At 40.9% G+C, this 117,077-nt stretch overlaps 1 protein-coding gene across 1 annotated transcript; it reads right to left on the bottom strand.

The window, feature by feature from the left end:
- Nucleotides 1–15,575: 15,575 nt before the first annotated feature.
- On the bottom strand, nucleotides 15,576–93,785 carry galnt18b (UDP-N-acetyl-alpha-D-galactosamine:polypeptide N-acetylgalactosaminyltransferase 18b). The gene is made up of 11 exons (XM_044030248.1): nucleotides 93,088–93,785; nucleotides 60,012–60,207; nucleotides 57,142–57,308; nucleotides 48,400–48,583; nucleotides 46,756–46,953; nucleotides 45,786–45,900; nucleotides 30,316–30,501; nucleotides 28,554–28,691; nucleotides 24,980–25,075; nucleotides 21,707–21,871; nucleotides 15,576–16,180 (listed from the first exon to the last, which is right to left on the bottom strand). Exons 1-11 carry the CDS (start codon nucleotides 93,323–93,325, stop codon nucleotides 16,034–16,036), a joined length of 1,830 nt encoding a protein of 609 aa, XP_043886183.1. The 5' UTR covers nucleotides 93,326–93,785; the 3' UTR covers nucleotides 15,576–16,033.
- Between the last annotated feature and the right edge of the window lie 23,292 nt (nucleotides 93,786–117,077).

The raw sequence follows: 117,077 nt of genomic DNA, 5'->3' as shown, positions 1-117,077 counted from the left end.
ATTAAACAGGTATTTGTTTTTTGTTTGCGTCTTATTTAAAAGTAGGTTTTCACAAAAATACAATCAATAAACAGCATCTTTTATTTGTTTTCAACCCAACAACGACAGACATTTTTGTTAGAACAAACTAATGAACAAATTTAGCACCGGCCAGCAGATGGCGGTACAGTGCTTTCTACAACTGTTCCTGATTACTTGGAGGGCAACAGCATGAGTCTTTGCATTTGGTGTCAATATCAAATGCAATGTTGGAATTACAATATTTATTAATTAGTATAAATAATGTAGGATGCCATTCAGTGCAGGATTTAAGTACTTAATGCTTTGTCCAATGGCCCGAGTGGCCTATTATGTATATGACATAAAGAAACAGCTGAAATATGAAGCTGGAAATAATGAATAGTAATTGAAATAGTGTGAATGCTTTAATAAATGAACCAAGTGCAGACTGAACACTCACCGTTCATCTGTATGAAAATTAAAGTTAATTATATTAACTGCAGCAGCTGTAGCAGAAAACACATTTTCAGGTTGGTGTGTGTGTGTGTTGATAAATCTCTGACGCTGCAGGTAAATTTCAGTCAACAACATCTCTGATGGAGACTTCCTGTGTCCCGCTGTCACCCGCTGAGCCGCATCGTCACCCTGTCTGTCACTCCACCCGGCTGGCGTCTATGGCCGACTGAGCCTATGCAGGGAGACATCTGTCAACACACGTAAAGGTGCTCCGAGAACTAATCTAAAGCTTGCACCATGTGGGAGTCAGCTATCGATGTCAACACATTTCAACCTGCACAGAAAAACAAGATTAGTGATAGCAGGAGAAGCAAAAGGCATTCATGAGAAAAGAGGGGCCAATGATTGAATTGTCAGGCACGTCTTTAAATAATCCGCCTGTTTCTTTAAAGCTAATTCAAATACAACGCTCAATGGAAATAGAAATGTAAAACATCCTGTGATTACATATGATTAAGCCTCTTTGTGGATGAGATCATTTCCATAATTTGATGCAAATTAGCAAAATACATGTTGATCCAGTGCACAATAGGTGGCATAATGAAGCACATACAGCCACTGTAATACAGGAACGCGTGGCATTCGTTTAGCGACGTCAAAAATCCAGGGCTGTTTCCATTCTGCCATAAATCAGCATCAGCGATGTTGGCGACTCAAACAGCGTGGATAATGAAGATTTGGCAAATTGGTGGAGAGAAGGTCCGACAGAGGGTGGTCAGAGGCTGAGTGATGGTCAGAGCCTGGCTCAGTTATTACTTAATGCTGTGTGGCTTCTCTTGTTCCAAAGCATCTAATCAATATTGACATTATTAAGGCCACTACTGTGTCTAATCATGCAGTACAATCACTCACCTGTCGTGCACCACCACTCCACTCAAAGGATTAAAGTGGAAAGTGGGGTGTTTGTTTAGACCACACAGGGACGTGGAGTGTGTCCAAATATCAAGGAATGGATACAATGTGACACAGAGTTAAACTAATTCAGGCTTATATGTTCTTTCGTTAGGGGCCGCGTGGCTGCTGAACCCTCAGGGGTAACATCCACAATGTCCATGTTGACATTCATTTATTCATTTAGCGGAGACGCTCGGGCTTTCAAGGATTTTAATGAATTCGCTGACATTTCCCTGAACTATATTGTTCCTTTTTTTGAGAGTTCATAGAACATTTCAAAGACGTATTTGCAGCAAAAATGCACTTATGAAAACCCACCACTGCAGTAACAACAATGTTAAAAAACTACAAGATGCTGAAAGGGCTGACACCTGACGCTTTGGTTGCTCGGCGTCTTCTACAGCTCTCATTAATATCTCAAAATAACCGAGTTATTGTACGTACAACTACAAGTCAGTCACTCTTTTGTTGTTTCATTTTACTGTGTTTAATTCAGTAAACGCCGTCTGCAAAGCACAAACACACAGGGGAACCAAACAAGACAAGGGTTAGTGACCCACAGTGGCAGAATACATGTATAAATAGCTTATTCTAAGGCAATGAAGAGCAAACAGTTTTTATTTTAAAGCAATTATAATACACTTGTACAAAAGCATATTCACTTTCTGGCGTTAAACCCGCTCAAGTGTTACAAACTGGACATTTATTTTCTGTGTGTGTGTGTGTAGGTTACTGGCTGCCTTTACTTTACACTCAGACTTGAGCACTGAGTCCATGCTGCTGCTGCTGCTGCTGCTGCTGCTGCTGCCACTGAGTGAGTTTGATAAATGACTTCAGTAGTTGTTTGGATGTTGAGGGACACTATTTTTCTACTGCCCAGTATATTAGCTGTGTGTCCTTACACCATGATGCTTGTAAACACCACCCAAGGCAGGCCGTATATTACACTGACTGCTTTCATACACAAGCACAAGCACCGCCTCCATTTTTCTTGGGAATTGACTGTTTCCTCAGTGATGTCTCGGGGCTTTGTGAGGCGCATCATCACCTGGATCACCTGGTCCTGAGTGAGGACACTGACCTCCCAAGGTCAAGGTCACAGGTAGAGCCCAAATGACAGCTGGTGTCCATCTTACGCTCAAGATCTTGGACTGCGGAGTTCAGAAAGTTGTACCACACCTGGAACATTCTCATCCTCTGCGCCAGTTACCGGGAATTCTTTTCCCCAGGTGAATAAGTTCCGGGTAAATAAAAGTTCCTGGAAATGTTGGTGGAAAAGGGGGCTTATGTTGGTCCTGCGTTGGATGGAAACATGTTAAATTGAAATACTGGCTTCACTGATAACACAAGTGCAGCCACGTTATTCACTGTTCACTAACGAACCTAAAGGTCTCACTACCCACCTGGAAAAACGTCATGGCAACAGGGAGCATCTGTAGATGCTGACAGTGCAGAAGGATCTGAGGGCAGATGCAGGCGTGACTCATTTTTCTCCTGGACAGATAAATAATCAATCTTCCAATCATCTCTCTGCTCTCATCCTGAGATCATTCTCTTCCACTTCCACTCTCTGCCTGTTGCATGAATTAACCAAACATAGATGTAAGTGAAACTTATTGTTTCTGTGGCAACCAGTGCTCTTTTTTTTTTTACCCATTTTTACTGCTGATGGCCACTGTTTTACATACAATAAAATATGACAGTATTTAAACTGCAGCATATATAAAAAAAGCTGTTTTTTCATGACTCTAAACGGCTTTCGCGACCTACAAAATTGGATTTCAGTACTTTCTCCCATTTTTGGCTTATTGCAGAAAAAACAGTTAAATATCTCCCCGGGGGAAGACGCGCTCGTCCAACAGATCTCATGCTAATGCCATCAGGCCTCCAGGTGCAGGATTCAGCCAGAGTGTTGTGAGCATAGACGGAATCAGACACAGGGTTTGTCAGTGATGATTCACACGGTCCCTCAAGCCCAACACAATTTGGCTCACAGGACAGTCGCCATTGCTCTACCTCAGCATATTCATGCAGTGTGTGGTCTGAATGTTAAACGCACATTTATCACGAGCAGGTTTTTGTGGGCTTTGTTGGGTTCGTTTACAATAAACTCTCTCTCTGCCGTGAGCCACTTCCATCACTGGGAAGTCAGAGCCAATTAGCCGCTACACATGGAAACTCACGCAGTTAAAGAAGAGGCTTGATTTAGGACGGCTTTTAGGTTTTTTTAAAAAAAAACATATAGTGCGCTCTATAGTGGAGGATTCAATAAGCCAGTATGTATGAATAATGCAACCAAGTTATGGTTGTTCTTTAATGTGATTCATGTTCAGAATGCCAAGAGTTCAGTCAATTAAATTTGCATTTCATTTTTTTTTTTTTCTTGCTATCCTTAATGGAGGATTTCAGGACTTGTTGACTGGAGCTCTAACAATCCTGAAGGTTGTGTTGTTTGTGTGAGATTAAGTAGTAAAATAAATAAATAAATACTGTAAGCACATCAGTAAAGGAACATATAAAATCATGCTTTTTTGTCTCTTTCAGTGACTCAGTGATTTTCTGTCATCACTAAACACACGATCAGGAGCAGACTCGCCGCTTTGGCACGCGGGCAATAATCAATAGCGTCAACCCTGCAGTCAATCCTCCATCTTCCGAGCGGAAGATCCAGATCCTTCCGTCTCCTCGTTCTCATTCACTTTCATGGTGAAGAGGCTGAAACTATTATTAAGCGTCGCATCAACGTGAGTCAACGTCACATATATTTTCTCTGTCAGGGGAACGAGTGAGACGCGAGGGCGTAGGATTTATTCTTGGCTCGATAGTTTTGATTTATCACAGTTAATTTTCGGTCGACCGCAGCCCTTTTCTAAAGAATTTAATTTATTGACACCTTTCACTGCAAGTGACAAGTGCAGTTTTTAAATTTCCCAACATATGAAAGAGGAATATAGTTCTATTTTGCAAATAAATGACTAGAAATGGTGGCAATATGTCAACTTTGTAACCGGATCTAAATATTCATCGTCGAGCCCAGAAAAGTTGCTGTTTTTCTAATTATGCAGGGATTAGCAATTACAGTGAGAGCATCTTGTCTGCTGTGATGAAAGACAAGAGCTTTTTAATTAAACTGCTGCAGTTATAATGAATGACTCATGTTACATGAAGTACCCAACAGATCAATTACAGGAGGATGCTACGGCGGTGTCACACGACATGCAGCATCCTTCAGATCAGAGCTCCTCCCGCGTGTTGGCGTCACAATGTCGCGATGGCGGCGGCAAGACTTTGTGTCACTCTTGATAGCGATCAAATCAAAGTGCCAAGCGCACAACAACACACTGTTTGACAGGATGTGAATGTGCTCCCAGGCTCTGTGCTCTGCCGTCGGTGTGGTTTGGCGCCGACGTGTCACATCACTTACCGTCTGAATTTGTGGATGTTCTGGGTTTGCAGAGAATCACACACACACGCAGACACACACACACACACGGGGCGACGCCGAGGAGGAAAGAAAGATTGCTCCAATTCTGTTGTGAAAGAGGAGAGTGTGATGGTGCTCGTGTACATACTGTACTGTACTGCGGCCTGTAAACCATCACACAAACACCTCGTCTGTTTATCACCACAATGAAACAAAATGTGCCTGAAAAATCATACGTAATGTCCGTACGTCAACTCACAAATACTGTATTATTTGTATTGTGGTTCCTATTCTGTACCATAACAACGTCAGCAGCGAAAACACCAGTGATCTGCACTGAATGCCATTGTCCTGCTACTGTATCTGCTGTAGTAACGTGATGGTCTTCTGCACGAGTGCTTATTTGAGTAACTGTTTGCTTTTGAGACATCTTAAAGCAGCCCGACCTCCCCTGACCTCAGAGAACTCTGCTGCTCACTGGAACTTTTTCTCTTTTTTGAATAATTCTCTGTAAACCTTAAAGATGGTTATGTGTGTGTGTGTGTGTGTAAAAACAAAATCCCACTATATCAGCGGTTTCTGAAATCCTCACACCGGCCTGTCTGACACTAAAGCCCAAAATACAAAATAGTGCTCAACGTGGCAACGAGTCATCACTGCACGGCTGCGTGAATTTGTTTTACACACACACACACACACACACATGAGTGAACTGAATCATTAGAATCAGTTCATTCAAAATATTTGTTCAGTTCCTCCACAAATACAGCGGCTGGGTTTGTGCTGTGACTAAATCCACCAGACTCCTCTGTTAAATACTGAGATTTTAGACATTTTCCTGGTAATTGTTGGAGATGAACCCGCATTTTTAAGCCTTTGTTAAGTCTTTTTAACTCATCTCCAGTTCGGCATTGTTCGGCTTGATTCCTGTAACGGCAACCTCAGCAGAGCAGGCACTAAAAAAACACTCTTCAATGCTCGGTTTCAATTCAGCAGGTCATCTTGCCCGTGTCTATATCCCTAAATGCAGTGAGCGGCTGCGATGTGATTGGCCGATTAGTTCTTTGCGTTAACGAGTATTTGAGCAGTGGTGTCTAATAAAATGGCCGGTGACTGTGAGTGTGACTCTGTGTGAGCTGAACGCCATGAAGCCTCACACACCGTATTTAGAGAAAAATGGTGTGAATGCATTTCTTCTCTGTTCGTGTCCAATTACTTGCGTTGTTTCACTAAACGTGTCAGGCATAATGTTAGTCGCCCTGTCAGCTTTGTTTTAGCTTCACACCCTCTCGCTGCACAGAGACGTTCTCGTCCTCGCGATATAGGAGAGCAGCTATTTCACTAGTTTAACCTCAAATGGTTTGTTTATTGCACCAAAAACTGACAGACAGAGGGTTCGGAGTTCCCCTAAAGAAAGATAAATGAGAGGAACTCAGTATCAGTGATGCTGTGTGGGCAGAGTAATTGACTTATGGAAATAATTCACCTTTTAGTTGAGCTCCATATTTACTCTGTCCCATAACAAGTCGTTGGCTACTCACTCAGTTACTTAGGAATAATCAGAGAGACGTAGACGTCAAAGTTTGAAGAGAAGTTGTTTTCCCTGCTGTAAGAGAATCGTAATAACGTGAGACGATAAATGTGTAACGTTTAAAAACACAACATGAGCATTGTTTTGTCCTTCAGGTGGGATTTAGAGTTAAAAGAGCTCAATGCTTTAAGCTCCAGAGGCGGCGGCGAGATAACAAACAGACGCGACAGATTTAAAACAGAGAGAATCTTGGTATGGTGGAGTGAGTTTCACTCTTTTTTGTGCAGCTTTGGAACCAGTTCAGCACCTCCCACTTATTCTGTTGTTGTGTCTAAATCAACTCCTGACACTTAGGAGCTCCTACAAGTCTTCTGTGCTCCATTTTTAAAGAAAACGTTCCACTATAAAAATGTGATATTTATCAGTCACTGCAGAATAATTCACCGCCTTTAAATTTAAGTTGATCACAAACATTGTTCCATTGCATCTTTACAACGGAACTAATGCAAATGTGCCTGAATTACAGGACTGGGCAGTGATAGTAATATGGAAGGAGGAGAAGAGAAGATGTATCTGCTAAGTTTAGGGCCCAAACCAATTTAGATCAGTTAGATCAGTCCACTGGCACGGCACGGCACGGCACGGCACGGCACGCTTCTTGCCGAACTGTAGATCAGTTAAAAAGACTTAAAAATCCTAAAAACGTGGGTTAATGGCAACAATATATAAAAAGGTCAGAGGAGCCACTGCTGTAAGTTGTTTACAAGTTATTGAACGAAAAGGCTCAAAATATTAGCGTTAAACGCCACAGAAATACCCACTCTCACCCCTGAACGTCGGTATCACAGGATCATAATCTCGTTATAAGAACTGCAGGTCCCTGACGTCACGTTTTGTGAAAACAACATTGCTGCAGTAGGATGATGCAAAGGTTAACATTTGTCTGCCAGTTACTTATTACCATAATTGATCATTTAATACGTGAAAAACACGTTCAGTCTTTGTAGAAATAGTCATTTCACCTGTATATACAACTCTCATATGTTATAAACTGTTAATATAGCCTGAATTGGACTTTGTGAAGTAAATGTAAAGAGTGTGGCAACACTCAAGTGAAGTAGATTAATAAGAAATGACACTGTCAGAGTTTTATTCTTCGCAGCATATCTTTCCTATACATTATCATTGATTTGGGAATGATTGTACTCTGGACGTCCTCGCTGACATAAACCTTTCCATTTATCGAGGCGTGGGACGGCACCACGAGCTCACTCATGCACCCCAGTGGTTAGAAATAGGCAATTTGGGCTTAAGTGTCTTAACAGTATCCGAGTAGTAGTATTTATTTATTATTTATTTCCCAACTGCTGATTTTCTATCCCTTCGCTGAGACAAATTCTACCGCGGCTCCATATTTCTAAATATTATTGCGGTGATTCTGAAAAAGATGTTGTTTTCCACCCATTTGTCCAGGTCAGTGCTAAAGTAAAGTGAGGGGAACTGTCACATTTTGTCCTTTTATTCTTGGCTGAGTTCTCCTTCCACTCTGGGGTGATTTCATTTGCAGCTCGAACCACTTCACCTGGTTTATCTCAGCGTGTAGGAACACGGGCCCAATGCCAAGGTCTCCTGAGATTGCAAATTTCTCATCCTGCCACTCAGACTCTGAGCAGCTCGCTCTCAGCAGCGTCTCATTTCAGGTGCTCGTGTAGGTGACGCTCATAAAAACGGCCGCTCGCTGAATCTGGAACTCTGATTTATGGCTCAGCTCCTTCTTCACTGCCAAGGTCTGGGAGCAGGGCGCGAGGTGCTGGAGTTGCACAACGGTCAGAAACCGTGGTCATCAATTCTTCCTCACTCACACGCCTGCGACCTTTGAGTCCATGACCGTGAGTTTAGCAATCAGCTGCAGTTTATCGTGCGTGGAGTTCCTGTTTTTGAGTTTGGTGAAGTGATATCTGCACATACTGTTTTTTTTTTTTGTCTTTTTACGTCGTTAGCATTTCAAACAGTTTCCGCATCTTGAAAACCTGTCACATCTCTTATTGTGGGGAAAACAAGATCAGAGTTGCTTTCCTCCACGTCTCATGCCGCTCAGGTCATTTGTTTTCATTCCGGCTGCCGGCGTGCGAGGAATATTAAAGACGGGATTGTTCGCAAACGAGTTTCACTTCTCCCAAATGAGCCCTGAGCCTTGTTTACAAACGGGACAAGAGTCATCCATAAAAAAGTCCAAATATAAGAGACGAGGAGCTGCCTGAGCACATGCAAAGACAATTTGTCCATCACTGTCTTTTAATTAAAACGGCGTCTCATTCATTCTGTAAACAGGTAAACACACGCTTTCATTTTCATTTTCATGCAACAAAGTGACGGGAATTCAACTGCGTTTAGCGTTGAGTGCTTTTTCCCTTTGATGAACTCTGAAGTCAGCAAACGATGACTTTGCAAAAATCCTTAACAAAGGAGGCCAGTTGTGAAGCGGCTTTCATTTTGGTCAACAAATATAAAAGCCATAGATTTGCATGAATGACATTTAATATCTGGAATATGTATCTGCAAATGTTATTCTCTGGGATTATTCTCTGTAAAAGAAGGAGAAGTCTATTAACCCTTAGAACGCAGACACTATGTTTAAAGGTGTAAATAAGTGGGGTTTTTTTTTTAGCACAATCTGAACATTTTCTTTCATTTTCACCAACTATAAAAACACACCTGAACAAAAAGTACTCAACATGTTTCAAATCAGGGTTTAATTTGTGAAATACACGGTTCACAGTTCACAGTTTTTGTTTTTATGAACAAAAATAAAACAAAAACGCTCTAATTTTGTAATGTCTGCACAATTATTGCTACTTAATATCACGACTAAAAATGTGATTTTAACTTAAGAAAACAGCCTGAATATGTGACCTATAAGGAGTTGTGCAAATGAATAGAATTATAATCAATAAGTGTGCGTGGGTTTCCTCCCACAGTCCAAAAACATGCAGATTTGAGGGATTAAGCAAATTAGACACGTTCTAAATTGACCGTAAGTGTGAGATTGGATGCTTGTTGCAGCTCTCTCCAGGGTGTGACCCCGCCTTTCGCCCAGTGTGGAGGATAAAGCGCGAGAAGGTGGACGGATGATTGTGCAACACAGTGACCCACAGACCTCATTCGTTTTTCAATGTTTTTGGTTATTCTCAGCCGTTTCCTGTCCTCCACGGTTCGGCTGACATTCGGACACATGGTCAGAATCTGCGTCGGGAAACAAAATCGCAGCGTAACTCTCCAAACATTCCTTCATAGGTTTTACCTTGAAGGAACTACATCAGCAGCACAAGAGCAATCTTTTTTCCCTCCATCTCGCCAAACAAATATAACCTCTGCTTTGTGAACCAGGAAATGGATTTTTTAAAAGTCGGCTGTGAGTGAGAAGTGGTTCAAAAAGTAAAGTGTCGCCAAATTATTGGAGAGACTTTTTTTTTTGGAGTTTCAATATGGAAAGCAATCTTTTCTGCAGGGCTAATCTAATTGAGTTCTGTAAGGACACTCGAAAATGGAGTATTGATGGATTTTCTCGTGCAATATACTGAGGATTATAGCTTATTGTGTTGTGCATACCTTGATCAGTTCGGAGGCAGCTGGTCCTCTCCTTGTGAAGCTCTTACCATCATCATTTCTCTCTGCTTGACTGACAGAATTCATCTGTCAGAATGTTTGTTTGGAGCGTCAAACATCAAACAAACAATAACAGGAACATAATGTGTACGGCAGCGCAAATTCAGATTAGATTAAGATAAAATCCGAAATGTTTCAAACCAACACCTCGGTCCGTGTTCACAGTGCGTCGTCTAATAATAATGACTTTGCTTGTTCCAGTGACTCGACACGTGTTTCCAAACGCTGAGATCAAATGTTACATAAATAGACAGATAAACAACCATTTGTCACACTATCAATACGTTAATAAGAGGAATTTTAAAACTTCTATGGCTCAGACAAAGGACTCGAGAGCAGGACACACAGGTCAGGGTGAGTTCAAAGTTCAAGCACTGAAACACAAGACCCAGGTGTCGCTAATTAGGGCGGGGCATGCGATCAGCACAGGTGTGACAGAGTAGAACAATCAATTCTGTTCCACGAAAGCTCTTTCCCCTTGAAACTGGATATTAAGAATCCCAGCGTTTCACAAACACAACGAAAAATGTGCGCGGCGATAATTATGACATTTATCATTCAAGTCAAACAGGAAGTGAGTACTCAGTGTAAATTAGAGTGACGGTTTACGATTTACGAAGTCGACTTGAGCAGAGGAATCAGAGTTAGGAACAGAGGAACGCTAAAAGCCAGTGGACTGCAGATAATACAGTCAATACCCATTTTCACCACTTAATCTGATTTAAATGCCCAGTTCCATACACAAGTATCTACATCCTCTCACTCTCACTGTGGTGAATAATATTAACAAGAGAGCGTTGCATAGAGGTTCACAGCTGCTTTTAAAATCATCAGAAATCATTTCCCAGTGTTAACGACTGTGTTGAACGGCAGAGCTGAATTATTCTGTGATATTGTTTGCTCAGAATAACAGTTTCACCCTTCACTATTAACTCGATTTTTCCTGATTAAGGTGTTAATACGTGCTTAATAATTACTAATAAAGGTCTGGTATGTGACTTGTATGCATGTAAGTAAGCACCGAGTTAGTGGTGAATATGTGTTCCCTAATCTAAAGTGTTACTGATTTCTCTTAGTCCACATTATTATGCTATAGTTAAAGTTAAATCTCTGCCGCTGCTTGTATAAATCCCACTTCACTTGTGTGAACACAACGCGAACCACATGTTCAAATGTGAGGGACACACTACATTTGTGATGTTGTAATAAACTCATCTTTAGCTGTTTAAATATCACTTTACTGATGAATGAAGTCGCTGTATGAATCAAATATACACTTATGTCAACATATTTAAAGTTACAGATGGTTCTCCACTGGTTTTTTTTCCACTTCATAAATCCCTGATTTTAACCAACGCAGCGCACACACACACACACACGTTCGACATTCTTGACTTGAGGGGACATTGCATTGACTTACATTCATTTCTTGGAGACTTACTCTAACCTTAACCACAATTACTACTGGCCTAATCCTAATCCTAATCCTAACCCTAACCCTAAAACATACCTTCACCTTAAAATGTAGTAATTTATGTTATGGGGACTTGCTTTTTGTCCCCACAAGGAGGACAAGTCCCCATAATGTGACTGTGTAAACAGGTTTAGGTCCCCACAACATTAGTAATACCTGGACACACACACACAAGTTCGACATTCATGACTTGCGGGGACATTGCATTGACTTACATTCATTTCTTGGAGACTTACTCTAACCTTAACCACAATTACTACTGGCCTAATCCTAATCCTAACCCTAATCTCAATCTCAGCCTAACCTTAAAACATACCTTCCCCTTAAAATGTAGTAATTTACGTTATGGGGACTTGCTTTTTGTCCCCACAAGGAAGACAAGTCCCCATAATGTGACTGTGTAAACAGGTTTAGGTCCCCACAACATTAGTAATACCTGGACACACACACACACACACACACGCAGAAGTGCAACATCAGAAAGCTGCGTCTGCGTCAACGTGCTATCACATCCCGTCAGGTCTTTTCAGCTCATGCACTCACCTACGGTCCGGCACCGGGGGGGTAAAGCCAAGAATATGCAGCATAAGAGGGGTAACCATGGCAACACTGCCACAGCTGTGATTTACTCTTACTGAAAACAATTAACAGTGACATTTATCCACGTGTGAAGCTTTTGGCGGAGCAGCTCCTCTCCACCCACATGTGTTATAACCCTCTGTCACCGTTGACTCGCTGCACTTTGTAAAATGAACACTTGATTCATCTTTGGCAGGTTTGATGTTTATTTTCGACAGCTTACACCATTACCTGTGCGTGTGCGTGTGCGTGTGCATGTGTGTGTGTGTGTGCGTGTGTGTGTTAGTGACAGCTTCCCTCTGCAGCTACCTGTGGATCACCTGCAGCAGAGACAACAAAGACAACCTTTGCCATTGTATTCAGAACCCGTTCCCCTGATCACGCTGCAGCTTTCGCTCGGAATACATTTCCTTGTGCTTGTGTTGTCTCTGCAGAATGTGAGGACGAGACACGACGGACACGACGGACACGGTGGACACGATGGACACGATGGACAGAGCCTGGTGTGAGAGGATGAACTGTTGAAGCAGAGAGACTGAGTTCTATTTTATTCTAAGGAAGATTTTGACGACTGTTTGCTTTTTGTCGAAAGTTACGAGAAGAGAGACAGAGTGTGCAGCGTGGCTGACTCACACCTGTCTCACACCTGTCTCACACCTGTCTCACACCTGGAGGAGATTTAGGCCCAGTCCCATTTCTCTTCTTCTAACCCTGCAAATAAACACTTGTTTTCAGCTGTCGTTACATCACTATTATGGGCATCACGTGGTCAGGAGGGAAGGAATTGAGCTTGTTAACAGTTCAAATCCCGGGACAGGTCAAGGGATTGGATGCCCTTGTGCAAGGCACCCAATCCCCAGTGCTACCCATCATAGAAGTCAGACCTGGGCATTTTACGACCCGCGGGATTTATGCTGCTCATGCAATACAGCAGTGTTGCGCTTTGGTGTTTTTCTGCACGGCGACAGGTGACGCTAGACAGCTGGGCCCCAGAACTCAACTCATGTGATGCAGAGGCGGCCTATCAGAGCAGCTTTAGGACCTGGTGTGTTAAACTGGTGGCCCGGGGGACACATGTGGCCCTCCAATCGATTACATGCGGCCCGCCCTTCACTGTGCAAGGTGATGGAATAGAGACAGAATATAAGACTAAATGTATTTGCCGGCAATATTTTTATAATAAGACATTTGGTTGTAGTCATTGCTTTATTAAATGTATTACACTCAACATGAAAGGCTGTTTTTATCACAATTAACCTTGTCATTATTTGCTAAATTTTATATTTAATTCTCTGTTTTTGTGCATCATAAATATGTTTTTATTGTGAATCATTTCATATCAAAACAAGCACTTTTACTGTCTACAATTCTGTCTAATATCATAATGAATATCTTATATTGCACACCGGCTACTAAAAAGTTGTTTCTTCTTTTCTTTTGTTCCTCTATGTCGGCCCCCGCTTGACCAGACTAGATGCTCATTGGCCCCCAGGGCAGTTGAGTTTGACACCCCTGCTTCAGGAGATTGAGCCACAGATCACTGACCCTGACGGACTGAACATATAGTTGTGTTTCCACCGAGTGGAACCTTTGGCTTCCGCGCGGTGCACACAGGGTTTTTGTTGACACGCGGGGACTGTTGCATGGTAAATAGTTTGAACATCATTTGAAGGTTGTGTTTTGAACACCTGGAAACGAGGGACAGATTCTGTTGTGGCGAGTGCACCAACTTCACCAAATGTTCGAGTTTGAAAGCTTGAAAAATCTGTATAAAAGTGTGAGTGTGAAGATCTCGTTAGCCCTTCAGCGCGGAGCTCGGCCTCAGCGCGACTCAAACATCCCACAGTGAAAAATGAAACGGACTGGAGTCTCACAGCATCTCATCTCTGCCGCGTGCCGCGCCTCTTCCACATGCTCTTAAACGGATTCATGCGCTGTTTTTATTTCTTTATTGGAATATCTTTATCCGTTTTTTTCCCCGACAGCATTGTCTGCTGTTGTGTTCATTTCCTCGGGGAACAGCAGCGTCCTGAAACCTCGTGTATGATGAACGAGCTCCTGTAAAAACTCTGGTTTGAGAACAATAACGCCACAGAATAACGTCATAGCTGTTTAAATAAATGGATTTTGAAAGGTTACTTTTATATTGTATCCTCCTGATTCCCCGCTCCTTTAATAACCTTACATCTGTCGTCGGTGATCGTTCCATCATTTACAAACTGACTCTCCTCAGCAAACACATTCTTTTTAAAGTCTGCGTTAAGTTAACTTAAGTTAAGCAAAAGTAACGAAAGACTTTAATAAGGGCAGCCAGGAAACCGTTGCTCGAGGGAGGGATTTATTTGTTTCCTTACACAGTTATTACTAATTTCTGTTGTGTTGGAGGAAAAATCCCTCTCGTATTTGAGGAAGCACTCGACGTTGACGAGTCCTGTGACAATAACCAACAGCATTTCCGCGACAGCGTCGGTGCAGCGAGGAAAATGACGTTCCCGCTGGAAGTCGGAATCCAATTTCCATAACAAGGAAATGATTGTCCTTTAGCAAACGCTCGACAGACTCCGTCGAAATCAGGGCGGCACTTTCCTGAGAAGACGCGGCTCTTCATCTCCATCACTGTGGGAAACACTGACGGGTCCCGCTCCCCCAGATTTACTGGGAATAATAATCTCTGCAGCGCCAAGAAAAACCATTTTAGCTGCACTAAATCAACACGAGCGATAAAAGTATGTATGATAATGGAATATTTTACGGAAACCAACACATTTGAAAGTGGACATTTTTTGACAGTAGTGTGCACAGGGACACTCTTATTGCATATATTAAGAGGCGTTTGTGGCTCTTTTGATGAAAGTGGGTTCCCCATGTATTTTTAATGGCGTGGTCTGCTGAGCTCTGTTTGAATGTGCATGGTAATAAGGACTGGCATTTGGAAAACAGGCTGTGCCACTCGTCTCCTCCCCAGGTGCAAACACACAGCAGCCGGAGCAGAAAGGCCCGCTGTTCCTCAAACTCTGTGTGTGTGTGTGTGTGTGTGTGTGTGTCGCTGCGTGTTCAACAAACACAAAATATCACCAATTTGAGCGTAACAACAACAACAACAACCACCAAATACAAAAATGCACTTGAAGATTTTTGGTTACCCTTTTTAAAAAATACTTTGGAATGAGTTTCCTGTCGCTTCCGCGGGAGTTTTCTCCAAAAGTGTCTTCATTTCCGCTTTGAAACGTCGCTCTCATCTGCTCAGTGTTATTTTAAGATATTGTGACGGAAATGTGAATTCTATTCTTTAACTTCTGATCATTTCAGCTTATTTTGGTTTAAACATTAGCTGAATATTATCAGTTTCTGTATACGTTTGCTTTCTGAGGATGAATTCTTTTATTATGGTGCATTTGGGTTTTTGAAGAGGTTTTCTTAATCTTCATCGTATCGTATTATCCAATATTAAGTGTTCTTTCAGTTTTAAAGACTCATTAAAATGACAGAAGAAAAGAGGCACTCGCACGTTGTATTTCACATCAGTAATCATCATTTTTTTCTTTTACTGTTATAAATTACAAACGTTTGGAATATTTACATTTAGAAAATAATCTCTCAGATTTATTCCAACACTTCCGCACAGCTGTACAGATTACCCTACAAACCTGAGACACTGAAATAAAAGACTCACAGCAACGTCAGGTTCAGGAAACGCTTGCTACACGGTAGCAGAAATATCAACAAAAAAAAAAGTACAAAACAAAAAAAACTCCGGAACTCAACAAAAATCTGAGCGTACTCTCATTACCACAAAATATACTCAATTTACTAACCTCGTCAAATCTGCAAAATATCCGCCAAACCGTGGCCGTGTATCGTGTAGGCAAAATAAAACGTTGGAACATTTACGACGCGGCGTCGGCCGCTCATGCTCGACCGGAACTCCGCCCCCTCTTCCCTCGCTCGATCATAACGAGCTGTTGAACAGCACGTTGGTGATGAACCACTTCTGCCCGCTGCACTTCTGCAGAGCCAGTTGGAAGCCGAACTCGTTGTCGCTGCTCGCCACGAGCTCCAGGCATCGCTTTGATTTCCTGTTCTGAATGAGTCCTCCCTGCAAGAACAAAAAAAAAAAAGAAGATAAAAGAAGATAAAAGCCGGGTTAAAATTGTGCCGAGCTCCAGAAGAACAATTTATGTGCACAATACGACTTTCCCTTTCCTCTCTTAACCGACACAGCTGTGAATGGATGAGGCGCCGCAGCTCTGAGGCTTTCTGGCTGATTCACACCATTATTCTCTCTGGGTCCACCAAAGAGCATCCGAGAGCAAAAACAACACACCAAACAAACAACAACGCCATTGCCAGTGTAGTCATTAACGTCTTCTGAGAACAGAGGATGAATAGACCGTTAAAATAAAGGGAAAAAAGAAAGACGAGGACAAAACTGAGAGACACGAAAACATCAAGGTCGGGGAGTAGCGCGTCACCGTCCTCAGGGTTAGGACACGCGACGACGACGGCGAGTTCAGAAGAATCTGCAGAAGTTTCATTCACATGGAATTGTGATTTTATGAGCCCTAAAAAAAACAGCACATCACAGTCCCGCCTCTCTCCTCGCTGTTTTTGTTTGTTTGGTCTATTTTTGCCTGTGATTAAATCCACTGTAGACAAAGGAATAAAGCTTTATTTTAAGAATGTCTGAGCATGTGTGCGCGTCTTCGCTTTCCGTCTTTGGTGTATTTCTGTGGCAGCATTTTTGGAAACCCTTTTTTAAGAATAAAAAGGAAAAAACATCGTATTGGGAGCGTCGAGTTTGTGTCTAGTCTGGTCTTCACCTCACCATCATCTGCTAAACCGACCCTGGTCCTCAGGGAACACTGCCCTGAGCAACTTGAAAGTCCACTTCCTGACTTAAAGGTTTTTATACTTGTTCACATGCCGCATGACAAAATACATACTTTTCCCTCAACCTCCCACCTTTGCTAAAACCCGCTGCTGCGTCTGTGTGCATCCTCTCCTCGTCTGGACGATGGTGGGCGTCGGAGTTTTATTTCGGAGTATCTGCAGACACGCCCATAAGCTCTAGCGTCCTTTACACAAAGTTGAAAAACAGGTGCGGCACATTTAGTTCAAATCCAACGCGTTCAAGCCGTCGATAGAAAAAGTATTTGGTCTGAACTGTACGGAGTTTGAAGGAAGCGTGAGAAGTAAACAACAGCTCAGAGAGAAGTGACCCCATCATTGATGTTTAACGCAGTTTAAAGAGAGTCGTGAGGAAAAAGATTTGCAGGAAACAATAAAGTAAATGATTCTGATCGTCGCTCCTCTAAGTACTTCTTTATGGGCCGATGTGCTGAGACGCTCGTGAGTGCACTCACATCGTTAAACTAAAGTGTAGCACTTGTGTTACACCCGATCGATGTCAATACTTTGTATATCAGATCAGCTTCTCGCTGAGCTGTGAATGAGTGAAATGATATCTGAGCCACTGCAGGAATGAGCGCTTAAAACAGTGAATACTTGATTATTAAGACATTTAACTCCTGAAGTCCTGATATTTATCCTTTATCTAAGTCATTGTTATTATTATTATCCTTGTTTTTCTAAGAATAAAGAGGCCACAAACTACGAGTTTGGTGTTGATCGCACAATCCTGTTCAATACAGAAAAAACAAACAATACTTTCCATAAAGCATCAACTTCACCTTTCGTGTCACTTGTGTGAGTAAGTTCTATAAAACACAGTCGTTGTCACTTCAGCGTGCCGAGCCCCGCTGAACACAGACGTGCCCCGCGAGGCTGCAGAAATCACAGCATAAATAATCTATATTTCAGCCTCGTCCACGGGGGAGACACCAGCCGCGCTGTTAGTCCCGCCCCCGACGCGCTGATTGGCCGACTGTTTCACAAACAGTTACCAGCGAGCGCGAACACCGTTTGAATTACAAGTCAAAGATGTGGGCGCTTTGTTCAGAGGTCAGAAAACGAGGCCAAAATAAAACCAATAATCCTTGAAAATGTGGCTCATTTAGCCATAAAAAAAAGAAAACAGCCTCCAGGAGCTGGCTGGGCAGTGTGCAGTATATAAGGCGTACACCACAGAGAAAGGCTATAATGTGACTGTAATTGAGAAGTTTACCACAGACAAGCAGGTACATACACACACACACACACACACACACACTTTCTCTAATCCTCTCATGACTAATCTCGACGTCTAGGCCTTAAACGTCTCGTCTCGTTCACGAAGGCCGATCAAAACCACGTCCAGCTCTTAGCGGTGGAAGGAGATTAACTTCACTTCATCAGCTTTTTATTCAGAATGCAGCAAAAATAAATAAAAAATATGAATAACACACATAAAAAAAACCCCGAAATAAGCTTCAATAATTGATGCCTGAGACATGAATATTTCCCCAGCTCCAAGATCCTCACTTAGCAAATTATCACAAGTTAATTGAATCATACTTGAAGTTTAATGTGAGGAGACGGGATGTCAACACTTCATGCCAAGTGCCAATTACACTGTGAAGCAGAGAGACACACCTGCACATGAGCAGAGAGACACCTGTCCATGAGCAGAGAGACACACCTGTACATGAGCAGAGAGACACCTGTCCATGAGCAGAGAGACACACCTGTACATGAGCAGAGAGACACCTGTCCATGAGCAGAGAGACACCTGCACATGAGCAGAGACACACCTGCACATGAGCAGAGACACACCTGCCATGAGCAGAACACCTGCACATGAGCAGAGACACACACCTGCACATGAGCAGAGACACACCTGCACATGAGCAGAGACACACCTGCACATGAGCAGAGACACACACTGTACATGAGCAGAGACACACCTGTACATGAGCAGAGACACACCTGCACATGAGCAGAGACACACCTGTACATGGGCAGAGAGACACACCTGCACATGAGCAGAGAGAGCAGAGAGACACACCTGTACATGAGCAGAGAGACACACTGTACATGAGCAGAGAGACACACCTGTACATGAGCAGAGACACACCTGCACATGAGCAGAGACACCCACATGAGCAGAGACACACCTGCACATGAGCAGAGAGACACCTGCACATGAGCAGAGACACACCTGTACATGAGCAGAGAGACACCTGCACATGAGCAGAGACACACCTGCACATGAGCAGAGACACACCTGCACATGAGCAGAGACACACCTGCACATGAGCAGAGAGACACACCTGTAACAGGTTTCTTATATATTGCATATTGAATCAGCCTGTCTGTCTCTCTCTCTCTTCCTCTGCATTGTTGTTATTATTCTGTGACGATGCAACACAAGAAACTTTGTGTTCTCAGTCTCTCAGTTTGCAGCCGCCTCGCTTCACTACCACAATGTTGCTGCCGAGGCCGGCTCTACGCAGGGGCAAGAGGGGGCAGAGCCCCCTTAAATAAATGTATTGCCCCCTCAAATCGAAATTTTGGAATTTGAGAAAGCACATTTTAATATACTCACAAAATTAATATACATTACAAATTGACAAAATAATCTGCAGTGGCGGAAAAATCCGCCGAAAAAGGGACACACGATACATCCCTGTCATCTCTCTGTCCCTCCGCTTGTATTCACAGGCTGCGCAGCACAGCACAGCACAGCACTGACACGCACACACCCCTAGCCCTCAGTAAACATCCAATCACTGTTGCAGTATGCAAATGAGCCAAGACGTAGCCTGACAGTTTGTGTCAGTTTTCAGCACGGCCACGGAGTGGGTTAGACTTTTGCGCCATGTCCACTGCATGTGACAAACTGAAGACAAGTGACCTGTGTCTGACGGACCCCTACGTAAAGCCCCGCCCCAGGCTGTAGTTCTGTACTGAGAAATTAGTTTTTTGAGCTGTTAAGTTGCCAAAAAAAAAAAAAAGTTCTGCTGTATATCTGTTGTGTTTTATAAATTAGTTTGAGAAGATGTTTTATTATTATTCATAAGACTACCTTTCAGTTTTGTAAATATTGACTATAGTGTGTGAAGTCCTATTTTAGGTTAAAATTTGAGAATTAGGCCATCCAGTTAAGATAAATGTTATGTTGTTGGTTGATAAAATCTGGATGAAGGATGTTTTATTTTATTTTATTTTATTCATTTATTTTATTTTTATTTTTCAATTTCCCCCGCTGAGGGATTGCCACCTTATTGTGGTCAGGGAGGTTGTGTGCCTCAGTGACCTTAAGAGCTATACCAGCAGGAGCTTAGTCTTCAGGTGGGACACCCAAGTTGGACAGGTCTGAAGGTAGAGGCCTGACAAAGTGCAATCCACTTCTTTAGGTTGGGGTTGGACACATAGACCCTTTTCAATGAAGAAAGCATCGTTACTATAAGCACAGACAAACAAGTGCTGGAGCATGATGTGTACACATGATGCCCCCTTCACATTTCTGACTGCCCCCTCATATATGCCTGCCTAGAACCGGCCCTGGTTGCTGCTGCCTCATAAACAAAAGTACATAAAAATACATCAAACCAATCACTTCCTGTGTGCAGAGCAGTGATGTACGATGATGAAAACAGACCACAGACCACCTGAGCAGGTACTAAAGTAAGTACCAGGTTACTGTGCTAGTGGAAACACAACTGAAGTCCGTTCATGGACATCACAGCGTCATCCTCACTCTGTGCTTCGGTTATTGTTTTCCCTACGTCGCGCCAATGTCATCACGTGAGATTGAGGAAAGTAATAATTAAACATGTTTTAATATATTATCGGATTTCTGATTAAAAACAGGTGGAAAAACAACCCAAATATTTTACACTACGTTCCACCCCTTGTCAGTAGGGGGTGCTGCCCTTCCTCCTGGTTTGCTCGTTAGCTGCTGTTGCGTGAAATTGCGCAAAGTGAAGTTTGTCCAGGACTTAAAATGAACACGGGAGTGAAATCTCAGCTCTGTGTCAGCGCTGCAACTAACTCATGTTTCCATAATCGATTCTTCTCTCGTTGTTTTCTCGATCGATTTGAAGTAAATGTTGAGAGATGATGATGATCTGCGTTTTTCCAAACCTCAAAATGACGGAAAATAATCACATTCAAGTTCTTTTGATTGTTAAAAAAAACATTCAAACCAATTCATTGATTATCAGAATATCCATCCCATTTGTACCGACTGTAGGTGTGAGAGCGGACGGTTGTCTGTCCCGCCTTTCGCCTGATGTCAGCTGGGATTATCATAGAACGTTCTCTAAAGGTTCCTAGAACTTTCCCCTAACGTTACGTTTCTACAAGAACTTCCCTTCAGACCTTTTATAAGTATTTTATTCTCATTCTCGCCACAATTATCATTTTTAAAAGGCCAAATCTATCGTCATAATCACATAATATCTCTCTGTCATGGCTGAGCGATGAACCTGAGACACAAAGAGTTTCAAAGTGCAACTCCTTGACCATAAATAACACGTTAGAAAAGCTAAATCTGACCAATTATCATTACAATAGTTCGTTTTCATTTAACAATCTATTAATAATGGTTTAATCGCTGCAGCCCGAGGCTTTTGAACTTAAGTCAAAGCACGTCGTAAACACTGTCGCGGGACATTTTGCAAGGCGTTAAACATGAACGTGTGTGTGTGTGTGTGCGCGCGCGTGCGGCCGCCGTCCTCACCTGAGTGAAGAGCCAGTGGAGCTTCATGCGTTTGGCCGCAGCGTAGTTGCACTCGATGAGGCGAGGTCGGCTGTTCACGTCCACCAGGCACTTGTTGTCGTCGTCGTCGACCGTGGGGCTGAGCAGGCCCACGTGCAGCTGCTGCGCGCTCGTGTAGTACACGTTCTGCAACACACACACACAACTGTGTCGTCTGTACATGCAGCACCACAGAAAGCCGAAGTGACATTTCGATAACGGCCCTTCTACAACTCTATATGAGCGTATAGATGATAAATTATGCAGAAAATGAGGATTCCTCCTGGGCTGAGGGTCATTTACATACAGGAAAATGCACATTTCTGCAGCTGTTCTGACTCAATTTAAGAAAGACAAGGGACAGGCTCACAAACGAAAGCTCATGATTAATTCACGAACGGGAAGGAAACCCAAATAATTGTGCACAAAGACAAACAAACAAAAACAAACGCAACAACCTGAAAATCATGTGCAGGAATTAAGCAGGGGGCAAGCTGGGTATTCAGCAAAAAAATAATGAAAATAATGAAAATAAGTGGTGGTGTAAGCATAAGACAGCTTAATACTCAGGGTTAAATTGCATAACAGTGAATAACACAGAATAATGAGCAAGGAGGAGCAATTATGACGAGATTATAAAAAACACTTGATGTCAAAGGTCAAATGTAAACGTTTGAGGCTCAAAAAATTAGCTGAGTACATTTAACTGAAACTGAAACAGCTTTAGTTTCCTTTTAATGGAGCAAATGCACATTGTTTCATGAAGGATTCACCGTCGGCTTCAACAAACTAATTACCAGCAGCTAAAGTCAACAGAGTTCAGTGGCTGCAGAATCCAAACCATACAGAAAAGCTGAAGATTCATCACAGAGTAAATGTGGTAACGTTCTCTACAAAGATTTCAAGTTGTCTTTCATTCCAAAATAATAACGAGTCAGTGCCACGTTTGCTGATTGTCTTAGTGTCTGCAGATCTGCTGACATCATGGCGTGTTTGTCAGGTGACGAATCACCTGTGAGACGACGACCTGACGTTTGCAGCAACAGCAGCTCAGTGATGTAACACTGGAACGACACGACTCTCTTATGTTCTCTCATTAGGAACTCTGTTGCAACTCCAATCCTTTGTTTGATGTTTCACTTCTGATTTGATTAAAGCAAAAAAACAACTTTATTTAACCAAAGCTCAGCTAACAATGTTTGGTTCCCAGAACGTCCTGGGAACGTTATCTTTTGGTTGCCGGAACGTTCCCTGAAGGTTGATATGGAAAGTTTTCCTAACGTTCCTCTAAAGTTTTTGGTTGCACATTCGGTTCCCAGAATGTTACTTTGTCACAACCTTTAGAGAACGTTCTCTAAAGGTCCCCAGAACGTTCCCCTAACGTTACTTTGTCACAACCTTAAGAGAACATTCTCTAAAGGTTCCTAGAATGTTCCGACAACGTTACTTTGTCACAACCTTTAGAGAACATTCTCTAAAGGTTCCTAGAATGTTCCGACAACGTTACTTTGTCACAACCTTTAGAGAACGTTCTCTAAAGGTCCCCAGAACGTTCCCCTAACATTACTTTGTCACAACCTTAAGAGAACATTCTCTAAAGGTTCCTAGAATGTTCCGACAACGTTACTTTGTCACAACCTTTAGAGAACATTCTCTAAAGGTTCCCAGAACGTTCCCCTAACGTTACTTTGTCACAACCTTAAGAGAACATTCTCTAAAGGTTCCTAGAATGTTCCGACAACGTTACTTTGTCACAACCTTTAGAGAACATTCTAAAAGGTTCCCAGAACGTTCCCCTAACGTTACTTTGTCACAGAGAACATTCTCTAAGGTTCCTAGAATGTTCGACAATTTTTGTCACAACCTTTAGAACATTCTCTAAAGTTCCCAGTTCCTAACGTTACTTCACAACCTTAAGAGAAGGTTCCTAGAGACAACGTTACTTTGTCACAACCTTTAGAGAACGTTCTCTAAAGGTCCCCAGAACGTTCCCCTAACGTTACTTTGTCACAACCTTAAGAGAACGTTCTCTAAAGGTCCCCAGAACGTTCCCCTAACGTTACTTTGTCACAACCTTAAGAGAACGTTCTCTAAAGGTCCCCAGAACGTTCCCCTAACTTTACTTTGTCACAACCTTGAGAGAACGTTCTCTCAAGGTTGTGACAAAATAATGTTAGGAGAACATTCTCTAAAGGTTCCTAGCATGTTCCCACAACGTTACTTTGTCACAACCTTAAGGGAACGTTCTCTAAAGCTTCCTAGAATGTTCCCACAACATTACTTTGTTACAACCTTAAGAGAACGTTCCCCTAACGTTACTTTGTCACAACCTTAAGAGAACGTTCTCTAAAGGTTCCCAGAATGTTCCCACAACGTTACTTTGTCACAACTTTACGAGAACGTTCTCTAAAGGTTCCTAGAACTTTCCTCTAACGTTACTTTCTACAAGAACTTCCCTTCAGACCTTTTATAATTATTTTATTTTATTTTATAAGTATTTTATTCTCATTCTCGCCACAATTATCATTTTTAAAAGGCCAAATCTATCGTCATAATCACATAATATCTCTCTGTCATGGCTGAGCGATGAACCTGAGACACAAAGAGTTTCAAAGTGCAACTCCTTGACCATAAATAAAATCATAAAATCTGACCGAGGGCCGCGATTCAGAAGGAAATTATGCAACAAGATCCAACAGGATTATACAAATTCCCCCGAAACAGTGTAAAGTGGTTTAAGTAGAAATATCGATGAACGCGAGATCAACTGTCACAGCAAGGTTAAATAATCTGCTGAGACGTGATGGGATGGAGGGATCGAGCACGGAGGAAGTAAGCGATCATCAGCCGTGCTGAACATTTGTGGACATTTAAACCCGCGTGTTAATCACAACGTGCAATTTAAATATTATGACAAGGAAACGAGTAAACCTGAGGGGAAAGTGAATCTTTTACTGGTTCACTTTTTATTCTAAGCTCCAGGTTGTTCGGGTACAATGTAAAAAAAAAACATGTTTTATTTAACCTTTATTGTACCAGGAAGACACATTAATATTAACATCTCTTTTAGAATAATGGGACATTTTATTTTGAGCCGAATTCATTTAGGAAAAGTGAGAAAAAGAGTTCAATATGTATTTGAAAACATCGAGGTCTGTTTCTGTTCTTTACAAACAATCTTCAGAAGAAAGGACGGGTCATTTTTCTGCTTTTATGAGAAAGGAAAAGTAAATGAAATCTCGCGGAGCGTCTCACCTGAGGCGTCATCCCGTGGCAGAGATACAGGATGGGGACGTTGTCGTTGTCGGGGCCTTGGTCCAGACACAGATCGTTCTTCAGAGAGTTTTTCAGCTGCAGGAAAACACAAGCAGAATATGAAGCCTGGTGTGTGTACAATTAGACATGCACATGCTTTTTATGCATTTATTTCACAGGCTTTTGTCCTTTTTGTCCATTGTGTGTAGAGCTGACCTGGCTCCTGATAGCAACATAAAAAAAGAACAATTCATCTAGTCAGAAAATATAAAAATAAGTAGAATTATGTAAAGCTACATGAATGCAGAGCACGAACGCCTCATGATTTATAAGCAGAACAACCGTGAACATCATTCCGAAGAAGGCAGAGTGAGGGAAGTGCGATGCTGCAGACAGGAAGTTGCTGCTTTGAAGCTCGACAAATAACGCTGACGGATCGTTCCCGACAAAACGCGGTCGTCGGCGGCTCCTCGTTAAACCTGCTGCTCAGTAAAAATAATTATGCAGCGATATTTACAGCATCGGACCAAACAGCAACGTCGCCGCGTGATTTAAACGTGTTTCCAGCTTAAATGTGTCCAAAATTATGAATCGCACTCCTGAATTCATCTCTGCTTTATTAAAAAACTGTTAATCAGAAGCGCGAGGCTCACACATGGAGGCGCAGATGGTTATTCACACGTGTCGCGACAAAGCTCTGCCTGATTGAGAGATACAAACTGCACCGTGGGGAGTTTCCTGGCTGATGTGTGTGTGTGTGTGTGTGTGTGTGTGACGAGCGAATGAGGCGATGATGTGCGATCAAAGAGCTCAGTGAGACATGATCAGTGGCTCCACAGTGACTCACTAGGTGTCCTATTCTATCTGATAATCATTAAATCCACAGACGGCAGCTCAGGTCCTGACATGCCCACTGTGGGAGTGGAAAAACAATGAAGACACCTGTGGAAACGACGGCTTCAAACTGCAGCATCCTATTATACTGTAGTTTGGATTTCGACTAAATAAACGCGTGGACAGTAATTAAAATAAATCTCTGCGCTCGTGTGGGTGTGGAGCTGTAGGCTCCGCCCACACTCATCCCTGCAGGGTTACAGTTAGAACGAGGAGGTGGAAGAAGTGAGAGAGTGAGTCTGATCAACACGTGTGATCCACAAACATGGATGTGAAATGTCCTGCGCGCTGGTTTGGGATCACATCCAAATTCCACTTAATCCTGTGGTTTATCAGGTTTTTAGTGGCTTGTTTGTTATTTTTGTCATATGTAGCACGTCGGGTCCACATGGTGGGACGGTGGCTAGTATCTGTGCCTCGCAGCGGGAAGGTAATCTGTTCAAAACCTGGTTTGACAGAAGGATCTTCCTCCCACAGTGGATAAACATTAGGTTTAGATTGACTGAACATATTTCTTTATAGCCCAATGTTGAACACACACACAGAAAATGTCAGATTTCCACTTTGTTTTTATTGCATCTTAAATTTAAGAATGTTTTTGATTAAAAATTGTGAATGAAACTTGAAATTTCTCTAAAACTCTACAGTAAAAATGTCTGATTTCCAGTATATTAGTTATCATAGATCTCATGAACTTATGGAAACTTGTTTTGATTGCATCTCTAATTTGAGGATGTTTTCAATTTAAATTTAACTTGAAATTTCTCTAACACTGCAGTAAAAATGTCTGATTTTCAGTACACTCGTAGTCATCGATGTCCTGAACAAAACTTTATCAGTCTTTTCCAGAACCTATGGAAAACTTTGGTTTTATTGTATCGCAAATTAAAGAATGTTTTTGATTAAAAAGTGTGAATGAAAATTGAAATTACTCTAAAACTACAGTAAAAACTTCCAATTTCCCGTATGTTAGTCGTCAGTCCTGCTCAGAACTTATGGAAACTTTTGTTTTGATTGCATCTCAAATGTGAGGACGTTTTCAATTTAAAAAGTGCTAATGTGGACATTAAACTTTAAATTTCTCTAAAACTCTACAGTAAAAATGTACATTAGTCGTCATCAATGATTAGTATAATAACATTTAAGACTCAGTTCCTTTAAGTATTGACATAATCCAACCATGGTCATTCATTCTGAGGTAAATGTGTTGTGTTCATGGACCTGTCGTGAATATCAAACTCTTATTTAATCTCAACAGAAACACTAAGTCAATTATTCTACTTATTGTTATCGTCTATTGTTAAATGTTTCCACTGTTTTAAGTCACCATATGTCACTCAACGTTAACGAAAAGAACCCTACGTTTCCCTTTTCTATTCTTTCTTTTTCAGTGTGATCTCTAACAGCGACGAGGATCCGCCCTCGTGCGATGACATGGCGACTCCATCAACAGTATTTCACAAATAGAGGATAATGAGGTCAACCGAGTCAGAGAAATGAATATAATGAGGTCGACCTATTTCCTAGTTTGTACAAGAGGGGGAAAAAGCCCCCACACACACACACACACAATTGTGACATAGAAAGCAGAGGCATAACTGTGCAGTATGTGTGTCACTGAGTGTTAGAGCGCGGCACAATGATGCCAGATGAGAGGACTGTGGAAATAAAGCGGTTTGAGCACAACGACAAACGTGGGGAAACAGAAACGCTGCCAGCGAATCCCGTCACGTGTCAGATTCTCTGGCTCAGCCGAGAAACTCTGCATCAACGCCATCTACACCTGTATGTTAATGTATATATATATATGTATATATGTATGTATATATATATGTATGTATATATATATATATTAGTGCTGGGCCGTTAACGGCGTTAACGTGCTGCGTGAACGCGAGACTCTTATCGCGCGATAAGAAAATTATCGCCGTTAATCTATTCTCAAAGTTGGGTCTGGGACCTGGGTCCACATAGTGAGCAAGCTATGAATTTCACTTTGATATGTTAGCGCGGATGTATACCTGGCCCAGAAGGCTCTGACCTGGCTGAGCGCGGATGTAGGTAACGTTACGTTATGTAATTTATTGTCATTTTTTGTTTTATAACGGTCTATGTAATTTACCACGGTGAAAATGGTTTCAGGTTGGATATCCAACCGTCGCGTCCGACAACTGTCTGAATGAATATCCAACCTGAAACTAACTTCACGCGGTATAGCTTTAGCTAACGTTATCAACGTTTTGCTGATTAGTTGCTGATAGTTGCCTACTACTACTAGCAATCTTACTCTGATATACTTTTTCTGTCCTACTCCTAATGTTAGGTGTGATGAAAACAGAGGAGCGCCACTTAGCAGAAGAAGAATTCAAATGAGCCATTTTAATCTAGATTAATCTAGATTAACTCCAAGATTGCAGTGAGATTAATCTAGATTAAAAAAATTAATCTATGCCCAGCTCTAAGATATATATATATATATATATATATATATATATACATTATACTTCTGTGACTCTATTTCCATCATAAAAAGACGGATCATTGCTGTAAACGTGGTGAAAGTGAAGGAAAGAGTCTCTGTGTTCCTGACTGCAGTCACACAGATTCCTCGGCGCGCTTTAGCCTCGTTTTGGCGTTTGAACGTGGGATGAAGAGGGAGGCGGGCGCGGCCGGGGCTCACCACTCCGTACGCGATGGTGTCGCTGTACATCCTCATCTCGGGGTAGATGTTGACCAGGTACCAGCGGAAGGTTTTACACTGCAGCCGCTTCCTCAGAGCCTTCCTCTCCGAAATGTCGCCGATGTCAATCCCGGAGTCCTGGACACACACGTCACAGACCATAATAACACCATCACAACTGACCCTGAACACGCCCTTTAAAGATGTGGATATAAAGATAGAAACACAAGTGAACACAGACACAGACAACGCTTCACAACGTAACCTGCGCCATTTTTCCACGTCTTCTTTTTAATTAGCCGTTTTAATCTATGTTACAATTTCATGCAGATGAAACGCGAGGATCTCGGTCATTTAAAAAAATTATTGACTGAATAAAAACTAACGAACGCGTCGGTGTTCTTAGCCGCTGCAGAAATGCGATCATTTCACATTGCTTCCCGGGCTCTAAACTTAATAACTGTCAACATACAGACGTCTGCAGTGTTAACGTGTGTAGTTACACGATGGTTCCTGAGAGGTGAGAACGTCAATAATAATTATTGTTATTACGGTCATTTCAAACCGTCTTTGTCACCACAGAGAAGAGATTTCTCGGCCTGTTTGTGGACATTGAGACAAAAACTCAAACAAATATTACTTTAAATGTGTTAAATTTCAAATTTAACGCGCACAATCTGGTGTTCGTGTACAACTACGGTGTTTTTTTTAAATGAAACTTGTAGTAAATTGTAAATAACTGAAAGTTATTCTGGAAAAATGGGCAAAAAAAAAGAGGGACATTTTCTGGTTTAACTTTTCTGGTTAAAATAAGCAAAAGGGACATTTGGAGGCTCAGGTGACTCATTGTCAGGGTTAAACCAGTGGCTCCAACATAGTAAATGCCGTTTATTTTTATTCATCATTACATGTTTCAAGTGTGACAGACGTGTATTTCTGCATCACTAAAAAGCCCAAAGATCACCAACATCCGTCACAACCGGAAACACTTTCATGGAACAATCCTGAACCAGTTTCTGCAGACTGGATCACACTTGAGAACAATTGGCTGCTAATAATCCTGCACTTACGCCTGAGGAGGACGTCGAACGCCGCTGACGCTTTCATGAAGCAGCTGTAATGACAGGAGTTGTGCGTCCGCGTTGTCCATTGTATTGCATGTAATGTCACTGATTGCGCTGGGTTTCCTCAGTGAGAGGCTGAAGAGGTGAAGAGCTGGTGTTTGCGGCTGGTCTTCAGAAACCCATCAACACGGCCGCTCTCAGAGGTAAATCAACACAGACACGTTTGGCGCGTTGTTAATTCGCGGGGCTAACGCCGGGGCTAAATTTCATGCTTCTTGAGTAACAGACTCTTTTAAACGCCTCATTATAGGGGGAATGAATTGCCTGCAGATGTTCATCTATTCATAACGTGGATTTACATAATCAAACAGATTATGCAGCGGACGGAAAAATAAGAGCAAATAAACATTTCACTTTTCCTTGGAGGGAAACCACGTTTATTTTCATTAAATCACTCCAGTTCAAGGGCAATCGCAATCTTCTGCTAACCCTGAAACTAAGCGACATTTTATATTACCGTTGATTGATTAATAAACTGAAGACTTCCAACTTTTGAAAGTTTTCCTTTAAAAAGCCTGATGTCTCTGTTAATACTCTTTTATTTTTGGGTTAAAATCTAAAACGGGCAGGAATTGTGATTTTAGATGACAAAACACACATGATAATCCCTGATAATGTGTTGGATTATTGTGACTCACCTCCTGGGGAATATTCCAGGCCATGTAGACGTGACTTTTAAACTCGTCCATCCAAACCTCGGCGACTCTGAGGGCGTTCCTCCGCACGTGAGACGTCAGGTCCTCGGTGTAGGGTTTGTGCGCGCGCTCGATGTGCGCGATGCGAGCGCACGGCAGGACCTCCACGCTGCCGCCACACTGCCACACCTGCTTCCCGACAGGAAGAACTCATCAACCACACGTTTAGTTTCACATTTTAGTTTAAAGACTTGACTTCACAAAACAATATATATATATATATATATATATACATATATATGTATATATATATATATACATATATATATATATATATATATATATATATATATATATATATATATATATATATATATATATATATATATATATATATATATATATATATATGTAGATATCATTTATAAAGATGAATGTTGTGATCGCTCCAACAAAGTGAAGCAAAAATGATGGGACATGAGTCCAATTTAAATCAAATATATAATAATAAAAAGGTTATAATAAAAGTACCAGACTATGGATATTACTGGATTTAACACTGTCCCCTTGTTTTTGCATTAAATTAAATCTTAAAATTAAAATCAAATTAAATCTGATGGTATATCCATAATATTAAAATTCTATAATAGAGTTTTCTATCATGTTAATAGTTGTTATTACACTAGTGTTTGCTCACATGTTGGTTTTCCTGTCCTTTTATTAGACGCTATAAAAAAGGGATGGAACCAGACTGAAGGCTGAGACTGAGGTCCAGTCCACGAGGAAAAGAGAATGTTGGGTTTGAAGCAGCACCCGGTTGCTCCAGTGTCTCCTCCGTTCATCATCACATTAGTTCAGATGAGGCGAGCTGTCTAATGCCGAGTTTAATTCAGCTTAATTCACGCTCTGTCCAAACAAAGTCTACTTGTCCTCCCTGCTGTGTGAGGACATGGTGACCAACGTCAACCAGAAGAATCTGAACTTGTTCACAGATCATCTATTTTCCCTCTAAATTGGAGCATAATTTAAAAAATTGCCCTTATGTTCTACTGAAGAAGACCTGAAACTAGTGACTGAGACACTGAACTCCTCAAGAGAATGAGACGTGGCTCAGTTTCTTTAAGATGACATCGAATTTTGAATATATATCATCGATTTTGTTTGTCTCTGCTGTGATTGGCCAACACGGCTTCACAGTTACTCATGTCATGTCACTTCCTGTTGTGTGTTTCATGTACATCAATACTGTGGCTCCACCTCCTGATAATAACTCTGCAGACTATGGTGTAACACTTCATTTTTGCACCCTGGGAACCGGAGAGGAATCTTCACCCAGCACATCCACAGGTGCATGATTGCATCACTTGTACGATATGCAAAGTTTGTTGGTTTTTTTTCACCGTAGTGGCCGATAAGCAGAGGTCCTTCATTATCTGTGCAGCGTAACGTGTTCCTGACTGTGACGCGCGAGTCCCTGCGGTGAAACGCGATAACAACCCTGCATCCAGAGAGAGAGAGCGAGAACGAGGGAGCGAGACATCTCCAGTCCTCGATAACGAAGAGATAGCAGATTCAACTTCTCACATTGTGAAGGCTCAGGAGCCCAGAACAACTCTCCCTTCAAACTTTCCCTAACCTTCATACAGCAAACGTTTGTGGTGGAAAAAATATTCTTCTGTTTGCAGCATCATTGTAAGGAAGTTCAACAAGGTGTTTTTTCTGATTGGTTATTTAATCCCAGTTGATTCATTATGACATGGGTTATTATTCGTTTCTCGTTTCCTTTCCTGAAAACATCCACCCGTCAGGAAATGGAAGCGTTTACGCACAATTCTACACGGAGAGGAAATCTTCAGCGTCCAGTCAACACTTCACAACGTCGCCGACACCTGCACTCATGTTGAGCTGGATCTCACAAAACAAAAACTAATGACCGGTGTGAGAATAAATCACAAACGCCATCAGATATAAGATTTAAGGTGACTTTACAGTCACTGTGAACACGAAAAGAAATGTGTTAGTTATCAACCATCAAAATATACATATGGAGATGGATTTCAGAGTTCTAATTCTATGAAAGCAACACAATTAGGAGCAGCCGATCAGTATCTGAAGACTTCAAATGGAATCTCAAAGCAATTCAAACCCTTTGCAGGCGGAATAAAGAGGTAGCAAAGGAAATGTCACTATCGCCGAAAACCCTTCAACGTGTCCCGATTAGCATTTGACCAGAGTATGAAGTGAGAGGTGGAGACAGCTGCTGTTCCCGTTTAATAAACAGCTGAACTGAGCCGGGTCACCGCAGACCCGCTGAGAGCAAATGGCTTTGCTTTGACTGAGTGCGCCTTCAGTGTTTTATCTCGGAGCGCAGGCGAGGCTTTAAGTGAGGTTCTGACACAAGAGACTAGACGGGTTTGTGGTGATAAAGAGAGACGGAGTGCGGCTCTGGAGTGCGGCGCCTTTCGTTCACACGTACAGCCGAGCGGCGGGCGATCAGAGCGACGGCTCACTGACACCGTCTCCCTCTGCCTGCTCCGTTTGTCCCCGTTTGTCTTCGCATCATTCCTGCCACTGCAACGGTGAAGCACATCACAAGAAAATCACCCGATAAAATCCCCTTAAAACGCATCATCTCGTAGCCGCTCCCCGGATCGGCCAATTAAAGACATCTCCAGTCTTCAAAATGCTCAGAACGCGGCAGGAATTTTAAATTTAAATCCATAAACTCTGACCACGTTGCATCAATTTGGCGTTGGCTTCGTATCCACGTGAGGGCGGAATTGAAATAACGTTTGAAGACACAGTAAATTGACCAAACCCATCTCTTATTATCCCTTATACCTTTGAGCTGCTCTCTCACAATGCAGGGCTTCTGTATGTCCACAAAATCAAATCTAAGGCTGCAGGGTCTTTGTCCTGTCATCGCTCCATGACTGTCTGACTGCGCTGAGGCACTTAAATCTCTCTTTATCTCTCTGCTGAACTGGCCTTCTGTCATGGGTTTACACTGCTTTTTGCCCAATGTCAGCTGGGACTGGCTCACTGACCCTTACGGCCGTTAAATGGATAGTAACAGACACATAAATGAATGAATCAATCAATCATTTTCTTTTTTTTCCCCCCAAAGTTATCCTCCCACTTTCTGGGTTGGACTCCCTGACTCCTCCCCTCCTGTATTGCAAAAATCGGACAAAGAAGAAAACAACAACTCCAAACCTTTGAGCCGAAGCCGAAAAGTTTATAAGTGACAAAAGAAATCTAGACCTTATTATACTGCGGCGTTAAAGTTAAAGCAATCACTATTTGTAGCACAATTTATCCAGATGTTAATTAGAATGTGGAAACCAAAATTCCGAATGGCTAATTCAGAGCAACCCCCTCCCCCGTGTTCACTATTTTGGATTAGCCCAACCCACTAGAATCACGTCCACGTACTTCAACGTCCAGTGGTTTTATTTCATTTCAAGGCAGTGTGGCAGCATTTCAGAAAAATAGAGGGCAGGAAAAAAGTCGAATGCAAAGTTCGACTTGAAATAGTCACTTCCATGGAAGCTGAGTGTCTCTGGGAGTCCGTGGACGCCGAGCAGATGCATCATGATTGGAGGAAGTGTCCTGAAGGCGGGTTTAGAACTTTCCGTTTGTCCATATTACACACGGCAAATAAAAACACTAACAATAGCGATTCCTTTTTTTTTTCCTCTGTGGCAGTTCCATCAGTTTGGTTGTTTTCTGTATAAATAACCTTACATGAACTTCCCCCTGTTTCAAAGAGCAGCAGCCTCACTGCACGCAGCAGCATCCCATGTTGTCACTTCTTGGCATGTGGCTGTTTATCACGAGAAGACGAGCTTTGTTTGAGAGGCGGCTGCACAGAAAAAAACACCACTGACGCACGTCAGCCATTATTCTGTGTTCGACAAATCAACAGACTGCAGAGTTTCTAATGCTCTGAGACCACTTGGTGGAAATGGAGCTTAAATGACATCATGCTTTCATGTTGATTTAGTAAAAAAAAAAGAAGAAGAAATATTGTCTTTCTGCCTGGATTCTGGATTGTGTTATTTACATGACACACCTGAATGCAACACTTCCCATTCAGCTAATGTTAGCCTTGGTCAGGACGCAGGACATGAAACAAGCAGCTGTTATCAGGGAAAACAAGCGGTAATCGTGGTAGCAATGGTGTGTCAGGGACGCGGTAACAAACTCAGTGGAGCATTAAATGCATCAGGCTCAAGTTAAGCTCGCGTAAACAAGAGAGCGGCTGTCTGGATCACACTTTGTTAGTATTCTCTTGGACAGGGAAACGCTGCCTGAGCTGCACACGTTTACTGCAAACACTCCAAAACTATCCAGAAATGTCCACCACGCGGGTTACTGACATATTTCCAGGTTTTATTCATGTCTTCTAAGGGCAAATTCAAGCACTTTCAATGTTCAGTGGTAAATCAGGGGAGTCACATTTAGTCTGTCAGCAGTTATTATTTAAATACGCCAACTAGTCAGTCAGATAACAGATACTATTTGTTTGAAAGAAATCATGTTCAGGTTCTTTTCCAACCTTGAAAGTAAAACATTCAACTTTAGCACCACTGTAACATTCCTGAAGCACTGACATCAGTTTGGATGAAAGTCAAAAATCTGTTGCAGGGACACACAATAACACTTTCAGCTGAAAGATTGAAACAGAAGTGGAAGCACTTTCTAAAGCACAGTCAGTCTCAGCCTTAAAATAATCCTTCTTCCATTTTTCAGTGTCTGACAAGGAAAGCGATGCCTCGGAGCTTTCGCCCGCGCGCCTCCCCTGCAGTTCACCATTAATTATCTGCTGCCGTTTTCAAATTAATTACATGAAATGGGTCATTAATGTCAAGACGGGACCGTTCTTACATGTAGGCCACTGTTGTTACTCCATTCAAGACACAGACACACGATACAATTGGTTATTCCTCGCCGTGACTGATCAAACCCACCATCTAATGTGGACGGTGACTCACACAATCTGCTTCACCCATATGCTGCTGGAGCAGAACGTGTGGCTCATCAGCACTGCGGCAAACTTTTACACGCTTTACTCCAACTGTGGAGATTCCCAGGCTGAAGTGACTCATATCCGACTTCTTTTTTTTTTTTTTTGCCATCGGTAAGAATAAGATACGATTCAGGGCAGAAATTCAATCATTAATTCGGAATTTCAAATCAGATTTGTGCCACTTCATTACGTGGTCTACGGTATGTGACCATGAGACATGAGCAGAGATAGTATAGTATAGTAATGAAGTTAACTACCTGGCTGTCATAAAGGCTTTAGGCCAGGGGTGTCAAACTCAAATGACCTGGGGGCCAATGAGCATCTAGTCTGGTCAAGCGGGGGGCCGACATGGAGGAAAAAAAGTGGAAAAAAACAACTATTTAGTAGCCGGAGGACAATATAAGATATTCATTATGATATTAGACATAATTGCAAAGTAAAAGTGCTTGTTTTGATATGAAATGATTCACAATAAAAACATATTTATGATGCACAAAAACGGAGAATTGAATTGAAAATTTAGCAAATAATGACGAGGATAATTGTGATTAAAACAGCTTAAATATGTCATTTCATGTTGAGTGTAATACATTTAGTAAAGCAATGATTACAACCCAATGTCTTATTACTATTATAAAAATATTGCCGGCAAATACAGTCAGTCTCTATTCCATCACCTTGCACAGTGGTGGGCGGGGCGCATGTAATCAATTGGAGGGCCACATGTGGCCCCCGGGCCACCAGTTTGACACATGTGCTTTAGGCTATCATGTAAACAATATGATATTCAAACTTTTCAAACTGTCTTTAATAACTACACGACACAATACTTCTACTTTTACTTTCAGTACTCGAGTAGTACATTTTAAAATAAACTACTTGCAATACTTAAGTACAAAAAAACGTTGAATACTTCAACTTCTACGGAAGTCACTGCGATAGTTCCTGAATTTCCCATAATAAGAAACCAGTAAAGCTACATCTTGTCTTATCTTTCTAATTTCCCGCTTCAATACCAAGTGGTTTAGCACACGTGACGTTTCCTGTTGTTGTTCAGTACACATGCAAAGAGGTATTGTGATCTGATCTGATCTGTATTGAATGTATTCAGATCTCAATCAGATATAAAGTGGCTGGTAAACACAGCTCGAGAGTTGTAAAAACTGGCTAGAAAATGGCTTCACCAAACTTCTGACACTCGCTGGATGTCGTTTAAAAAGGCCATTTTCAAACGAGTCGTCCGCTCCGCGTCGGAGTCTATCGTGTTCTTAAAATTCTGGTCCTGACCTCACAGCAACGGTGAGATCTCAGTCACGGCAGCACAGCCACTCCTTTCCCTTGTAAACTTGAAACTCATCTCCTCAAGAAATAACTCACGTCGCCAGCTCACCCCTCCCGCCCTGCACCCTCCCACAAATACTGTATGCTCCTGACTAAATCCAATCCTCCTCACACTCTGGCTGTTCTTCGCTCCAATTTCTTTTTGTAAAACTTGTCTGGCAGAGACGCAGTCTTACATTAGAGCAGTGTTTTTTTTTTCCTCAACCTATTATCAAGGCACCATCAGCCTGAGTGTAGGCTAAAATTACTGCTGCCCTCATAATAATTTGCTTCGGATAAGAGCAAGCGCTAAATAGCTTTAATGTAAATGTAATGTGAGTGGAAGTGCTTTATTCATTTTCCTGTCCACAGTGATGCCAGTTCTAAGCTGAGGATCTCTTGAATTAAAGTGGAATTTGATGGGAGCACTCACAAGGTCATTTCAACTCTCCGCGCAAATATAAGGCACAATAAGGGGCCCGTTTTTACGCCGCCGCAATATGTTCAATCAAATTACCGGAAACTCAGACTTGGATTTAATGTGTTTTTATGTCGGTCTACTTAATACTTTTCTAAACTGAACTTCTGGCAACCTCTGGTTTGTGTTTGGTTCCCAGCCAGAATGTACACAACCTAAAAATCTATCTTTACATCATCGACCGCCGCAACACGCCTTCTTGTTTCTCTTCTTCGCGAAGATTAACAGCAGCTTGAAGCCGCGTTAGCGACAACCGACTCCTGGGTTTTCAGAGGCAGAAAAAAAAAAGGGCATAAAATGTCTCACTTGCACTATAAAACATTTCACCTGCCACTGGTTTATATGCTAAACATAAACAGAGACGTGGGACTGCTGCACTGAATTTGTATGAAGAAGAAGTTGATTGTATGAAAGTTTAGGAAGTAGTTGAAAATAAGTTCAAGTAAGTTCAATGTTTTTTTTCATTATTAAAACAAGATTTCTGATGATTTAAGCTTCTTAAATGTGAATATTTTAGTTTTTTTTTTGTTCCACAAAACAAGAAATCATTGAAACTCAATCATTTTCGTTTGTGGACAAAAACAAGACATTTCCAGGTTTGACAAACGCCGATCAATATTTTTCCAAATCTGGACCGAACGATTTCTCCATTAGTCGAGAAAACACATTTAATCGTTAGCTGCAGGTCTACTGTGTGCGTTTTCCTGTGCAGTCTCATCTGCTGATCTGAATCGGCTGTCAGTGGTTGCCATAGCGATGGCACAAAGCGCTACAATGACGCAACTACTCATTGTAAAGCAAAGGCAGTTGTTTGTATTGCTCAAAGTGTTGCAAGGCTTGACCTCACGACCCTGCTACAGGTTTTTGAGAAGATCGAGTCAGAAATGGCTCAGAAATTGCAGTTTTTTTCCCAGACTTTTGTGTTTTTGCCCAAGAGTAGCTCACTTTACAACGACATCTGTTCTCCTCTCACTCAGAGAGTGACAGTTCAAGTTCTGTAAGTCACCGTGCACTGTATGCATCGCCAGACTGCATACGAGTCGCTCAAGAACAGACGCGCTGTAGATCCAAATGCCTCTGTACACAATGATCCAGATAACGTATGCAAACATGTCAACAAATGTGCTTTTTAGAACGTTAGCAGCAGCTGAATCCAAAGACAGCTGCTCTTCGGTGGTCACCACGTATAAAAGCTGTCGTCATTGTGTGAAGCCGGGCTCGAGCTCACCTGGGGTCCGTGATTGGTTCTCTTTTGTTGGAGATTCTGAAGTTGGTCAAAAAATAAAATGGGTTGGGTTCACCCAGGCCAAGGACCTGAAGTGAAGTGGAGAGGAGAGCGAGTTGAAGAGAATCTTCAACTCCACTCCAGCTCTGAACCTTCTACACGACAAGCATTGATGTAAAACTGTGAAATAGACTAAAAATTCCATTATATTTATAATCGAAAATCCTAAATGGACTGAATTTGTGTTTCAATTCATTTTAATCGAGAAAAAAGTGCAAAAAACACTGAATATTTCCTAAATTGTGATATATTCTAATTAGAAAAATGTCCTCATTGAGTTTCTATTGGGAAATGTGGAGCATTAGAAAACAAAGCTACTACCTACGATTTTAAACGTATGAATTTGTGCTTCTCTGGGACGTAATGCATGACCGAGGACAATTCTCCACTGTCTGTCTATAGTTACTACTGTACTTTCAGTCCGTCAGCGATAAGAGCACTGAGGGAAACGTTAACTCGTCTCTCAGCATGAACACTGAGACACCAGAGGATTTAAACTGGACGGACAGAGATCTGTAGAACTGTGAGTTCATGCATCGCTCACACCGTGAGTCATCCCTGCTCGCGGAGGTGGAGATTTAAAGGGCTACGCTACGTTTTCTCCTGCTCTAAACACCACCAGACGCAGGACATGATGAGCAGGAGATTTAAAAACATCTCTGAACAGAGATTATGTTCGTTGTGCTCATTAGTGCAACAACAGCTACAGGAAGTGGGATCTTGAACGTCACATGAGCCAAAGCTCCTTCATTTTGTATGCGATACGTGTCGCTGTGATGTTACGAGCGTTCCCGCGTGACGGGGAAACGTGGCGACACCTCGTCGATGAGCGCTGTCAAACTTGAAAAGAAATGCAACAGCAAAGAAAACAAGGTTTTTTTCCACCTCCATATTTCTCTGATTTTATTTCCCCTTCAGGAATTTTCTATTTTCATGTTACACTTTTCATTGTATGTGAAGAATTTCTGCATTCATCTCCTCATCCCTCCTGAAACCTCGGCTTGAATAGTCTAATAATTCCCGATTCATCTCATATTTCTGCTGCGATCACAAAAACCTTCCACATGAAAGCACAGACTTGCTTTTAAGGTGAAGCCGCCTGCGTTCCGTGCTGCCCAGAGGACGGAGGTGAAGCTGTGCACACAGTTTGCTCCGTCTGTGTCTGTGCGGAGAGCAAATCTTCAGAAAATGGAACCGTTGACAGACATTTGTGCGTCAACTTGTGCTGAGAGTACATCCGTGTGTCCTTCACTGACGCACGAGGCATGAAGTGATGCATCAGTATTTGTCTCGGAAAGTTTACGCAACGCTTGTGACGGAGAACAAAAAGTGTGAAAGCAAACTCGCACCGGCTGGATGTTGCGACCCCCAATCGTAACGAGTCTAGCGGCGACTATAAGGTGTGAATACGACTTTTTATTCATAAGGAGGAGTCTCTTTTTCTGCTTTTCTAATAGTGATCGTACCTGGTACTTCAGTTTTGCTGCTTTACTGTCGCAATGTTGTCTCTAGCACCGCTATACTAGAGCCGCAACTGTGGATTATTTTCACGATTAACCGAGTAATCGTTTGGTCCATAAAATGTCAAACCTGGAAGTGATGATGTTCTCAAATGTCGGACTGCAGTTTAACAGTTTAAGCCAAACCTGTTACATTATGTTATGTAATAATATAAAGCACATATGAGTAAAGAAAGACAAATGAAAACAGGCTGTGCTAAAGGTCAGTGCTTTACATGCTCATCCTACATCCTCCTGCAGATTTACCAGACCCACACTTGGCTCCATATAAATTGCTAATGAAGAGTAAATGCATACAAATGTAATTTGTAGGAAGCAGGGCTACATGTAGACGACCGAGTGAAGATTCTCCTCCTTAAATTATTAATGCACCACTTACTATCACATTCCTTCTAACGTCAAATGGAGTTTTCTAGGGAGGTTAGAGATGGTGATGAGTTTCTTCACTGCGTATTTGTGTTATCTAATGATCCAGGGAACGCTAATACGAGCCTGCTTTTCACAACATGTTCTGAGAAATCTCATCCTTGCAATCACTGCCTTACAAACCTCTTCACTGGTGAGTCAATTATTGAAATGTGCAGAATTTAAATAAATACCTAATGAGGGAACGGAGCAGCAGCAGCAGCGGCAGCAGCAGCGGCAGCAGCGGCGGCGGCAGCTTCTCGTTGAGTTTCAGTGTTCTCTGCTAACAAGCCGTGATTGCCGTGCCGCTTTCGGCTGACTCCGCCCCCAGAAGCGACACTATAAAGAATTTAACTCAGTAGTTGATGGCAAGTGTCGTTTGGCACGTCTGCGCCGGGGAAATCCCAGCAGCTCCTGCCACCTGAGAGGTGCTTATTAACAAATAAAGGCCTGCAGTCTGAACACCATCATGCACACCATTTTGCTGTGTGGAAATTGGACCCAGTGAGAAGAGAAATGTGCGTAATGAGGGACGCGACTTATTTTCCCTTCCACCTCCGAGTTGGTATCAGCATCAAAAATGTGTGAGTCTGTGACAAGATTAGCATTCAGTCATGCTGGCACATGAAACTCTCACTTCAGTCTGGAATAACACCTTCCGCACAATATTCAAGCGAGGTCTCCACGTACATGAGAGTATTTATGAAGACGTTGTACAGAAGTCGCAAAAAAAATGAATAAAAAATGCATTATTTGCATTTGTTTTCATTTATTTTTAATAGCAGTGTCGACGTACATCACTATGACGACACTTGTAGGTTCAACGACATGTTCATTCAAATAAAGTAATGTGACTGATGTTAATTTGTTGAAGTTTGTGTCTCAGACCTTGTCCTTTACATGATAACGATGGGAAACCATCCTAAATATTGTCAAAGACGATTATAATCGTTTTTGACAATATTATAAAGGCCTCAAGCCTTTATTGGTATAATCACCGTATAATAGTTTAAAAACGAGGGCCTTGAGGCTTTCTCTTTGACTTTATTTCTACATGCTCAACCTAATCAGAGTACAAGACGCCGAGTTTTAAAGAAAAACATTACTACTTCTATATTTTCTATCAGTTTCTGATAGAGCCGCCTGAATCCAGTCCAGGAGGAAGGATTAAATCACTCAGTGTCTGAGTGTTTGAGCTTTGAACAAAATTAAATCATGAATAATAAGTCACCGGAGGGAGATGACTTGAGAATTAAACGAGTTCAGAAAGACGTGTGTTTGTCCACATTCCAACCAAACCTGGTGCTTCCACTACGATCTATGAGCTACTGAAGCTAAAGCTATGTCCTCAAAACCTGAGATTTATTTCCATCGCTAACAAAAGTTAAAAACAAATGAGCGCCCATCTTCTCCATCTTTTCATAAAATTTAAAATACAAGAGAAAGAGTGGAGAACACACTTTACACAAGATTACTTTCACCACAGTAAGGCTTGGATTTGATCTTTATCCAAATATTTAAGTTTATTGTGTTGTTTATGTTATACCGCGTCGTCTCATGCACCAAAGTTACTTGGCAATAAAACGGTCTCTGATTCTGAGTTATAATGTCTTGACTATGTTAAATCGTACATTTCTTAGGATTATATAAGAGGGCTACCTTTTTTATTACCTTTCATATAAATTGCATCAGACAGAAGGTGATGTCATTGACTGTCCTAGAAATCACTGTGGGATTCAACAGATTTTCTGCAGCACAGTGAGAACAGTCAGTAACTCGGAGCTGAATCCATTGTATTTTGCAGGAAAGTGTTTCATCCTGCTCCACAAAGCAACTTTCAAATGTACAATTGATGACATATTGTTTATGACAAGCAAAAAAAAAACCTGCCCGCTAAACCCTTTGCTAACTCTAATGTGTAAAAATGATTATTTTGGGCCGTGTTGTTTCAGTGCAGCTCTCAGAAACACTCCAGAGCAAAGTCTGCATCATAATTGCACTCACATGCCTCACTGATGCTCATTTCTCAACGTGACCTTTCTGGCGAGGGAGTGATGATGTGTGCTTTGGTCTTTCAGTGGTGCACTGACGAGAAGGGCCTCAAATTCCACATTAGCGTCATTCACAGGTGATTTAAAGTGCATGTTACACTGTAAAAAAACAACAACAACAACTCTGACTTTGACAACTTACAGGAAAATATAACACTAATCACCTTGAATTATCAAAAAAATAACTTCTGGCGTGTTTCCACTGGCTCGCCTCAGCGCAGCACGGTTAACTTGTGTTTCCACTAGAATAGTAACCTGGTACCTGGTGCTTTTTTTAGCACCTGCTCCTGTTTGTCGCATAAAAGAAGTCACCGCAGTTTTACGTAGCCTTTTTTTGTAGTGGAGATGCAACCTTAGCCGTGCCGCGCCGTGCCGTGCCGTGCCAGGACCATAGTGGAAAAGGGCCATAAGAGTTTAAAAATGATTTTTCAAATGATGTAAGATTCAGCAACATTCACTGTTCTAAGAAAACACACACACACACACACACAGGCTTGTGCAACTAGCCTTGTTAGGACACTGCATTGACTTGGATTGATTTAGACAGCCTAACCTTAACCTTAACCCAACTAGTCCATGCCTAACCTTAACCTTAACCTAACCACAATACAAACCTTAGTCTTAAACTTAACCAGTTTCTCAGAAATGAGGTTCTAGGACCAGGTTTTGGTCTCCATGAGGACTACTGGTCCTGAGAAGGTCAGTGTTTATACCAGAGAAAGTACAAGACAAGTGAACACACACACACACACACACACACACACACTGTAAAGACGAACGCGTCGACTCGATTTGGACATTTTTATGTCGCTGAGCCGACTGTGAATGCTAATTCCTGTTCCTCTTCCACTTTTGTGACCACATGTGAGCGGAGAGCGGCGCTTCATTTCGCCCTCACACTCCCAAGGACAGACCTTTCAAGCCTCAGCCAAAGCCTGAAGCTATTGGCCTAGTTTGAGCATCTCTGAGGATCCTTCAGCAGCCAGTCTGCGAGCTGGCAGGTGGTCTGGAGGCATGACCAATAGACAGACGGACAGACGGACAGAAGGACTTATCCACTCAAGGCACTGAAAAAAAATCAAGGTTCAGTCCAGGGTTTCCCTGTCTCGTAGCTTCCAGCTGACTGCGTCACCCTCACTGAACACTAAACCCCATGAACCTCCGGGCAAGGGCAGAATCCTTCAGTGTGACAGAACAAACAAGATGGAGGCCAACAGTGAACTGAAATCCAGATTTGGGCGGGATTCGTTTTACGTGGGGTAGATTAATTATTACCAGAACTTCTCAGTGATTTTAGCACTGTCCGAATGTTTCCATGTCAGGAAAGTTTTCTGCGACTTTTACCTGGGGTAAAAACGTCTGGAAAAATGACCACAAGTGATACTAATATGTGTGTAAATATTCCATCATCTCCTGTTTTTTAAGTAGTTTTTTTTAAGCGCTATGTTTGAAATGTCTGAAAGAACGGTGGCGACGGTGCATAAATCGAGCGCCCGGGAAGTTGGGGTGAAGTTGTCTGCACGTAGCCGGTGCCGAATCAGGGACCACCGGGTTCGCTACCCCCATTGCCTTCCCGCGTCAGGGTGACCAGTAGTTATACTGAGACTTCTTATCATGTGTGAATTGGGCATTAACATTACAGATGTGGTGAAATGACATGACTCCACCCCCTCATATTAAACTAATCCCGTCCGAATGGGGCTATAGTCAGACTGTGGTCTATGGTCCCATTTACTTGAATGGGAAAGTTGTGTCAAACTATCATCAGTGAGGCTTTTATCGGGCCGAGGAATTTAAAAAGCCACGTAATTCTGTAGGAAAACGACTTCAGGGACTAATCTTCTCCCACTTTTTAATCTTTTTTTTTTTCTTCTGATGATTGCATCTGTGTCATTAGCGAGAATTGATATTTCCACACAAGCTTGTCTCCATTTCCTTCTCACAGTGCGAGTGTGTGTCGAACAGGCTGATGGCTGCATTAATGATCTTTGTACAGTAGATGCGAGACATCGTTCGCTCTCCCCGAGGGAGGACGGCTCTTCCTCCGGCCCATCTGCACAGTAAGCGAATTCCTGCTCCGACTCGGCGGCGCCGAGAACGATTCACAAATGACACGTCGTACAATGGGAAGACTGCAACACAACGACAGACGAGTGCATCGATTTGATCTGAACAACGTCTGCGTCGCCTTCGCGCATCACTGCAGACAATAATGACGACTGGGGAAGAAGGTTAGTGTTCAGACTTCAGAATGATAATGTAATCATTGACTTTACCGTTTAAAGAAAGAGAAGGCATGAGAGTTTGACTGTAACAGGCAGAATGGTAACTGCTCTGGTGAGTAACCCTCTTATGACCATCAAGATAATGAGGCCGCCTGGATTTATGCTGATTTAATGGCTGAATTGTCAAAAAATGGGAATAGGAAAAAGCTGACGTCACAGACGTGTGAATTGTCTGTGTTTGGACGGGCGTTCCGTGGAAGTCCTGACTATAGTTTTTGAATTTTCTAGATATCACCAACAGTCTAGAGGTTACGGGAATAAGACAAACTAAACTGGTGGTTTTAGAGCAGTACTGGACCTCTCACCGTCTCGCTAACTCACTGTCTTATGGTGGTTATCCTAGCTTGGCAGTTAGCGTAGCATCGACAGCCATTTTGTTTTAAAGTTAAAGTTAGTTTTTATCAATCCCCTCGGGGAGCATTGGGGGTTGGGTACCTTGCTCAGGGGGTACCCCAGCCCTTTTGGCCGGGTGGGGATTTGAACCAGCGACCCTCCGGTTACAAGTCAAGTTCCCTTTCCCCTTGGCCACAGGCTGCCCCAAGTTTTAAGAGTTTTCCTCTTAGTGTGAAGGTGAACAAAATAAACACTTCTCTGCCAAAGAGAAACAACTTAAATATCAATTCAACTTCTTTCTTGCACAGAATTAAAGCACTTTCAATGAGCCACGTCTATTTAGGGAGATTTCCAAAAACTTTCAAGGGCCTTGGATTTTTTGGTGGCCACATGTGACTGACACCAACCAGGAAAAGGAGGCGTTGTGTTATTCAAACGTCGCACACGACCTATCGCTAGGAATTTTTAATACAGTGGTTTGCCTTAAGTGATGACACAGGACCATAAAACACACGCTGTGTTTGGCTTTGTAATGGTTTTTGGACATTTTAAATGGTAATATAAATAATATAAATGTTGTTTAAATGGTACTGCACTAGTCATACTATACATCTTCAGTTAAATGCTCCAAATGTGTCCACATTTACTCCACTTTCAATCACACGCACTCATAATCAAAGTTAATTATCCACACATGACATCACCTGGATGAACAGCGTCCCTTGGCCATAGCCAGTGATTGCAGTGAAGCCAGCATGACTCACCCTGATGCCCAGCTCCACATTCTCTCCTCCGTACACCTCCATCCCTTCATCCAGCAGCCCAATCTCCTCAAAGTACAGCCGATCTACCACGAAGCAGCCAATCAGGGCCGGGCTCCTGGGGGATTAGAGGTGATGTATGTGTCAGGGTATTGGCTTTTTCCTTCTCTTATTTCCTGTGTTGTCTTTGTGTTTGCTACTGTTTTGTGTCTGGACCCCGTCTGTCTACATTCTACTCTCTTTGTTTGGTGTTAATCAGTTCTTCGCTAATCCTCTTGAGCCTCGGGGTCACTGTGACTGCCTCCATACCTGCAAGATCCACAAGCCCCATATCATCATCTGCAAACACTCTTCCTGGATCTCGGTCTCCCCGTCTGCAGGCCAGCCAACTGCTCTGAACCACTGCGCTGCTCTTCCTCGCTGTTCCAGTCCCTTAGCCAAATTGGTCTCTGAGAACTTGGCAGTTAAGCCACTGAAGCCATCTGCAAATCTCTTAAAATAAATTGCTGTGAACCCGTTTTTGACTCCTGGCTTGTGTTTGCAATTATAAAACAACTGTTATGACAGTAGACGAGTTCATTTTGTCTATTCATGTACACATGTATAATGTTAGCTTGGCAGCGTTGCTATAGTGACGGATAGATTTCACAACATAAAGTGCTCTTGTAGCAGAGATGATGTTGGTCTCATTGCTTTTACATGAGGTCATTAAATAACCATCAGAGATTCAGGAAACGTGTTGAATTTAAAGACTGGCTTCACGAATAACAATGGAGCAGCAACTTTTGCACTTCAGAACCGAGGTTGCCTTGTCTCATTATATGATAGTTTTACCAAATAGGTCCAATAACTATGTTTACTTGCATGAGCACAGTGTAAAACCTGGTCTAAGTGCAGTTCCTGCTGTGTTTCTGAAACTTTTGCATGAGGATTGCACAACAATGTAAAATAAAAACACGCCACGACGACTTACTGGATCGGTGCACTCTTGTTGCCCTTGTGCCACCAGGACTTGGGCGGGTTGAGGTAGCGACACCACAGCTCCCAGTCGAAGCCCTGGGCAGACAGCGGATACTCTTCAATCTCAAACGTGTCGTACTTGATGTTGTCAAACGACGGCGAGATAATGCGGGTTCTGTCCTCTTGAATCCTCTGAAGAATGGGCTCGGCCCTTCAAAACACACAGAGATTCATTTTTACTGGGAGTATTTGTTTTGACAGGCTGTCATGTCAGGGCAGCCTTTTTTTTTTTTACAAAAACAATTCCATCCGTCTGTCAGAACGTTATTTCCCATCTGACGAGTTGATTTTTTATGATCAAAATATCTGAAGCTGAAGGAAACGGATTAACCTGATATCAATATGCAAACAGTCATTGTTTGGAAAGGAGTAAAAGCTCATGCTTCACTTTTGGAGCAGAGTCAAGAACTGCCCAACTGCACTGCAGGTCAATTGCTTTGCTTTAATTTCGTTATAAATTATGCAAATATTCCAATACGGGCACTAGCCAATCAATTCCTGTTTATGTGTTTAGCTCAAATGGAGTTTTAACAACATCGGCTGACTCTAAACCTCCAGTAGCACAACCACCGTAAAGTCTTACAGTCAGAGGAGGAGAGAGCAGCCAAAAGATGTACTCAAGTAAAAGTACTGTTACTTTAACATAATTATTACTCAAGTAATGGCTTTTTTTTATGATTTTTAATTTATTTTAAGCTGTTTTATCTAATGTTTTTAGACCTTTCACTTATTATGTCTTTTATTTACTCTGTACAGCACTTTGGTCCACTGTGGTTTGTTTAAAGTGCTTAACAAATACAGTTGGACTGGATTGGAAATAGAAGTAAAAGTACTCATGAAAATAATTACTTGAGTAAGAGTAAAAAAGTATGCAGTGAGAAGTACTGAGTTTCTCCAGATTTATTTTTGAACTATTCAGTGCAACACAAATGGTACAAAATAGACGCGACATAATATAAAACAGCAGTGTTCAAATTAAGTTAAATAATAATATTTTAAATAAAACAATAAATACGGTCTTTCAAATACAATAAATAACCCTTGAACTGAAACAATAATACATTCATTCTTTGGGAAATTAAATACATCACCCTTCAAATAAAAGTACAATAATTTAGGATTATCCAATTCGGATACATTGGCTGCCTGGAGTCACATGACAACACTTGTCATGTGATTCCACTGGCTGCATTTGTTGGCAAGTTTGTCATGTTTTTATTGGTTAAAATAGTCACGTTATAGAAATGTTGGCTGAAGATGGCCGCCAGGGAGAGAAATACATCGCGCATGTAATAAAAAAAAGATATAAAGAAATAAAACTACTCCTAAAATTACAATTTATCCAAAAAGTTACTCAAGTATTTGTAACGGAGTAAATGTTTACAGTGACATGTAAAAATAATAATACATGTCTTTGCTGCTCTGGTATTCATTAAATAAATAAAGTCTCCAAACCATGATAGTCATGATGTTTTTCATGGAAAATACTTAGAGTTTTTGCTTCTAACAAAAACCCACACAGTGTCATGACTCAACAACCAGAGCACTTATATTGAGCCACGCTCGCGTCACGCTGCTCACATCGTGAGTGACTCACCAGCCGACGTTGAATTCCACGTGGGCATCAAACAGGGCAACGACCGGGGCGGTGGCGGCCCTCCACCCGCTCACTCTGGACCGGATCAGACCCTCCTGCTTGGAATGTCGCACCATCTTAATAAAACCTGGATGCTGGCTGTTGGTTTCAGAGACAAAATCCTGCAGTTTCTCCTTCAAGTCACCTACAGAACACACACATGCAACATGTTACACCAAGATCCCGTTTGAGGTTTGGCTGTAAAAACACTTCCACCCACAAGACTTTTTTTTTTTTTTTTTTTATTGGGTCAAAAGTGTTCATGCTTGATTGCTTTGAACACCGGACCAAAGAGGCTGCGGCTGGAGCCAGCAGAGCAGACCACCACGGGGCTCTCCACTCATAACGGGATATTGCAATATTGAGGATTCAGCCTGCGATGCTTTTCAAAACAGTGGGAGGAGATGGAGGAAGTGTGTGCAGTTTATTGTTGGCTGCACAGTTTATTACCTGAGCTATATGCTGCATGAGGACATACCCTGCAGGACAACACAGTCACTGTGGCCACATACTGGCTCTTATCAGGTGATACAGGGATGATGACACAATATACTGCAAGATTTTGGGGAACTACAGATTATACAAAGCAACATATTGTTAAAAAAAAACATGTATTTTAAGAAAAACTTGTGAAATGCATTAATAATATATAGTTTTCTTTGTATAGCGAGAGTTGTAGGAGGAGAAAGAGTCGAATCACAAAAAGCCTGCTGCCATCTAGTGGTCGGAGGCTGAAATACAACACAAAACCACCGTCAAAGATATTTCTGCCACATTTTCTGGTGACATTTTTAAAAATACAGTAAATATCTGCTGTGCATTAAGTGAGTTTGCACTGGTGTGCATTACATAAATGTCATCCCCCCCCTCCATCTGTGACAGTGTGTGTGTGTGTGTGTGTGCAAATGTTATGTGGATGTACACAAGCATTTCAAACACCTTCCAGTCAGTGAGTGATTCTGAACTGAGGCCACGTGCGTGCAAACAGAAACACCAAGAATTTAAACAGAGACAACTTCACCTTTGACCTCTGGAACGTGTTCTGAGTTCAAACAGAAACAGGAAGCAGCTGCGGGGCAGACAGGAAGCAGCTGCTCTGCCGCTCCTGACATCGTGGAGACCGCGTCAGGAATGTTATGAAGTTGAGGAACGATGCGTTCGTCCGATCCAACAACACTGGAATACTAAGTTGTTTTGTTGGAGATCAGATCATAGAATAATCTACGTTTTCAAAAACCAGGAACACTGTGAGACTTCAGATTTACCTTCATATGGATTAGATTTGATGTTGTTCATAATGTTGTGAGCAGCCTTACTGTCTGGTTTGACAAATATTAATGAACACAAACTGACCCGTCACAACATTAAAAACCAATTTAATGTTGTAGCAGGTGTTACAATAACTATTTAAACGATTTTAAAGTATCCTTTTTTATCAGCGATCACTTTTAGAAGTTGGGAAAGTACGAATTATGTTCATCCATATGTGTCGTTTATGGCTGTTTAAGGAAGTTTTAATCAGTTTTGCCATCAATCAATCGTTATTTTATAAACTCCATTTCCAGGAGACTTTAGACCAGGGGTGTCAAACATACGGCCCGGGGGCCAGAACCGGCCCGCCAGTGCGATGCGTAAATAGTACATTTAGGCACGATATTGTTGAAATTGCACTTCATGTTTTGTAAAAATATCCTTCATTTAATGTAAAACAAAGGAGAAAAAAAAGCAAGGCGTTCTTGTTTATGCTATTATTTTACTATTTTTACTGGTCCGGCCCACTTGAGATCAAATTGTGCTGCATGTGGCCCCTGAACAAAAATGAGTTTGACACCCCTGCTTTAGAATCAGACTGTTTCATTACTCTGCGGCTGCAACCAATGATTATTTCCATAATCAATTCATCTGACAATTATTAAGAGAGAGTTATTTGGTCCATAAATGTGAATGAAAAATGAAATGAAAAACCTCAAAATGACGACATTCTCAAAGTTATTCACAAAGAAAATGTATTCAGTCTTATTTGATTTGATTTACTTACAATATGCAGCAAAAAAAAAAAAACCTCCAGACAATATTCACATCTAAGCTGAAAATCAGAGAACTCATGAGTGATAATGCTGCTCCACTTGTCGCTGGTTGACCGGTGACGTTATCGTGACAGGATTATTTGTGGAGGAGCTGACAGTCAAAGAAGTTTGGTCCTTCACCGTCTACAGTTTCTAATATGATGAAAAGCAGTCGGGGGAAATCTCGGTGCCACTGCATCAGGAAAATGTAACCTGAAACTATATTACTCAAACACGAAGCCATATATCAATTTAGTGCCGCAGCGTTGCTGAATTCTCTGGGAGGACACTCATCTGAGACGGACTGAGAGACGGTGGAAAGTGGTTCGGATGTCAGACGAGTGCAGGTTTTTCCTGCTTGTTTTTTGAGGGAAAAACTGACATCAGACTGTCCAGAATGTTACCAATGAGGCGCAGAAAGCAGCGTGTGTGTGATGGTCGGGGGCAGCATCAGCACCCGCGGCACGCATCATCTCCATATAGGTGATGCAGAGGCTGACACTGGAATTCTGACAACAGCTTTTCCCGACTTTTTCTGAGCGCATCAGAAATGTGTTAATGTTTAAAAAACAAAATTAAACACATTGTCCTGTATCGTCTGATCATCTGCCTCCTCTGTTACACCAACTGTCCTCATGTCTTTAACATCCTTCGTCCAATATAATCAATATCCCTCCTAACCTTGTCTCTCTTACTTTATCTCGAAACCATTCAACCTACGCTGTCCCTCGAATATGCTCATCTCTGTCCATCTTTGTATATAAAGGTTCAAATAATTATAAAAAATTTACAATTTTTGTTTTATTGCATTTTTAGAGTGTGTCCCAACCCTTGTGGAAATAGGGTTTATAAGAGTAAGTCTCAACTTTTGTGTGTGTGTGTGCTGGTGTTATTAAAATCACAATATAGTGCAGCTATTATAAATAAGTCAGAAATCAATCCATTATTGAGTGGCTGCTAATGATGTTACACCTGATTATCTGTATTCATTATTCACCCCGTACTCATTTGAATAATCTGATGTGTTACTTAATTAAAAATGAGGAATATAAAGCGCTGCAGCTCACGACAAATCCAAACCAGGCGTCGCTCATTATTCCTCGGGGACTGACTTCCTGCTGGAGCTCAGCTGGAAATCACGGAAAAAGGTTTTGAAGAGGAACAAACTAACATTGATGAAGAGGATAATTATGATATTATGGGCTGTCCTTTGATTTCTGACTTGTTACAGTCTCACTGTTGAATGCAGCAGCGACACCGTTTACTTAAGCCCTGATTACTCGGCTCGGTTCCTCATGCAAGTTCAAACTAAACACACTTGATTGCCACGTAGGCGTTGTTGTTCACGCGGCAGATGGTGAATCGGCATGGATGCAGGCCTCGCGGTGGCTGTGCGGTCTGTGTTACGCAACTCGACAGCCTTTCACTACACAACTGTGCGACGGTGAAAATGACTTCACTGTTTCTCGCTCTTCCTACTCATTCACGACAGCCTCGTGCTGAATCCTGGGCCCAATGAAGCAGAGACGTGCACTTCTTCAACTTTGTATTTATCTGCACACAGCGCTCAAGTTTGTGTGTGACCTTCAGCTTTCACTGGCTTAAGCTGCAGAGGCAACGGACTGGACTGTGTACTGTACTGTACATCCATCTGCTTTAGACAACTGAGGTACAGAATGATCCAAATCGAGAAAATTAAGCCTATTAAACTAACTATTTATGGTTATATATATATATATATATATATATATATATATATATATACACATATATATACACATATACACATATATACACATATATATATACACACACATATATATACATATATAAAAAGACAAATGGACAAAGAAGGCCATTGTTGCCAATGTCATTTTCACTATATTCTGATAGCACATTTATCTTAAGATATTCAGATAACTCCACATACAACAAAACTTCTCAAGTTATCCTTTGTTTCCATGGCGACACAGCTCGTCTTGATTCCCGAAACACACATTACTTCCATCATATGCGGCTGAAACGAGTACAGAAATACACTTGGGGCACGGGGAGATCAACTTTGCCCTCTGCGATTGAAGTTGTAGAATCTTCAGCTGCACGGTATCATAATTAAATTGAATCTTGAATGATTCATGTTTCATTTAACATATAGAATGATCCGTCTTGTGACAGCGGGTCTGACAAATGAGGCCTCCTCAGAACGCTGCTCTTACACAGTCATGCCTTCCTGCAGCCACAGCTCGTGGACATTATCCAATTAAGGCGGAATCAGCCAGGTCAATTTGCCCTTCTCTCCCTTGATGGCGATACATTCTCCTGCATGCTAATGCACGCGGTGGACGACGACGACGACGACGACGGCTTAACGACATGTGGCACAGCTAAAATTCCACAGTCAGACCTATGAGACGCACAGACCGGCTGAAATGCCATCAGCAAAATGCCAGGGCGTGATTTGGATGTTTGAAGGAAAGTGCTCCTGACTCCTAATTACAGGATGAAATATGAATGTTTACGAGACGCGGCGTGATGTGCTAATAATAATAATAATAATAATAATAATAATCCTGTGCTGGGAGCAGCGAGGGCATTTGTTTGGGTTTTTTTTATTTTAATAAACTGAATACTGGATACATTTAAATCCCTGGTTAGTAATTAGCCTGACGGACATTGATTAACTTGTCCAATATTATTGAGTTAACTAGACAGAAAGCTACAGGCAGTAATATATGCTCTGCATTATTGACTTTGGTAAACATATTCTTCCCTGTCCCAGTGTTTACTCGTGTCTTCTTCTTTTTCAGCTCATTAAAAAGTGCAGTCCCTATAAACGACCTTGGCACGGTATCATCACCTCTTTACGTCCTACACTGTCCACTTTCTCCAGGTGACTTCACGTCTCCACTTCCTTCCTTTTGTGTATTCGCTCACACATGAGTCAGCTCAGTCATAACAAGTTAACTCAGCAGGTGCACACACTGGGAATCATTCCATCCTGATGCTGTTTACATGACGCCCAGCGCATGCAGATGTAAGAATTAGGCTTGTAAATGCAGACAAGATATGTGCAAACACACCATCACCTCGCCGGATTGTTATCTGCCCCAGGGAAAATACACTGGCTTTGCAGCTAATTAATGTTATTCATCTATCGGTTAAATCCAGTGAACGCAGCCTCTGATTAAAAACATTACAGGAGTCTAGAGGGGATGAGACAACCTGGAGGTATCACAGAATTATCCACACAGGTGGCACAAACAAGGCGACGGTACACAGACTCCATTAGCACAAAGATGCTAAACTCTAAAATGGTGGCGGTGACAGTGTAACATTAAAATTCTTGGTAAATGTTTGAATTTACAGGTTCTACTTTATCACAGATGTAGACAGGACAACTCATGCTGGGATGGGCTGTGACCTCAACTCCGACTCCGACTCAGACTCAAGTTCATGCAGGAACTGCATTGGTGACAAATCAGGTAGTTACTGTAACCTGTTGGAACAAGTGGAAACAGAATCCCATTGTCAGGCCTCAGTATTACCCGGCACGTCAGTTCACAGACGTCACCTGCAAACCAGTCCCCTGCTGGACAATACCCAGACGTGTATGAAGTACTTGAAAGCGATACTTGAGCAAAAAGTATCTTACCAGAAAATGACTTTGGTAGAAGTTAAAAGTCACCTTTTAGAATATTACTTCAGTAAAAGTCTTACTGTACTTAAGTATCAAAAGTTGTCTGCTTGTATTTTTGAAACTTTTGGAGTCTGTGGAGCTTCTTATGGAAGCCCATTTCTACCACTTGGGCTTCCATAAGGCTTCCACAAAAAAAAGTCAAAATTATGAGATAAAAAAATTATCTCATAATTATGACTTTTTATCTCATTTCAACTTTCTATCTCATAATTATGACTTTTTAATCTCATAATTATGACTTTTTTATCTCATAATTATTATGACTTTTTATCTCATAATTTCAACTTTCTATCTCATAATTATGACTTTTTAATCTCATAATTTTTATCTCATAATTTCAACTTTCTATCTCATAATTTTGACTTTTTTATCTCATAATTATGACTTTTTATCTCATAATTAGGAGTTTTTTTTATCTCATAATTAGGACGTTTTATCTCATAATTTCAAATTTCTATCTCATAATTATGACTTTTTTATCTCATAATTTTGACTTTTTATCTCATATTTTTGACTTTTTTATCTCATAATTTCAACTTTTTTGGAGACGAAATTTGCGGTTTATCTGCGTAGGCTCGCTAGCTCACCGGTTAGCCGCTCAGCTGATAGCTGAGAGATGAAACCCAGTGTCCCGGAGACAGGAGACCAGGGCCTCAGTGTTGGACACTGTAAACAACGAGCCGCTGCTGTGTTTTAAATCCGCTTGGAGCCAAAATCTGCAGCTAACAGCTGGTGTCGCTAAAAACAACTAGCGATAACAAACAGGCATTACGTCACCAACTCAAGTTTTATTTTGTACTAACGAGTAACGAACATGGTGAAAGTAAAAGTTGTCAGAAATACAAATAAAGTACAGATATGTGAACATTCTACTTTGTAACGTAAAGTAACAAAGTATTTGTACTTGGTGATTTGTCAATCCCACGCGCGTCCACTCACACGTGCCACGTTTCGTTTCTATTTTCTTCTAAACGTGGACGTCATTCACAAAATTCACATCATCGACGGCGACCTGAAGCGAGCGAATGAGACCATTAACTCCTCAGGAAAATTCAACTCAAGTGAAACGAAGGCTCATTTTCCCAAAGACTTTTAATTAAACTGAGTTCTTCTTACAATCAGCAGAGTCGGCCCCTGGAGGTTAACGGCAACTTTCTGACTTCCTAAGCTTCACTTTTCAAACCTGGAGACTTCATCATTTTTATATATCGGGTGCGTCGAGTTAAAGTCGGAAATTGGAATTTAAACACCCCCCGAGTCGGATGAGGCACTTGAAACGTGTCTTTCAGTGTCGTTTTGAATAATTCATTAATTGTTCCTTATTAGTCATGTACAGTTTTTGTACGTTGAACCAGTAAAATCAAGAATAGTAGAGGGTGGTACAGTATATTTAAAACACTGCAAGATGTGGTGATTTTAACTGGAGGACAAATTATAAATAACAACATCATAAAAGAATAAAGCAGGAAAATAACATCAGACTCAAAGTTAAAATAGAAATAGAAACAATAAATACATTCTGCAGGAAAAAGCAGCTGAAATATGACGTTTCATGTTCTGTGGAGCGATAAATGACTTGTTGTCCACTTAATAAACGTACGGCTAATTACACCTGAAAAACAGAGTGCAATCCTAACCTAATCCTAATCCTGTGTGTGAGAGAGAGAAGAGCAGCCAGCTCATACTCATACGTCATTATTACAATAATTAAAAAACAACAAACGTCACTAGATTATTTAAAATCCAACAAATTAATTAGGATTTACGTCTTCAACTCAACTCATTCAGCTGATTTTTAAACAACCGTAGATTATTTTATTTATTTAATTATTCCGTTTTTTTACATTTTACGGATCAGCAGGCAGCGGTTTTCATGTGCAGTCTGGACGCAGGGGGGGTTGAACATCTGTCCTGACTGTTCTGCAGCTGGGAGGGAGAGGAGAGGACAACATCCTTCAAAGGCTCTTCCAATTTATTGACCAAATCAATCCAATTAATCCAGCTAATCCCCGAAAACTCCCTTTCCTTCACTGTGACTGTGTGGACAATGCTAAACAACACGGAGGCGCACATCACGTATGTCACACACAGTGTGCAGCAGCAGCGGGGGAGAGGTCAGGGCCGGACACGCCCTTAAATACCAGGTAAGCGTAAAGATCAGGTGTGTAATAAATTTCAGTCTGTTACAAGTATAGTAACTGTAGTTACACTTGTGACGGAAGTGACCTCAGACTTTTATGTTTTAATTTTATTTTTTAACTTGATTTAAACAAATAAACTTACAAGAGTAACTGCCATTCAAACAATAACAAATAAAAACCTTTATTGTAAAATGATGACATGTGACTAACATGTCATTATATTTAATATTGTATATGAATTGGTTGATGTTTTGCTTCAAACAGCAAAGGTTCCTTCTTTTATCTTCACACCAGGGTGTTGCAGCTGGATTTGATTTATTTCTTTATTTTACTTCAACATGTTCGTACAATTATTTTTGGGAAATGCGACGTTCCACACCTATGACTCTTTCCTTCACCCTGACTTTGTCCTGACAGACAAACAATGAGATCGGGCCCAAAAGTGCAAGCTCGTCAAAGTCTGTTGTGCTACTTTTTTTTTCCCTCTTATCGCAGAAAAATACATAACAAAAGCAATAGCTGTCAAGAGAATGTGCCTGTAATTGAGTTTTTGTTATTGTCCCGTAAGCTGGACCAAACTATGGAGGCGGACATTCACCGCTCCCTGACTCTAATGAGGCTGAGGATTTCCAGAGACAGATGAAGACTTGTGCAGATCTGGATTATCCAGAGTAACAAAGGAAGTGTTTATATTCATGCGTTTCCAAACCGCTTCCATTCCCCTCTATTGTACTGGTGAAATTACACAAACACGCATCTCAGCCTGAGATCTAAATGATATTTTCATTCTGCTGCTTACTGTTATTGCTGTGGTCGTCGACCAGGATGATCTCCTTCAGCAGGTGCGACGGCGTCCTGTTGACCGCCGAGTGGATGGATCGCAGGATGACGGACAGGGCTTCGTTCACAAAGATGAACACGATGCTCATTTGGGGGAGATTGAAAGGATAAGTGGTGTTTCTGCACCTGTGAAGGACAAAATCGATATATTAGAATATTGAAGAACAGGGCGACGTCACTTTCGAGTGATATTCTTGGCAGTCAATATAGAAATTGTATAAATCTATGCACTGTGGTGCACCTGCACTGCACTTCTGAAACAGATTAGTGAAGGGGGAATGAGCGAGTGAGCACACTCCTCTCTTCTGAGACCATTGTTCTTCTCAGGCTCTGCTCTGAAGAAACACTCAGATTAAGGTGTAAACATTCAGCGACGATACTGAGGTTTAATGATTGAATGAGATGCTCATTAACGCTTAATGGATTGCGGTATTAAAATCTGTTGCCGACACTAATATTCTGGTTTGGAACCACCATATCATTTAATTGTCAAGAGTGAATCCTTATCCTGCCTTTTAAATATCATCACATGTGCGAAATAGACAAAAGCATCTGGAAAATGATTCAGGAAAACACAGATCGCGAAAAACGGATCGCGATCTCCATTCACGACGTCACGAGTCGAGCGGGTGGACACACATCATGTGTCACCGATTCTGAAGAAATATCTAATTGCGATGATTTTGACAGGAATTGCGATTGCGATACGATTCCCGATATCAGAGGGAACGCTCATTCTTACGTCATTATTGTCATTTCCATGCATCAAAAACACATTTAGAATGATTACGGTATTACAAACAAAGATGTTTGTGTACGTTGAACCAGTAAAATCAAGAATAGTAGAGGGTGGTACAGTATATTTAAAACTCTGCAAGATGTGGTGATTTTAATTGGAGGACAAATTATAAATAACGACATAATGAAAGAATGAAGCAGGAAAATAACATCAGACTCAAAGTTAAAATAGAAATAGAAATAATAGCCTCAATAAATAAATTCTGCAGGAATGAGCAGCTGAAATATGGCGTTTCATGTTCTGTGGAGCGATAAATGACTTGTTGTCCACTTAATAAACGTACGGCTAATTACACCTGAAAAACAGAGTGCAATCCTAACCTAATCCTAATCCTGTGTGTGAGAGAGAGAAGAGCAGCCAGCTCATACTCCACTTTTTCCAGAAAAGAATGACGTCATTATTACAATAATTAAAAAACAGCTGATATTGTGCCTTCAACGTCACTAAATATCTAATTGCGATGATTTTGACAGGGTTTGCGGGAACGATTCCCGATATCAGAGGGAACGGTCATTCTTACGTCATTATTGTCATTTCCATGCATCAAAAACACATTTAGAATGATTACGGTATTACAAACAAAGATGTTTGTGTATAGATCAAGACAATAACTCATCTAAAAAGGACAATAACTCTAACTATGCAGGGATGTGAGTGTGCGATCACAGACTCGACGGTCTACGGGGAGTTCAGTGATGAGCAGAGAGGAGAAAATGCCCTGAAGATCTTTGAGCTGTGTCAATGTTTGCACCAGGATGTCACCGCGTGCTGCTGCCGTAACCTTGGCGATGTGAACATGAAAGCTGGGTTAAAAAGCGTGTCACAGTCAACCAGCGCGCTGTGACCAATTCCCTGTGAAGGACTTAAGACTGGGCCTTAATTCAAGGTTTCACAGAGCATAAAGAAAACCACTCCTGTCAATTCCCTTCTAGGACGCGGGTGTGAAGCGTGCGTGCGGGTCGTCCTGCCAACTTCAGACAGCCTTGGCCGTCGGTGACACATCAGTGCAATAAAAGGAGTTTTCACCTGTCCGCTCAACATGATTTACTCTGTTCTGACGACTGCAGAATATTATATTATATTTATATATATTATTATATCAATCATTTTACTGATACTTTTCTATAATTTCATGCTGAGAATGCGTGCACACACAGCTGCATGCACTTCCTAACTAACCTCCAGGGGGCGTTGGTGTGTTAAACTGGCTGTTGAATAGAGCTGAAACAATGAATCTACTATTTGGATAATCGATTAATCGGTTCAAAGCTTTTTTCATGATTAAAAACAATATTTTCGATAGTTTAAGCTTCTGAAATGTGAGTATTTTCTTCATTTCTTTGCTCTGGAGAACAAAGAAATCATTAAAAGTCAATAATTTTGGTTTGTGGACATTTGTGAACATCATCATTTCCAGGTTTGACGAACACCGATCAACATGTTTTAAGCTTTTCTGACATTTTATGGACCAAACGATTCATAAACATAAACATCGATATCGTTCGTCCAAATGCTACTAATATATACTCGGGTATTTACAGATGATAATCCTGGTCCCTGATCCTTCCAGAACCTGGTAGATGACGTTTATCCATGGAGACTATGGCTGAATGTTTTATAATTGTAATAAATCTAAAATCTGCTATTTTCCTTTTACACAAATGAATATTAATTTGATATCATGACAATGTGTTCAGTTTCAGACTGATAACGTCAAAATATTAACTAATAGATTTTAATTCACGGATGAGAACATAAAGATAGTTACCAATTTTTTAAGTATATAATATATTTATATATATATATTTTTTAAGTATATAAAAATGAGAAAAAGAAGATTATATCCCGGGATTTGCAGTAAAATTGCAATTTTTAACCCTCATTGAGAGATTAATTGGCAACAATTTCAATAAAGACTTAAATTCTTTCCTATTTGTCAATCTAAAATGCTCACAATCACTTTACGTCTCTTCAAGTGTCAGATATTTTATCTTGAATTGTCGCACGTGTTTGTGTGTTGCCCCTCTTACCCATCAGGCCTCAGGTCTGGTATCGGCCGGTCGAAAGAGAGCCGATCACTGAGGTAGCCGTTATAACCGTAGTACTGGAACATCTTCAGCGCCACTCGTCGGTTGTCCGGACTGAGGTCCTGACCCCAGTGAGCGAACAGCGACGAGTCGGAGAACGACGCGTCCGCCTGGCCGTCCTCTCCCCTCCCCGGAGTCTCTAGGAAGGGACAGGAAGACAAACACAATGAGGAACTGTCTCGTGTGTGTGTGTGTGTGTGTGTAGTGACAGGAAAAAATAATAGCGCTAATATAATCCCGTAACGTATGTTCTCGGGTGAAGGGTGGACTTTTATTTGACAGAAGAGAAACTATCGTGTCCTTGAACAAAAGACTCAGTCCTGACTCAGGGTGAACTTTTCTCTGTGACCTATACACGGAGCGGAACGTGGAACTAATTTCCCTAAAGGTATCATTAGCGGGAGACGCCGACGTTAATCAAGTTTTAAAGTGTGATTTCTTTTCTTTTTTTTTCCTTCCCCGTGCATCAGAACTAATATTTCAAAGTCTGAAAAACGTGTGGATTTTATAGCAAAGCGTCGGCGACAACCTTGAGAGCAGAGAGACACTGAACAAACACGGGCTGAGTGTGTCAAACTGTGTTTTACTGCTCATGCTGCTTATTGAGAGACTCGCTTCATGTCCAGACTACATAAAAAAACCCAGGTGGCATCTGTTAAAGATTCTGTCCCGCTTCCAGGACAGTGCTGTAATGCACTTTAGAGACGGGGAGTCCAGGAGCTTTGCCCACAGGCTCCGGGTTTAAATGCCAAAGGAGATAAAAAAATGAAGTGATAGCATTTCAAACAGTACGTATACAACTGCACTCGCGATGATTACAGCGCCGGGATCTGGACTCGGAGTCTGCTCCATAAATAAAAACATGTAAACGCGACAAGCTTCCCCCAATGTTTTTCACTCAATGCAGCGATTACAGTGATCCTGCTGACCTTTCTGGAACATAACGTTATTCCTGTCAGAGTCCAGTTGGAATACAACTGTGCACGTTATTCTTTTGATTTTATGGCAGCAGAATTGTCAAGAAAAAGTTCTTCTGCCCTTTTTTCCCCAAGAGAACTTTCACTTAGGATATTTCTATATATTTATATAGTACCATTAAACTGTACAATGCCTCACATTATTTATTTATCTTGGCACCTTAAAATCCACTGTTAAGCATCTTATCTTATTGTTTATAGTGTATATTATATTATAGTTTGGCTCATTGTGTATTTCAATGTCTTTAATTAAATTTTTTTGTATCGTGATTGTATTTTATTTGTATTTCTGATTTATTTGTACCCAATTAATAAAGTTATCTATCTATCTACCTACCTACTATTATATTCCTTTTTCTCGTTCTTTGCTCAAAATGTCCCATTTAAATGATTATTTTCTGAAGTAGAGAAATGGATTACGTTAGACTTGAAGTCATTTAGGTCTGAGTCGTCGTGGATTTCATGTTATTTAAAACGTCACTTGAAAATGTAATGTAATGAAGGCAAAGTAAAGCTATACAACGTTAAAAAAGACCAATTATCAGACATAAACAACTCAGTTCTGAATTCTTACTTGGAGTGAAATAAAAAAGAGGCTAAAGGATGAGAGTAATATGAATATTATTTCATTTAATTATTAGTATTTGTCAAATAGTGTTGTTTTTCTGACATTGTTTTGTTTAAGTTGTTATAAATGATTGTGTTTGTTGGGTTTCAGAGCAGATTATACTAAACTGTCAACTCTTTGTAGAACGGACATGAAATTGGTGAGGAGAGAGAAAGTGCGTGTGTGTGTGTGTGGGAAAGGTTAATATTCATGAGCAGATTGTTTTAACACGCGAGTGACAAACCGTGTCAAGCAAATTACAACAAAGACAACAGACTATACGCAGCAAGGTGTGAAGAGATTACATTAAGAATCAGATCCAAAAAACCTTAACCTTCACAATGACTGTGACGCCGTCGTCAAAATCACATGTTTCAGCTCTAAATGACGTGTTGCACAAACGTTACTGCTAATAAACCCAGCGGTCCATTAACTATTACTAATCCTGAGGAATAAATAACACTGAATCCGTGAAAAAGTTTACAGTGAAACGGCAACAAATCAAGAAGTCAAGCATCCGCAGACAGAGCTGAGTCAACATTCCAAGCCCAGAGGCAGAAAAACATCTGTCAGAGTTTCAGCGCCGTGAAGCACAGGTACAGTCTCTCAGCGCCGTGATTAGACTGAAGCGGCGATGATCGTCCGGAGCCTCTCAGCCTGAAGGCCTGTTCATGTGCTGGTGATTAATGAAGCCAACAGAGACACTCTCCCCGTGTTGTTTGGACACGGTAACCTTGGCAACTCCCGTCTGTTAAGCATGTTGTTCCAGTGTCACGCGCGCACGTTACCGTCACGGGACGACGCGGCTTCATCGCAGCCATCGAGCAGGTGACACGACCGGCTGCGACCTCGCTGTTTGCAAAGCGGTTCCCCCCGAGAGCTCGCTCACTCGTGTAACCTTGATGCTAACTCAGGTGAGGCAGAAACTGATGTCTCTCTCTCTCTGTGCATGTGTGTGTGTGTGTGTGTTAGCACTAGTCTGGCATAAAAACCACTAACATGAACTGGTTCTGGATACGGTTTGGGAACAGGGATCACATTTTGTGCAGGCTGTCAAAATAAGTCAATGCAGCATCCTGACAAGAGTAGCTGTGCATACCTGTGTGTGTGTGTGTGTGTGTGTGTGTGTGTGTGTGTGTAGCATTCCCTAAGCTTCCCAGCAGCACTCCAGGCGAGTGTGTGTGTGTGTGTGTGTGTGTGTGTGTGTGTGTGTGTGGTGCTTCTTCCCCTGCATGAGTTATATCTGTCTGCCACAGAGGAGGCGAGATAAGGAAATAACATCATGTGCACGCACACACACACACACACCCATTAACAGACTTAAGACACTTAACAAAGAAGTCACTGAAAGGCGACAATAAGCCTTCGGGGCCCTGCGTGAACTTTTAGATGCACAGTAGCTCCGTGTTAAATAACCAGGATGCACGATAAACTCTCTCTAATCGTATCCATTCATTCCCGGGCTGAGATTTTTCAAATGCAGCCTCAGAGATACGAGATCTCGATTTCTAATCCTCTAGGCCGGGTTTCATTTGTATTTTAAACAAATGGCTCATGTAAGAGTTTTAATGAAAATGAATCAAAGGGCAAAATCTGGGTCGGAAGGCTGCAGATGCTGCAGATGAAGGAGGTAGAAGATCCTCAGAGATTCCCGGTGTTTTGTTTGTTATTCAGCTTGTGCTCTCACCACAGTTAACTGCTTTTAAAATATCATCATTGTGCTGTGTGAAGGAGGTGGGAGTGGCTCGTTGAGTGATATATCCGTCACATTTCTAACAATATCTCTTACTTTTCATATCCAAACAACGACAGGACAGGTCACCTCCTGATCTTAGAGGAGGAAATAAATAGTGTATATGATTTAAAAAATGCCGTGTGTGACTTTTTAATACGAACAAATGTGCGTTAAATTCAAACCATTGAGTTCGCACAACGCTGATGTTTTGAGAAGTGAATTCTTTTATGTGAAGGCGGAGAGAGAGGCCGGGTTTTCAGACGAAGGACGCGGAATACAAATAATCCATTGTTCCTGCTCACGAATACAAAACAGAGGTAGAATAACGACGACAACAAAACTTATGGACTGCAGCGTCAAGTAAAAACAAAACAAATGTGAGCGCCTGCTTTCCACATTAAGTTTTCATGTGCGCTAAAGAGTGATGTCGAACAGGAGCTACATTTATTTCTCACACTGACCCAAGACCATCAATTATCAAAGAAAGCAAAGTGAACTACTGTTCTTTGTGTTTGTTTTTCAAACTGTGGGGCGGGGCCTCCCCGGTTTGCGGACAAAACACTAAACGACGACTCGATCCATCGAGAGTAATCGATTATGAGAATAATGGTTAGTTGCAGCTCTGGATCCAAAAGAGAGGGAGAGGGTTCTGTTACTGTAGGCAAAGTGGACCAAAGTGCCATTAGCACACGTGCGTTTGAATTATTTTTACAGCTAATTAGCTCCTCCCAGCTCGCCTGCATGAAAGCAGCGCACTTCACATCTTCCGTTTGTCAGAGTGCAGCGAGAGCGTATGTGCGAGAGGGATTTTATGTCCCTGCCTCTGCTGAATTATGATTTTTTTATCACTAGAGGTGACTTTATGTATCCCTCCTCATACTGATGAATGCGACTTCACCAACAGACCAAATAAAATACAAACAAAATATCAAAGTACAGCAGAATGATCTATAGAGTAAAGATAAATGAAACTAGTCGCTGTCACGCATCCGTATATAGAATTTTCTGTTACATCTGGGCCAAACGGTGCAATCCCAGGTCCTGAAAGGGCAAGTTAACACCTAAGGTCATATATGATCATTTCCCTAACGTGTCCATGTGTGAAAAGCGCGCAGAACGAAAGTAGAAATCAATATTTATACCTTAACCACTCCTCCGAGTCGTATGTTTTATGAGAGCTGAGGATCTGTGTTTGACCACAGAGAGAAAAAGTAGAAATCACAGCGAGCGTCTGCAATTTCTGACGAGTCGCTGTCATTTTACATCCAACGCGATGAGAGCAGCGGCACAGTCAAAATATAATCGTGACGGGGAGGAGGAGACTTTGACAGAGACTGGATTATGATTGTCCACATGACAAGCGGAGAAACCGTCAGCCAATTCAAATCCTTTTGAAAACTTCACATTCAGAAAAATCACATTTTTAAAAAGTGCAATTCCTTCATTTTTCCGCTTATTTCACTGATCATTTCAGAAGTAACCGCTTGAGCGCTGATTTAAAACCACATTGCAACTTTCACTGATAGCTTGGTTTTTGTAAATCGCTGAAGGTCCAGCACAAATTAACATGCGCTTTTCATCATCTGATACATATTATTCCTCCTCCATATCACGTAAAGCATCAATTCATCCTTGCCGGAGTTGTAAATGTGCCGACTCATGCGCTTTATTCAGTTTTCTTCACACTGAAGAAACGAGGCAAATGCGAAACAAAACTTTCAAGGAGAATCTGGGCAGCGAGAGCCATACACGAGATATTTGCAGCAGTAAATCAAAAGCGACGAGACTCTTGAGACGTTTTGTACCTTGTTTCAAAGCCACCGGTGTTACTGAGTGGAAGAAAAACAACAATGCTGCCACCGCATCTCACTCCAGTAACACAAGACTAAATCCAGAGGGTCTTCATTTGACTCATTAAATGCCTGAGCCTCCAGAGAAGTCAAATCTGCTGTAAACCTGCACAGGTAATGTAATATCAGTAGGTAAATGCCACCCAGCTGTTCCTGTGCATATTCGGAATTGTAAACATTGTGGCTGTGAGCTGTGCGTCTTCTGCATTCAACACGGAGACTTGAAAACTTGTCTGCAGCGTCCTGAGCCGACACCGCCAGCGTGTTCAGACGAGCGGCGATGAAGCGACGTCCTTTAAATAAATGACACCACTGTGGACAATGTCTCGCGTTCAATCTCCCTCCGTCTATATTTTCAATAGCAGCGATATGACGACGTGGTGCTTTGACTCACTTCACTGTGTTGTGATCTCTTCAGAGTTCTCACAGAACACAGAGTGGACTGGAGTTTGCTCTCATAACTGTCCACAAAGATGAGTTCCCTCGCGACTCGAGAGAGCATCTATAGAACGTCTCGGGACAAACAATATTACATAAATGTTACTATATTTATGCTATGGTAAAGCTAACTGGGTGCGAGATGCTACGGTAATGTCATGTCACAATTATCTTAAGCAAAAATAATTACAATAGACAATATTATTATCATGATAATTGTAAAAAATCTGCTTGAAACTCTAAAAATTGTTATCATTAAAACACTTTACCATACGTTTATCGTCCAAACAAGTACGTTTTATTACATAGCAGACATGAAACATATACTTTGGAACACTTTAAAGAGAATAACAACAATGTTAAGTATAAGACATTTAGATTACAATAGAACAGAATTATTGAGTGTTTTTAATGTGATAATATTGTCCCACCCCTAATGGTTGCTGACATTTTTCATTTGGTGTTTACTGTCAATATGGCAACAGCTCCAGAGGCTGAAAATGCCAAAAAAAAAGAAATGCAACCAGTTTAGTGTGGCAACAAACGCTTATTTTCAATTCTTTTATTAATTGACTAATTGTTTGGTCCCTGGGCAGCCTGTGGCCAAGGGGAAAGGGAACTTGACTTGTAACCGGAGGGTCGCCGGTTCAAATCCCCACCCGGCCAAAAAAAGGGCTGGGGTACCCCTGAGCAAGGTACCCAACCCCCAATGCTCCCCGGGCGCCACTCAGTGTGGCAGCCCACTGCTCCTACTTGTAGGATGGGTCAAAATGCAGAGGAATACTTTCCCTAAGGGGATTAATAAAAACTAACTTTAAAATATGAAAATTGATGCTCTTAAATGTCTTGTTTTTGATTCAGTTTTAATGATTTCTTCGTTATATGAAGCAAATATTCACATTTAAGAAGCTGAACAATCTGAAAATGTGTTTGAATCCTTCAACGCACACAAACCGATTTATCGTGCCCTAAACGTGGTGAAAAAGAAACCAGAAACCTCCACGTGAGGGTCACGTGGACCCTGTGATGCACTTCACCAGTCCATCACAGGGACAAACAACCATCCACTCTCAAACTCTGGAGAAAACCCATGCACACACACGGCGAGAACATGCAGACTCCATGCAGACTCCATGCAGACTCCATGCAGACTCCATGCAGACTCCATGCAGGACCTGGGTCTTCGTAACCACTACACCAACCGTTTCACAGCACAGCGTGTCGGACTGCTTTGACAAAACTAGCATTTCTGCAGCTCACAGAACTGCAGCCTCTTGGCTTTAACAGCGACAGAAGACCGAAGGAAACACTCATTATGATTAATGGTTGTAGCCATTGGCATCACTTTAGTTTATGTGCTTAATAATCCCAGAGACAATGCCAGAGGAGCAGCAGCTGCAGACGTTAGACCAAACCAGGGAACATGACTCAGGCGGCCAAACAGCTGATTATTGGAAAAGATTCATAGCCCTTCACTTCAGAGGAGTCCACTGCTTTAAACAGATGAAGTGAAATGTACACTTTTGTTTAAAGCTCTCCTCCAGAAAACGATAAACATCAGGATCAATTAGATTAACAATAAGTATCGGTATCGATAACGAGAAAATCCACACGATATCAACTGTGTGTCGGTCCGGTCTCTAATCGCATTAACATGAAACTGCTCTCTCTTCTTACTGCAACACAGACAAGTTCAGTCACGCTCTCATCTCTTTACGACGACTGAACTTTATCTGTTTCTGCGTTTTACTATTCGGGCTGCGGGTACAAGGAAGTATTGCCGGTCGTCTCCTAAATGACACAATTACAATATATTACTCCCATTTTATCATCATTGCGCTCGCCGCCTCTGAGGTTTGGAATCAATTTAAAGTTTTAATAGATCTCAGCGTAGCCTGGAACCACATCAAATATTTGAGTCCCAAAAGAAAAGCGCTGCGAGCGTCTTATCTTCAAGAAACTTCCATCTTAAGTCTATACTGTAAAGACTGAGGGGACCTGCAGGTCGTATTTATAGAACAGCTTTTTATCTGTTTATGCTGTAAGTATTCTGTCTGTTATTGCACAGGAACCAGCCGTTTGTCCTACAGATACAAATTCACTGAGACTATCGGGAATTATTATGAATAGAACAACTTTCAGTACAAGCCACACAGCAGGTTTCGTGTCCTTTGGCTCGTGGGGACGTTTTGTTCCTATGATTTGGAAACTCTTAGTAAATGAATACAAAAACCTGGCTTTTTAACTGAGGTGTGTTCACTTACATCATAATATAAATTATAGCCATGTATTTATTTACCAATAGTTCTTAAATCATCTACTGCTGCCGTAACAAAACCTCTCCACCGCACAATGAAGAGATATCGTAGATTTATTTAAGTACTGCATGTGTTGGCAACTGTTCATTTTATAAGATGATTTTATTATAAAGATGTTTGTGATGTATTAACACATTGTTGGGCCAAAAATCAATCCATGCAAGTACGGCTGGAATCGATTATTCAATGAATCAATTACTAAATAAATCATCAACTATTTGGATCAGATTATTGCATTTTAGAGGTTTTTTTTTTCAATAATTACAACAAACTTTTTGATTTTTCAGCATCTTAAAAGTGAATATTTTCTACTTTTATTGCTCCATTTGACAAAAGAAATCATTAAAACTGAAATACTTGGGTTTGTGGACAAGACTAACGTGTGAGAGCATCATCATTTCCAGGTTTGGGAAACACCGATCTGACATTTTAAGGACCAAACAAATACTGGATTCATTCTCAGAGAATTATGAACACAATGCACATAAAGCACACATACACTGCATAAACTCTCTTCTCTGACCCTAACTACAGCCAATAATTCTGTTTATGGAGCAGGAGGTTGTTTCGGCGACAGTAAAGCTCCTGTATGGAAATCTGTGAGTGACCCTAAAGGAGGGGGAAGTCTCATTAGGACGCATCAGTCGTTGGCACGTCACACTGACATTTTCCTTTTGACAAAAGAGCGGGCGTGTGACTTTGTCTTTTTCATACGGGAAATGCAGTGGCAGACTTTAAGAGAAGGGTCGTGTTTACTTTCAGCAGCCTCTGTCATCTTTGCCCTTTTGTTCATTTCTCTTCATTAAAACACTGAAATGACACAAAGCTTTCAGGATACTACAAACGCTTGCTTCTGCTTTTTTTCCCCACCCTTAAGGAGCAGAATTCTCCTCGCGAAAAACCATTAAAACTAATGTGATGTGAGCGACTCCCTGCAACGCTTTCCATCTTTTGAACAGCAGAAGATAGTTTTAGACACTTTTTTAATTTCAAGGCTTAGAGGCTGAACATCCTGTACAATTTGTGTACCTGTCTTTTTATAACCTCCTATCAGATCAGACTTCCTCAACACTCTTTTTATTTTCACAGTTTCATTTGTACCCTGCGTTAAAAACATCATCTGTCCTCTGCACGAGGTTATTTTCTTAATAAACTGGCATCTGGAGTAGAGACTTTTCCTGAGAAAAGCACGACTCAGCACAGGAAGTAAATCAAAGATAATTCAGAGCAGGAAAGAAAAATTAAAGCGTATGGAAAAGCAAGAATGCCAATAATCTGACAAACAGGATATCCATCTTTCTGACCCAATAACAATTATTTACTGGCAATGAAGTTTTAAAGCACATGAGCTTCTTTTTCCTTTAAATTTCATCAAACCATTTGCTGCTTTTGATTTTGTACTGAAGGAAACACGACGGAAAGACTGTAAAATACACTTTCCCCTGGATGGAAATAGACAAATTGGCTTTAACAACATTCGTACTGTGATCAGTTTCCTCGCTCTAATAGTCCCTAGACATGAAACAGACTCGTGAAATAGAAAAGCAGGAGGAGAATAACGGTAACAGGGTTCTTTGAATGTTCTAGCCTTAGAGAAAAAGCTAATTTATCCAAACTCAGAGTTCAACTATTGACCAGGCCTCCAGACACAAACTGCATACCTTTACACTTTTCTGTCCATCATGAGTGGGACAATATCGCAGATGTTTCAATCAGCTCGACACCATGTTGGTATAACATTTGATGATAATCAAAGCAGTTGTAGCAGCAGTCTAGTATTAGAGTAACTAAACCCCTAAACCACTTTTTTCAGGTTGAAACTAGTGTAAATGGTTATCTAGTAATATTATTCAGTGATCCAGGTCCAAGTCTTGGTAGTTTTGTGTAAAGTATTTGAATTGTGTGTATTGTGTTAAAAATGGGTGTATCTACTGCTCTCTCTGGCTCGGAGTGGGAGAGGAAGTAGGAAAATTAAACTGTTTGGTTTACTTTTCACGCCACATCGTATTTCACTTTACTACATCCCAGAAAGAATCCTTGTGAGCTCAGCGACCTCCTGTTTATTCGGTCAGTAGAAAGACAAGAACGCCTCAAAAAAACCTCGTCTCGCGACTCCGTGAGACACAAGCGGTGTAAATTGGCAGCGCTGTGCGAATCAGATCGCAGTCACCCCTCCTACGCCCTGCCCACTCTTTGAAGATTTTCAAAATCAGGTTTAGTTATTCTTTAAAGAGCAACTATGTCAAAGACTGTCAATAATTGACCATCTTTTTTAATATCTTGTTATTCAATGCCTGTATCATAATGACAATAGTTTCTTCAGAGCTGGAAAATAATTCACCTCCAAATGTGCCACTCCATCAAGATACTTTTAATGAACAGCGAAAGATCTTAAGGCGGGCGAAGGTTTCTGAAATACTGTTTAATATTTCACTGACAAGTAGCAACAGAATCTTTAAAAACACTGCCAACTTTGACTTTTCTTCACTCGCAGCATGTAGAAACAGAATTCTTTGCTCTATATTAATGAAGCCTACATGGATTTGGATGACAGACAGAGACATCCAGTATTTTATTTTATGTTTTGTTTTTGATCATGGTCTCTGTTCATGGCTGGTGTGGGCTATAAATAAATCATTGAGGTGGAAAGCTCCTTGATTTTTCACTTTCACAAGACCAGGGTTTTGAGGGAAATAAGGCGCAGGTGACTCAACATCCAAGGCAATGGTGAGAGTTTCTATTTGAGCCGCACATCACTGAGGTTTTCTGGTGTAACACCCCGCTCTCATTGAGCGGTTTCTCAAAAATATAGCAGCATGCTGTTTGCACCAACATTACCCCGTCTAAATGGGCTTACAGGATTTACATCAGTGTTTTATAGATACACATCTCACACTAGGAAAGTGAAGGATTGTCAGCAGTGTGATTGGAAGTCCAAATAATATTGCAAAGATTCTGCAGACAAATTGGCCTCAAGTTTGATTATACTGCATGTATGGGCCACTGTGAGTTAAATCTGTGCGTGTGTGTATGAGGTGTCAAAATCCCTGCTCCAGCCAGCAGGGGCACTGCTGAGTATGGGCTATAACAGAACAACAAGTCCCTATTTCGCTTACTTTGCTTAATATTAAAAAAAAAAAAAATTCAGCAGAGCATCTTAGACATGATTTTAGCTCGACTTAAAGCATGACTAACAGGGGACTTGAAAAATGTCCCCTGTTCAACGTGTAGTCCCCTGTTTGTGAGTGTGTAACGACACCAAAGTCCCCTGTTCTACTGGTTCACAAGTACACACACTCTTCCCAGTTGACCTCATTGACCTCAGTCGAAACCTTAATCATAACCAGTAACTGCCTAAACCCTAACCTTAACCTAACCACAATTCAAATCTTAGCCCTCAACTTAACCAGTTCTTTGGAAATTACTCCGGAAAATGCTCTGGCTTTGGTCTCCACAAGGACAACTACACTACAGTGTTTATGTCAGAAACGGTTGTAAGGATGTAACAAATACACACACATGCACACACATGCACACACACTGACTTTGTATCCTAGAAATTGGATTTCTACAACGAGTAATTTGCAACAAAAGTCTTTGAAGAAGACAACGCTCCACTGAGATTGTATTTTTCTTATCAAAATGCTGCAAATTGTGATTGAGAAAACAAGTTTCCTGCATTTGAATGGATTCTCTAAGAGGCAGTTGCACACACACACACACACAAACACACTGAAAGCAGCAAATTACAGTAAGTGAGCCATGAATAAACTGGAGAACAGGGAAATATCTGGTTACTGACCAGCTGCATGTAAAAACAGATTTAACTCTGAGGTGGATATGTGTAGGAATTAACTTGGAACAGAAATATCTAAACTAATGAAAAATGACTTTGATTAAAGATGATTCATTAAATCCAGTTTGTAAATTAGTGAAGGAAAAAATACATGATGCGCATCAAACTGGTTGAAACGGCGATTTCATCTGCATCACCTCCGCTAAATTGCACAGGTCCTCTTTACAAACCTGTTATTTACTCAAATAATTAGTGCCATTCAGTTTGATTTTATTTATTATATGTATTATATGTTTAATTTAAAACTGAAGGTGTTAATATTGAGCCACGTTTCCATCGTGGTACAGTTCGGTTTGGAACAGTAAAGCCCTCGGTCAGGCTTGCGTGTGATGTGATGACAACTAACCTCACACAACAGAGGACATTTTTTTTTGGGGGGGGGGGCAGTTATTTTGGTACAATTCCTAATGGAAATGCAAATGAAATGACGGAAATGATCATAAAAGAATAAATGAGGGGAACAGAAACACGGATGAGAAAAAAAACCTCAAAGACCTCATTAGAAACCTCTCTCAAAGAAGACCAAGGGCATACAACTAAATAAGGACACTGACTCATCTGAGAGTGGAGGCAGACGTTCACAAGAAGCAGCATGTGTTCTGTCTGCGTCAGCTTTAAAAAAACATGTAAATAAACAAATAAACAACACCACGTCACCATGATGGAAAAGTGTTAATCATATTGCCCACCTACTGGTCATTTATCACCCCTGATATACAGGCTACTTTGCAATTTTAGGTTCACATTTGTGTCAGAAATAAAAGCTCCAAAAATCGTATTTTTAAAAGGTTTACTGGTGGATAAGAGAGTGAAATCTGACACCGTGAGATGCTGTGGGAGCAGAAACAGGCTCAAATAAATAATGATCAAGCTTTTAAAAGTTTGAGAACTAACTTTCCGTTCGCACCATCTGCACGTTTGCCCGAAGGCCTGGACAAACACATCAGCCTCGTTTTTTGGACTTTCTGTTCTGAGAATGAGAAATGACCCGCGGGTCGATCCGCAGTTACCTGTGCGGCAGGGATTACGCTTCAAATATGATTAAATACTGTCAGTCCCACAAGCCGAGACCAGAACCACGCGTTTATAGAATTAAATTAACTTGACTCACACATGAACTTTAATGGCGATATCGTTTCCAAACATCAAACGGAGCCGTGTTGGTTCCAGATGAAAAAGCTGCTGACTCGTGTGTCTGCAGGAAACGCGACGCTCCGTGTTATTTTTAACAGGACGACACAAATATCTTATCAAGGTCTTTTATTCCTGAGGTGACACTAATCTGAGATAAGCATCGCCTTGAATTAGCTGCATATATTTGTTTATTTACATGACGCAGACAAAACACAACAACGTCTGCCTCCGCTCTCAGATTAGTCAGTGTCCTTGTTTAGTTGCGAGCCCTTGGCCTTCTTTGAGAGAGGTTTCTAATGAGGTCTTTGAGGTTTTGTTTTTATCTCATGTGTGTTTCTGTTCCCCTCACTTCTTCTTTTTATGATGATTTTCATGTGGAAGTCAACATGACATCCTGTGAATTAGATCAAAATCAGATCAAACACAAACTCCTGGACCAAAGCTTCAGAACACGATCTAAAAAACTTAAAAGTCAAACATTTAACTGAAAATATACCAATTTTTTCTCCTTCTTCTCTTTCATGATCCTTTTATTTTGACATCATCTCATCTCATGTTCCACTTGAGCCTGGACTGTCTGAGAAACATTACATGAAATAGTTTTATATTTTTAGCCACTGGAGACGCAAACAAGTGTTTGTCCAGAAGGCAGAATAAACGTTAACGCAACATTAACACAAGCGCTGTAAGAACACTTAAGAACAAGAACAGAAGTGGATCTAAGAAACATTCAGAAGTGTTTCCATAGTGAGCGGATTTTATTTAAGTTAAATTCATTTTCGTTTGTTTGTCTCACCGGTAGATGTCACACCTTTGTATATACTGTAGTTTCAAATGATAAATGGAAGTATGTAAATGTACAAGGTTTGTTAAAATCAAATTCTATGGCCACATTATTGTGTAGATTCACATATGTGCATCACAGAGCTCTGCGTGGCCTCTAAGTATCATGATGATCAGAGGAACTGTGTTATTGTCAGACGTGGCAGAGAAGTATGTGAGGGTGGTGCAGGACGTGTATGAGGTCAGTGTTGTAATGTAACAAAGTACAAATACTTTGTTACTGTACTTCAGTAGAAGTTTCACATATCTGTACTTTACTTCGTTATTTATATTTCTGATAGATTTCCTAAATAAAATATGTACTTTTACTTTACGATACATTTCATAAATAAAATATGTACTTTTACTGCGATACATTTCCCTTAACCATCTTCGTTACTCGTTTCTACAAAGTAAAAGTTGAGTTGGTTTGTTTTAACGGCACTGCAGGCACTTTAAGACTTTTACTCACAATAGTGTTCTAAAACGTAACTTTAACTCATTTTCTGGTAAAATACTTGTACTTTTACGCCAAGTATCGCTTTCAAGTACTTTATACAAGACTGTGTGAGGTGCAGTTTGAGTGATGGATGGCTTCATGGGATCACATCTGAGCCGCTTCTTGTTCTCGATTGTGATAGACGGGCTGACAAATGAGGTCAGGCAGGAGTCTCTGTGGACTTTACTGTTTGCAGATGACATTGTAATCTGTAGTGAGAGTCTGGAGAGGAGAGTTTAAAAAGCTATGGACACAAGAGGAGAAGAAGAGAGTGCAGGTGGAGTGGGAGGCGACGAGTGTCAGGGCTGATGTGTGACAGAAGGTTAGCAACCAAGGTGAAAGGGAAGGTCTACAAGACGGTACGGAGACCTGCTGCGATGTATGGCTTAGAGACAGCGGCACTGTGTCAAAGACAGGAGGCGGAGCTGAAGAGGGACAATGGACAGGATTAGAAACGAGCATATTCCGGGGACAGCTCAGGTGGAGATGGTTTAGTGACATGCAGAAGAGTGATGGTGTTTTTTTATGGATGAAGGATGATGAAGATGGAGCTGCTGCGCAGGAGGAACAGAGGAAGACCACAGAGAAGCATCACGGATGTGAGGACAGATGGTGCAACAGAAGAAGAAGAATTATCATGATACAGTACATAAGTACACATATGTGTAGCATGCATGTAGTTGAATATTTAGCTCGAGGTGAGATACGGACAAGCTACTTCACTGCTCCACCAACCAACAGCTCACCGTTAGCGCCGTGAGTCCAGGAGGTGAACCTGAAGCTCTCAGCACGAGAAACACAGTATGGAGACCATGTTCTCGACTGTACACGTCCACTCTCATGACTCATAACCTTGCTGAAGAACAAACAGATAACGAGGGAATCGTCTCCACCAAAGAAACCGACAAGGATACAATGAGATAAATAAGAAGCTGCACAACTCTGTGCAGTGGAGCAAAAACCGAGGAGAGATGGTGGTCCTTATCGCCTCACAGCAGATGCCCACAAAAGCAAATGACAGATTTTTGCATAGTGTTGGTTTCCACCTCAGGCCAAGCACACTGAATGGTTGCTGGCTGGTTGCTAATGGCAGCTCCTGGCCTCTGTACCAGGCTGACAAATCATACCCTGGTGGCTGCGTCTCATTATCATTTTTTTTTGCTCGAAAATCCAAAAGCTTTTATGGAGCAATCTTATAAAAGAGATGACAGGGAAGCAAAGTTTCAGAATCAAAATCGAACTGGTTATACATTAAAGCCAGACTCGAGCTGGTGACTCAACTTTAGATCAATGACAAAGTTGCATAACTATCGTTATCTCCTTTCCAGTATGTTAAAAATCATCAGAAAACATGAACGTGTAGTCACTCGTGCTGCTGAACTTGAATTATTTGAAGAATGGAGTGCTGTTATGACTCCGAGTATGTGTATCTGTAATCTATACATCTATAATCTGCATCTATGATTAGTGTTATTATGCTGACCTTATTTGCACACTGATCCACTCAATACCTACTGTACACAGTGCATCTTGAATATGATTTACACTTTAAGCACTGAGTGTGTGTGTGTGTGTGTGTGGGATGGATCTTTGGAGATAATCGTCTTTGTCCTCTGGCAAAACACAAGCCAGGCCTTAAATAAATAAACATTAACTCCCGTGACCTTTCCATTCAAGGTCGCTTTGTTTTCTAGTTTTCACTCGCATGCATTTCGTCTTTTTAATAACTATTTCTTTAAAAGGGCGACTTTCTCCGCTCCATCAGTGGACTGTATACAGATGGTAACTGACACTGTAGGCACAGAGAATCCTGGAGCCGCGATGAAGCGAATGTTGTTTTCCTCCGTGTGTAATTCAGCGCAGACGTCCCAGTGCAAATAAAACCCAAGTTCAGAGGAATATCTTTTGGGAGAATATTGTAACGTCTTCATTTCACCTCCTCAAAATGGATCGGACCCATTTTTATGTGATGCATTTGCAATTTCAGAGGCATTTGTGAATATTTGATGGCTATTCCTTGCACTAGAAGCGGCACAGACAGGCAGAATATGCAGAGCATTCATAGCGTCGTTGGTACAGATTTACTCTGTCATCAGCACATTTTCTTCCTCTTAATCCTTTCTCTTTAGTTTGGTTCTTTTAGTCTTTCCAAAAGCATCAGTATTTATTAAAATAGTGCTACCTTAAGCTTCTTCTAACGTAGCTCGTTTTCCCTTTGAATTCATGTGTCGCGTGTGAAGTTTTGTGAATACATGAATATCTCTCCATTAATGTTAAATCTTGCAAAACATGTTTTTCTGTGTGCAGGCGTTTGGACGAGTGTACTAAGATTATGGAAAGATGAACTGCATGGGTAATGCAGTGTAGTGTTTTTATTTGTAAGTAAATGCATCTTCATATGTTGCGGTGCTAAAACAGAAAAAGACATTTCACTGAGATACTTCACTCAGTTTCACTGATTCGCCTTAAAAATGCCGTTTATTGGGGGATTGATGAAAAATGAAGATTCCAAATCTGGCAGCAAGATTCTTTGGACGTCACTTTCTGATTTGATGAAGATTTGTTTCTCTTCATCTGTAAAAACATTTGTTTTCAGAGAATCAAATACAGTCGCTCAGAGACGTTTGACTTCATTTACTTCATCACTCATGACCATCCCCCACAATCCCCTCAGCCATCTTCTTCAGCATTATGCATTTTGAATTCTTGTATGAATTTTTAACCTCCGTCGACTGTGTTTTATTTTATCTTAACTTCTGTGTGTTTGATTTACATTAAACATGTAAAGCGAGAGTCAGAAAGGCTATTACAAATACAAATGCATCATCATTATTATTATTCTTAGAATCATTTGACTACACGAGTCGCAGGCGGTCACATTTCCTCACGCTGCGACGCTCACTGGTCGACGCCGGAGCTTTAAATTGTACCCAGAGTGATGGGCTGAAAAAAAAAAAAGGTTGAGTGGTTTGAGAACTACGGAATAAAACACTTTTACAGCCGTCTCATTGCAGGAACACCATCTAAAAGTTTTCCTGTCAGTGATTTAAACCATAACAGAGCTGTAAAAACTTCACAAGTACAGGAGGTGCTGCTCACTTCGGACGCTGATGTGAGGACTTAAAACAAAGAGCAAAAGGTGCGAGAGGCTGAAATGTGATGGAGGAACATTTAAATCTAACTACATGTTTAAAAGAGCATGCGGTTTGGAATGAAAGGGTTTACGGTTCTCATGTAAAGTTATCTGCAACAAGGGATGAGTCTATATATAATAAAGTCAGTATTAGTGTCGGGGGGGGAAATCACTGGATCAGATATTGGAAAAAGAAAACGGAGAAACCCGATATGAGCCTGAATATTACATGAACATGTCACAGCAGCACAGACTGGAAACAATGCTCATGTCGTGGGCTTTTCATGTCTTCTTAACGGCAGCACAAGCATTGTGTTTCTCCAACGGACGATGGTGATGGTGGTAATCAGAGATGAGCAGATGACAGACTCCACCATCAGCACCGGTCCAAAACAGGAAAACTAAACCAACAGACAGATATGATTCCATCTGTGGAAGACGACACAGATGCCTCACTAAGAATAGGCAACGTGCTGTAAAGAGAAATGTCATAAAACATAAAAGCATCTGTTTATAGCTCAGCAACATATCAGAATCTTATCAGGATTGGTTGGATTTTAGTTTTGTAATATCAATATTTTTGTCTGACACGAGAAAGGTGTAGAGTTTTATCGGCAGTGGATATTTGGAGGAAGCCTGAGAACACAGTCAAACACAAGGGAACAAGTAAAGTCAACATAAAAAGACACGAGTTAAAACCAGGACAGCAAACCCTGCTGCTGTCGAGCACCAGCGCAACACAACCTGGTTGTTTCATATTTGACTTGAAAGACTTCAAAGCTGATTCAGATTAGCAGAGGATGAAAGAGACAAACAACCTTTGGAATCATTAGAAAGTCCCGCGAGGAAACTCCTGTCCTGAGGTTCACAGCTGATCTGATACAGTGAGGAAAAAACTCAAACTACTGTTATTATGTGAGTCTGACGACATATGGGTTTAGATGTTGATTTAAAATGCACGTTAGCGTGTTAATCTGGATGCTCAGCGTCATATCGAAAGGATAAAAATGTCAAATTTGACACAATCCAAACATCCTACACGCCGCATGCTTCACCATGCGTACACTGATATCAACTATAACAAACCCCAGCTCCAAATAATGCGCCGGGAGTAGAATTACTCGCATGTATACGTTCAGAACTGGGTGCTCTGCACATGCAAAGACAATAAAAGAATATGTCTGTACACAGAAGAAGTAGAAGCTGGTAGAAAGACAAGGAATGGATGGTGACATGCAAACAACCAGCGATGGGAATAACGGCGCTCATACAAACGGTGTCATTCTAACTAATCTCACTAATTACCGCTACTCACAATGAAATGTGGCACGTTATTATAACGTGTCCATTTCATGCATTAAACATATTTAATAATCCGTGTTATTATAAATAATTGAACATACAGTTGAATTTAAAGTTTCATTTTTGAACATTAAAAAAAGGAAAGCAATAGTTACTTTCCCTGGTAACCTTTTGGGAAAGGTAACTAGTAACTATAACTAATTACTTTGTGCCCAACACTGCTAACAACTAGCCACAAGCTAAAGCTGTTTAACCTGAAATGACCTTGTGGCCACCTAGTGCAGCAGCGGCTGACTCCCGTCCTCCAGTGAATCGACCCCCTGCCGCGTGTGGACGCTGGAACGAGGACAGAAGTCCAATTAAATGCCGGAGTCGAGAAAATGGCCGTAGCTCAACTTAACTGCGCATGGAACTGCATCGACTGTCTGAATGTGCATCAGACGCTTTCAAGGATGTTTTTTTAAAAAAGAATAAAAATGTCCACTGCTGCTGTTGTCTTGTGGCTGCGGCTCATCAGTGCGACGCTCTGCGGCTCCAGATTTGTCTGCATCAGCAGTGGATTAACGATGAGTGAAGGACGGGAAAATGGATTTTGATAGAAGATCTCAATTATAGTTAGCTTTGATGAATCTCGTCTGCAGACCACAGTCATTTACTTCTGCCTTGTTGAGACTGATTGTGTAATCCATCTACCCCCCCCCACCCCCCACCACCCACCATAACCTCACAGCAAGTCACAGCTGACTCAATAAAGATGAATGGAGTGGCGAGGACTCGTGAAGTTCATCGTTCTGCGGGTACATAAATGGATCTGCAAGAAAAATGTTTCCGCAAACACGACTTACTGTGCGTCCTCTGGGTTTAAGGTGAGCTTATGAAACGTATCGCAGCACAGAGGAGATGGATTTAGTGTGCCGACGGTTCACATTTAAAACTGCTGCAAACACGTCGGCGACGCGTTAACTGATTAAATAACCAAAAAATACACAACCTTGGTCCAGATTCTCCACAACATTTGGATGAGCAGCTTTTATTTGCCATCACCTTGTGCTATAGGCAACGTTTTAATATTTTAGAGCCCAAAATGTTTGAATAATTAATGGAGAAAAACTTGAAATGAGTTGATGGTAAAAATAAGAGTTGGCTGCAGCCGTGTTCGCTCCTGTCAGTGATGCTGATGAAGGTGAGATAACACACTGTGCTGGTGCATATTAAGTGATAATTGTGTTGTCACGTACGGGAACTGGATTTGGTTTTGCAATCATTTCATATTGCTGGAATAAAAAAAAGTTGAAAACAGCAGATCAAAGTGACAGCACGGAAAGCTGTTGACCGAAATGTGATTATGCGACGACACCGTGATTAATTACACCCCAAAAACACCGAATTCAAAACTACAGTGCGACAATCCTGCAGGAGGAAATGGCAGCCGGCACCCTCTCATCGGCAGATGAAAACATTTTGCACATGGTGTCGTGGATGTGCTCGAAACACACTTCCTCACTTAGTGCCATTAATTATGAAGAAGAACGTGCAGAGAAGAAAACAGCTGCTGACAATAAAAGCACGAGGCAACAAAACACTGGCGTTTGTCCCGCTGCTGCACTCACTGAGAACACGCTGCAGCGTCGACATGACAAAGACCAAGATAATACTAATTATGAGGAATTACAAAGCCATTATGAGATGAAAGTTGGGGTGGTAGGTGGCCCTTTGTTGACAAACCTTAATTTATATCCTCGCGCTCCGAACACTAGAGTTAAAAAAAGGGAACGGATTAACCGCTGCAGGTCTGTCGTTACATAATTAACTCGTGCAAGTGAGTCATTTTGTCAGTGTTAGTTTTATAGATGTTTGACCAAAACACCGTAATAATGACTCAAAAACTGTTGATGTGGTGAAGCTGCAGCTACTTCCAATCCTTTATAATAAATCATAGATTTTTGCTTTTCTTTATAATCAGCTGTTATAAATGATGTCAGTTGCAGAATTCCTGTGCATGCACTTATTATTAATTAATTATTAAGGAAAGAATCTAATCCTTCATGTCACAAATGTAACGTGTGAAGTAGAACTCACAGGAGTGAGAGATAAAGACCAGATGGGCCTGAATATTTATTTTTACTCATGTATTCAAATGTTCCTCATTCCTCTGGCCTTGGGTAAATATTGAAAAAGAGCAAAAACTTTCCACTGATTTTTGCAGCACTTTTCAAAACACTAAAGTTTTATCTCCATAACTAACTGTTGCCCAAACATGAACATGGAAATATTCATCACAAAGCTGCCAAGAGAACGAGAAATGTTGATTTTGAATATTTTCCAGTGCAGATTTTGTATTTACAGCGAGCAGAAACAGCACAGATGTTCTGATGTGATGTTTTCTGCATTTAATACTATAAATGAATTATATTTCAATGATTTTTTTGCAGACGATGAATGAATGAATGCTTAAAATGAAACCTGCTATAGGCTATTTACTCTTGGCAGCGTAACACACAGTGTGTGATAAGTTGAAAGTACTGATAACGTAAACGCGTGCGAAGTGTTTCTGTGTTTTATAAACATTCACGTGCTACTTTAAGTGTCATAACTATGGAATTATGACACATTAATGTTTATCTGCGGCTTCAGATCCATGCGAGCTGCGACGGTAATCTCACACAGACACGGTCGACGTGTTTCCATCGTCGTAATGAAGCTGCAGAAAACCTGCAATGGACAAAAAACACAAACTACACTAGAACATTTGCAATAGAGTATTGATTTATTTAGTCAAAATTGTCAAGGGATGACCTTTGAATTGACACTCTTGTGAGAGGCTTTTACACGTGTAATTTATTCACTTCATGATGATTTTGCCCTCTGGAGTCAGAATAATTAATTGTGTTCATTACCAAACATTCTCCAGTGCATTTATCTCCCTGTATTTCAATAACTGCTCAATTTATTGGAATTACCACCCAGAAATATCTGCTCTCATTTCATATTACAGCTCCTCACCCCAGGTCCTCTCTGGCTTACACCACAGCTGCAGGGCTGTAAACAGCGAGAGCTGCGAGATGAATCAGACTTGTGTTTATGTTTATACACAATACTCATCAGGTTCTTATAGCAACTCACTATTTTACTACAAGTTCTACTAGTTTTGTGGGTTATATTAAATAACACGAGAAGTTACTGTGCACGCTGCTCATGATACATTTACGTAAGGAAGTCAGAACTGGGAGTCACATGACCTCCAAGTAGACCACGTTCCAGTTGAACATGTTGAGCTCGGGACGTCGCGTGACTCGGTTTCTATGAGGCCGTTATTACGGACCTAGGGCTGGCCGATATACCGCTATATTTTTGAGATATGTAGTTGAAACAATATCTATATATTATATATTATTTTTATGTTGCCTTGCGAACACTATTTAATAAAGCCGACCGCTTCTCTCTGAGCCTACAAGCCTAGTTGAGCTGCTCAATCACGGCCCTTACATGTACGTACGACGTAGTGTTCGTCGCGACAAAGAGAGGAGAGAGCATTGGGGCCTTGATCGACCTCGCCTCTGACGCAAATCACATAACGCACCAAGCTGCGGAGAAACTCGGACTCACTGGTGAACCGGTCTTAATTGCCTTGCATGGAGAAAAAGAGATAATACAAACGAAAAGATATCTCCTGACGATAAAAGTGTGGACTTCACAAGGGACTCTGAGGCTTTACCAAATGACCTGCTATGGGTCGGATACCATCGCTAGAGTGGGTCAAGTAGTAACATCAAAGCGCTTGGAGAAGTTCGTCTCAGGAGTTGAACCGGGGGAGGTGGCTCGCCCAGAAAGCATCGATCTACTGATTGGCGCTCAAATTGCAAGAGATCGGTAAATTGGTGTTGTGGGAGGGTCCCCTGGGCATAACTGTGAGTGGTACGCACCCTGGCCTTGTTGAAAAAGTAAAGGTGACCACACATCTCTAGTTTTTAGCGGCACCAGCTGTTAGCCGCAGATTTCGGCTCCAAGTGGTGTTGGTGTCCGACACTGAGGCTCCTGTCTCCGGGTTTCTGGTCTCCTGTCTCCGGGTTTCTGTTGTACACTTCGGACGCCAAGTTTCAGCTGTCAGCTGACCGGTGAGCTAGCAAGCTAACCCGTTTTGTTCAAAATATCATTATAATATTGCATATCGCCATTCAAAGAAAAAACATTGCGATATCAGTTTTGGTCCATATCGCCCAGCCCTATATGGACCTGCAGTGTCCCGACATCTTCAGCTTCCTGATTAACTTCCCTTCATCTTAAGGCGTGTTTCCATCGCGTCAGACTGCCGGCCACTGATTGGTGCCGTCACAGGAAGATGCGTCCGACACAAGAATCAAGCCGAACAATGCCGAACTGTAGATCAGTTAAAAAGACTTAACAATCCTAAAAATTGTGCATTCATCTCCAACAATTACCAGGGAAATGTCAAAAATCGCAATATTTACCAGAGGAGTCTGGTGGATTTAGAAAGTGCACTGCTGATCTGTGCTCCGTACAATGCAGTTTCATGCAGCCGTGCAATGATAACTCCGCCCCCGTTGAGTAGGTAGTAGTGGAAAACCAACCTAAACTGTGCCGTGCCGAGGTGAGCTGGGACCATAGGTGGAAAAGAGGCTTTATTCCATGCTTACAAAAAGCGTTGATGTCACTGGATGGGTAAGTGTGGCACCAGCATGACATTAGCATTAGCAGTGGGTAGAGTAATGTAAATAGTTGCTGCACAGACTTGTACGTGAGTCTATTACTTACAGAGAGTTATCGCTCCATTTTCCATCGTTCGCTGTGATAGAGTTGCCAATGTCCTGATAATAAAATAAGGAATTCATTTAAACCCTCCGTACCTGATATATAGGCTACATTACCCCCACACACTTTCACTGTCACAGCTGAGTAAAAGATGCAATTTCGCTGTTTACAATACAATAACAATAGTATTTCTATGTATGCAACTTTCCACCAACCCAAAACGAGTTCAAAAATCAATATAATCATTTTTTTATGTTTTTATGCAATCTTTTTATTTTTCCATTTTACCTTTTCCTCTCGCTGCGTCTCTGTTACTGTGATAAACAGGACTCACAGTGAGTCGGACGACATTTTCTGTTGAATAGTAACAGCAAATGGTCTAGATTTACAGAGCGCTTTTCTAGACTCGATGACCACTCAAAGCTGCTTTACACTACAATTAAATAAGGAATAAATCCTGATTTTACAGAATGATTGGCAACCCTACACTCTGAGCATGTTTCAAAGCATCGATTCACCTCCACGGTCTCTCTGGATCTGTGGGGATCTGGTCTCTGACTGTTTTACCATCCCTGGACACAATATCTATCCACCGTCTTCACTCTTGTGATGAAAGATTCCAGCAAAGAGACGACTGTCATGACAGATTGCCTGATTTATGTGCCGTCTACTGTATACATCAAGCTGCATTTCACTTTTTTTGGGCTGATCTGATCAAAGACCGGCAACATTCTGCTCACAATGCTGCCCGAGGCAAAAGGAAAACACTTCAGTAGAGAGTGAGTCCAGTGCATTTATTTTTAAATCTTAGAGGCCATATTAAAGCCATTATTTACTCAGGTCACAGTGTCTCTAATGTTCTGCTGCCCTCATGAAAAACAACAGAAACACATCATTGTGTATATAATCAAAACTGCTATGAACTACAACCTCTATAGTAAATGTATATTGATTTTAAAGTTAACATCATCTTATAGGGCTGCACTCGACTAATAGTAATAGTAATAACAGACTAATAAACTAGTAGACTAATCGACTAACAGACTAGTAGACTAACAGACTAACAGACAAGTAGACTTACAGACTAATAAACTAATAGACTAACAGACTAGTAGACTAACAGACAAGTAGATTAACAGACTAGTAGACTTACAGACTAACAGACTAGTAGACTAGACTAACAGACTAGTAGACTAACAGACTAGTAGATTAACAGACTAGTAGACTAACAGACTGACAGACTAGTAGACTAACAGACTAATAGACTAGTAGACTAACAGACTAGTATTAACAGACTAGTAGACTAATAGACTAACAGACTAGTAGACTAACAGACTAGTAGACTAACAGATTAACAGACTAATAAACTAGTAGACTAACAGACTAGTAGACTAATAAACTAATAGACTAACAGACTAGTAGACTAACAGACTAATAAACTAGAGACTAAAGACTAGTAGACTAAAGACTAACACTAGACTAGACTAACAGACTAATAGACTAACAGACTAGATAGACTAACAGACTAGTAGGCTAACTAATAGAGTAACAGACTAATAGACTAACAGACTAGTAGACTAACAGATTAACAGTAACAGACTAACAGACTAGTAGACTAATTAGACCAGACTAAGTAGACTAGTAGACTAACAGAGAACAGACTAATAAACTAGTAGACTAACAGACTAGTAGACTAATAGACTAACAGACTAGTAGACTAACAGACTAATAAACTAGTAGACTAATAGACTAACAGACAAGTAGATTAACAGACTAGTAGACTTACAGACTAACAGACTAGTAGACTAACAGATTAACAGACTAATAAACTAGTAGACTAACAGACTAGTAGACTATAGACTAGACTAACAGACTAGTAGACTAATAGACTAACAGACTAGAGAGAACAGACTAGTAGACTAAAGACTAACAGACTAGTAGTAAGACTAGAGACTAGTAGACTTATAGACTAACAGAGTAGAGACTAATAGACTAACAGACTAGTAGGCTAACTAAGAGTAGAGACTAATAGAACAACTAGTAGTAACTAACAGATTAACAGACTAAAAGTAGACTAGACTAGTAGACTAATAAACTAACAGACTACAGACTAGTAGACTAACAGACTAATAAACTAGTAGACTAATAGACTACAGACAAGTAGAGACTAGACTAGTAGACTTACAGACTAACAGACTAGTAGACTAACAGACTAGTAGACTACTAACAGACTACAGACTATATACTAAAACTAGTAGACTAACAGACTAGTACTAATAGACTAGACTAGTAGACTAACAGACTAGTAGACAGACTAGACTAACAGACTAGTAGACTAAGACTAACAGACTAGTAGACTTACAGACTAGTAGACTAACAGACTAATAGACTAACAGACTAGTAGACTAGAGAATTAAGAAAACGGCAGCTATTGCCGTCGCTTTGTGTTCGCAGTATGTTTGAACGTGGGATTAAAAGTCTGCAGTTTGTTGGAATGTGACATATGCAGGGCACGTCTGTAAATGTGAAGTGACAGTGACAGCTGTCTGCTTCCGTGGAGAAGCAAGTAACCGTCTCGTGGTGGTGAGATGTGTCATAAATACCTGTGTAAAAAACACACGGTGCCTGCTGTCCGGGTAATAATGTAATTAAAAAAGTGCCACGCTTAATATCATAAATCAAGCTGTTTGCATTGGGATGTAACATTATTACAGTTTTAGATCAAGAACTCTCTCCTGTCTGACTGCTGTATGTCAATAATTAAAAATAAATGTATTTGTCAACATTATGCTTGTAGTTGCTTCCAATGACTTCCAATACAGTACCCTAGCGGTCACTATCTTCATCTTCCTCTCTCTCTCAGCTGTTTCTACCTTCATCACCTGCCAGCACACCTGCCCCTCATTTGCCTTAATTAGCTGCACAGGTCTGGCCCCACCTGGCCCCCCGTCGACGTGACACGCGAGGAGGCAGACCTCACCGACAAATGCTAAAATAATCACCGAAAACCAGGACAGACTTCATTTACACTGTTTAACTGAAACACGGTCCTTTACTGAACCACTCTTTAAATTCATTCCTTCATAACTTTAGCAAACACAAAAGGAAAAGTTAACATGAAGGCTGCATTTCTTTATATCTGATACCAAAATCCGCCCGACACAACGAGGCTGTTAAAAACACATTTGTGCTGATACATTTATCAGCGAGCCATGACCGGCTATTTCAAAAACATAAAGCTCCAACTGTGAAACAAATACTCTCATAAACAGCTCTCGATCGTGACTCCGTTAGAACGATGCTGCTGCTTTGATAAAAAATGTAAAAAACACACACAAACAAATTTGGATATTGCTCGTTTTTCTCTTTTATGTCTTGAGATTAGTCCACACATGTAACGGCAGTGGCATCTCCCAGATAAGGTTCTCCTGTGGTTGCTATGGAAAGAGTGGATTAAGAGAGTAAGACAACCTCAACTAAAAGATTTATTTTCATATTCAGATTTATTCAATTACTAATTTCAACAACCCAAAAATACAATTACATCAAATAATAAATATATTCTTCTGTAAAAAATATACCAAAAACAACCAAACGGTGCAACCACTTGAAACAATTACTCGATTATTAGATTAAACTATTCATCGGTCTGAACCTTTTTTCATTATTAAAACAAGTTTCTGTGTCTCAAATGTGGATATTTTCTTAATTTCTTTTCTCCATAAAACAAAGAAATCATTAAAACTGAATCATTTTGGTTTGTGGACAAAAACAAGACATTTGAGAACATCATAAATTCGACATTTTTCAACATTTCTTGACATTTTATTAAACGATTACTCGATGAATCGAGAAAATCGACAGGTTAAGCGATGATGAAAATAATGGTTAGTCGCGGCTCAGTTTTCGGTTCTCTCAACATTTAGGGAACGTTGGGCTCCTAGTTTTTGGTTTGGTTGTAAAATAACCTTAGGAGAACCTTAGGGGAACGTTGTTTGAACGTGATTTATGGGGTTTAAAAATCCTACTGTATTTTAACGACCAATACTTTGGACAGGGAAATGATTCAATAACAACAAATACCAAGATAATGTTTATACATGTGTGTTATTGTTTCCTAAAAGGTGTTAATAACCACATGCATATCACAATAACGATAATAATAATATTAAATTAGGTTTTTGGCCATCAGATCAGTAAGAAACTCTGCATTCCTTTTAAAACTTTGTCCATTAAACCGTGAAGAACAAAGAAACCGGAGGTGCTGGAAGTTTACGGCGCCGCATACCACGACCTGCGTGCACAAGCCTGCACACAGACTCCACGCTGCACACGTCCACGTTACAAGCATGTGCTTCCACCTCTAACTCCGGTCCATCTGTCCGTCACTCGCTCCCCGGCTGTGTTCACTGCGGTTGCGACGTTCCTCTGAGCATCGGCGGAAACGCTGATTTACTGAGCTCCTCAAACGACTCGAGGGCCGGGTTTGCAGTCGAATAAGCGCCGCGTTAATGACGGGTTCTCACAGGCCGCGTGGCCTTTACGTCAGACAACACGGTGGTACTGCTAATCTGCAGAGGTCACCAAAGCAGCTGCCTGTTCACCATAATAATGATAATCATAATAATTATAGTGGGCTCGCCAAAAAGAGCTGCGTTATTTGATGGATGCACTGAATGAAAAAGCCTTAAAAAACAAAAAATACCTCACAAAAATCCAAAAGTAACTTCACAGTTAAACTACTTTCCAGCCACATTATTCATATATTTGGGTAAAACCACACAAGGAAGCACAATGTCTCTGTCTTTTTGTCTCTGAGCATGAAGCAGAGAGTGCAGCACACAGCCCTCGTGACGGTGGTGGGCGTGTGAGAACCTGCTCCGTCCAACTCACCAATAAATCCTCCCGCGCTGACTGTACTGACTGTACTGTGTTGCTTTGTCCTGGTAACGACAGAGCAACACAAGAGTGTGGAGACGACACCAGAGACTCGTCCCTCTCGCTCTCAGCTGCAGTAAATGTCTCATGCGCGCTCTGTGGCGCCGGAGCTCACGCTCGGCCTCCGCGAGCACTTAAACTAAGTGCTTCACATACATTATACGACTGTATGACGACGCCCCAGCGGATGTTATGTCATGTCGAGATGTAACATGGACCGCTGCTCGCAGCCGTTTACAGGTTTACGTTTGAACGTCCAGCGTTGTGACTGCAGAGGAGGGAACTACGGTGGCCCTCACACACCAGGAAGGATTCTAACACCCTTTCAAACACCTCTCTCTCTCTCTCCACTCATTCTTTATGGATCAATCCATCCATTCTTCAAGTAAACTTACACTCGGAAGTACAAGATGAACCTAAAGTGTGTAAAAAAGGGTTTATTCTAAATTATATTTTTATTTTAAAACTGTTATACACTGAGACAAACTAATTTATAGGGGTGTCACAATTCTCCAAATCCTTACTGTCACATTTAAATCATTTATTAATAATTTTACTTAACAATAATGTGTAAACTGTTATTCTTTACCAGTAAATGTGTAAATCCAGGGTTTTCCACCACTGAATGAGGTCACACATCTGATGCTACAATCACGTCTATATTGCTATTATTATTATTATTAATCGATTACTCTGTGAATCGTCAACTATTTTGATAATTGATTCATCGGTTTGAAGCTTTTTTTCATGATTAAAACAAGATTTCTGATTGTTTCAGCTTCTTCAACGTGAATATTTTCTTCATTTCTTTGCTCCATAAAACAAAGAAATCATTAAAAGTGAATCATTCAGTTTGAGAACGTGAATATTTCCAGGTTTGAAGAACACTGATCAATGTTTTTTAACGTTTATGGACCAAAGGATTAGTTAGATGGAGTTTGTTGTTGTTGTTGTTGTTGTTGTTGTTGTAACATCTACGTCCTCATGATACATGCAGGAGACGTGTGTGCTTTGCGACACACACACACACACACACAACAGTTAACACACCGTGGTTTCCTTGTCGTAAACGTTGTTGCCAAAACTCACCGGGAATGTAAAATACGTCCACACAGAGAAGCAGGAGGGGGCTCGAGTTTGGTCCATGTGTCGCCCAATTCAGCAGTTGCCATGGTTACTATTAGTTGGCAGCAGCTTCAGGTTAGCGGGAGGAGGTAATGTGTATCAGTAAAAACTGTCGCGCCTGCAGGACGTCACTCTGGGGGCGGGGTTCAATCCTTGATTCCACCTCTGCTTTTGAAGGTCAAGATCGTGACACCCCTTCTAATTTATGGGTGGTACGGTCCATTTTGTTTGCCAGTACAGCATCCTAAATGTCACACACTGGACGTTCTGTTTTCTTCGTTATTTGCCACATATATTATTTGTCTCCTGCGTCTAAGCTTTATTTTAAGCACTCAAGTGTACTTTTGTGACTCTCGTCTGTAGACTCTCTGTGTGGTGTTTGACTCTGCAGAACTTTCCATATTCAAAAATGTTCCATGTAGTCCTCCTCCTCCTCCTCCTCCTCCTCCTCCTCCTCCTCCGTTCTGTGTCACATTCACTCTCCGTGTTTGTGCAAATGTCCTGCGTCCAACAGCAACTGTCATGTGAAGGAACACGCGGTGTCATCCAAGGGACAAACGCTGCCACGGGACAGTGCGGTTTGATGTTTCATGGAATAAATGAGACTCATAAGGGCGTAACAGTTACCCAACACAAATCTGGAAGACATTATAATAATGTTCTATGGAGATTTAAAGTTATGAATCAGTTAAATGATGTTTGTTGAAATTCGGCTGCGCTGTCCTGTGAGCGAAGTTATTTGCCTGAGCCACGAAGTGTGAGGAACCTTTTGTTCCTGCCGCGATTATTATTTTTCTCGCTCATTTTTGAGGTATAACGTGAATAAAAAAACTTTAGGTTTAGCTAAAAATGCGATATTAGCATTGGGCGCGAACCCGTTCCTAACCCCAAGGCTCTATAGCACCCCCAGAAGTCGAGTCATGGTCAGCGTGAAATGCTAAATTTTGGATTTGTGTCGAATTTTAACCAAACTTGGTACAGTCGTTGCTCTCGTGATTCCAAACATATTTCTAATGTACTTCCATTAGCTCCGCCCACCCAGAAGTCAGCCATTTTGGATAAACAGAAATGGCTTGTCTACACATTTGAACAAACTTGCACGTGTGAGCTAGCTGCATCAAACTCGGTCCATATGTTCTAGACAACGTTGACGTTTAAATGGCAGAAAAACTACTTTAAAATTCCACTCGTTCAAAGCTTTGACGTAAACAGACCTACGTGAAACTTCTCACAGTCATCGGATATGACGAGCTGCGTACGAGTCCTAGTTCATTTTGTTCTCAGACATTTCAAAGTTAATAAAAATACAATGTTAGCTTAACAAGCGAGGGTTTTCTTTCTGCTCTTTAGTTTCCACTGCCAAATTGAGGCACCTGGGCATTTGTGTGTCAAACTTTATATTTACAATGTCAAAAAGAATTGTTTATACACATAAGTTCTTTGTCTAACCATGTCTAAGTAAAGAAAATAACAGGTAGGCACTTTTACAACTGTTACAACACTGTGACTCCTTCTGAACTCCAGAAGACAAGAGTCAGAAAAGTCCACTTCATTTCTGTCCTCGTCCCACCACAGGGTTTCTTTAGAGGACGTTAACAGTGCACTAATGACTCTGTGGCTCCGGCCAAAGCGTCGCTGACTGCTGACGCCATCAGTCTCTCACAGACTCTGATTATTAGGTCTTTATTCTGAGCAATTATCAGAGGAATCCATAAAACGTGATTCATACTTGAAGTGACGGGGTCATTTTTTTAGCGTTGAACTAAAATGTGCGCGGACGCGACGTCAACAGTTTCAGACGGATTCTGAAGTCAATGACAAGCACGGAGACTTAATGCTGGTGTTAATGACGTGATCTCTGTCATGTCAGCGGCCTGGAGACTCAAATTAAACCGGTACAAACACCAAAGGCAGCCACTAATGATGCAGGCTAACGGTGTGTGAGCTCACGAGGGCATGAATGCAGTCAAAATGTTTCATATGCATGAATTTAAATTAAAAAAAGAATGAATGTCCTCGTTTTAAGTATCAGATTGACCTTTTTTAGACGGAGACTTCAGAATTGGGGAAGACGGGAAAGAAAGGGAATAAGTGCACTTTCCCAAATGTCAAACTGCCGATGACGATTGTGCGATTAAAAATAAATGTGCTTGCAATGAAAAACAGATTTGCCGACTCATTCTTGAGAAATGTTCAGTTTAATGGAAATTTTAAGAATCTATTTACTCATAAAGTCTGTAGTTTTAGTTAAAGTAAGGAAATCGTTGTAAAAACTTTGTCACTTTGCCCAGACTATGATGATACATATACTTTGGAGTCACCTGGAGGCATCTGAGCGAAGCTCCGCCCTGCACGAGCATCTGTGTGCCAAGGTGAAACTGAACCTGCCTCCTTCAGGAATGTTTACCTAAGCTTAGCAAAGAGCCTTTTCACTCAAAGCAGCGTGTGTGTGTGTGTGTGTGTGGATTTCTGTTCCATCTGAAAGTGGGACCTGCACAAAATCACCCCCACTCCACCCCCCCCCTCATGACGACAAGAATAGCTCCTTTAAAGACACAGAGAGAAACTATCCGTGTGCGGTCAAGCGTAAAGAAACGCAGAGAGTGAGGGAGAGGATTCCAGACATTCCGAAAAAGTGCTGAAGTCGAATCATGTATCAGGTGCCGAGAATTAGTTTTCAGCCATTTCATTATCAGGTCAGTTCATTCAGGTAAGAGAGGGGGAGGGAGGGAGAGAGAGAGAGAGAGAGAGAGGGAGAAACATGAGCTGCTGCTGCATCTATATCACTTGCTTGGATTATTGCTCTCAGAGAGGATCGTATGCTGCTTCATGCTGCATTTCTTTAGTGTGTGTGTGTGTGTGTGTGTGTGTGTAGTAGACCGATGTGGGGACACACTTTTCTGCAGAATCAGTGCAAAATAAAAAAATCAACACTTTTCAGTGACGCTTGCACTACATTTAAGTTCAATAGAGCCACACTCAAGTTTCAACTACTTAACTACTCTTGGTCTTAACTCGGTCTCAGTTGCTTTTGTCTGCGTTAGTGATGAATGAATGAATGAATGAATGAATGCATGCAATTATAATCATTATTCTCATTTTCATTCAAAAAAACACATTTGAAATGACGACTGTGTGAAATGTGTGCAGATGTGTGAGATGTTCTCTTCAGTGTGTACAATAAGAACATTGTAGAACCTTGTGTTGTTCAACCCGAGACAGAATGACACCATTATATTCTCCATTGTTGTATTTGTGGCTGATAGAAGTGAAAACTTGGAACCACGGAGCTCTTTTGTGCTTCCTGTGTCTCTTTGTAATCCGATGAGAAGGTGAGGTCCCCATCATTCGACCTCCATCCACCGTCACACCCTGCGAGTAACCTGACCTTTAAAGGCAGTTCCCGCTCTAAACACACACACACACACACACCTGGTGAAATCACCTCGTTATTGTGCGGAACTTTAACATGGCGCACACACACACACACACACACACAGAGCAGGTGTTTGTACCTTGTATGTGCTGGTTGACCACGCTCTCCAGGCGGTCGAGTCTCTCCATGATCCGGAGCGTGTCGCCTCGTTTGTCTCCCTCCAACTTTCGCTCCGGTAAAGGCATCGGCACTTTGATGTAAATGTTGGCGATGTAATTCGTGACCCATCCGACGTAGAGCAGGCAAACGATGTTGGTCATGCCGCTCAGGATCACGCATGTGGACACCAAAGTTTTGGTTCTCCTGGTGCAAGCCATGCCGACATCCCTGCGCGCACAGACCGCACTGGTACCCCGTCACACCGGAGCACGACAGGCGACAGTCGCCCGCGAGTAACGATAATGTTTGAAGAGGAAGATAAGCAAGTTAATTCCAGCGATATCCACAGCGCGAGCCTTGACGATGTCTCACGTCTACAGGTGAAGCCTTCCTTCTTCTTCTCCTTCTTCTCCTTCTTCTTCTCTTTCTTCTCCTTCCTCTTCTTCTGCTCCACAACAAACCTGCGCGTGTTCCAGCTGCATGTGAGGAGGATCAGGGAAGGAGCGGAGAGTCGGAGCGGAGCATCCTGCTGCAGCCAATGGGAGGGACGGAGCGCGCGGAGCGGACTGCCTCCCTGCTGCGAACGCGCTCACCGTGGAAGTGGATCTGACACGAGACGCAAAGTATTAAAACCGCCACAGCGACAAACTTACAACACACGTGTCTCAGCTCCGTCAGTGATTATCGACACTGATGCACCGGAAACTCTCACTCTGTGGATGTTATTGTGGAGCCGACCGATTTTTGTATGGCCGATATAGATCTGTAGAATCAGCTGATACTGTTTTTTTTTTCTCATATAAAATATAACAATAATATAACTGATACTACTGCTCTTGTACATGACTGTATATACATTCAGATAACCCTTTACCAACATTGAGTTTACAATTTCGTACATTTATATAGGTTATACTAGATTATGTTCATATAGTTATAGTTATAATTTCTTACAGTATGTTCTATGTCTGATTGTCTATTGCTGCTGTAACATAACAATTTCTAAATCTGGGATTAATAAAGTACATCTATCTATTGATCTATATGATACTGAATGACTGAAATGCGGAATAAAAGACATTATGTAACATATCTGCGTTAAAATGTCTAACAACTAACAGGACTGATGATTTATATTGTGTTGAGCCGTGTACTTACATTAGCCAACACAATTCAGAGAAGTCTGAATTATCCATTTCTTTTGTTTGTCCTTTAGTGGTTTTCATCTGCTCTAACATCTGAATCGTCACAATGAGGATGAAAATATAAAGAGCGCTCATTTTAAGACCGTGTGCTGACGTCTGTGTTTTCATTTATTCGCCTTTCATCGTCTATGACAACTCATTTGCCGTTTGGCTGATGAGTTGTCACGTTCTGCTGCCGAAGCTCGTCCTACAAAGAGTAAACACACCGGGGAACCAAACATGACAGAAAACAATTCTCATGATCCCACGCTGCCTCTGCGCGTCATTAAACCAGGTCTTTTGTCGTTTTGATTTATTGTGCTTTTCCTCTACATAGCTTGGTTAGTTTTCCATTAGTATAGTACCTCCTCAACGTGGGCGGAGTCATCACTGCACGGCTGCATGAAACTGACACTCCCATTCGTTTTACACACACACTAGTGACTTGTAAAGCTGCTGTTTTTTCAGCGTAACTGAATCATTAGAATCAGTTAATTGAAAAGAATCTTTCACTTCTTCCCGCAATGACCGAGCACAGACTCACAATCGCAGACTTTCAGCAGTGATGTCACTTTAAATATTGAGATTTTAGACATTTCCTTTACTAAATGTTGGAGATTAACATTTAAATTAGGATTTTTAAGTCATTTTACTTTGACTGGTTACTTAGGTGGACATAATCTGCCTCTGCTTGATCTCTGTTTCTCATAGACTTCCATTGCTACTGACTCATCTGCAGCCAGAGGCGTCGCCCCCTAGTGGTTATTCACTATATACTAACCCCCCCCCGGTCGATGCAGATGCAGATGATTATCAGCCCGACTGATAAATTGTTCTACCTCCCGTTTTAATCCTGACAGACAGGAGCAGGTTCTCGCCACGAGAGCTTTTCAAAGCAACATGAAGCAGTGAGAGACCGTACCTGCTGCACGACGGCATCAAATAACGTGAGAGGCGGAGAGAACGAGAATCAGCGAGAATTCCGGGTCATGTTATATTGGTCTGGCTCGTGTCCAGCTCTTTATATGAGACACACAGGATGCAGAGTAGAGGCTGCTGTCAGGCTCCTGTAATTAGACCAGTGCAGGGAAAGATACCAGGACGACTAATTACAGCCGACTCGCTCTGAGGGAACATACTGCAGACAATCTGAACCTGAGGAGCGGCAGTTTAACCTGGTGCAGCAAATTGGTCATTTTCTACCAAACTGTGAGTGTGTGGGCATTGTTTTAATGGTTTTGGTCGCAGGTCTTGTTATTTCTGCAGCCCGTAGATGCTCATTAAATACCACTGGAGAAAATAAAGGAGGAAAAAAAGCAGCCACTGTGTATAGAAAGTTTCTCCAAATGTGTCCTCATGCTCGGTGCAGCAGAGTTTTGGATGTTGTGGACCTGCCAGCTTGTTATTTTCCCCCCCCATGCCGGAGTCTTTGATGCTGGTTGACTTGTCAATTCTTTCAAGTCGTCCTCATAAAAATCCTTTTTTATTATTATTATATACAGTAGCTCGCACTTCTGTCACTGAGGACCCTTACTGGAAAAGCACATGACGAGTGCAGATTCAGATTCAGAAAACTTTATTTATCCCCAAGGGGCAATTCAAGGACACACGTGTGGTCGAGTGCACGACATACATGTATACCTCATTACACTGAGGCCTGTGTATCAGAGAGTTCACAAGGAGAAGAGCCTGGGGAACAAAGGTCGCTCTCCTCCTCTGGGTCCTGCAGCCCGGACACCGCAGCCTGCGTGAAGAAGAGCGTGGGGCGGGTTATTGAGGATCCGGGCAGCCAATCCGTGAACCTGCTGCTCGTAGACTGTGAAGTCCAATGATCCTGGAACACACCCTGACTGTACTGTGAAGAACCAAGATTATAGGTGTAAAAGAAGGTCAGTAGGACCTTATTGCTGACAGAGAAGGAGTTCAATTTCCTTAGTCGGCACATCGTCCGATGGCACTTCTTTAGGATCACCTCGGTGTTGGAGGAGGAGCTCAGGTGGTCGTCAGAGAAGGTCCCCAGGTATCTGTGCTCCTTCACAGTCTCGACCGGTGGCCCATGAATGGTGGTGGACACGGCTGTAGCCAGCTCCCTCAGGGAATCACCAACCTCTATTGTGTCAGACCACTTCACGAGCAGTCTCTGATGAAATGATGACATTCTCAGTGACGTGTTTGAGAGTCGTGAGATTATTTGCTAATCACAGCTCTTGTCATTCAAACTGACACAGAGCAGAGTGGAAGCATCACTGTCACTGACAGAGATAATAGTTACATTAATGCATGAATTATTGTTTTTAAAAGACACTTGATTCCCCAAATATTCCACTGACAGTGAAAGTGTGACAGTGAAGTGTTTGCAGCAGCGCCTGCAGTCACCAGCTCTTCAGAGAGTCGTTTCCTTTGTGGCCAGCTGCTATAATACACCTCCATTACTGTGCATGCAAGGGGAAAATAGTCAGTATATGGAATATTTTCCATAGCTCAAAGTTTTGAGCTGGAAAACCTTTAAAGTCAAAGTATTTTCAACTCAATAATTGACTCTAGTTTAATGTGTCAGTCACGGAGCCCCGGTGTTGCCCAGGTTTCCTGCACAGATTTGATGGCAGACCACCTCCCCGGTCCTGTCTGCTTAGCCGCAGCCATTTATGACTGTGAGCTGATCAATGCAGGAGCATGCTGCACATTCATCTCAGCTAACAGACCTGTCAGTGCACAGAAAAGCTAGTTTGGGAAGCAGAGGTTTGTAATATGAGAAAGGTTTTTTCTACATTTCAGTTACACAATGAAAAACTGTTTTCTTTGTCCTTTTTCTTACCTTATCCGCAGAAATTTGAGCTCCTGCTGGTACAAACTGTCCTCTCCACAACGTACATTTTAAATGTTGTTATATTCAGTGTGTTTGAAATGATGAATTTATTAATAAAAAAGAATAGTTTGGGAGTTTGAAAAAGTCTTTGCATTCATCCTCGCTTGTTATTCTGTCCATTATTTCCTCGTTAAAGCTGTTATTTGCTCGCTTTATAAAAAGTCACATCCCGAGACGATGTCATTTAAATATGTGCTGCGTGAACAACACTTTAAAAACCTATAATATTGATCTGCAGCTTAGGTTACGTCATGTTTGGTTAAACTCCAACATAAAGTGATTTACAAACACAAAACAACTACTATGAATATATCTATATATATATATATAGATATATACATGTATATGCAGTGTAATCGATAAAAAGTGCTTGTTTTTGCCAATAAATGGCTGGGATTGTTATAGGGAGGCAACAACTAATCGATTAAATTGCTTAAAATCAATTATTATGAAAATATAGTTGGCGACTAATTTAATAATCGATTAGTTGGGTCTACGTTATTTCACGTGCAGTTGCTAACCCCCTAATGTGGGGCAGTAAGCGCTGGATGCCGACCGCCGTAAAAGAAGAAGAAGAAGAAGAGGAGAACCAATGCCGCGCCTTGTGTGGCCTTCAAAGAACATGTGCACAGCTGATACAACATGGCTGCATGAGCACATGAAGAGGAAGCATGTTGGAGCCATGAGTGAAGGAGATTCACGGTAAGTTTGTAGTAAGTTAATTTATCAGTTATCCATCAACAAAACTTTCTGTCCATTAAGTTTGTTTTTAAATTGGCCTGAATTAGCTGACAACACAAGCCCATGCTTGCAATGACAATCTGAGTCATATGACTAAGATTACACTGCAGCCATTGCTGCCTGTCGCGATCTATTGGACCAACTATTAAACTTTTATAAGTACCATTCATGTAGACATTTATAAACAAAGGGTCCAAATTGAAAAATACCATAATTCCCCTTTTTGTCTGCTTTGTTTTGTCTTGTGACTCATCATTTGTTCAAACTGAAGCAGTTACAACATAGAGATCACCTCCAAAGCAAAGATCTGATTAATATTGAAGTGAAATCGGGACAAATGTTAATTCGTTCCAAACTATTATACCAACTAAAAAGTTATCATTTCATCCTGTGCGACGCTTCTCAAAGTGTGGAGACGAATACAATTCAAGCAGATTGAATTTCCTAATGAGCACAATGATCTGCGTGCAGTGTCTCTGAAGGACAGACTCAAAGGTGTCGGTGTGAACGGCTCTGGTTTCACTTTATATTTTTGACCTCTTCTTTACAAAGGACACTTCAGAAATACAGAACTCCTCCTCACACGACAGCTGCGTGTTGTCTTGGCGACAAAGTCAAAGCCGCCGCACGCACTGAATAAACAAGACATAAACAGCTGCAATATCTATCGATTTCACCTGAACCGGTGCCAGTCTATAGGGACACTGTGAGGTTGGTATGAGCTGCCTATAATCCTCCCGCTGAGCCAAGCCGCTGTCACATCCAGTCGGAGTGAACGCGCTTCTCCTGCACTGATTAATTACTGTGCACAAGGTTATCCTGCGATCATCACCGTGAGGTCCAAAGTGATGCGAGGCAAAGACACTGCTGCAGGAAGTTCCTCCGCCGAAGAGACGCTGACCATTAATCAATTCCCTGATAATGCAGAGGAGGGTGACTCATTATGACTTCATGTGAAAATGATGCTTCTAGATAGTAGAAAATTGTTGGATCAAATAAACCGTGTCAACAACCGGGGCTGAGATTCTTGAAAAATCCCCTCCCTCGGAAAGGTCCTGCTCTCAGCGCGACCTCCTGATTGCTTCGCCGCCATCCCATTAAAAAGTAGAAATGTCTGACACAAATCCGCTCTTCATATGGAGTGGACGAGCTGACCCTGTGCTCTGAGCTCTCTGCGGGGGGGCGGGCTGACAAGAGAGAGGGAATTTCCCCCGAGACGTCGGATCACTTTTGGTTAATTCACGTTTAACTGGTGCAGGAGGCTGATTGTTGTCCAGGAGCAGGAGGAAAAGTCCATTAACAGAACACCAACGACGTCACATGTTCAGTCCGTATCACAGACACATATAAACATGCACGAATACAGGCTTTCAGAGTCAGAGCTGTGTGATGTTGAATAATTAACGTCTGCTTACGACAGCTGAGCCTTGCTTACCCTCAGGTGAGCACGAACCACAGTCATGTGAAGACCTTCTGAAATGCAACAATGTGAAACGATTGGCCGATAACCAGGTAATTATTACTGTGCATCGCTAACCTACACAAAATCTTCTCTGACGTATAAAAATAACCTGTTAATGGTTCAAGTTTTCACATTAGTTTTGGAATATTTGCACCTTTTAATGATGTGATCACACGTCACGATGTGAACACAGACACTCAGAGTTCCCGATCACATTAAGTTCAGGCTAATTTATTTATAGAGCCCTTCATCGCGAGTGGCGTCCCGGTGGACTTTTGCCGAGTGAAAAGAACCAGCCTTTCCGGATCTCTCTAATCATAATCATTCACATTGTGCTGTAACACATGATGAAACCAGTGAAACGCAATGTAGCAAATAAGGTGCAAGACTTACAAGACAAAGTGGACATGAGACCACAAGCAGTTGAAGAACTGAGAGGATGTCCCATGTTCTGAGGGTTAAGGTTTAATATTCACATGTGCTCATAGACTGTAGCTGAGCCTTGTTTACAGATCACCACCAACCTTGAAGCCTAAGAGGGCAACAATTAAACCTGTTTATGGAGTTCATATGACGTACAGCATATGTGGTACTGAGGTCAGTTTTCTCATCATGATTTATGAAGAAAGGCTTTGTGGCTCAAAGCCGTTTAATTCCGGAGCTCAGCAGTAGGTGAAATGGGCACGAGTTTGTCCTAATTACCCAAAACTGGAAGCTTTCACACCAGCTTTGACATAAACCCTCAGGAGATTGGATAAAACATACAGCATAACATGAAAGTATTTCTACATGCAGTGAAATGAGATTAACGATCATAATAATCTGTGTTTTCACGTGTGAGCACACACCAGCATGAGGGAGTTACACCTTAATCTGTTCAAATAAAACCAAAATGAGAAGGCGTGGCTCTCGGGTAAAGCACTGTTAAATATTTAATTGTTAAGTGTTTACAGAGTGCATGAGAATACAGTGAAAAATATAAAAAGTTTTAACGTTTCCTTCTCTGTAGGGTGAAAAATACACGGTGGAAGTGATAAAATTCAACAGAATGTATTTGTATTGATGTAGGAACAATTCGACCTTGACAGAATGCTGAAGGACAAAGTTCTGCGTCCTCACCTGGGCTTTCAAAGGAAATGCATTTTAAAATGCTCTGAAAATGACACCAGCAAGACAGAGTCAGGTAAAGATGGAGATGAAAGAGCGTCTAACGGCGACTAATGGAATTTAAAAAACGAGACGCAAACAAAGAGAGAGGAAAAGAGAAAGAAACATTGCTGTGAAATTTGACTCTGATCGTCAGCTAAACTTTCAAATATTCTCAGCTTGAACAAACACAAGTTACACATTAATCTGTGGCGTGAAAACACTTTTCTTTTGACACATTTGACAGCAGAAGTAAAAAAGAAAAAAGAGTGATTCTGTTCCTGTGCAGAAGAAACTAAACAGAGCTAATTAGCATTAGTATGATATCCTCAGATCTGGATTCTCGTGAACTTTATTTAAAGATGCACTGAGAAAGAGACACGAAATGTCATTTTAAACATTAGCATAATAATAAATGATGTTACGTTCCTCAAACCTCCTCTGAATGTGGTTTTTGTGATCAGATCTAAGGACGCATTGAAAATGCAGAGGGAGGATTTAGACCTGTCTGCAGGTGACTGAATTACAGTCCTCAGGCTGATGAACTTTAACGTTTCACAGTAAAATATCATGCATACACTGAGGCGTGAGTTGGAACTTAAAGAAATCCAGATCACTTAAGTCCAACTCAAGACAAAATGTCTAAATCTACGTCTTTTTTAAAGAAATTTCTGCAAAATAATGGCTTTGTACTTAGCATAACTGTGCACGCATCTGTCTGCCAACTTTATCCAAATAGTTTTCAATTGTCTGGAGTTTCCTCGCGTGTCCGTGCGTGTGCTGACGTCATGATTTCCAACACGATTCAGACTATTTTGGTTCTTAATAATAAAACCAGGATGTGTGTTGTACAACTCGTTTCCTAATAAACTAATAAACTATATAATAAATAAATAGACTAATAAAACAAATTCTTCATTTCTTCAACCATTTGATGCTCACTGAAATATTGTTTACATGGATTAACACTACATTTTGGCATACATATAAGTATATATATACATAATATATGTATATATATACTTATATATAGTAGACGACGTATGTATATCTATATATGTGTGTATATATATATATACATATATATGTTATATATATGTTAGTCTGACTAACGTAAACTCGGATTTAATCAGACTACTGTCTTAAGGTGACATTAAGAAAACCAAATCTATTTTTAAAATGCATGTAAACGCACACGGTTCTGATTTGACCTACTTCTTCTCCCCGCCCCCTCCCCAGTCTCACACACACACACACAAACTTGTTTTATTACCTTATCGCTCCCTAACCTTAACCATCACGACTAAGTGTCTAACCCTAACACTTAAACCAGGTGTTAACCCTGAAAAAGCCCTTTAAAGTTGAGGGGCTCAGACAGAATATCCTCATAAAGACAGGTTTATATGTTTTCCGCTGTACTTAGGTGAGTTATACATGTATGTTTATTTGTTTATCAGTATATATACAGTAATTGTGACGATGATAAATCGTCGCATACTGTGAGCGTCTTTGTCTCAGTTGTTGCAGCGTTGATGTTGCCACAGACACTGTTTGAAGTCATTGGATCGTGGTTTGAATGCATCAAGCATTTCTTTATATTTTAAAGTCACAAACTACAGCATTCATGTTTTTAATGTTACAATAAAGATCCAGTGTGTAACTTTTAGGCCTCTTGGCAGAAATATACCCTGCAGTGTGTATAAATGTGTGTTTAACTTGTTTTTAATATCAAGTCCTGACAGTGTAGAGATGCTAAAGTGTGTCTCTGTCTCCTGGCTTTAACACGAGAGGTTTAAAAACAAGACTTCAAGATGTCAACATTTCTGTAACTGTTCCAAACTTGTTCATATACGGAGGATGAACGAGGGAAGATCCACTAAGACTGTTTCACATGAGGAGAAATCAAACTCCTGACAGCCTCCATTTCACAGTTGCCAAGCTACAGCGGCGCAGCAGTGATGGAAATAGTACGCCTGTGTCTGTAATATTAAATAATAAGCCGCAATGTAAGTAACCCACAATTCATGCATTTTTACAACAGTATGAAGTGTGTAGAGTTCACAAGGAGCTGCTAAATATCACATCACTTTACATGATTTACATGCAGTGATCGCTCTCATTCCCAGGAACAGGAGAAACGTTGCTTTCAGGGTTTAATAAAGAAAATACAACTAATATTAAAATAGAAAATGAGCTTATTACACATGTAAATACAGTGATGAACTCTAATCACCAGATTTTATCTGTTTATTCTCTTATTTGTGCAAAAGTGACAGTTAAACATTCACCTCTCATGTTATATGATACATATATATATTAAATGTATTTATATAATAATATATAAATAAATGTTTTATTATTATATTTTTATTATTTTAATAATTAGCCCTGTTTCCTTCATTGAAGCTTCAGATTATTTTCATACAGAAAACTGTCGTCAGTGTGTAAGATTATGCAGCTGAAGGTTCAGGACCCTCAGTTGTGGCGTGATGTTTATTGGTTATAACCATATTTCTGCACTTCCTGTCGCCGGGCACTTCCTGTCACCGGGCTCGTGACAGTGAGACGACAGTGACAGGACGATGAAGGTCAGAGCAGATGAAGAGAAGCACAGTTTTTGGCTCCTTAAACACGTCAATGATGTGCAGTGTATTATAAATGTTTTTATGAGCTTCACCTCCGGTGCCACCGCTCGCTAACGTAACCACAGACGCTGTCTGCTGATGCCAACAGACTCCTGGCCCCCAACAAACACACATAAAGTTTTATCTAGTGAAAACTGTCTGACCAAATGCTCGGCTCAGCGCAGTGAGACAGGACCACAACGGATTAGTTATTCTGCTTTTTGGATAAAGATATTTCACGTGGAAAATCTGTTTTCCCAAAAAAACATTGTGAGTTTAAATGTGATATTGAAAACTTTCCCTAAACTCGATAAATTTGTGGAAGCCATTTTGGATCCACATGCAGGTTTTCTTTAAGTATAAACAACATAAAATCCAAATATTACTTTTTTTGTCCGCTTTATAAGAGGTTGGGTAATAAACAGCATTGAAAATGTCAACAGTTTCCTTTTTGTCGTTCTTTAATTTCATAAATGCAACAATCTGTGTAAAAAACTTTTAACATTTTATCTTTATCACAGGTTTTGTGGCTCCAGGTTAAAGTTTTTTAGGTGAAGAGTTACAGAAGTGCAGTGTATTCACTTGAAAAAAAAAAAATTCTTTTCATGGTTGGTTTTTCAGATTTGAAACAGTAAACCGATCATTTCTTTATTGAGAGTTCAATATATAACAACATGGACGGCTCGTTTGGTTTAATCAAGTTTTACTTTGATCTGGATTTAAGACACTGGGACATAGTCCTGTCCTTAAGTCACAAAGATGGTGTTACCATTAGTTTGTCGACTTTACGCAAACTGACACCTGAGGACTGTGTGGCCCATTCAGATATGTTAGACAAAGCGATGTCTCTCCAGGATCAGTTGGACAGATATTGCATGCACCATAGATGCAAGATGATGCATTTGAAATGCATTCAGGCATCTGGATATGTGGTGACTCAAGAGACGACCGGGAGACTGCGGAAAATATGGGAGTCACTTGCAGGTTGGAGGATCTCGAGAGAGTTCACGATAAGTCAAAAAAAAATACTCAAAAAAACAGTAAAAAAATTATCACAAAAAACGGAAAAAAATTATCACAAAAAAATACTCAAAAAAACAACAAAAGTCAAACAAGATTGTTTTTTGAGCTGAAAAATTCACTTTTGCTCAATTGTCTTTTATACACAATGTCATTGTTCAGCAACAGGACGACTGCAGGTTATTAAGAGGCCTCCAGTGTCATTAATCACAAAGTGTTTCCTCACTGTTTCACACAAAAACCCCTTTAGTACCAATCAGATATGAATTTCACAGCCTGTCTGAGTATTGTTGCTGACTGCGTGCTTCCCTTTACGGCCAGAGTTTCATCCACTGGACACGATCGGCATCATAATTCACCGCACGGCGTCGCACAATCAAAGACTTTAGTGAATTTCTAACAGGACTCTGTCAGCAGATATTTAATACTGAATAATGAAATACACGGAGCGCTTTCCTTTTGTCGTGGCCACAATAAACGTAGAATATAAGAATTTCTCCCTGAACACTTATTTTTATCTCTGTATTGTATTTGCCTTGGGTGTTGTGAATTTAATCCTGATAATACAAGGCTTGGAGGAGAGAATAGATGAAGATAGATAGAGAAATAAATCCACCTCAAATCCTCGTGTTTATAAGCCTTTAAGCCAGGAATGATTCACTGTCCCTAACAAAATAATCATTTCATGCTAAACCTCAATTTCCAAAAAAGCTCCTCATACGCTGAGATATTTTTATTTAAAGGAGAAACAACGCGGAGCGCTTGTGTAAACAGACACACAAATCTCAAGCGGAATCTTGAATTAAAGGTCGATGTTGAGGGAATGAGATCATAACAAAAATCACAAGTAACTCCCATGAAAATCTTACTCTCGCGTCTGTGTGGCCTCATAAATGTTAATGCGTGAGTTGTTTGGTGAGTGGCTTCACACACACACACACGCACACACACACACACACACACGTGCGTTGTTATAGGAGGAATTATTGACCTTAGTGAAAAAGAAACACTTCCATGTGGTTACAGCCGGCGCCCTCGCAACTGTAAAACGCTCTCTGGTGTACAGTCGGCACTTCACTTTCATACATCAGTAGAATCTGATTTACACTTCAAAGCAGCAGCAAGAGGCACGGGGAGAAGAGGAGAGGGAGAGGAAGGAAAGAAAGAAAGAAAGAATGAATGAATGAATGAATGAATGAATGAAAGAAAGCCCTGCCCCTGCAGGCTTAATTTTAAGAAAAGAAAAATCATTTGAAGTCTGAATCATCCTCGTTGTCACTGTCGGTGATTGTGTCTCTGTCATCAGTGCGATCAAGGATTGGTGAACGCGTCTCCGGCGTCTCCGGCGTCTTCTGTGTCTTTCCTTTGTGTCCCCCGTTGCTCGGTGGTGGGTTTACACGCAGCGGACTTTTGTTTCTGCCGACCTCTGAACACCGAGGACACGGCTTCCCTTTTATCAGACATGAAGTCTTGAGACGTTGATTAACTTCGCTTGAATACATTTAAACACTGAAAGAGAGCAAGTTGTCTTTCAACTCCAACGGTTGCTGGTTCGATTCCTGGCCTCGCTAGTCTACATGCTACATGTTGCTACGGTTGCTACACACTGAACCCCACCAACGATATATGTATATATATATATACTGTATATATATATATATCTTATAATGAGCAGCTCTTCAGGCCCTGGTAAACTCACGCTTCGGGGTCCTGAAGTACCTGACTTCACCATCAGGTGGCGGTGCACGTTTGGGCGCAGGAAATACTGGGTGACTGGGAGAACGGATGACTGGCCCTTTCTCAGTACTCAAGTATGCAAGTATGTACTTGCCAAGTACAGGCGTACACAAGAAATGGCCACAATCCTTGGCGACTTCTTCTTCTGTTGTCGAGATGTTTTTTTTTGCGCCACCTACAGACGATCTGCTGCTGCTGCGACCTCTAAAGGCAGAAGTCGAATGAAGAAGAAAAAGAAGAAGAAGAATCCGCTTTATTCATTTCAAAAACTACAAGGTGACCAGAGTATTACAAAGAAATAAAAGAATGTATAATAATGAAAGTCATTTAAAAACAATTACAGAGATAGACGCCACTTTTATTAAGTAAAACCATGAGTGAGGATCTTTTTGCTCCTGTAAAGAATCCGGCTTAGAATGAGACGATGAGCGGCATGAAGCCATAAAAAGAGAAAGACCATAAATAGTTTGTGTAGTGAACGACTTCATTTGCTTATTTGTGCTGCGCTAATGAAGCCGCGTTGAAAACAAAACATCCCTCCTGAGCAGAAGTTGCAGTGTAGGCAGAGGTCAAGCTCGTCTCCGTGTATTAAGCTGAGCGCCGAAAGCGTTGCTCAGCAACTCTGCGTCCCCAGCAGAGACTGTGAACGCAGCACTGACAACCTGTGCCGGATGTTGGGAATCAATCACGTTAAACGTCCAGTTTGTTTTGTTTGTTTTTATTCATTAAAAACGCCGTGGACGTGAGTTGACGTAAAAGGGAACATGAATTATACGTTCATTTAAAAAGTGGCAGGGAATTGTTCCTGCCGTCGCCGAGTAAAATAAACATGAATGATGTTATAATGTGTTTTTTTATTTTTTATTATTATGCTCTTTAACAACGCGCTGATGAAAAAGTCATCACGGGTGTTTTTTTTCTTCCCTTTTTTTACGCACTTCTTATTTTCTCTGCGTAAACAAGTGAAGAAAACAGAATGAATCCATAAATCACTGCAGACTCACAGGCTGCTGACTCTTGGAAGAAACTTGACTATTTGCTAATTCAGCATCAGTCTCTCATATACATTAAACCGCTCATGCCTGATGAACAACTTGAGCCCATATGTCGCTCGTGTTCTGGATGTAACACAGGAGACAAAAGAGTTTATTAGAAGAAAAAAAACAACAGCCGTTCGCTGAAGACATTCAGAGGAAACGAGAAGCATCAGTGAGTTATGTGCATCTATTTATGGGGAAAAAACAGGTTACAGCATCGTCTTTGTTAGCAGAATCTCACTAATTGCCATTAGCACTTGCTTTTTTTGAGTTTATGATCACAGTAGTGCGAACGGTAACCCAACAAGAGCATTAAACAGCAGGCCTTTGCTTTTCATTTGTCTTAATTACGAGGTCTAATAAATGAAAAACATGAATCTTTGAACACGAGTGCGTCTGACCTCCTCAAACAAGCATTAGTTTGAGAATGGAAGCGTCGCACGCTGGTTCCCAACCGCCACAGTGACTGTGATTCAGGATTATACATCACTTCCACGCCAACATTAGCATATTTGCTGCATCATAAATGTTTTAAAGGTCCAGTGTGTCACATTTAGCAGAACGTATTGGCTCATAAATATGTTTGTTTAAGTGGAGAATTGCTTTCAAATATAAATACTGGGGTTTTCGTAGCGGTTTCAGAACAATGCATGAAGTTTGCATGTTCTCCCTGCGTGTGTGTGAGTGTGTGTGTGTGTGTGTGTGGGGGGTTTTCTCCGGGTTCTCCAGGTTCTCCAGGTTCCTCCCGCCCAATGTCAGCTGAGGAGGATAAAGCAGTAGACGATGGATGGATGGGTTTTCGTAGCCACATCTGCTGGTTTTGCATTCATTGTGTCTTAATCTTAATCATCACAACTAAATACCCTAACCCTAAAACCCAGAACATTTGTGTGGACCAGACAAAATGTCCTCACAAAGACAGGTTTTATATTATTATTAATAATAATAATAATAATAATAATAACTTTGGTTTATAAAGCGCCTTTCATGAAACCGAAGGTCGCCGTACAAGAAGAAAAAAGACAAACACTCACACACTCACACAGTACACAGTATATATATATATATATATATATATATACATATATATATATGTATACATATATATATATATATATATATATATATATATATATATATATAAATAAATATATATAAGCAATACATTAAAAACATAGAATACAAGAATGAGATATGAACTGTATGTATTAAACAATTATTTGATTAGAGCACAGTACAATAACAAGTTGAACCATTAATTAAATAAACTGCAATTTTACTTTGAAAATGATAAATATGCAATAAGGTCATGTTTCTTGTTTCCTGTTTTATTGTGAAACTCCCCTCCCCTCTCGTTTCAGATGACTTCACTTCCTGCCCCCATGATTGTCTGCCCCGCCCTCGTTAGATTCACCTGTGTCTTGTGTGTTTGTTTCCTGTCTGTGCCAAACGTTTTCTTACAGTTCATGTTGCTCAGTTTTCCTGTTTTTCTTGGACTATCGCGTTTGCGTTGCCCTTTTTGGACGTGTTTGCATGAACTGACTGATCTTTGTGAACCCAACCACCGTTCTGAGGTAAGTGAAGTGATTTTGCTTTGAAATCTGAAATGTTGGTAAAGTCAGGGTCAGCGGAGGAGCTCCTCATTAGTTGCACTCTGCAGTCTCACCTCTAGATGTCACTAATTCTTACACACTGGACATTCAAGCTGTTGAGAGGAGACTTTTGTTCTTTTAAAAAGCAAAAACGACACACGTTTACATGCAGGTGAATAGAAACTAATATGGAAAAGAAATGTCATTGTGAGTGTGATTAATCTGCTCGTTAACACCTGTGTCACACACACACACACACACACAGGTAATTATGAGGAGAGGAACCATCTTAACAATATAATACAATGATTCACACAGTGAAGAGCGGCTGGATTAGACGTCGGCACAGACAGGATCTATCGCTGCCGTTGCGTCGTCACCATAGAGACATGAAAGTCGCCCCCTGAAACCTGTGATTTTTCAATCGTCACATTTATTTTAAGCCGACGCGACACTGGCGACGCTCACCCACAGTGTTACCTGCTGTCGGTGTGTTAGATGCTGGATGTGTGAACTCACCTGCATCAGCAGAACATCCTGTCAAACCTGTCCTGTCACGTGACTCCTAACACAGAGACCTCCACTTTGTTTTCCATGATGCTCTAACAGGTGCTTGATGAAACTTAGAAACGGACTTGGTTGAATGTTAATTACATTAAATTATCTATGAAATGTTATGAAACCCTTTAAGACCTTTTGTGTGTTTATTTTAACCAGAAAATGTCCTGTGAGTACATTGAATCATTTTCAATATCTGGCAGTTATTTACAATTTACTGCATGTTAAAATGGTGTATTAACAATTATATAATGAAGAAAGTACACTGTAGTTGTACACAAACACCAGATTTTGTAAATTTGAACCGTATAAAACATATTTAAAACAAAAAAAAATTAGTTTTTGTCTCACTGTCCAAATAAACGGAAACTATGTACCGGTGTTTTTTCCTTTGTGGCGACATTTTCCGTCTTCCTGCAACAGCGTGAGTTAAATGACCGTAATTACCACATGTTGGCTTTGACGTGCAACTTCTCAGCTTCAGGTTTCTGAAAGCTGAGAAGTTGCAAACACAAAGTAATGCACAATACGCTCGTTGTTAAAGGGTTAATCTCATCGTTTATGTCACTATTGACAACACAATGTATATTAACCCTGAGTGCTCACACAGCATGGGTCTGTGCCGCAGGTGCACCCATGGTAATTTGCCGTGGGAATAAAACACAACTCGTTATATGGTGTTTTATAGGTTATGTAATTATTCAGGCTGTTTTTTTGTCGAGTCAAAATGTTCATTCGTTTTATATCAGAAGTCACAAAATGGAGCGTTTTTCTTTTCTTTTTGTTCATAAAAACGAGCCAAGGGAACTTTGAACTGCGACATATTTCAAATTCAATCCAATTTTAAACATTTTGAGTACTTTTTCCTCAGGTGAGATTATAAAAAAAAATCATCATATAGCCGAGGCTGTGCTGAAAAAGGATATAAGACGCTGTGTGTCGCACATTCATATACCCTCTGTATATACTGTACATTTTAACATAGTAATGGACAGAAACAGCTGAAATGCTCTGTGTTCTAATGGTTAAAAGTGTCTAAACATGACGCCATTATGTTGTGAAAATGCATTTCCCTATTGTGTGTGTATACTGTAGGACACATCGTTGTGAGGTGTTTTTGTGTAGATGACACGTGCAGCAACAATCCCATTCTCCCAGTGATGTGAAAGCACCACGAGCAAATTACGTACACAAACTAACTGCCTTTGTCCTTGAGTCGTGTTGAGCAGTAAAATGAAATTGTCTCAGTGAAACGACGGCATCAAACTCCGGCACCTTTGTTTGCAAATGGGATGTAATGGCGCCTGCTCATACACTGAGCCGCTAAATAGCCTCTTTCCCTGAGCTCCGTGCTGGGTCTCTATGGGTGTTTTGCACAGCGTGAGTACGTTCGATGGCATCATCAATGAAACCTGCAGCCCACAGGCGGCTCTATTTAACAGCCTCAGCCTTGGTAAAGTCTGCCCATCTTTCCGCCTCTTGACCAGAGTTAATGGCCTCCACGGGAAGGATCCTGAAGCATTTCCCTGACTAAAGTGGAAGTTCTTAGATTCCTGTGACCAATCAATGGCATCTCGACAGTCACTCGTGCCTCTGTTAAGTGGAAGAAATTGGCCGTGACTACAGGTGACGGATTCGTTTTGAGACGGGATTGAATTCGGCCTCCCGGTGCTCAAATTAGGAGAAATAAAAGGATGGGTGTTCTGCAACTGGAGACCAGCACAGTTCAAGGGAGAAGGAAAAGATCCGTTTATCATAGAGAAGCTTCAACGGCTTCCATAGCAACAAAGAGTCAGAAGTGTCAGAAATAACATGTTTCTTTCTCAACGAGGTTTTCATAACTCTTAGCTATACTGTATGAATACTGTAGTATTCTACATTTAAAATACATGGAGTGTGGATGTTAATGGAAATAGTGATGAGGATTAAGACATCGATATTATCTGGTAAACAATTATTAAAACATCGAGCAGACGTTGCCCACAGGAGAGGGTGGAGACCAAACACGGAGCTAAAACACGGGACTTAAACTGATCAAGTTACTAAAGCTCAAGAATGATAAAGTACATTCTGTATAGAAATACAACAATACATTATAATATATCATATATTTTGAGCAGCAACTTGTACCTGCTGACCCCAATGGCCAAAATATTAGCTATTGTGCCTTCATCAATACCTTCATCAACTCTGGAACAAATTAATATCAGAAATAAAAGTGTTTGCAACAAAGGTTCAGTGCTGGCTAAAAGAAACTCAGCTGTACACGTTCAGTTTAGGAATATTAGGTTTATTTGACTTGTAAGTTGTATTTAACAGGTTTTCTCATATTTTATTGTACTGATTATGTTTTATCATTTGATAATCGTTGTGTGATGTAGTAGAGCTTGTGGTTGTTATGTATTATGCATTTACATTTTAATGTGTTGTGTAATTTTAGTGTAGCTATGATGTTGTACTGTTCATTTAAAGGCAAACTAACAATAGCTATAAACTCTATGCACAGCACATAAGATGCATTATTTCTATTGGACCAATGTTAACTGTATTGTCCCTGTTTAAATAAAATTCCATTTTATTTGACTTTCAGGAGCAAAGACATTCAACAATAACGTTGCATCAATTCTTAACAACACAGATCTGAAAACTGAAACTACAAAAATAACCCGTACGGTACCAAAATAACGGGTTTCCTATTTTCTTTTGTGAGCAAAACATACAAACAAATATGTGTGTGTGTGTGTGATGTCTGAAAGATCCTGAAAAGTAATAAAAATATCACATTTGACTATATCTATCTAACCAACTTAACAATTGAGTGGGTTGGGGTTTTAAAAATTAGTTTTTGAAAGTTAGGTTTAAATTAAATTTATTATATATATATATATATATATGTATGTATGTATATATATATATATATATATATATAACAATTTCAACAGGCATCAAAACTAACAATCTCTATTTATAATTGTCTGGAAACTCAGTCCAAATGTGTTGTTTTTCACTAAATGCACCTTTTATATTTTGCATTAGATGCATTTAAAGTGAATGCATTGGTTAATGTTTAAATCCTGGATGACGGTGATGATGATGACGATGATGATGATGATGAAGACTTGGCAGTTGTGTGTGTGTGTGTGTGTGTGCTCATTCACTGATTATTAATTCTCACTCTACATAATAATGTAACTTTTACTCAGTGAGTAGATGTTAACGTGTGACCTTGAGCGGTGAATCTTATCAAGTCTAATTGATTCATTACTGTTTCTCTGAGTCCCATAAATCAACTTGTCACTCTGCAACAGACGCAGAGGACGGTGGACAGTCCATTAACACAGTCGTGTGTGTGTGTGTGTGTGTGTAACCGCTGATTCCAAACGTCATGGTGTTGTTGTGGGTGGACGCACGGAGACGCGTCCTTAATAAGCAGCAGGAGTTTGAGGCGCTTTCAGGATTAGGATTAGACTGAGACTTGGATTGTACACGGAGTCATGGATTCACGCTGTTGCCAAAAATGTAATGAGTGAAAAATAAATAAATATGAGTTATTTGAGATATATACATATATCTAAAAAACAATGTTATTGTAAGAAGTTCTCGCTCTAAGATCTCTGTTATGTTGACATGAATTAAGTCATAGCATATATTTAATCTGTTCCACTCCAACACCTTAATACTATTAATAATTAGATTGTATTATATTATATTATTATATCTTTCAACCCTGAAGGTCACATGACGAGTGAAGAAGACCTACAGTAAAAATAACACTAAATATTAGAAAAAACTGTAATAAAACAGCCTGAATCTCGACATGTCTCACCCTTTTCTCCCCCTGCCTCCCACATACTATAATAAACACCATACACACAGTGTTAATGTTGTCTGTCAGTTTGAAGCAGCATATCTCACGTCTTATTTTCTAACAATGTCATTATCTCTGTCACCGATAATCATCTCTGAGGACGATGTGTGGTTTAGTTAATAGAATAAGGTGCAGTGAGTGAGTGAGTGAGTGAGTGAGGGATGTATGGGTTATTTTAGTTAGATAACATTTATAATAATAAACCACGCGGTGGTTCAGATTTCTGTACGACAGAGTCGGAGCTAAAGCAGCGTTCAGATCTGTTTTATTATATATAGAATATATAGTGTTCATATCTGTTTTATTATATATGGAATATATAGTGTTCAGATCTGTTTTATTATATATAGAATATATAGTGTTCAGATCTGTTTTATTATATATAGAATATATAGTGTTCAGATCTGTTTTATTATATATAGAATATATAGAGATATATTATATATAGAATATATAGTGTTCAGATCTGTTTTATTATATAGAATATATAGAATATATAGTATATAGTGTCAGATCTGTTTTATTATATATAGAATATATAGTGTTCAGATCTGTTTTATTATATAGAATAGAATATATAGTGTTCAGATCTGTTTTATTATATATAGAATATATAGCAGATCTGAATATATTATTATATATAGAGATCTGTTTTATTATATATGAATATATAGTGTTCAGATCTGTTTTATTATATATAGAATATATAGTATTCAGATCTGATTTATTATATATAGAATATATAGTGTTCAGATCTGTTTTATTATATATAGTGTTCAGATCTGTTTTATTATATATAGAATATATAGTGTTCAGATCTGATTTATTATATATAGAATATATAGTGTTCAGATCTGTTTTATTATATATAGAATATATAGTGTTCAGATCTGTTTTATTAAGAATCTACAGACATTTAAGACAATGCAATGTTTTTAACAATCGCGTGAAGAGAGTGTTTCTAACGTCGGGGCCCCGTGGGAACCGTTGAGCCTGCATCGCTGCACATTACTGTGAATAATAGAAAAAAGACTCGTCTCCTGGGAGGTTAAAAGACCTTTGCAAATCTTGGAATACATTAAACCGCGTTGCCCTCGTAGTGTGCTGAATATCAAATTTAAAAGATTATATGGATGCGTTTTATTCACTGTATTTACGGCGGCTGCTCATGAACCCATTTAGAGCCGGGTTCACGTTCTTGACTTCACAGTCGACGCTGATAAAAGGAAACCGAGACGGAAACAAAAGTTAGTGAAGACACAAAGGAAAGATACGGAAGACTTGGTGTAATTGGACGCTCGAGACGGATTCACCAATCGGAGACTGATCAATGTGTGGAGGGTTCTGCTCTGCACTGAGAGCACAAACACACAAACCTTCAGTGACAACAGAGGGAAGCTGCGATCCACATTTTACTTTTAGGTTTAATGAACATCAAATTAAAATAAAGCCGGGGGCCGCAGTCTTCCGCTCTTCCTTCCTTGATGGTGTTTTTGTTTGCTTTCATTGTCTTTGTTGCTGCTGCACAGACTTTCATCAGAAACTGATGCTATTTTCAAATCACAGGACATATAGTTGGTCTGTGGTCGACTTCTCTCTCACGCCACATCTTAATGGATCTTCTGTTACCAGAGTTTCCTTGAGCGCTAATACTCCCTCAGGGCCGTTCAAACGCGGCTCGCACCTGCTGCCCCAGTTCTGACCGACCAGTGTTTGGTTCAGGTCTCTGAGCCTCTGAACCTGCCTGTGCCACCGCACAACTCTAATCCACTAAGAGTTCGGTGTTGTGCACAAAGGATGTCCTCTAGGCTTTGTGCTGAAAGACTGTGCCGAGGATCGGCTTTTAAAATGCAAACACATCCTGTTCAGTTCTGCGCACGAGAGCGCGAGGCCGTGGGATCCACGTTTGTATGACTCACTCATCTCATGTCATCGCTGAGATTGCAGGATAAACACTTGGCACATGTTGATGCTGCCGTCCTCTCACAGTCTCTTTTTCCCAGTGAAAATGCATTGATTTCTGGATGTGGATCCAACGGCAGAGCGGCCACAGTTGTTGTTGTTGTTCGTGACTGCAGTGCCAGCTGGCTACAAACCAAACTGGACCGAGTCAGCCATAAATGCCACAAATGCAAATGTGCAACCTTGTTCATCCATTCACTCTCCTCACCGCACATGAGCAGGACCTCGTGACACCAGCGTGAGTTTGCACGGCTGATGAGTCGACGCCGCGACACAAACACAAAGACGTTTCCTAAAAACCCGCTGAGACGTTCCGTTCCGTGGACACACCCTCACGTCTCGTACAGTCTCTCACGGCCTGATGTCATTCACACGTCGTGCGTGTGTCATCCTCCAATATGCATGTGACATATTGTGACACTCTCTATCTCAACAGGAACACTGATGTATTCATATATTTCAATTTACCATCTGCAAATCCAAAAACGGGTGATTTAAGATGCTGCGTAGATAAGAAATGTATTATATTAAGGTATAAAATGACCACGATGTGCAGACAGAAACTGTGCTTGTTTTTTGTTGACCAGTGAAAATTGACCCAATAGGTTAAATGTTTCCCACGGTTCATATTTTACATATACCACTATATCTTAACGTCATCTCTAATTAATTAACATATAAAATAAGAAACGTATTATATTAAGGTATAAAATGACCATTTATGTTGAACTGTTTTCACTTTCAGTGAAAATTGACCAAATAGGTTAAATGTTTATAAAAATATAAAAGATAGCGGTACAGTTATGTGTGTGTGTGTGTGTGTGTGTGTAGACACATGTGTTTTAAATGGTTCATATTTTTACGTATAGCACCTTTATGTTCACATGCACAGACAAAATCCACATGGCGTCAATTTAGCAGAAACACTTTGGACCATAAGTCAGTGGTTTACAGAGAGCCAGCTGAATCGACTAAGGTGTTCTTAATATTAAGTACGCTTAATGCACAGCTCCATTATGTCAGTGAAGTATGAAATTCCCTCGGTTTGTCTCCACGAGTCTCTGGTATGGACGGATGAAAGGCTTTACTTGATCTGAGCACCAAAGTTCCTTTTTTTCCCTGCATGAGTGAGAGGATCTACTGAGGCAGGACATTTCTTCTTCACTGCAGAGACGTCCAATTCTTTTTTGCTTAATTGCATTCAGGGATTGCATTGTTCCTTTTTTTTTTTTTCTCTCCTTCCAAACCATTTCCTATTCATCCACGGCTCCCTAACAGACACATAAAATTAATTAATTTGGGGAAACAAATTAGGAAAAAAATGAGTAAAAATAGTGGGGAAAGCAGCACTAATTGCAGTCATGTGGAAAATCTAATTTGACTTAATCATGAGTTGGATGAAAGCTTGGATGATGCAGCTACACAGGAAAACAAAGCGACACACACACACACACAGCAGTTAGACGTGGAATTAACTTCTGTGTTAAACTTGTCCACATGATGTGAAAACTGACTGCAGCGTGTAACAACAACAACACCATCTGCTTTCATATCGGTCCCCGAAGCCTTGATTTCACTTGATTTTATTCCCTTGGCCTCAGGACAAGAATGTTTGTGTAAAAATGTTGACTCAGTTTATGGCAAATAAAAGGTGAGTTATTCCATAGGTGCTTCTCATAATATTTTAGCATCTCCTTTATGTTAATTTAGCTGGTTTTACTTGAGCGTTGACTGATGTTTACGCTGCGTGCAAACTCTTCGTGTTTATATGATTAGAACTCCGGCGTTAGAGCTTCAAGTGTTAACGTCATCTGTCGCTTTGCTTCATAACGAAGGAATTTTTCTACCGCTGTGACAAATTTACTTTGGACGGGAAAGAAATGAGTTCAAAGCGGACGCTTTCTCGTCTTTGACTGATCACGCACACGTTCAGTGACACATCCTTGAAGTTCAGCCTTCTGTGGATCTTTCTTTGACTTTATCATGTTTGTAATAATACAGTATAATTTGAATCCCTCTGATCTGATGAAGGATGTATTATAACGTATGATCCACTGAGCCCGACGACCAGTTTGTGAAGTTCCTTTTTCTGACCCTGATTACTTCCATGTTTAAACTCACAGTTTATACAGAGGTTATAAGAATGTGCAATATAGAGTGTCCTCAGCACGCA

This window comes from Solea senegalensis, linkage group LG7, assembly GCF_019176455.1.
Source record: "Solea senegalensis isolate Sse05_10M linkage group LG7, IFAPA_SoseM_1, whole genome shotgun sequence".
Classification (NCBI taxonomy): Eukaryota; Metazoa; Chordata; class Actinopteri; order Pleuronectiformes; family Soleidae; genus Solea; species Solea senegalensis.
The sequence above is the reverse complement of the archived record's forward strand: the minus strand, read 5'-3'. Positions and strand labels throughout refer to the sequence as shown.

Bases quoted from the DNA above. Each gene is read 5' to 3' on its own strand.
- galnt18b (XM_044030248.1), bottom strand. From the start codon at position 93,325: ATGGCTTGCACCAGGAGAACCAAAACTTTGGTGTCCACATGCGTGATC. The intron at 48,584-57,141 runs GTAAGCAGCAGA...TGTGTTCTGTAG, and splicing joins CGACGACCACAGCAATAACA to GTGACTTGAAGGAGAAACTG. The intron at 28,692-30,315 runs GTGAGTCACAAT...GTGTGTGTCCAG, and splicing joins CCTGGAATATTCCCCAGGAG to GACTCCGGGATTGACATCGG.